Source organism: Cynocephalus volans, chromosome 4, assembly GCF_027409185.1.
Source record: "Cynocephalus volans isolate mCynVol1 chromosome 4, mCynVol1.pri, whole genome shotgun sequence".
Classification (NCBI taxonomy): Eukaryota; Metazoa; Chordata; class Mammalia; order Dermoptera; family Cynocephalidae; genus Cynocephalus; species Cynocephalus volans.
In genome coordinates, this window is record NC_084463.1 from 116,985,894 (window position 1) to 117,130,072 (window position 144,179).

Consider the following 144,179-nt stretch of genomic DNA (forward strand, 5'->3'; position numbering starts at 1 on the left):
CACTCTCCCGAGTGCGCCACGGGGTCGGCCCGAAAGTGTTTCATTTCTAGGGAGCTGCCCCACAGGGTGTGGGGAGATGCGGGAGGTATCAAATCTAGATTCAAACACAACAGTCCCTGTTTTATCTATTTTATACTATATGCATATATATAGTAGGAATCACAATTCAGATTCTTAGAAGGGTTACTACATTTGAGGAAAACCTCTAACATAAAAGTCAAACAAAAAGGATGGAGAAAACACGATGCAGAGGCAGAAAAAGTTTAAGATTATCATTAACGTATTCAGAGATGAGAAGAAATTACAGTTATGAAACATTTCTTTTCAGCTCAGTCATCGCTATGGAATTTATTTTATTTTTGTATCAAAACATAATTGATTATACATGTTTGTGGAGTAGAGTTGAATATCAATACCTGTGTATAATATTTGATGATCAAATCAGGATAATCATTACAAAATGCAAGCATTCTTTGTGTCCATTAACCAATTTCTTGCCAAGCCCCCCCCCTTCCCACCTCTAGTAACCACAGTTTTGTGAAAAAACAGATTTCTATTAAAAAAAAAAAAAAAAAATTTGGAAATGAAGATGAGCTCTGAGAAGTGGTGTGCTGGAGCTGGCTCATATAGGCTTGAAAGAGCCAACTGTTAAATTTTTAAGAATTCTGCAAGTCAAACAGACATTATTAAAAATTAAATCATTTATACACTCACAGGTAAGTAAAATATATTCAAAACATATGACAAATACTCAACACTTCCTAGTTATTTTACACCATTTTATTATCATCCAGAGTCTCTAAGTCATTTATATTTATTGTATTGAAATACCACATAATGGTCTGCTACTAAGCATTTCTTCCCAACTCCATGTTGTGATGTCCCATTAGTAGCTTGAAATTAGCCATGGTAGTGGTTTTTACAACCCTTGAAATTGGTAAACATTACAACTCAAAACTGATGGGTTTTTTTCCCCTCCCCAGAGAGCCAGTTGTTAAACATTTACCACTGGCTCTGGGAAATTAAAAATATGAAGGTAGAAATAAAAAATGTAGCAAGATTGGAAGTGAAGTTGAAATCTCCCAGAAAGTAGGAAAAGAGATGGATGATTGCTAGTAAAAGATGAGAAAATTAGGAGCTGGCCAGTCAGCTGAGTTGGTTAGAGCATAGTGCTACAACACCAAGGTCAAGGTTCTGATCCCCAAATCAGCCAGCCATCAAAGAAAAAAAAAAAAAAGATCAGAAAACTAGAGGATCAGTCCAGAAAGTCTAATATGCAAATAATGAGTTACAGAAAGAAAACATAAAAAATAATAGGGAAGAAATTATTAAATAACTCAAAAAATTTTCCCAGAATGGCAGACAATTTTGAAACTAAAATAGCTCAGAGTATCTTGCAGAATAAATGAAAGAAGATAAAAGTGAGGTATTATTGCTGTATTGTTGGGTTAAGGGGGCTAGGGCCCACAGACCCTTCCAACCCGTTGTACAGATTAGGTCACAGACCCCTCACATGCCTGGCTGGGTCAGCAGACCCCTCACACATAGGTCCACGCTAGGTAATTGGGAAAGATCCCAGGAGCTTGTTGGCAGATGACACAAGTTCAGTCCTCAGTTTCCTTAGCAGCAGCAGCAGCTTCATTGGCCTCCAGCAGCAGCTTCAGTGGCCTCCCGGAGGGTCCTGGGGGCACTGGCAGCAACAGCCTCCAGCAGTAGTAGCGGCTTTCCTGCTCACCCCCACCCCTCCGCATCCCAGGGGCTAGCAGACACTGTGGATCACAGCTGTTCATCCTTTCCTTTATACTTTAGTCCCATAACCCAGGACACCTGGGTGCAAGGCAGACAACACAGGAACACCTGGTTGCACATGCACAATTACATTAGACAATAACCAAGGAACACCTGGGTGCGTGTGCATATTTACATCAAATGCTAGGCAAGACTCCTAACCTGAGGGACCCTGACCATTTTCCTATATTTTCCCTACAATTGCAAATTTCAGAACATCAAACAATAATGAGATGATCCTGAAAGCCTCAAGTCAGAAAAAGAACAACAACAAAACCAAGTTATAAACAAAGGAGAGGGAATCTCAATGACATCTGACTTCACAACAGCAGCAGTTTTTGTTTGGTTTTAAAGATAGAAACAATAAGCAATGCCAAAAATTTTTAGGGAAAATTATTTCCAACCTAGAATCTATTCCCAGTCAAATTCTCTATCAATCAACAGTGAGAGTTGAAGACATTTTCCAAGATCTCAAAAATTTTTTCATCCCTTATGTTCCTGCATTTAACAAATACTCATTGAGTACCTACCTACTATGTGCCAGACACTATTCTAAGGACTAAGGATGTAGCAATGAATAAACAAGGGCCCTGCTCTAAAGGGTTTACTTATGATATGAAAAGAAGAGGAAGGCAATAAATAATCAAAAATACAACATGTCAGCTGGTAATAAGTACTCAAGAAAAACAGCAGGATTGGGAGAGGCGTGGAGTGCTGGGGGAGAGCGCTTTTTCAGATAGGGTGATTAGAGAGACCCTTTCTGGTGAGGTTACATTTGCACAGAGACCTAACTGAAGGAGCAAGCCATGTGGGTATGTGGGGCAAGAGCCTCCCAGGCAGAGGACTCAACCAAAGCAATGGCTCAGGGAGGAGCATTTGTGTAACGAAGCTAACATGACTGGGAAGAGCGGTAGGAGATGAAGCAGAGGCAGCTGGAGGAGAGGCCAGATCAGAGCATCCCTTTGTACTGGGTACTTCCCATTTGTCCCTCCACTCTCCACTGGGCTCTACTGCCTGGGAAGTTGGTGTTTATGGACCACAACAAGCTTCCTTGACCTCTGGCTTCCTGTGAGAATTAGCCAATGGGAGGCACTGGCAAGAAATAAGAGGGCAAGAGGGTCTGAGGGTCATAGCTTCTGTCAGGTGACCCTCACCAGCTTTGGACCACTCTCCCTCCCCCACCACATTCTTCAGGCCCAGGGGTGGGAACGCCTTATGCCTCCCCCTGGTTGCTACCTCCAGGGAACTATGTGCAGTATGCCTTGCGGTTTCCCTAAACTCTACTCATACCTTTTTGTAAAGAGTCTCATTAATAAATACTCTTCAATTTCCTCAATTTGAGTGTGCCACCCATCTATTTCCTGCCCGGATCCTGACACTCCCTTGAATAGCAAGACAAGGATTTTATTCTGAAAGAGATGGGAAGCTACTAGAGATTTTTTAGCATATGGGACACAATGTGACTTATATTTTTAAAAGATCACTCTGGATGCTGGGTATAGAAATGACCCTGCTGGAGACAGGTGAAAAAGAGAATAGTTAGACTTTTACAGTAGTAAGGATAAGAGAAGGGGACTTGGACTAGAGTGGTTGTAGAAGTGATAGGTAGTGAAAATTTGGGTATATTGTGAAGGTAGAGCCAAGAGGACTTGATGATTAACTGGATGTGCGGTGTAAGAGAAAAAAAAAGGCAAAGAAGACTTTTCAGCCCAAGGATGAATTAAGTTGCCATTCACTGAGATTGAGATGTCTGGAGAAAGAGCAGGTTTGGGCTGCAGAAATCAAGAGCTCAGTTTGGAATACATAAAGTACAGGTGTTTATTAGAGATCCAAGTGGGGATGTCAAATAGGCAGATACACATCTAAGTCTGGAGTTCAGGGAAGGTCGGCACTGAAGGTATGAATTTGAGTAACCTTAAAGATAACATTTAATGCCATAGACTGGATGAAATTACCTACGAAGTGGTATAAACAGAGAAAAAATGAGGTCCAAGGATTGAGCCCTGAGTGAACTACTAGAGGATGTGTTTTACCAAAAGGAAGGAGTAAACCAAGAAAGAGGAAGACATATGATGAGGAAAGAGGGAATATGACACCAAAGGTAGAAAGAATCCTCACATTCATGGTGAACGGAGATCCCAGAACCACAGGCCTCAAGAGTAACCTGTCTAAAATGTAGCTAGAGGTGAAGGGTATTACTAAGAAAAAACAAAAAAAGTAAAATTGAACATACTGAGATTTAAACTATGGCTCAAAGTTTGGAGATAAATTAGAAATACAAACATAACACTAAGCAGATGGAAAAACAAGGTAACTACTAACAGATTTTATGTAAATATATATGTACAGGAATGTAAATATAGAATTACATCAACATATTGTACACAAAAGCCATAGAAATATAAACAGAATACTGATTTAATCATAAACCACTACATAATTCTGAGGATGACAGAGGAGGGGGTATAAGAAAACTAAAAAACAAGAAATCGTAGTATAAGAATATTACACTTCTAGGTATACACCAAAAAGAATTGAAAACAGGTATTCTACAAGTCCATGTATACAAATGTTCATAGCAGCACTATTCAAAATAACCAAAAGGTGGAAACCCAAATATCCTTTAACTAATGAGTGCATAAACAAATTGTGGTATGTACAATGTTCCTTTTTCAACCATAAGAAGGAAAAAATTAACCTCCAAAACATTATGCTAAGTGAAAGAAGCCAGACACAAAAGGTTACATATTGTAGGATTCCATTTATTAGAAATATCCAGAATAGGCAAATCCGTAAAAACAGAAAGCAGATTAGTGTTTGTCAGGGGCTGGGGGAAGGGGATAAAAGGTTTAACTGCTTAATGAGTATGGGATTTCTGTCGGGTGATGAAAATGTTTTGGAACTAGACAATATTATGAATGTACTAAATGCCACTGAACTGTTCATTTTAAGAGAAATTTGTTATGTGAATTTCACCTCAACTAAAAAAAAAATGTTATTTAGAAATAAAAAGGCATATTATACGCCAGAAAAACACCTGAGTTGAAACTTCAGGAAGGTGAGGCTGCAAAAGGGAAGGGACTGTTTTTAGTTATGTCTTATAAAATGATACAAGTTTTAAAACCACACGTAACTGATTAAAAAATAAGACGGACACCTATCACTTGAAGAAAAGATGATTTTTCAAGGAAGAGAACTGTTGCTGAAGGAAACCTACAAATCCAAGGTGTTCGCATATGGTAGATTTGGACAAATAATGTGCACATGCTATTTCCAACTGGTTCAAAATAGATGTTACAAAGAAAAAGCATACGGAAACTTTTTTAAAAGGAAGAATAAATTTATAAGTCTGAAAGATAGATGAAGATCATACTATATTAAACAAAGGAGAAGCAAAAAAACAATGTATAAATTGAACTGCTCTGTTTATTACACAGCAAGGTGACTATAGTTAATAATAATGTATATTTCAAAATTGATAAGAGTTTAAATGTTCTCACTACAAAGAAACGATATGTGAGGTGACAGATATGTTAATTAGCTGGATTTGCTTATTCCACATGTATGCATGTATTGCGGCATCACATTGTACTCCATAAATATAATAAATTGTAAATTTTAAAAAAAAGATCACTAGAGAAAAAAGACCATTAGGGGCAGTATCAATAAAATTCTTAAACTTCTACTATAAAAATACCATAAGAAAGATAGAAAGAGAACAAATTGGGGGAAATATTTGTAACATACAAGAAAGTGTTAAGAATAACATTCCAAAAGAGAAATTGCAATAGGGCACAAATAGGCAACTCAGAAAAAGTAAATGTAAGATATTCAATAGTAATCAAAGAAACGTACATAAAAACAGGGTATCAGTCTCTTCCTAAATTGATTAAACAATTTAAAAGAAAAATTTTGAAAGGATGTGAAAAAATGACATTCTCATGCACTTTATGAGTACTTACCACATTTTTGAAAGGCAGTTTTTGCAAAATATACAGGACATAAAATGAACATGCTCTCTAACCCCAAAGTCCCATTTCTACGAATTTATCTTGAGATAACTCTAAGGCAAATTACAGCATATAACATCTCCAATGGAATATTAAGTATCCACAACCAGGACACAAGTAATTTTTAAAAAGATTATGAAACGATATATGTAATATGATGCCCATGTGCAAAATTGTACACGTCTTCAAGTGTCTCTTAATGGGTAGTTCATGAAACTGGTAAGGTTCTCTTCAAACTACTACTAATAGAGTATCCCTTATCAGAAATGCTTGGGACTAGAAGTGTCTTGGATTTGAATTTTGGAATACTTGCATTATACTCACAGTTGAGCATCCCAAATATGAAAATCCCAAATCTGAAATGCTCCAATGAGCATTTCCACTGTCGTGTTGGCACCCAAAAAGCTATAGATTTTGGAGCTTTTCAGACTTTGGATTTTTGGATTTGGGATGCTCAACCTGTAGCATGTATCTTCATATGTACCTCATGTAACCCTCACAGTAATTTTATAGTAAGATTCTTGAATTTATCCTCCAAACCACACAGCCTCTAAGTGGCATGGCTGTTTCAGAAAGCCAAGTTTGACTCCCATGCCTACACTCAAAAGGATTGCAGGTGGTTTTTACTTTGATTTCTTCCCTATACTTGTATTGAACATCCTTGTATTACTCATTTTCTGAAAAAGGCATTAAAGTACCTCCAATGTGTAGTCTTATTTAAAATGTGCAGTAACTCTGACGGCTTACTGGCAGGAACTGTAACTATGTAAATACTTCTTGTAATTTAAAAACAATTAAAAAAATAGATGCTTTGAGACATCAAGTGTCCCACCTAGCTTTCTGGTCCAGAGACGTAGAACTCAATATCTAACACTTGCCTAGCTATTTATGGTTTGCAAAGGATTGCCTTGTTTCACCTGTTTGTCACTTTTGGAGAAGTTTGCCTTATTACAGTTAACTATTTCTTGGCTTATGATAGTTAATTACTTTTAAAGACATGGACACAAAAACACAGGGATTAAAATTTGTTCTCTAACACTAGTGTGAATTGGGTAATACACTAACATGGACCCTTTCTGTTCCTGTCACCCTTGTGAGCCTATTAGGGAGAATGAATCAGTTTTCATACCCAGCATAGAGCACATAATGCTGGGTAGGTGAATATATGAAGTGCCCTAGAGAACATGGCAAGTGACGGGTACCTACTCCACAACACGGCATTATCTGGGCTGTCAATGCTAGTTATGATGCTGATCTCTTAAAAATAAGGCACTTGCTTGAATGTGATAATTTTGACTATAGGTTAAAGTAAAGATGAACAGTCAGAAAAAACGTGGTACACAGAAATGGCCTGCAACACCAATTCAGGTCCACAAATACCTTGTGCTCTTTCTGAATTCTAAGACAACCCTGAACAATTCACTCCAGTTGTCTAAGACTTGCCTCTTCCAAGCAGAAAGACCCATGTACCCCATTAGGTTGTTTTAAGAATTAAATAAAACTGAGAACATCCAAATGAGTAAATTTTATTTTAACCAGATGAATAAATTTTATTTTAAATATACAAAAATTGCAAGGTTCAGGGACCTAGGCCCATCTCAGTTCTTCCTGAACACTCTGTGCTCCAGATGGAACTGTGCTTGTTTACTGTTCCCTCAATCTCTTCTTTAACCTTTAAGCCCCATCAGCAAGGCCCAAAGTCCCTCCATACCAAGATTCTTTTCCCTCCAGTCACACTTTTCAGAGTATTTCTGATGCTACACTGGTTAGTATCAGTCACACGTATTATCTCATTATTTAAAATCAAATGTACCAAAAATACTTAGAAACATTTCTGCCATAACATCCAACCAAATACAGTCATTACTTCCCAGTCTCTTCCAGTTCTTCCTCCTGCATATATATAACAACCACCAATGAGATTATATGCTGCTCAACTAGTTTAAGGGGTGTCAGTGAAGGGATGTGAGAGATGGACACTATCTTACTACCCTCTATGGAATCCCCCAATTACTCTACCAACACACTTCCCCATTAAAAAAAAAGACAACACATATGAATCACTGATATATATACTAATTTTTTTTAAGGAAAAGAAATACAAAATAATACTTTTAGCTAAACGATTTTATTACTTGAGTACATAAACAAATTTATGCAACCAATGCAGAAGCTGTGGATGACTCACTGAAAAGGAAAAAAAGGGGAGCAGAGAAAATCAGGATTAATACTGGTTTTCCATATCCATTCACATAATCTCTCTGCTAATGTAGCTATTTTCGCCCAGTTAAAATAAACCACAACTACATTAAATGCACCAGACTACTGAGTTCCTGAATCAGCTCACTGTACTCAAGCATAATTAATGAAGATGCTCACTCAGACATCCAAGGAAGAAGTGACCAACATAAAGAAAAACCTTTCTGGTGGAAACTGCGAATGTTTGGAAATCAATCATCATAGTGAGCACTTCATGCAAAAATTAAAACAAGACAACCACCTTGGAGCAGAGGTGTAAAATGAACCTTTACCAATTATCTAAAAGGGAGTCAAAGGGCTAGTTCCTGGTCCAAACTAGAGGTCTGCAAACTACGGCCCTCTGCTTGTCTTTATAAACAAAGTTTCAGTGAAACACATCCACAACCACTTGATTATTGTCTATGGCTGCTTTCCCACTACCATGGCAAAGGTGGAAGAGTAGTTAGCCATATAGCCCACAAGGCTTAAAATATTTACTACCAGACCTTTTACTATAATATTTACCACTGACATTTACTATCTGCTGACTCGTGTTCCTGTTTAAAAAAAAGGTTGATACTTACTATTTCCAATTTGGGGGGAGGACTCGCTTGGTCTTATAATATCTAGCCAATCGGTGAATTCGACTCTCAATTAGAATTAGACGGAATTTAGCATCCTTATCCTAAAAATAAAATTTGATACAATTCAAGAAAACCACCTAAAATAACTAAACATTATTAAACATTAATTTAACAAAAAATGTAGAGCTACCATGCACTTTTTCTAATGAAAAGTTACCCAATACTCTGTAATAGAATCTTAGGCTAGGATTCACATAGCTAGATTATGTCCTTAATAGAACAGGTTTCCAGGATAAGACAACAGGAAGGACTTGCAAAACTCTGCAAATACAAACCAAAAAACACACCAACGTTTTCAAACAACTGGATATTCTGTATTTAGGGGAGTCAAAGAAAATCTCTTCTGGTAGAATTTTTGTTTCAAAGCAACTGTAGTGCTGACTAGTTTGTGCCCTAAGCCACCTGAGATAATTCAAATCAGATGTGTTATATTATATTGAAATAAGTTAGTACAAATGGTTCTACTTAACACCAGGTCTTTATTTATTCTTACCTTTCTGTTCCTCTCAAGATGCTTTCGAACAGCAACTGCTTTTTTAATTAAGTGGTAGAGATCCTCAGGAAGATCAGGAGCAAGTCCTTTGGACTTAAGGATTCTCAAGATTTTATTCCCTGTCACAAAGCGTACTTGTGCAACACCATGTGAGTCCCTCAGGATCACACCTGAAAAAGGAATCATAGACTGCAACTTCCCAACCCCAAACACAAACTGGAGGAAGTGATGCCATGGCTCAGATATCAGGTCCCTTTCCCACCTGTAAGATGGAGTCAACTTTTATACATCACAGAAACCAACACGAGAACACATGCAAAGTTCAATCAGACATCCAAGGAAGGTTTATCCAACACTAAAGAAAACCATTCTGGTGGAAACTGTGAATGCTGGACAACCATCGTCACAGTGAACGTGAAATACAGCTCACCGCAGGAATCAATAAGACTCCTGTACGTCTATCTGCTTTATAATTAAAACCAGATAACATTTTTTGAGAAGTTTTATCAGACATTCTTCTGTGTAGCCAATTTCAAAATTCCAACTCCTCTCCACTTAAAGCTGTGTGGTTTGGGCTTAGTTAATTTATCTGCACTATGCCTCGACTGTAAAATGAGAACTGGGGGGAGAAAACTACTAATATTTATTTCAAAATATTGCTGTCAGAATTAAACGAGATCGTTACATGTAAAATACTTAGAATCACATATCTAAGAAAGTGCCTGACGAGAATTTTAATAATTTCACCGTCTGCTAAACAAGAACTTGAAAGTTCAACACAGAATGGTTAGGCTTCGGTCCTCAACAATAAAACCAGAAAGAAGAGCAAAAGATTTTCAAAGCACGCAAAAGGCACGTTTACCCCCAGAGCAGTCACTCGATGGCCGGCGGAAGGGGCTGCGTTAGGCACACTCACCGATTTGTGAGGGAGTCAGGCCCTTTTTGGCCAGTTTATAAATTTGCTCCTTTACGTCGTCAGACGTCAACTTCAGCCACTGTTTATGGAATAAGAAGCCGCTTTAGATGAGAAACCAAGGATGGCGGCCAAGTACGGCGGACCTTTCCACCCTCAAAGCCGCGCTCCTCCCGCATGCAAGCCCCCACCCCGGCGCCGCTTCCCCCGAACGACGAAAGCCACCGCCTCCCAGGCTTCTCCCGCGCGCTACTTACGGTGGGGACGCTGCGGCGATAGGGCAGAGCCGACTGGGACAGGCCCTTCCTGGGAAGAGAAGCAGTCTCGCGGTGAGATGGCGGCCCGTGCCACAGCAGCCCGGAACGTCATCCCCTCCACTCGCTGCCCACCTCCCACCTTCCCCCCACCCCCGCGGCCCAGCCCCGCAACCAGGCTCGGCGCCCAGCTCTCACCCTGGAGCATGCATGCGACCCATGATGGCGGCAGTCAGGAAGCAAAAAGAGAGCGAGGATGAAAACGCCGCAGGAAGCTACCCACCACGCAGGAAGTGACCTCACACGTCTAGGCGCGTGCAGGAGGCGGGGCTACGCTGCGCAGCCGCCGGCGCCGGCGACTACCTATCCCGAAATGCAGTTCAGCGTGCGTAAGACTCCGCAATGGGCGCGACACACGTCGCCGCACTCTTCCCTCTTATTCTAGCTCGTGGTCCGGAGCAAGGGGGAAACTGATTCTGACGGCAGCTTGCAGTCAAAGTTCCCTACCTGCAGGCACGTTTTGAAAGAGGTGCTGCCAGCAGTGAGATCGTACAGGTTCAAATCCTGGGCCAGGAGTGGGCGCGCAGCAGGTAGAGCTTCAGGGATCAGTCATGGAGTTGTTCATTCAACACCGCCAGGCCTCGCCTTGGCACTGGATCTCGCAGAGTCTGCCCTGCCCCTAGTAAATTCACAGGTACAATACCATGCGATAAATGCTACACTAGAAGTAATGGTAGTGGCTGCCGTCCAGCCAGCGCCTCCATTTCTTACCTCTAAATCCTAATCTAATCTCTCGGGGGAGAGAGCACTGACAGTAAAGAACCGGCCTAAGGATTTGAACCAGACCCTGGCGGACCCCGCCGCCGGCAGCGCTCTTTGCCTTACGCAGGGCTCGCCTGGGAGGAATGCCGGGCCAAGCCTCATGGAGCCCCATATCTAAGTGACTGAGAGTTGGCGGGCAGGTTAGAGCTTTAGGAATAACGTTGCAAAAGCCAGGAGGATGAGGGAGAAAAAGAGGCGTTTGAAAATCCTAGGAAAAAGGAACCACCAATGAGGAAGGTCTTATAAAATTGACCCAGTACTGGTACAGAACATAGCCTTGAAAAAAATGAACGAATGCAGCAGCTTGTTAAAAAAACAAAAAACATGGCCTTGGAAGGAGTGAGATCAGTGAAATCAACAAACTCCTGTCGACTAGTGTAAAGTACTTGGTGAGAAGTTGAAAGAAACTCTAGGTACTAAAACGTCTACTCCACTTTCAGCCTATCACTATGATGAATAACTTCCCAAAGCATTAGAGAATTTCAGTAAGATTGGGTAGTCTGTTTTTCCTAGCAAAGATGCATTCTTATCATTAGCCAACTTTACATTTTTCAGCCAGATATGGAACCCAGCCTGATGGAGTTTGGATGTGTTGTCCCCTCCAAAACTCATGTGGAAATCTGATCCCCAATGTGGCAGTGTTGTAAACTGATTGAGTCACGGGGGCGGATCCCTCATGAATGGATTAATGCTCTCCCTGGGGGAGGAGGGAGTAATGAGTGAGTTTTTGCTCTATTAGTTCCCGCAAGAGCTTGTTTATAGGACCTGGCACCTCCTCTCTCTCTTGCTTCCTCTCGCCATGTGATCTGCTTGCACCCGCCGGCTGCTGCCGCTTTTCCACCATGAGTAGAAGCAGCCTGAGGCCCGTGCCAGATGCAGCTGTCCCAGAATTGTAAGCCAAATAAACCTCTTTCCTTTATAAATTACCCAGTCTCAGGTATTTCTGTTATAGCAACACAAGACGGACTAAAACACAGCCCCTATATTTTTTTATTGAGGTAAATTCAGACCATGAAATTCACTATTTTAACCATTTTAAAGTGTACAATTCAGTAGCTTTTATGACACTCACAAAAGATATTCAGAACTAAAGAAAGTTACTGATCCACAGATTTAAGAATCTTAAATAGAATAAATAAGAAGACATCTACACTTCAGCACATCTTAGTTAATACAGATCAAAGTTAGCCCTAAGCTAATAATTGTTGAAGCTGTGTGATGGATTCGTTCATGAAGTTCATTATACTGTTGTCTACTTTTGTATATGTTTAAAATTTTCAAACTAAAGATTTTCAAAAGAGTAAGGGGGAAACAAAGACCTTTTTTTCCTGACAGAAACTGTTTGTCACCCCCAAAACTGACTCTAATTGTTTAAGTTATTGCTCTTTCATGGTCTCTATGTCCTTTTACATATCCTAGAATCAAAGAACCACAGCCTCATGTCAGTTCATTCCAGGATGAAGAGATGATATTAGAAGTATCGACATTTCTCATTTCTGTAGATATGTCTATGATGTGGCTATTGCTGCACTACTTACTATTTAAGTAAACTGTCAAAGGCCAGGCACCATACTCACAGAAGCATTTCACTTCTAAGAAATGCTGATGGGGCTGTGTAGCAAAGTGGTAGCAATCTAGACCTTCAAAGAACCACACTGAGAAGTCAGACTCTATTTTGGACATTTTTAGGAGCAACTGACAGGCCGGTTCTGAAATTTTGAGATTACTGAACCTAATAAACTCCTGGGTGAGATGCAAAGAACAGCAACAGTGAGTTCATAGCAAAGTTTGGAACCAAAGATGTGAGTATGCCAATAAGGAAAGAGATGATAGCAGATTTCTTTTATTCCAGAAATATTTTAATACAATCATAGTACAGTTATGAAGTCACATTCAATTCACTGAATATATTCAAGGTATTAATAAAAATATTATACATCTTTATTCACTATCTTCATATAATTAAAGTATTTGGTTCTTACAGATAATAAAGACTAATTACCATATTCATACATATTTGCACTACTAGTCAAACAGCATGTAGGTAAATCTATGGATTATGATAGTGGGGCTTCAGTCCTTTTTGATCTGTATCAAAAGTGAATGTTTTCTTTTTTAAATGCCACAATACTTGAATCCTAAAAAGAACAGTTAACCAATTTAAGGCAAAATATTGAAACTTTTATACAATTTTAATTTGAAAAAAGGAAGAATACTTTATCAAAGATCACACATGCCTTAACATTTAGATACCTATAGATTCATATAAAGTCAGTAATAAAAATATCAGTGCAAGTTCTACATTGGGTTCCTCAGTAGAGAAAATAATGGGTTCTTAGAGTAAACCATTATCTTCATTCCCAAAACACTGGCAAGAGGAAAGAATTCTGGTGCAAGACTTACATATAGCATAGTTATTTTTAGTCAGTAAAGATAGGTATAAAATATTGTGACTATACATAAAAATTCGTGTCTTAACCAGTTTGTTTAAACTTGTTTTTCAGTTTTACTTTAATGTAAGCTTTTAAAAAATGTTTAAAAATACAACTGATTTAACATTAATAGTAGTACTAATCCAAAGAGGGTCCCCTCCTTTTTAAAAAGATTTTTTTTGGTATGGGCTGAAGATTAGCATTTCGCAAAGAAATAACCTATATTAAACTATGTGTAAAATATATGTGTGTGTTTTAATGACCAAAGGCACAAAATGAGTTAAATAGAAAACATTACCACTTGCTTTGAACTCTTGGTAACTGTACAGTATGAATCATAATGTGTACTTTTAGATGTGAATCCAGATTTCTTATAATTGAAAAGTGACACCACATTTTCTAGCTCTATTATTTGTGCTAAAAGACAATGCTATACAGACTGCAAAAAGGCAGTACGTGTTGAGTCCAAGTAACAATGACCTTTTACCAAGACAGTACTTTTTTTTCCTTAACAGTGGCTAAGTGACAACTTATGGAATGGAATTAGGTCTCAAAAGCATAAGTGACAATTTCTAGTACTTTACATTTGCAAAGCTACTTACACAGTTTAAGGAAATGTTAACTGTATATGGAAAAAGCAAATGGTGGTACATTGATCTGCATTTTAATTAACTTATTAAATAGACAACACATTTTAACATAAAAAAAGACATTCATATATCATACTCATGGGTTTAACTACAAATGGACCACTAGTGTTAGGCACCAAAAATTTCAAGTTTTTTTTTTTTTTCCCCCAACCTGTTCCACTGCCATATCCTCAACTCTTTTATTTCTGTTTTGTAGGTATCACAATGGTTACATTAAACATTTGCACAGTTCATAAAAATTCTGTTCTGGGCAACTGAATTGGAGATTGTCCTTTCTCTCTTGCTACTCTTCATTGCATATTTTGTCAGTTTCCTCACAGTAACCAGATTGCTACAATCTCTATTACCATTTAAAAAGTATCTGAGGGCTGGCTGGTCAGCTTACTTGGTTAGAGCATGGTGTTGGTAACACCAAGGTCAAGGGTTCGGATCCCCATGCAGGCCAGTCACCAAAATAAAAAGTATCTGAACTTCTATTCTAATCATGAGAGTTATTATATATACATATTTATTAAAAGTAAAACTTATGTCTAAAAATGGATCTTATTCTTAATGGTTACTGTATAATAATTTCAATCCTGTCCCTTACGATTCTGAATCCCATTGAGGAAAATAATTCTTTTGTGTAAATGTACAATGTTTACCTATGTAAGACAGTTTATAAGGTTTTTTTCCCATAAAGGTATATAAATTCAGTCAGGACCCTAGAATTCTTGTTCTGGGCCTCTTGTGAAGAGTATGCCCTACTCAGGAATGGGCACATGGATAAACAATTTTCACCTGTTTAATGAGGGAGTAGAGTATAGATATATAGAGGTGAAATTACCAAACTTCAATTCACACCCCTGGGAATAAATGTAGGATTATAATGGAATGATGGAATCTACTGTACAACTATATGATGAATCTCATTCAGTTACTGGGAAACAAAAACTAAATCAAATGGCTTGACTGTTTAAATAAGTCACACATCAGAAATAAATGATTTATTTGTAGGAAAAACATTAATACTTGTACATTATTTCTTGTCTTTAGTAAGTTGAAAGTGAGTAAAAACTACTTACTAATTATTTATGAAATCAGAAGAAAAAATCAGAAATGAAGTGCCAGGGAAGCATATAAAGTTAAGGCACCATTATTTACAACTTCAGTGATTGGCACTTACTCTGAAAAAGGCTTTAAAGACATGAATAAAAAGCAATATTATATTTTCCCCACTTCTACAAACTACTTAGTAGTTTTAACATAGCTATCTATTTGTGCTTTGCTTTTCAGCCCTGTGAATAGCAGCTGTATTTTATGGTAATATCCTGCATCTTTCCTTTACTTTGGTGTTTGTGAACATACACAGTGGTAAAGGCTGTAAAAGGTGCATAATAGGAAAACAAATATTCTGTGTCTATATAGGAAACAATGCAAAATAGTGGCTGAAATGACATAGTATTATCTCAAAGTCTTTTTCAGAACATATTATTATATATTAAGTTTAGGGTTTGTAGTATTCTACGTAATGACTTTAAAACAGCAATGGCTTCCAAAAATTCATAAAGGTCAGTTATGTGACTGTTGGTCCAAAAGATGTGTTGAAACGCAGCAAGTACATTTAACTTTATAATTTCTGTTCAAGTATAAAAACACTATACAATGTTCTCAAGTGTGTGTGCACACACATGCTTTTGACTGTTCTTGCTTCCAAAGCTCAGAAATTCACAAGTAAGTTGCTGCAGTCAGCTGATACCACTTAACTGTCTCTTTGCTCAAGTTGAAATCTTTCAAAGGCAGGGTTATTCCACCCAAGAAAAAATTCTCCCGCAGAGATTCTGCGCTAAGTACACTTAGTTGAAGTTCTCTCTGTCTTAGGGTTTCTTTGCTATATCCACTGTACACAAGCTACAGCAAAAGAAACAAGAAACAGTAAATTACAAATTGAAGTTTGTTTGGTTTCCTGGGAATATTTTAAATGAAAATGTAAGTAAGAATATTAGCCAATCAATGACTCTAATGAATGACACTGATTATGACATAAGTGGTGAAATTTGTCTCAATACTTTAGAAGCAAATTTTGTATTTCAGGAGTCTTGGATTATATTATCATTCCTGTGAATGTCTGACATAGAGATATACAAAGCAGGACCATTCATTGGCTAAAAAATAAAAACTTGAAACATGGTTTTTCTGAGACGAAGGTGATGGGGAAGGAAAAAGAAAATGACATGGCAGTATACCTCAAGACAATCTAATAGCTGGGAAAACACAAAATGGGAAGAAGCAAGTTGGGATAGCATAATTATAATTATTTTACAAAAAAAGGAGGAATTAAAATTTCCTTTTGTTGTCTTTTTTCTGTTGGATTTTATATACCATGAAGTGATAATTTCTGTTTATATGTTAACTCAATAGAAACTCGCCAACTAAAAATGCAGTTTGCAGCAAATTTGGAGTGCTACAAAGCTATTCTGTTTCAAACTCTCATCACATTCAACACTTAAAACTTTTATTTTTCCAGAAAGCCTCACCAAAGTTCTGAGAAACATCAGCTTAATCTAGTCCTTCTCACTGTTTGACTAAAACAATGAAAAAAAAAAAAAAAAAAACCAACCAAACAAACAAAAACAACTAACTACATTTCATTTTCTTGACAGCACAACACTAAGTAATAAAAAAAGACAATACTACTGTTTGAGAATACCAATCAGTCTTTATCAACCACTGAATTATTTTAATGAGATGAAAGGATCTTCTATAAGTTTTAGCAAATTTATAACCCAGATGAAAATTCAGAATTATTTGCTTCCAATTTCTAACCAGACATTTTTTTGTGGATATAATGTTAATGTACACAAATAATATGTTTATCTTAAAGAAGTAGTTTAAAAGGAGGAGAGGAGGACCTAGCAGGTTTAAATACGTCAGTAAGTGTACATGCTGACCGTGAGTACCTCAGCAAAGTCACAGTTATGCTCCACACTGTTCAACTGATGCTTTGCTTATTGCTTTCAATTTTGAGCACTGAATTTTAAGCGGGTTCCTGAGAGAGTAAAACATTTGAAGGAGAATGATTTTGAAACTATGTCCTACCAAAAGACAGAGCTGCTACAGATGTTCTGGAAGAATAAACAAGGAAAGGCATCTGAACTACAAGTATCTGAAGGCTGGCCTTGTAGAGAGTGGTTTTGTGTGGCTCCAAGAGGTAGAACTGAGACTGCACAGGTGACTACTGACAGTCAAGATTTCAGCTCATGATAAAAAATAATCTAAGGGCTGGAGCTACCCAAGACAAAGTGGATGGTCTGGAAGTATTTAAGCACAGATTAGACAGCCACTTTGACAATATTGTAGACAGGGTTCATGCACTGGAAAAGTAGCTAAATCATGGCTCCTAAGATCTTTTTAAAACCTATGAATCTATAATAGAGGGTTCTATTCTATATCTTTTTGTTAAATACCACTGGACTGTTATTGATTTACTTTGTACAATAAATAGCTCAGCAACTGATACCTAAAAACTTTCAATTTACAATGTTTTAACATTTAAAATCTCAAAACAAAAAATCTAGGAAATTTTCAGAAATGATTTTAACTTACCATTTCATTGAATGTCGGATTCCTAGTTTTTCGTGAAATTTTGGTTTTACGTTTGGATGTTTTGTGGGTATCTGGAAGTAGGTAAGTTTTGACATATGGATTTGGGTCAGACCCATCTTCAGTAACCTATAAAAAGACAAGCAGTCCTTTAACAGTAATGCTTCCTACCAAGGTATAGGTTTCCTCTACAATCATTATTTGTAATCACTCACAAGATCTTTGATGTGCATCACCATGATGAAAAGAGTACCATTTCGGTAAGAGACTGATAATTTCACTGCTCCTCCTATTTGGCCTGGAGTAGGACTGAAGGGAACTGCATCTGAAAATGCAAACATTTTCATTTTTGTTTTATTCTACACTTGCAGTGGTTCAAACTGCAACAAAAGAATTTTGCTTTACTTCCAGGACCATTTCATATGGCAAGGGGAGTGGGGAAAGAATAAAGTTATGGTTATCCAGAAATAGACTGGTTTAGAAGGAATACCCTCCTCCCATTCCTACTGACTACAGCCAAGCCCACTGTCATTCTACATTCATTGAGAAGTTACATACTTGTAGGTCAGGAGTTACTAACAACAGAAAAAAATAATCTCACCTGTGGACCTAGCTATTCCTTCAGCTTTTTCATCACGAAGTAAAGGGTGGAAAAAGGTATAAACAAGATCACACTAAGATTGAAGACAAAAAAGATTCATTAGTTAAAAATTATGTAGCACCAAAGATACAGTATGCTATTCTCATTTAGTTAGGAAGGTCACCTCTGCTACATCCGTTGAAGCACTCATCAAACTCTGTAAATAACTGTTCAACTCAATTTTCCTTTTGGCTGCTACATCTTTTATGTGTGTTCTTCCTAGAACCATCCTATTAGGAAAACTACAAAAGAAAAAGAAAAACAAGTGGGATTTAAATTATTTCCTCTGGAAGTATTTATAAATCAAGTACAATATTTACTTAGACATACACTTTTTTATGCACTTACAAAGTAAACTCTTAATCCACTATAAAGTAATTTTTTGTGATTTCTCTTCCAAGTACTGGAGATGAAATAGTTCAATTAGCTATTATCTTTTTGTGAGCCATGGTACAAAAGATGCATATCTTGCTAATTTTGTATATTTATTACTTATTTTCTACTATTTCTTCTCAAATTTAATCATTAACAAATATTTTATCTAGATCTGATCTCTAAAAGAACCATTATTCAATCAGCCACAGCTACTGTAGACACCAGTAAAATATTCAAATAATAACATGGAACCTAAGTCAGGAGCTGAAAGGATAATCTCAACTTCACTTATTTTGGTGGTGGTGGAGAGAAGAGATTGCATATGGAAACAAACTCTTAATACCCACTTTGCCTCCTTCTTACTTTTAAAATCTAGTCTAAAGAGAATATGAATTCTTGACACAGGAAATCTACTGGTCATTAAGGTGCTAAAGTCATTAAAACTGAGGGTAGTCTACGGCCATATCACCCTGAACCCGCCTGGGCTCATCTGATCTTAAAACTGAGGGTTTCCAAACGATATCCGATAAAAAACTAAGCACTGAGATTTTGATTAACAGTCTCAATGTTTGCTTCAGTTTATTATTTATCAGAGGAGCTCAGTATGGCCCATATAGACGATTTCTGCAGTGCTTTAGCATCTTTTTTTTTTTGACTGGTAAGGGGATTGCAACCCTTGGCTCGGTGTCATCTGCACCACGCTCAGCCAGTGAGCGCACCGGCCATCCCTATATAGGAACCAAACCCAAGGCCTCAGCTCTGGTAGCGCCGCACTCTCCCAAATGAGCCACGGGGCCGGCCTGGCATCTGATTTTTTTAAAAACAAGGTTCCAAATTATTATCTTGAGTTGCTTACTATGGTAGAAACAACAAAGTCAAAGCTTCAACTAAAATTAGAAGTCTAGAAAATCCCATATTTTAAATTTAAGATCTTGATCATTTATTCATTGTTCATTCAAAGAAAACTTACAGCTCTTTGTCTATGTCTAGGTTGTATTAGGCCCTTGTGATACAAAGGAAAATAAGCCAGACATGGCCCATAGTATCCTACTAAATGTTAACACAAAGCCTTTCACCTACATTTAATAACAAATTGTTTCTTACAAAAAAGGATTAATGTACAAGAATGGGAACATACCCTGGTAACTTCCAAAGTGGAAATATAATACTGAGCTTATTGTGAAGTTCCTGAAACTCGTCAAATGTCCGGAAGACAAATGATGGCTCAAGCTGTCCTTCCCTCAAAATTCGGACTACATAAATCTGAAAAGAAAATGTACCCCCAAACATTAAATTTTTAATGAAAACCTCCTTTCTTGACTTGATCATTATATGTAGTCTAAGTGTTTTTAACTTGGTAATATATATGTCACCAATAGGGAATAGCAAATATAAAAGTCACTGTATTTATAGCAAATCTCACTACATTCTAAGAGTGATCATAACCATTTTAAGATATATAAACAAGAATTTAAAAGTGAAAGGTATTTTATTTCAAGGGTTAAATATAATAAACTTCCCAAATCTATATATTTAATGCATTTCCAATGAAAATTTTAATAAGTAAGTTCATTTAAGGAAGTAAATAAGGTATGCACCAGCCAGCAAAAAAAAAAAGTAAACAGGGAAAAAGGCAAAAAAAAATATGGTGAATAGTGAAAAAAACTTGTTATACTGGATATTTAAACTACCATAAAGTTACACTACTTTAGAGTATAATACAAAGAGTCAGATATATAAATAAATTCAGGGATACTTATAAACTTAGTATATTTAAAGGTAGATTATAAATCATCAGGGAAAAGAATGGACTCAATACAACAATGTGAGGAAAAAATACTCAATAAAAATACAAAAAGACTAAAATTTCTTAATAAAATACGTGAAAATTAAAAGTGAAATTGTTTTCTAAAATCCATCAATTTGTCATAAATTTAAAAACTGCTGGAAAGTATTATCCAACAAAAATATTATCACAAGGGTACAAAATAACAGCAAAAAAGATGACATTATACTCTCAAGGGGGAGAAAGCACACTAAAGATCCTGTTTTTGTTCAAAAACAAACTTTACATGCATTTGTTGTATTAAAGAGTAGAATGGGAATTTAGACTTTTTACTTTATAAACTTCCATATTGGTTGAATTTGTTACAATGAGCAAGCTTTATCTTTGAAATTAAGAAAAACTCAAAGATAAGGAATGAGGTAAGCAGAATTGCCCCACTCTTTTAGCCTTGGCTCCGAAAGGAAGAATGTCATGTGGCCCTCACTTTTGAAGCAAATTTAGCAAGAAATAAACACCAAAAAGAAAAAAATAAGGGATGCTTCAAGTACATTTACTTCTTTATGGACCATCCACGGAAGAAACAAGCATGAACAGAATAACTGTTGAACCTTTAGCACAGTCAGCAAAGGAAGTAGGTAGGACAACAATAATGTGTGCATAACTGTCTACGTATATATTGAAACCAAACTTACATAATGTTTATCTGGGTTGTATTTCTTATGATATGTGAAAACAGAGACTTCTTTGATTCGACCATCTTGTCTAAAGGAGTATGTTTTGGGTGAAAATGAAAGGATGGGCTCATCATTAGAAGGAAGACCAGAAAAACGCAGCTGAGCAAGGTTGTGAATGAAGAAGTTAAACTTTGTGGCAATGCTTCCCAGACTTGACTCAATCAGCCTACAAAAAGAATCAGAAAATTTGTTAACAGTAAATGTTCATGAGAACACATGCTAAATTTTTCAACATAATAAAAGATGAAAAACACTTTCTTTCCTTTTAAAATATTAAGCAGATTCTCAAGGATCTTTGCCAAGGATTCCTTTTGTTCTATATGCCAAAGACCTGTTAAAATACATCTCACCCCAACATAAAAATTTAGCTCAAGAAAGAAATGATGCCTCATTTTCTTGAGCCCTGTGGGATCCAAGACTAATTTAAGAGCTATTAAGATAAAAGATGATTGGTATAATGCTAAAAATAATAAATAATGACTTCATATTTTATTCCATTGTAATAAAGGGAGAAAGTGACAACTAAACATGTATGAAAGGAAATATCCAAAGTAATCCAAATTTTTAAAATTCTCTTCTAGCAAACAGTAGAATAGTAGAATTTGGTGTCAGACTCCTTCAGATAATCATAATTTCACTCACTGGGGAAAAGAAGTTTTGACAGGATGGGGAGGAGTTCGGTGGAAACAAATTTGAAAGGTAGGCCTGGATACAACATTTTAGGCAAGCAAAGGAAACAAGAATCTCAGAAACAGGGTTAAGGAAGCCAGAAAGAAGAAGGAGATTCAAAAAGAGAGTGAGAGGACCTCAAACACAGGGTTTTGCCTTACTGTGACTGAATGTTTGCATTCCCTTAAATTCATGTATTAAAGCCTGAACCCCCAAGGTTACTGTATTTGGAGATAGGACCATTATGGAGATAATTAAAGCTAATTGAGGCCATAAGGGTGGAGTCCTGATCCAATAAAAGTGTCCTTATAAGAAGAGACAAGAGAGAGTGGGACACGGTGAGAAAGCAACCACCTGCGATCTAAGAAAGGAGCCCTCACCAGGAAGTTAATTGCCTGGTACCTTGATCTTGGACTTCCTAGCCTCCAGAACTGTGAGAAATAAATTTTCTGTTGTTTTAAGTCACCTAGTATATGGTATTTTGTTTTGGAAATCCAAGCAGTCAAATACATGCCTGCTTTGTAGTTTTGCCCAGGGGAGCCAATGAATCTCTTTTAAAAAAAGCAAAACAAAACTCATCAATACCTAAATTGTCAGGATAGTTTGGAAGGCTATACAAAGGTCAGCTTCCTTCAATTCACTTCATCCCAGACTCTTGAGACTAGGGAAGTCCAGTGCAGTGTTTTACACTTCTTCTCCACCAAGAGGAAGATGGCAAGAGAAAAAGGAGAGAAAAGAACATGAGCTCATGTGCTCCTCCCTGCTGTGGTGTTATGATGATGTGGCAGCAGAAATCAGTGACCAGCCTGGTCACCAGGCCTTTAGAACGTATTTTCCAGGAAGATCTGCTTTGAAAGCAATAATGACAAATTCAAATGTCAGCCACCAGTATGTGTTTCAAGTACTACATCAAATAAAAATAGTTTACTATAGTAGTGTCCCAGAGTTTGCTGTTTTAAGCACATAAGGTATCCATGAAAATTGTTACAGCAGAATTCTGAGATTAGTACAAAAAACATTTTAGAAAGAAACCTTAAAGAGGTATAAGGCGCTATAGAAAACACGTTTCTAAGAAACAATTCATAAATAGAATTTTTATCATTGAATTCATTAATTAAATAAACCTTGAGATCACACTGTGAGAAATAAATGTCTTTTTTAAAGTGCTATTGCAAATCCTTTACATTTATTCAGTAAATAAACTTTTAAAAACTACCATTTGCTAATACTGTGAATCAAAATTTTTTCCTGTATATCATAATTTTGCAATACATCATTCGTTTAGACTAAGGTAAAACAAATCACAGCTAAATTTTATGTGCCATATCCAATATACATAACTATGCCTTACCTAGTAAAGAAAATTGTAGCTTCTGCATCTGTAGTTTGGGGCTGAAGTGCATCTCTAACATATTTCAAATCTTGAATATTTCTAAGTTCTGGTAACCCTGAAGGAATCATCTATAGAAGAAATAAAAGGTTCTGATTAGCTCAGTTGGTTAGAGCTCAATTTTATAACAATAAGGTTAAGGTTCAGATTCCCATACCAGCCAGCCGCCAAAAAAAAACTTATGTGAGTTAAATACGTTCTCCACCCCTTCCTGCAAGCTGATCAAGTAATTAGAACTAAAGCAAATAAACATGATCAGTTTTGAAGAGTTTGTCAGTGTTTTGGGGACCTAAGTGATTCTTTTACAAATGACAAAATCAAGGCCAAAGAAAGCCAAGTGACTTGTTGGAAGTAATAAAGCCAGTTTATGGAATAAAAACTGAAATCCAGACCTCCTTTTGTCTAAGCCTCTGTTTTTATTATCATGTCAATTTCAGTCACAATGATTATAGAGGGTCTTGTTGCTTTTGTTTGTTTTTACTTTTTTCTTGAGTATAATACACTTCCAGAAAAGTAGAAAAATCTTAAGTGTACATCTAAATGAATATTCACAATCTGAACACACCCAACATCCTACATGCTCTTCTTGAGCTTCAGTTACAACTACCTTCCAACTCCAGGGGAACCACTCTAGTGACTTATTTTTTGTATTTTACATAAACAGTGTCAGACAGTATGTTGTGTTGTGTTTGGCCTATTTCTCATATCAGTAATTTTAAAATATTTCAGTAATAATATACCTGACATTTATGACTACAGTAAATTTCATTCTAAAATCACAAAATACCCTTTTTTAGGCACTGAAACACAGATGCATTAATATAAAATTAATTAAATACTTGTAAAGAACAGTTACCAGTGAAAGGAGGTTAAGAAAGAGGTTTGCTTGCTTTCTTATCAAGTTGTAGGCCTGACAGCAGAGGTCCACAAACAACTGGAAACGAATGGTGGGCTTTTCACCCCCATTAATGACATATGCCATATCAGAGGTCAGCACAAAAGGAGCCCGATCCCTATTTAAAATGAAAGTACACAAAAAGTGTTATTCACAGAAGATATTCAAATAGTGCTACTGCTATTACATGGTTATTAAACTAAGCTAACTGAGTTATAGCAACTTCCAACTAGGAAACAATATCAGGCAGTTTTTAATTTCCATAATTCTTAAAAATTCACATTTTCAAGAAAAGCCATCACATAACAATCTCATTATTTACATAGAACTTATATGAGAAATTTTCTCAAGGGGGATATTTATAAATCCACAGACCCAAAGACAAATCAAACAGTAGTTAAAAACATACAGAGAGAAAAATTTTGTAGTCATTACCATTATACAAATGGAACTGGGTTTTTTTGTTGTTTTTGTTTTGTTTTGTTTTGTGGCTGGCCAGTACGAGGATCTGACCTTGGTGTTATCAGTACCGTGCTCCAACCAACAGAGCTAACCAGCCAGCTTCACAAATGGAACCATTTCTAATAGGTATTGATAACCAGATAAAATAAAATATACCTTGATTAATTTCATCAAAGTTTGCACGCACACACTCCTTCTTGTCTACTATGTGGTAAAGTCATCTCTTAGGGCTGTTTTCATCCCCAATTATGCTCAAAGTGAGCAATAAGGCAAAACAGCAAGAAAAAAAGCAAGGTTTGGGACATTAATTTGTGAAACAAGAAGTACCTCTTTTTTTAGCAATATCAATAATAAAATTAGTACCTTTTGAAGCTACCAAACATCTGTGCATGGCCCAAAAACTTTCCAAAGTCAATGTGAAACATGTGTCCTGTGCTTCGAAGCATTATATTGTCATTATGTCGATCACAGATGCCTAAAACATAGGTGGCTACACAGCATCCAGCACAAGAATAGATAAAATTCTCAGAAGCCTATAATAAAGATATAAAATCATTTTAGGAAAGAAGTTATTTTTAAAGGAAGTAGGGTTTACAAATATTAAAATAATTCATCACTCTTTAAAAACATTATTTGGCTAGCCGCCAGAAAAAAATAAAACAAAAACACTATTATAATCTACTCTCTCATACAAACTGGGTTATAGTAATAAAAGCCAGTCTATTTCATATTTCAAAAACAAAAATGCCCTTCTAAAGGTGGTTATTGTTATTGCCCCTTCTCTCTAGCGTTTGTCTTTTAATAGGCTGGGATCCTATAAGTCTCTTCATAGGGTACATGCTGCCTTTGAACAGCTTTTAAGCATCATGTTTGTGGAACCCTGCTCCTCTCAGACTCTGCTGCTTACCACAAGTGGTATCACTGGGATAAAAATTAATTTGGATAGAATAATATTTTTTTTCTGCTTGTAGGGAGGAAATGTGTAAAATATGCCAGCTTATATCTTAAAACATCCAATAATACAATTAGTATACTTTGTTTCCCATTTGCTGACTCCCTATGTGTCAAAGCAAGAGACCTTCTTTGACTTTAGTCCTGCCCATCCCGGAGACTGCTAAAATTACTAGTATGATATCGTACAGAAGGATACAGCAAGATGTATACAATAAGTATTTTTATCTAAAGCACGTGCACTTATTCTCAAAATATTGTATTTCTGAGTGGTGTAGTCATACAGTTCTACTTGTCCACCTAGTTAATTTTATTAAATAATCCCTCAGAAATCATTACTGATAATGGTAACAGTAAATGTCTACACAGCACTTATCACAAATCAGGCACTTCTCTCTATGTACACACATACTCACATATACATATGTATGTATACACACATAATGTGTGTACATGTATGTATATACATTAACTCATTTAAAATCTCACAGCAAATCAATGAGTTAGGTACTTATTATCACCATTTTATAGATGAGAGAAACTGAGACAGAGAGAAGTTACCTGCCCATGATCACATAATTGTTAAGTTGCAGGGGCAGGATTCAAACCCACGCAATGCGACTCCATTATGTTACATTCCCTCTTACTTATTAACTCACATAAAAAAGCCAAATGCATAAAAGGTGCTTAATGTATACCTCTTTACCCTTATTTTGTATCAGACAACTTACCAAGAATCACAAAAGGGACAACATTACTAAAACAAGTGTTTGCTTCTGCTGCATTGCTTTCTCCAGACCACAAAGAAGTAAGAAAAGGGAGTGATCTTACAGTTTAAAATACCCTCAAAGGACAAAATTCCTCTACTTTACCTTCATAGGTCAACAGATGGCACTTCTGAGTCTATGAAGGTGATATATTAATGATACATAATTAGGCAGCTAAACGACATTACAACTGGGGTCTTCTTATATTACCACTCAAGACTCAAGATACTTGAATCTTCCTTAGGCCGAGTTAAGATTATTAGAGAACGTATGTTCTAAGAAACTGCCCTTTCCTCATACATAATTAAAAATAATACTAAAACAAAAAATGCTACAATAATAAGAAGAAAAAGAGCTATCAATTTTCTCTGTGAAGTGCTTTATATATATTAACTCACTTAATTCTTGCAATAACCTTATGATACTATTAGTTGTACAGCCATGCTATTACTATAATACCATAATATATACTATAATATTTTACAGCAGAGGTAACTGAGGCACAAAGAAGTTAAATAATTGGCCCAAGGCCCTGTAGCTGGTGAGTGACTTAGGGCCTGAATTCAAGCCCAGTCTTGCTCATAATCTATGCTCTTAACTACCACATGATGTAGCTGCTCTTACTCATTTCCATAACTTCCTCCAAAACCTCTGGGAAATATAACATTCTGGGTTATAAAAATACCTGATTTGCTGGCCTCTAAGTGCATGTTTGGAATATTTTTGGGTAATTCAGCACTGTTTTCACTCAGATTCCTACTACTAAATGCATTCTTTTTTATATCCTTTTCTATATTTAGAGAAAGATGCTGTTTTTCTGCCGTAGACTAAATGGGTATTTAGTCACCAGAGCTGGAAAATGAAAGCACTTAAAATTTTTGTAATATATTTTTTTAAATCAAGTTGCTTAGAATAAGGAGACATGGTAATTACCTTTTCATATTCCTCTTCAGAGGGATTATATTTCCTCAGCCAGTCTGCAAGTGGTTTATCTTTAAAGGATCCTGTCACACCATACTCCACTTGGATTTTTCGGAGGGTATCTGAAGCAGGAACTAGCTCCACCATGCCTTTAACAACAAAATATTAAGCTATGTGAAAATGTCTCCCAAAAGTTAGTCCTTTAAAAATGTATAGCTTTCAATCTCTGATATAAGACACCAGCTAGCAATTATCACTTTCAAAAAATCAATTCTGGCAGGCCATGCTAGAAAATGTGAGCAATCAAAACTATTTTTTGTTTTCAAAAGTACACAACAGGGGCCGGCCCGTGGCTCACTCGGTAGAGTGCGGTGCTGATAACACCAAGGCCACGGGTTCGGATCCTATATAGGGATGGCCGGTTTGCTCACTGGCTGAGTGTGGTGCTGACAACACCAAGCCAAGGGTTGAGATCCCCTTACCGGTCATCTTTTTTAAAAAAAAAAAAAAAAAAAAAAAGTACACAACAGGTAAAGGTTAATTTTGACTCTTTGAGACTCTATAGTCTGTACACACCCATGTGCTAATCACCAAAGGATAACAATTTTAATTACTAACTAAATGACACTGACCTTGCTGGTGAAATTACTTATCAGATACACACTGTCCCATTTGAGATAAAAACTTTCTCTAATCATGCATTTGGGCAAGATAAGAGTGTTTCAGAGCACATGAAGCCCTCTCAAAGGGAAAAACAGGTGAAGTTTGTCCTTGTATTATGCTTAAGTCTCAAGTATGTGTTTTGTATTCCTAAGTGAAATGTAAATGCCTGGCTGGACAAATCCAGAATTTGTATTTTGTCTTCTAACTCCTTTAAAACAAGTATCAAATAAATAAGTTACAAGATATCTACACAATGGAATACAATGTTACTTAAAGACAAAATCCAGATGGAGAACTGTACCTTTTGTGTTTAAAAAGACTGTTGGAATATATACAAAATATTCACAGAAGAATATGTAAGTGGTTATATTTTGAGAGCAGGATGCCTAGGATTGAGGATGAGGGTGTGGGAGAAAACTAAGATTTATTTTTCAAGTTATTCCATTATATGCTATCTGGATATTTTACTATGTGCATATATTACAGGTTGAGTATCCCTTAACTGAAATGCTTGGGACTAGAAGTGTTTTGGATTTCAGATTTTTTTCGATTTTGCAATATTTGCAGAATTCCTACTGGCTAAGTATCCCTAATCAGGAAATCCAAGATCCGAAATGCTCCAATGAACATTTCCTTTGAGCATCATGTTGGCACTCAAAAAGTTTTAGATTTTGGAGCATTTTGGACTTCAGGTTTTTGGATTAGGGATGCTCAATCTGTATTTACATAATTTAAAAATTAGTTTATTCATTTTTTTTTTTTTTTTAAATGAAGGAAACACATTAGTGACAAAATAGAAGATATGGAAACAAAGATCTGCTTCGGACAAAGAACTGGGGAAACCAAGTTGACCAAGGCCTCCAGGGATAGAAAGTATGTAGAGCCAGCTTCTAATTCTAGTGGTCTGGTTACACATAGCAGAGTGAATGCATCTGGTTCTTTTATGTTGTTTTGGTTGCATCATCTAGTTTATAGTTCACAGTGACATCCTTTTTCAATGAGTACCTCCATCTTGGTTCTATAACTATGTCTAATTACTATGTACCAAACTGTGGACCAAAGTTCACGGTATATACAAAGTACTACTATCTATATAAGACATAGTCCCTTGTCCTGAGGGAACCTATAATCAATCCAATGGGCAAGATACAGAACATGCAGAAAGAAAACAAAGTAAGGTAATATAAAACAAATGTCCAGTGAGTATTTAAGACAATTACTAAATTCAGAGATGGGAGAGATTACTATAGGCTGAGGTGCTTGTGAAAAACTTCAAAGAGGATGTGGCTGTGATTTCTTCATGTGAAAAATAGGGATACAGTGAGATTAACACAGTGAAAAGCTTAGCACAGGGCAAGGCACATAGTAAGCACTCAACCATTAGATAGAAGCAAAGTAAAAAACAAAGGGAATTGTATGAGCCTTCAAAGTTGCATGGAATTCCAAAAGGAGAAATGGGAAGTTCAACTACATGAACAAAATGTGGTAACAAGAAAACTAATCTAATTGACATGATAGGCTCCTATTGAGGAGTCTTACTTGATAAAACAACTTCCACCTTACAAGATTTACATGACAAAACAATCAGCAAGAATTCTTAAATTGACCTGATTTCTTTTTTAAGAAGATAAATAAAATCTGCATATCCAAACTTGAGCAAGGAAAGTTATAAGGCTCTCATACTTCCTAATGGATAAAATGGAGAAATGTGGAGTAGTTGATAATACAATGCAGATGAGTAAGTATAATAGTATACTTGATTTAGCAATCACCTAAAGGGAGGTCTCTAGTGGCATGCCAAAGGGTTGGTCCTTGGCCCTTTCTTGATAAACATTTTCCCAATGACTTAACGGAAGCTACAGAATATATGTTCTTCAAATCTGTTCACAACACAAACTAAGTTCAATGACAGAAAACAAACGAATCAGATTTTTAAAAGAACTCAAGAAGCTGAAAAGTAGTGGATCAAATATAACAAAGTTAATGGTTAACGTCCTTCACGTGGGTCTAAGATACAAAAGGTACAAGTACAGGATGGCCAAGACATGTCTTAGCAGGAGCTAGTATGATCAAGATTTACTTATTTGTGAACAGTTTGCCCAACCTTTTGTATTCTACAAAATCCAGGCACCATTCTAAGAGACAGCAGATTACCTGAACCCTTTAAAAGGAGAACAATCAGGTAATAAGGTAATTTAAAGCCACCTATAACAAATGGCTGAAGAATTTAGAACTCAGGATCTAAGGCCACAGTATTGGTCATCTTCAAGAGGAATTTGACTTAATTATATGATAGTCTATGAACAGAATTGGAAACAATGGGTAAAAGACATCAAGAGTCAGTCCCCATTATTCACCTGAATATGAGAAAGAATTCTAGGGCTTGCTGGTTAACTAAGATGGTTAGAGTATGGTATTATAACACCAAGGTCAAGGGTTTGGATCCCCATAACAGCCAGCCGCAAAAAAAAAAAGAAAAGAAAAGAAAAAGAAAGAAAGAATGAACTCTACAGCTGTCAGAGCTATCCAGGATAAGATGGACTATCTTGAAATACAGTGATTTCCCTTCACTATAGGCATTTAAGCGCAAATGGAATGGCAAATATTGAAACGGTTATCAGATAAAATAATCTTTCAGGTGATTTCCTAGTGCCTATGATTGGAATCTGTGAAGCATTTCTGATTTCCATGAACCATCGTGATCTTTTCCTCCTTTAAAACGCTGCAGCAGTGCCTTTGTAATTCTCTTAGAGATTTCAGCTTATTAAAGCATATTCTAATTACTTGTGTATATCTTTGATTGCTCCCTTCTAAAATATAAGCAGTACATATTCTTAGCATTTTACAGATGGTCGATACACAACACTTACTGGATAAGAATAATGATGATGTTTGCTATTTACTGAGCACATAATATGTATCAGATACTGCATTGTTTTACATTCATTATCTCAAAAACTTATTCAATAAATAACATAGAAATCTGCTCTTAGTAAAACAAAACTTTGTAACCATATTTTACTTTGTGGAAATGAAATTGAAGTTGGTTTAACTTAGAAATGGCCATATTTTTAAGTTCAAAAGCTAAAGACCATAAAGTCCTCATTGGGTCAATTAATGGACACCTCTGGGTACTGCAAAGCATTTATTAGGGCTATCCATTGAGTTGTTTTTTTAAAGAGATTGATTAAATCATGAGCAACTGAAGCAATAAAGTAACACTAGATTAAAATAAAAAACTGAGATCACAGTGTACCTGCATCAGGACCCTTAGGGCAAGTACATTCTGAGCTAGCTTCACAGAAAAAAATAAGACATCAAGACACAGCTAACAGACTTACCCCTATCTCTGCCAGTTGACAGACATTTGAAAATAACCATCCTCAGATCTAGTCCTTCTTTAAGCCAGATTTTATCCATAATCTTTATCATCTGTAAAGCTAACATATCTTGACGAAGATCTTCACCAACCTTGAAATCAAGGAAAGAAAGTGAAACTTGTACCTTTCCAAAAGACTTAATAGATTACATACTACAAAAGCTAGGGAGGGGAAAGGGGAAGGAGGGAATGGTAAAATGAGAGAAGAATGAGATGAACAGACGGCCTTTTTATACTTTTACAGCATTCTAGAGAAAGCTACTTAACCTGTTGATGTCTCAGTTTCCTAAACTGTTCACTTTAAAAGAAAAGGACAACATGGAGGATCTTTGAAATAATCAAAATGTTCTATATCTTCACTGTATTGTGATATTGCACTACAGTTTTACAAAATGTTACCATTGGGGGAAACTGAATAAAGGGTACACAGGATCTCTCTGCATAATTTCTTACAATTGCCTATGAATCTACAATTAACTCTAGATTAAAAGTTTACTTAAAAAAGAATTAAACCTCCTTGGACTGGCCACTTAGCTCAGTTGGTTAGAGAGTGGTATTATAACACCAAGGCCCCCAAACCGGATCCCCACACCGGCCAGCTGCAAAAGATAAAAATAAAAAATAACCCTCCAAAAATGAATTAATTCTAACCGGAACCCCAAGAAGTTTTCATTTTCTTTTTTAAACTGGATAAAATAATCTTAAAACACATAACAGTAAATGTTTTTGAGAATAGCCAAAAAAATTATGAAAAAAAATAAGGGAGATCTGCCCTAACGGATATAAAAATTTAAAACATAAAATTTCTGTAATCAAAACAGATGGTACTATTTTAGAAAAAAGGCACATCACACCACATCAGTAAAACAAAACAGAGTCCAAAATCAGATGTATATGGAAACTCACTATATACACCAAAGACAGTTCAGTAGAATCTATCTTTATGAACCTCTACTTATCCAGCTCACCAAATTAACTAAAACTCTCTATTCTTTCTTCAAAATATTCAAATTATGATCACAACACACAGAATTTTGACAGGTAATAGACTACACTGTAGTACTCTAGTCTTGCAGCTCCTCACAGGTAAACTTGTATATTTCCAAAAACCATTGCCACTGCTCATGGTTTTGCAGTTTTGCACTGCACAACTCTAGGGGGTGCCATTCACATCACAGTCTGTGAGAAAGGCACTGCCTGGAGTTATGATGTGCCCAACCAGCATGGCCATATGCAGCAGCTGTAGCTCAGAGTTGCATTTGTTCCCAAACCTGTTTTGGAACAGTTTATGTCAGTGATAATACTGCACATAATTATTTGAGTTCATTAAATATTAAATAAGTAACTTGACCTTTGTAATTTTGGAAAAGGAATTTGATAAAAGAATTTTGCTCACCTTAAACATAACATTAATTTCTTCCCCCATAGGATCAGCATTCACCATTGTGACTTTTAGGGGCACAGCATTAGAACTGAAGAAGGAACATGACTGCAAATACAACATGGTAAGCATTAGAAAGATAACACTGGAATAAAAATGGGTTTAGGATTTTTGTCCTAGGCATTTCCCCTTTCACTTGTTCCTTTGAATTATGGGAAATGAAGTAACACATAAGAACTGCTTTACAGATTATCTAGCAAATAGTAGGTATATAAAAATATTCTTGAAACTTAAATGGAGCACATATGAATAAAATATCATCTCTCTAGTCAAAGAAGCAAAGACTTAAAAACCTAGGACAAAAACTTTTAAAATTTGAGCTTTATAAGTATCTTAATCCCTCAAAAGAATACAAAGTCTTGTGACACTCTTCTTCCTCTAAATAACTGTTATCTGGGATAAGGTCTCCACTTCTCCTATTTATAATTAACTGGCCATGGAATCAAATATTGACAAAAACTTTACCAATTTCATTAGCAAAAATCAAATCTTATTTTAAAATGAAACTGACTAAAAAGCTAATGTAAGATCATGAGATCAACTTGACAGAAACAACAATTAAAACCCAAAGTAGTAAGTAATTTTACAGTTTTTCTTTCAGGAATGGTGATTAGGTAAAAAATATGCTGAGATAAATATGGATCCCAATCACAGACATCCACCCATATACTTTTAACCAACCTATGCAAGTTTTATCTTTATTTGCTTTCACCATACCCGACCATATGCCTTCTTTTTATATATTATTTTGAAATGTAATATGAACTTATAACTATTGAATATATCACCTTAATATTTAATTCTTTTGCCACTAGACTTGGATTGAGAGGAAGACGGCATTTATTTCTCAGAAAAAAGGACTGTACTCGTTCCATACTCTTTTGGAGGACCACCTATGAAGAGAGATTGATAACTGTAAGTACATAATGAAAATGAAGATCTATTTTTAGGAAAACAAATTATACTGTGGACACAATTTGTAAAATGCCCAATTGTTGAATACTCATAAAGAGTTCTTGCTGAAGAGAGTTAATTTTTACTGTAAAAATAAAATTAGAATGGGCAAAGGCTGTTAACATGGGGGGAGAGTACATATGGCTAATCAACATACATGAAAATATTAAAGCCTACCAAGAAGTCAAAGAAATAGAAATTAAACAAAAATGAGATGCAATTTTTCATCTATGAGATGAAAACTTAAGACAACATCTAGTGGTGGAAAACAATTTCATAATCTGTTGGTGGAGACAGAGGTGAATTCAAGCATAGGTTTTTTTTGTAGAGCAGTCTAACAGAAACTATTGTAACTAAAAATGTACATAGCTCTCAACTCAGCTATTTCACCTGTAGAAATATCCTATAAAAAAAATACTAGCAAAAAGGTAAAAACTTTATTAAAGTTCATTGCAGCACTGTTTAGGAAAGGAAACTCATGTAAAAACATCCTGTACAGAGGTGATGGTTCATAATTTATGCTATAAAGCCTTGTAATTTTACATAACATAAAGTATAATTATATGTTCTGACATGAAGTCTCCAAGATGAAGTAAAAAAAAAATCAGTTTGAAAAAAAAGGATAATTGTTGAAAGAAAATAAAGAAGATCTAAACAAACAGAAAGACACATCATGTTCATGAACTGGAAGACAATATTATTAAGATTGAAATATTTCCCAAAATGATCTATAGATTCAACACAATTCCTATCTTATTCCTGATTACAAAACTTACTATAAAACTACAGTAATCAAAACAGTATGGCATAAGGATAGACATATAGATGAATGGAATAGAATGGAGACTCCAGAATTAAACCCATATACATATAGCTGGTCCCTGACTTACAAGTGTTCAACTTAATGATTTTTCAATGATGGGTTTATTGGAACGTAACCCCATTGTAAGTCAAGGAGCATCTGTATAGTCAACTGATTTTCAAAAGGGTGCCAAAACTATTCAGTAGGAAAGAAGAGTCTCTTTAACAAATGGTACTGAGATAACTGGATAATTAGATGCAGAAGAATGAAGATGGACCCATGCCTCTGAAGACCAAAACATAAGAGGTAAAATTGTAAAATTCTTAGAAGAAAACAAGGTGTACGTCTTCATGACATTGAATTTCATGATGGATTCTTAGATATTACACCAAAAGCATGAGCAACAAAAGTAAAAAAATAGGAAAACTGGAATTCATCAAAATAAAAAATTTTTATGCATCAAAGGACCCTATCAAGAAAGTAAAAGGACAACCTGCAGAATGAGAAAAAATATTTGCAAATAGTATATCTAATAAGGTTCTAGTATGCAGAATATATAAAGTCCTCTTACAACAACAAGACAACCCAATTTAAAAACTGGCAAAGGACTTTTAGTAGACATTTCTCCAAACACGATATACAAATAAATGGCCAATAAACACATGAAAATGTGCTCAACAACATTAGTCATTAAGAAAATGCAAATCGAAACTACAATGAGATACCACTTCATACCCACTAGAATGGCTACAATAAACAACAAACAAAACCCCAGAAAATAAAAAATGTTGGTTAGGATGTGGAGAAATTGGAATCCTTATACATTGCTGGTGGGAATGTAAAATGGTATAGGTGCTGCAGACAACAGTTTGATGGTTCCTTAAAAACTAAAGCACAGAATTACCATAATTCCATTTCTAGGTAAAGTGAAAACAGGTATTCAAACAAAAATTTATACACAAATATGTGGAGTATATATAAAGCAAAATATATTGCACTGGGCCTAGTTTCTTGTAATTTCAGGTTTAGCCTAACTTCTTAAAAGTACATATAGAGGGTTCCAGTCAAGATGACAGAATAAACGGTTCCCAGTGTCACTCTCTCCCACAAATCAACCAATTTACAACTATAAAAATGTAACATCAGCCAAGCTGGAGCCACTGGAGCTCAGGGGAAGAGGAGGAGAGACCTATGGAGTTCATGAAGGTGGGAGAAACCAGGATGAGAGAAAGAAAAAGCTGCTCGGAGAGTTTCGGGCCACAGCTGCTTTAAGCCAGGAGCTGATGAGCGCATGGAGCAGGAGCCAGCAGAAGCCCCAGCTGTGCCCTTCGGATGGAGTTACTTGGAGGCAGCAGGAGAGAAGAGGGCCTTGGTGGCCCCGAGGACAGCAAGACCACTAATAGGGTTCCCATGGACCCACGCAGGAGCAAGGAGCCAGAACAAATGAAAAAAGAAAACCATTCAGAGACGGGTGAGTCATTGAAAGGGACCGGCGCAGGCCCCATCCCATGGGAAGTGTTTGGAGCATGGGCAGTGGGCAAGACGGGAACACCAGGAGAACACTGGGACACAGCAAGGACAGATGACCTGCCCCCCAATCAACACAGGACCACTCAGAGGAAAATGGGGTGCAGTTTGATGAAAAAACTCAGGCCCAGATCAGAGATTCTACAGAACACAGACCCACTGGGTCTCTGGAGAGCCGGAAGTACCTATAAGATCAACCATTAAACCCTGAGATGCACAAAAAGCCTTCCCTAGGGAAACAGCAGCAAAGCAGCAATTTAAACAACCACACACTCAAGTACTGGTTCCCACAGGAAGTTTCCCCGTGTTAGAAACAAGCAAAGGACAAAAAATTAGTTCCAGCCCAGGCACAACACCAGCACCTTAGGGCCTGCCTGGGAACTGGAGGCTTGGATCCAGGGACCAGAACCACTCCCACTTCCAGGCAAACTGTGCAAGCGCCTCAGGGCCAGCACGGGGACCCAAGGCACAGAGAAGGGGACTGGACCCCCCTCCCACAACCAGGCACACCATGCCAGCACCTTGGGGCCCACCCAGTGACCCGAGGCACGGAGAAGGGGACCAGACCTCTCTCCCACAACCAGGCACACCTAGCCAGTGCCTCGAGGCCCACCTGGGGACCCGAGCCATGGAGAAGGGGACCAGACCTCTCTCCCACAACCAGGCACACCAAGCCAGCGCCTTGAGGCCCACCCAGTGACCCAGGGAATGGAGAAGGGAACTGGACCTCTCTCCCACAACCAGGCACACCGTGCCAGTGCCTTGGGGCCCACCCAGGGACCTGAGACATGGAGAAGGGGACCGGACCTCTCTCCTACAACCAGGCACACCACGCCAGTGCCTCACGGCCCACCCAGTGATCTGAGCCATGGAGAAGGGGACCGGACCTCTCTCCCACAACCAGGCACAGTGCGCCAGTACCTTGGGGCCTGCCCAGGGACCAGAGGCATGGAGAAGGGAACCAGACACACCCCACAACCAGGCATACTGCCAGTGCCAAGGAGCATACCAAAAACAGCACCTCCGTGTGGGTGGCCCACCACAGCCTCCACAGTAACCATGGCTACTACGAAAGCGACTAGACACCACAACCACCATGCAAATGGTCTGCCAACCACTGGAGTGCATTCACACAAGGAGAGTCACCAGCAGAGACAAAGAAAAGAAGAGGATGTCTCTTCCACAAAGCCCGTTTCAGAGTGACAGAACCAGCATCTGCTCTATGATAATATTGGGGGACCCAATCACATCTCTCAGCATTGGACAGATCATCTAGGCAACAAATTAACAGAGTAACCATTATCCTTCAGAAGGAGAGAAGAAATCTAGGGTAATTAGAGGGGGGAGGGGGAGAGATTGGACAAGGGGCATGAAGAATAATCAAAACTTGTAACTATATATATGCTAGTAATATTGATTTGATCAACATATCTCAGTGTTCAACCCCCAAAATATGTATAATTGATTTTGACTCAATAAATAAAATAAATTAAGAAAAAAAAAGTACATATAAAATGTTGACCTTGCAAAAGACAGGAAATTTTCCCCAGGCTAGTCTCTATTGTAAGATAAAGAATTGTAGCACAGCAAGGTTGCTGGTTCAAAGACAGACAGGTTACTGATTGATATGTAAAGATATTGGGAAATTGCTGTAAGGAGAGAGAATGTTTGCTAAAATCAAGCTTTTGTTGGTGGATCACTTAACTTCTTGCAAATTGCATTATGAAATGTCACCAGCTTCTATTATTAAACTTATTAAACTATACTTAGCAAAAACCCCACCTATGTTCTCTTCCTGTAACTTCCTGGTCTGGAGAATAAACACGGGAAGAGGACCCCAATTTGGGGTTAATTTCCCAAATGGAAGGAATGCCTCTCTCTTGAGGGTTCTGGGAGATTAACCCCTTTGGGGCTTCTCACTGCTTAGAAGAGATGGGCTTTGAGTAATCCTTGGTGGCTCCGTCACCCAGGGAAAAGGGGTGACAAATCCGTGTGAGGCAAAGCAACACGAATATTCATAGCAGCATTACTAATAATAGCCAAAAAGGAGAAACAACCCAAATGTCCATCAACTAATGAATGGATAAACAAATGTGATATAGTCATACAATGGAATGCTATTCAGCCATAAAAAGGGATGAATACTTAAACATGCTAGTTCATGGATGAACTCTGAAAACATTATGTTAAGTGAAAGAAACTAGACAGAAAAGGCCATATATCATATGACTCCATTTACAAAAATCGTTCAGAATAGGCAAATTTATATAAACAGAAAGCAGAGTAGTGACTACCATGAACTGGAAAGAGGGGGAAATGGGGAGTTAGTAGTTAATGAGTACATGCTTTCTTTGTGGTCTGATGAAAATATCCTGGAATTAGATAGTGGTGGTGTACAACATTGTACAACATTGTAAATGTACTAAAAGCCACTGAACTATACACTTGAAAATGGTTAAAATGATGAATTTTATGTTATGTAAATTTTATCTCAACAAGAACAATAAACGTGTGTATGATGCAATTGTTTCTGAAAAATTAAAAAAAAAAAAAAAAACTCCCAAAATTTGTGTATACACTTAAGTGTTTATATCATATAAACACTTTATTCAAGTGTAAAGTCATATAAAATGGTCAGGAAGAACATACAGCAAACTATCAGACAGCAAACTATGAGTGACAGATATCTACAGTGAGAAACTGGAAAAGTGAATTGGAAACAGTAGAGTCTTCATTTTTTATTCTATAAACTTCTTCATTACCTGAATTTTTTAAAAAATTAGCCTCGACTCATACTTCCATTACTTTTACAATTGCAAAAAAAACCGTAAAACAAAATAGTGAACAATTTTGATCAGAAAGTCATTAATAAGCATGGGAGTTAAAAAGCATTGATCTTCTGAGTTAGGTTGTAAAATCTTTTCCTATACATTTTAAACAACCTTTGAATTTATCTGCCCAAAATAGCATAGGTATAGTTAGAGTTCGATTAGGAGTCTACTGATAAAGAGTAACAATTTGTCAACACCATAAAGAGCCTTTAACATCAAAATATTTATGTTTCCTTTTATGGGTACATACCTGTCTGGCTGATCCACTAGCCTGCCTTACTTTTTCTGCTACTCCTCCTAAAAGCTGTACGAGTTTTGCCTGCTTTAAAAGTTCTTCTCTGAGTCCTTTTCCTCCTACTGAAAGGAGAGCACCCAAAACATGTTCATATCGTGTACCAAACTGTGCATCATGTAGGGCGTCCTTGAGGAGCCTAATACAGCAAAATATTTATGTCAGCCACTCCTGAGAACTGGATGAACTTCCCCCCAAAATAAATTTAACAAGTTCAATTTATGGTATCTAAGAACTTATTTTAAGCTATATAAGCAAGTAAAAACTCATTCATTATAGAGCTATAATATGTCAAATATGCAATAGAGGGCTTCGTTATTTCTAAAGACATAAAAATTTAGCTTCTTTAAAATAATGCTTTCAATTAAACATCTGGTATCAACAGTAAGTAGTCTGGGCATAGCATTTCGACATATATGATTAGACTTATGTCATCTCTATAAAATACTAGAAATAAAAAATCAGGTTCTTTATAAAATTTAAATCTTACCAATATAAATTGTGTGCTATCCGGATATTTCCCAATGCTCTGGACAGAAGGAAGCACACTAATGAACTATTCAAGTAAATTTCATATTTCAAAGCCTACATGTAAAAGAAAATAAGCATTACTAGAGGTTAAACCCATACTAAATTGTTTGGATAAAATTATCAAAAAAAGAAACTACATAAAGCAAGTAGTACCCTTATTCATGAAAGATGATACTCATAAAAATGAAACTGATGAATTAACTTAGACCAAATTACTGAAATCAGGTACAAAAGTACAGACTCAGGAATAACATTCATGAGCTACGTTTAGCTGACCAGTAAAGAAAAATCAAGGAAAAGCTCAAGTGTGGTTTATTCTGAGACTCTAACAAGTCTGACAATTAAAAATCAAGGTAAATACATACAATATTCAAGTGGGGCAGATGGCAATAGTGGAGAAAAAAAAATCACACTGAATCCATAGGATATGTTCCTTAACACTCCTATGCTACAAAACTACTTTTCTTTTCTTTTTTTTAAACTCAGAAGTCTTTTATTGGATTACTTTATAAAATTTCTTTCACAAAGTAATGCTTAACTTTCTGGTCTCTTGTGGTCTTGGATCTCACACAAAGGAAGATTAAGGGCTAACAGTAACTTTATAAGAAGGAATATAAGGGGAGGAGATAGTGAGAGAATCTGAATTTATGTCTCCATTTGGGATACAAAGAGAAAATATAGGCCTAAAAGATCCTTGGAAGGTGAGATAAGAGAAATTATAAATGAGGGATCTCTCTGGCACATTGTAGAATGATATCTGCCCACACTCATAATCTAGGAAATCTCCAACTTTGTGCATTTGTTCTCTCAGGGAGACCCTTTTTAAAGGTGGAAAGATCCACAAGGTGCAGTCAGTTCCCATCATGAATCCCATGAGAAAGATTTTGTCTCCAGAAGCGTTGAGCATGTTGCCTTTTCTATTTGCAGAGTCTTGGTATATGCCCACTTGCCATTTTCTTGCCTTTTCCACATCCACCTCCCAATAGTGCCTTCCTCAGGTGAAGCTTTCCACACCCAACACAGTGGCACTGCAGTCAAATCTGCCTGGGTGGCCAGGCACATCCTGATGGATATTTCCAAATCTCGTACTTCTCAGGTCCTCAGATAAGACCAGGCAGGGATGAGCCATTTCAGGATCCAAATTTATATTTCTTTGGAATACTCCTAGCATTTTGCTCATTCCTCTTATTTGGCATAAACTCAGGTCTGTGATACGAGCTGTCTTTAGACACCAAAGGAGTAGTGACTCACTCCTTTTGAAAGAATGTCTTGCATTCTGGAGCAGTGCTAAGGCACATTCCCCACACTTCTTCTCAAGCTCTGTGGTGAACCTTTGGAGGCTGCCAATCCGTTCAGAAACCCTGACTTCACTCTCCTTCGGTTTCTTCATGTTCTCTCTCTCCATATCATTCAGTCTCTGTAGGATTTCCTGGGACTTCTCCTCACTTCAGCTCTGTGGCAAACCTGACCAGTTGATTCAGACTGGTTTCTCTCAAGTTCAAGTCAAATAGGCAACCTTCCAGTCTCTGGATGTTCAGCTCATTCTCTTCATTCACCAACCAGAATCTTATCCTATATTCAGACTCAATCAGCTCTTTAAAATTCTGCTCTTCCTCCTGGATCATGATCATTCTTTCTTGCTCATCAGGCAATATGCTTTTAGCTACTTCAAGTTTTTCCTCAATATGCTCAATATTTTCTGGAATAACTTTCTGTAATTCTCAGTAGCCTCTTGTATCCCATACACCATGTGATGCTTGTGCTTGTGGGACTGGAAGCATTTGCTGCAAAGTGTGATTTGCTCCTCATCACAGAACAGCTGTGCTGGTTCCAAGTATATATCACAATAGGTATCTTTGGTGATGTCGTGCTGGAACCAGGGGCTGAGTCTTTTGGACATCATGGTTGGTGTTCCTTGTTAAAGACTGGACTGTTTGTTTCTGATTTGAAATACTTACCTGCACTCTGAATGGGAAAAGACTGGCAGGCTTCTTCCATGTTCTGGAGCAGGCACACTTGGCAACTTCAGGGTCCACAGTCAAGCATCAAATACCAAACGAAAATAGTCCATGCACACACAGCAGGTCAGCATATCCTGGACTACTCAAATCCAACAAATGTTTGGCAGCCAGCCACATGCTATACTTTCTTTGTAGTCCTGGGTATTTCCTTTAAGGAAAACAGCTGGAACAGTGGAGACTGAGGAGATTTTATCTGTTCAGTTCTTGCCTTGGCCCCTCCCATGCCCATCAGATAGGCATCTATGAAGTTTCAAATCCTACACATATAATTAATTTAGGTCAGTGGTTAACAAACTTCCCACAAAACTACTCAATCAAAATAGAAAGAAGATCCCTTAGCAAGTTCCCTACTTATAAAAACTGGGGGGGGGGGGGGGGGGAGGTGTGAGGAGGGAGGTAACCTAGTAAAAAACTCACTTGCACAAACTGTGGAAGAAGATCTGTAAGCTCATCATCACTAATGGCCTCGATCCAGGTCACAGCCAGGGATCTCACTTCCTGATCAGCAAATCTAGAAGAATCCCACAAAATCAAGATTTGACAACAATTTCTTTCTAGCAAAGCTGTACTTTCTGAAAATGCAATCTCAATCTGTTCCTGACAAAGAATACTCAAATAGCTCTTTATTCAAAAGCAATGTATTACGTCTTTTTTTTAGGAAAATAATTTTACTGAGCTACACAGATTCAATTTAGGGATTATTTAGAAATCTTAAATTTATAAAAATTAATTTTGGCCCACATCATAAGATATATATTATTCCAAATTTACAACGTAACCCTTTGGAGATTAGGTTTAAATGACATGAAGTGCTTTTTTGATATTCTCAATGCAAAAGATTGTTTGTATAAAAAGCATACACACGTTTATATTATACTGAATTGCTGTCATGTTAAAAAAAAAGGGGGATGGCCAATTAGCTCAGTTGGTTAGAGTGTGATACTGCTAATATCAAGATCCACAGTTCAATCCCTGTCTGGCCAGCAGCAAAAAAAAGTGGGGGGTGGGGGGAGTGCTCCTATGTATAGTCTTTTCAGATAGTAAAAACTGTAGTGCACAACTCCTACAACAAGATACATTGCTGGAAAAATTGACAATAATAAAATAGAACAAGTAAATATATTTGACTTACTTTGAATCGAGAAGCTCCAATGCAGTCAGAGGGTACAGTGGAGGCCACTGGTGAAGCAATGAGTAAGTTTTAGCAAGATTAACCCATTTCCAACTTGGGGCACTTGCTAGTATTTTAGGAAGACAATTCGGATGTTTCAGGCAATAATAGCGTTTATCCCACAAAAAGGCTTTATCTTCTTTAGAAAGTCTGCATACATAATAGAATTGAATTACTTCTCAGTGATACATAATGGCATAGTTATAATCTCAATGATTAAAATACAGAAAAGAAATTTATTCATTTGGGACAGTCGCTTCATGGTAGAATCATTAATACTAATTTAAAATAGAAAACTGCAAGGTATAGCAAACCTAACTTGGGGATGAAAAGAAATCATTCTGTCTGGGTAAAAGAACTTTAGTTATGAAAATAAAGGATAATTCAGTATAATAAAAATTTATTAAGCTCTAACCAGATGCCAGGCACCAGAAATCAAAGTCGAAAAAGCATTATCCTACCCTAAGAGATAGCAAGGATTTCATCCATTTCATACAAGTAAAATCGAATGCCATGTGAAAAACAAACGGTTCTATAAAATTTTAGAAGATGATTATACAGTTCAATTGAGGAATATTCAAAATGAAAAGGTTCTATTCAGATGTTTAAAAGCCATCATATTTCTATTCCAAAGAATTGCCTGTTCATACTGTCTCCTTTATTACTGAGCTGGTCTTTATCTTAATCATGTGAAAAGGTTCTTTATAGATTAAGGAAATCAATCTATTAATATTTATTGTAAATATAGCTCCCAGTCTGTTGTTTGCTTTTTGCTAAAGTAAAAAGTTTGACTTGTGCAAATTTCTAAACTTTCATGCAGTCATACAGTCTTTTCATATAATAAAAAAAATGTTAAATAGAAAACTTTCTATACCAAGAGAGCTGCTAAATCATGAACTAAATCAGGGCATTTAATATAAGCCTTTAACTTGAGCTTTACATTGTAGGAGATAACCAGGCAAAACAGAATAAATGGAACTTACCCAAGTGATGAGTCTCTGTGAAGAATATCAAGAAGTTTCCCTTTTATATCATTCTCCAGTGTTTCTAAGTTGTGTTGCTGTATAATACTTCTGTCAACTTGAGGAGTTGTATAAATAATATCAAATGTAGGAGAAGGAAAATCAACCTTAAAAATTTAACAGAAGATGATCAAATTATAGTTCACATATCTGCAACATTAACTTCTTTGTCTTTAAGAAAACTGATTTTTCTTAGCAATCAGGATAGATTTAGATTGAATATTAAATTAGTCCTTTCGTTGAAAGTGATTACCATTGTTAGTAATTCTGAATAGCAAATATATCTGGGATATTTCCTTGGGATGGGTACAGTACATGTTTACTATTACTTCTCAGAAACAGGAAATGACTGCCCAGAAGCAGGCAAGCAACAGAGCATGCCTAAGGTCCTCGGTGGAACCAACGGCAGCCCCTTCCACCCAGAAGTAGGCAGGAAGCAGAGTATACCCAGGGTCCTAGGCAGAAGCTGAGGGGAGTCCCCTCCACCCAGAAGCAGACAAGCAGCAGAGCACCAACGTGGGAGCCAAGGGCAGCCCCCTCTGCCTGGAAGCAGGCAAGCAGCACAGCATGCGTACGGTCCTAAGCAGGAGCTAAGGGCAGCATCCCCTGCCTGGAAGCAGGCAAGGAGCACACCCAAAACATCACTGCCATGTGGGTGGCCCACCACAGCCACTGCCACAACCACGCCTGCTGCAAAAGCAGCTCAATGCCACAGCAATACCCACAGCTACTGTGCAGGAAGCCAGTTGGACACTTGACCGCACTGACTCAAGGAGAATCATCAGCAGATAATGGAAAAAGAAGAGGACGTTCTCATTCCTCACAGCCCACTCCAGAGTAACAGAAGCAACTGCTCTACCAGATGACCAGACATGAACATAGAAATACTAGAAATACAAAAACACCAGAAAATAAGACACTACCACAAGGATATAGTAATTCTCAAATACCAGACACTACAGAGCAGGAAACCCTTGAAATGACTGAAAAGAAATTCCAAGCAACAATCTTAAAGAAACTTGTTGAGATATGAGAAGACTCAGCTAGACAATATAATGAAACAAGAAAAAAAAAAAAAAAATCCAGGATATGAAGGAGGAAATTTACAAAGAGTTTAACACCTTAAAAAAGAATGTAGCAGAACTCATAGAACTGAAAGATTCACTCAATGAAGTAAAAAACACAACCAAGAGCTTAAACAGCAGGCTAGAACAAGCAGAAGAGAGAATTTCTGATCCTGAAGACTGCCTTTTCGAAACAACCCAGGTGGACAAAAAAAAGGAAAAAAGAATTTTAAAAAATGAAGAAAATCTAAGAGAGCTGGTAGACAACCTTAAGTGCGCAAACATTCAAGTCATGGGTGTTCCAGAAGGGGAGGAAAAAGGAAAAGGCATTGAAAACCTATTCAATGAAATAATAACAGAAAACTTCCCAGGTTTAGGGAGAGACACGGACCTTCAGATTCAGAAGGCTCAAAGATCCCCAGACAGATTCGACCTAAAAAGATCTTCTGCAAGACACATTATGGTCAAACTAGCAAAGCTCAAAGACAAAGAGAGAAATCTTAAAAGCAGCAAGAGAAAAGTGTCAAGTCACCTATAAGGGAGTGCCTACCATATTAACAGCAGACTTCTCAAAAGAAATTCTACAAGCCAGAAGAAAATGGGATGATATACTTAAAATACTAAAAGAAAACAACTGCCCGCCAAGAATACTATACCCAGCAGGGCTACACTTCAGAAATGAGGGAGAAATAGTGTATTTTCCAGACAGACAAAAACTGCGGGAGTTCGCCACCACATGATCAGCCCTTCAAGAATTCCTCAAGGAAGTCCTGCATCAAGAATCTGAAAGATGATAATCACTCATCTTACTAGCTATAATTCTGTTCAAACTTTGTTTTTCATAATTCCGTCTTGGTAGGTGACGTGTTTCTAGGAATTTATTCATTTATATGATCTAATTTATTGATCAAAAATTATTCATAGTACTCTTATAACCCTTTTGATTTCTGTAAATTTGGTTGTAATGACCACTTTCATTTTTGATTTTAGCTATTTGAGTCTTCTCTCTTTTTTCTTAGTCCATCTAGGTAAAGGTTTGTCAATTTTGTGGATCTCGTCAAAGTACCAACTTTTGGTTCCATTGATTTTCTCTATTTTTTTTCTATTTTCTTTCTATTTCTTTTATCTGTGCCCTAATTTTATTATTTCCTTCCTTTGCTAGGTCTGAGCTTAGTTTGCTCTTCATTTTCTAGTTTCTTAAGGTGCAAAAGTGATTGTTGATTTGAGATTTTTTTCATTAGTGTAAGTATCTACATTAAATAAATTTCCCTTTAAGCAAAAAAGAAAAGAAATCAGAAATGGCTTATTGACTTTTAAATTGAAGAGAGATCCTGAGAGTGAAACAAGATCAATTAGGCATCCTTAGTAACATCCAAATCATGGTGCATACACATATTTTTTATTAAGAAACTTAAACATCTCCATATGTCAAGAAGTACCATTACCTGTAGCACTATTCTTTCCATGACATATCCTTTTGTGGGGACTGTTCCAGGAATAGAATTTGTATGTGATGAAGTCCAAAGATAGAGAAGTTTAGTTCCACATGTTAAAAACCTTCATGAACGTAAAAAGAATACTGTAATTTTCATTTTAAAAATTAATTCAAAACTCACAACGCATGTAATGAATCTGAAATGTTAATATTTCATCCACTAAATAAAAAGAATATCATCATCTTTAAGAACATATCAGAAGGAGTCACTCTCCATATTGGGCTGAGACTTTAGGTAAATGTACTGAAGTGTGGGGTGGGATCAAAGAGAGGAAGACTGGAAGAATGTATCTTGGGAAGAATGGTGATGAGGACAGAACTCAAGAAGGATAACACTGAGAGTCACCCATCCTACAATAACTTCTATAAATAGGAAGGTGAAGGACAGTCTTTGAAGATTTTCTACAAAGGAATACATCTCAAGGTGGTGGTTTGGATTACAAAACCAATTCCTGACTTTTATCATCTGAACAAAAACATGTGGCCAAAAAAACTACTTTGCATTAAAGCACCAATCATTTGAGATGAGAAATTATATCTGTGCCCTGGACCAGGGGTCAGGAAATCTTTTCTGTAAAGGGCCAGACAGTAAATATTTTGAGCTTTGTGGGCCATACAGTCTCTGTTGCAAAGACTCAACTCTGCTACTGTAGAGCCAAGTAGCATGAACAATACATAAATGAATGTGCATGCTATATTCTAACAAATTATATTTACAGAAACAGGCAATGGGTTCAAGTATGCTGACCCCTACCAATTTATGGCCTACTTCAATTAAAACATTTATTCAAAGATATATCAATATCTTTACACAGAAGAAATTTCTGAAGAATAATACAGGATATATAAAAGCAGAAAACCATAAACTTTGTCAAATCTTTCTCCATTTTATTTAAACAGCAAATACCCTTTCCAAAACTAGGCTCTAGTCTTAATAACGGCCTTTGAATCTTTGATATGTTATAATCTATCATTTCTTCATCCCCAACTAGATTGTTTTAAGGCAAATCCCAGTCATATTATTTTACCTATAAATACTGTTATATATCTCTAAGCAATAAACACTTTTTCCTTTTAAAATAAGGATAACACCATCATCCCTCCTAAAATAATTAACAATAATAACTTAAGATTTTAAAATAGTCAGTATTCAAATTTCCCTGATTGTCTAATAAATTATTTTTCATAGTTTTGTTCAAAACAGGATCCAAATAAGGTCAAGCACTTGAATTTGGTTGATAGGTCTTTCCAAGCATTTTTTAACTCAGGTTCAGCAAACTCCAGCCTGCCACCTGGTTTTCTAAGTAAATTTTTATTAGACACAGCCATGCTCATTCATTTACGTATTATCTATGATTGCTTTTGAATTTGCTTTATCATTTGCGACAGTCTAAATGGCCTATAAAAACCTAAACGATGGGACCTTAGTGTTACCAACTCCATACTCTAACCACCTGAGCCAACCAGCCAGCGCAAGATTCATCAATTTATTCAGGTACTATTCAGTTTGAACTGATATAAAGTTCCAGAAAAGCTAATCACTTAGGGGTTTTAACAAGGCATGGATGATCACTGCTTAGATCCATGGTTCTCAATCAAAAGTAATTTTGCTCTCTGTAGACATTTCACATGTATGGAGACATTTTTGGTTGTCAACTGAGGGATACTACTGGCATCTAGTGGGTAGAAGTGAGGGATGCCGCTAAACATCCTACAATGCACAGAACAGCCTCCCGCAACAAAGAATCACCTAGCCCCAAATGCCAATAGTACTGATGTGATGAAACCCTCTCATAAATCTATTATTTCAGTAGGGGTTGCAAAACTGTGATATTCTTTTTTTTTTTTTTTTGCTATTGATTAGAATTTTATTTTTTTTTTTATTTTTTTATTTTTTAACTTTTATTTTGTCGATATACATTGTGGTTGATTATTGTTGCCCCTTACCAAAACCTCCCTCCCTCCTCCCTCTCCTCCCTCCCACCCAACAATGTCCTTTCTGTTTGCTTGTCGTATCAACTTCAAGTAATTGTGGTTGTTATATCTTGCGTGTGTGTGTGTGTGTGTGTGTGTGTGTGTGTGTGTGTGTGAATTTATATATTAATTTTTAGCTCCCACCAATAAGTGAGAACATGTGGTAGTTCTCTTTCTGTGCCTGACTCGTTTCATTAAACAGAAATTTTTTAAAGAATTTCAAGACCAGGATTACTGATCACTGTACCACAGTATGTTAAAACTGAACTAGATCATTAACACTTTGTTTTTCTATCTGTAATAATGGAAACTCATCACCCCTCCTAATTTCTGAGTATTTCTTGAATATGAAGTCCTAATATTACCTAAGTCAACTGCACTACTTGGCAAAGTATCAAGCTTAATACCATCTATTCACTATTTTAACAGCAGAGTGTTGTATGCAAATTATTTAAATATCTAACAGAACTCAACTGTTCTTCAACTTATAGATTCCTGAATTATAAAACAATGTTATGTCATTCATCTAAAAAAACCATTTATTACTAGACAACAAGAGTGACAAAAAGTGATGGTTCTCTACTTAAGCAAAGACCCTTGGTGTTTTCAAGAGTGGGAAGGTTAGGGGCCAGCCTGTGGCTCACCTGGGAGAGTGTGGTGCTGATAACACCAAGGCCACGGGTTCAGATCCCTATATAAAGATGGCTGGTTAGCTCACCTGGGAGAGCGTGGTGCTGACAACACAAAGTCAAGGGTTAAGATCCCCTTACCGGTCATCTTTTTTAAAAAAAAAAAAGAGCAAGAAGGTTTTCAGAAGTGACTTATTTATAAAAAACTAATGATAATGATGAGATTAGATTTCATTTTCTCATTTCTGTCAAAGACAGTTGAGAACACACTTATTCTCTTTCATCGGGCCAATGATATCAGTATATTCTATTTTAGAGTAAGTATGGATTATATTTACCAAAAGGTTCTAAATGCACCCCATTAAAAGTAATTCCTTCAACTGCTTTTCTCTAGCCCGTGATGGTCCAGAATTATGTCAGGTGACAAATAAAATTTGAACCCACAAAAAGGCAGAGAATTAAAAAATCTTATACTACTTCCTCAAATATGGGAAAGTGATTAAAAGAAAGAAAAATATTAAAAACATATAAATAAATGCTATATTTAAGTACATGTGAGAAGAGTATTTCAAGAACAAAATCTGTAAAGTCAATGTTTTGAACATCATGATTTCAAAAAACGATTACTAAATGGCTTGTATGCCATTTAGGAAGAAAAAGGAAGTAGAACTAGATTAGCACAATTTTAAAAATTCTTAATATTTAATTGTTTTATCTTAGGTTAAATAGATCTATTATTGAGTTCTCAAACTGTCCCAGGGAACACGTTTTCAAAGATATATTCTAGAAAAGCAAAAAAGTGCCACAGTATCAAATAAGTTTAAAAATGTCAACACAAGATAATAATTAAGTACACTGTTTTTGAACCCAGACTGCCTGGTTTAAATCCCAATTCTACCTCTTATTAGCTAAATGCCCTGGGGCACTTAGCCTCTATACTTTGATTTCTCCCTCTTTAAAAGGGGATAATAACAATACATATTTCACAGAGCTGTTATGAAGAATATAAGGATATGTATACAGCACTCAGACAGATACATAGCACATAGTAAGTGCTATGTGTTTGTTATTACAGTAAATGTATTGTTCTAAAATATAGTTAAATAGGCTTCTTGATTACAGAAATTTATAGTTGCTTTAATATGCTAATGTGCATTATCAATTTCCAGAATGTTCCCATGTACTGTACGTCACATATCCTGAACTTATTCAATTGTGTTTTTTCTCCCTTAGGAAGGCCCTTGATCATCTCATAGAATAGATTATTATCTAGAACATAATTAAAATGTTTAGCTAAAAGGCTAGATGGATTACACTATCCCAATAGCTATTAATAGACACAAAGCTCAAAAGGAATTCCTTTATCCCTAAGGATAAGAGAAAGAATCCCTCAACAGGTTTTTTTGCACACATGTGGGGCCTTTGCAGATTAAACACCAGGGACCTGTAGCAGTAAGGGATAGTCAGGTAAAAAGTCAGATAAAAAAGAATTAAGTCAGGTAAAAAGAATTAAGGAAGGAAATTATGTGCAGCTGTAGACTCTGAAACTGGAGGTGGGTAGGAAAGGAATGAGAAGAGAAAAAAATGGAGTTATTTTATTAACATCAAGGGAACTTGTAAGACCATGGTATTATGTCAGTAATAAGGTACTTTACATAAATGACAGTTAAGAGTCATTGGCTGCTGCTTTTCTCCTGTAGCAATGAGTGACAAACAATCCTCTGCCTACCCACACAGATATGTTCAGACTGGCTTCCTCTGATCTGTCTCTAAACCTCCTTTTATCACATTGGAAAAACTGAGGCAGCTCATGAGCTCAAGTATGTCATTGTTCTCCACCCTGTCCTCCAGCCAATTCTGATATGCAGATGTGTCCACAGTAACTCACCATCACATTCAGTAATGCTTACCGTTTAAAGTCAAAAAGAGGTAAAGAAACTTTGCCCAAAGCTTCTGGCCCCTTTCTCTGCTTATTAGAATCAGGGGAACTTCCACTGCTCTGATTTAAAATTCCAAAAAGAGTAAGATGAAGAAGTGATTCTAACGGCAGCTGTGATATCTGGATGGGAAAAATGATTCTATGGGGGGGAAAATGTGTTAATAAAAAGAACAAATTAGATTGATTGTGAAGTTTAACCCTTTAAGACAACTAACAACTTTAGGTATTTTATTTGACTTATCAAATAATCTTTAATCCTGAGTAAACTTTAGCGAAGTAGCATGTTTGACTAACTTGTACTGTTAAAAATCTTAAATAAACAAATTTCATTAATAGCATAAAATTTCAAAATAGAACATTACTTTCTTTAAAAATTTATAAGCACCTTCACTTAAGACTTGCAGTGTCAATCTCCAGGCAAAATAATAGTAATCATTTTTACTTCCTTTAGGAAATGCTAGATGAATGTTTATGAGTATTTCTGTTTTGGGATGTAAGTATGCACATATATGCACAAATAGACATACGCTCGTATATGTTTACCAACAGTGGTCACTCTGAGATACTAAGTTTGAAAACACGGTGATGTTTGTTTACCCTAAATGCATTTTTGTATTATTTGATTGTTTTCACAGACACGTATTATATTTGTAACTTAAAAAATAATAAAAGAAAGGCAGAAAACCATTTAATAAATGTGGAACAAATAGTGAAAAGTTCGGCAACTGCTTACCTGCCTAAATAATGAAAAGTTTCCCTTATTTTAAAAACAATTATTTAAAAAATATTAACAGTACAAAATATCATCTTAAAGAAGGACTTAAGATAACTTTTTTTTATCTGTTAATCAAGAGCCAGAATCCTTGTATAGTGTTACAGAATAAATACTAAAGTAAGCAATGTTATAAAACACCATCTTTCTAGAATTATATGTAAATTTATGTCTTCAACTTAAACTGTAGGAAGAATTAACAGCATGTTTTTGCTTTTTTAATTTATATTTAATTTTTTTAATTTAATAAGATGTACGGTTAAAAAAGACTTCAAATATTTTAACGATAATTTCAGTCTGTTCTATAGAATCATATTTAGATGAGTCCTAAGATACCAGTAAGAACTTAATACATTTCAGTGGAAATGGTAATAAAAATTAAAGCTAGGATGCATACATTTTAAAAAGTAAAGAACAGGGCACACTAAAAGAATAAAAAGCCAGAAATTTCACTTACAGTTCATCCCATTTAATAAGATAGAAGAAATTCTTATAAGTGCCAACCTTCTTTGATTGAATAGGTTTAAAAAGATCCTTTCCATTGTGAGAAAGGGAACATATCAAGTAGTATTTTTCATAACTGAGAAAAGAAAGGGTTTAATTTGATTTATGTCTTGATAATACAAATTAGCTAACTAATACAAATACATCAGCAATTCTTCCCACAAAGTGACTAATATCTGAAATAATTTGGTCACCATTCATTTGAATTTTTAGAAATCCATCTGAAATTTAATCACTGCAAACTACTAAACTAGGGAAGAGGTATATAGCAAAGGGGGTACAGAGGGAAACATATGTCTGGAGGTACCAGACTAAAGGGGCACCATATTAACTGTAGCTGGAAAATTTATTTCAATTTTGTGCTCTGTTAGTTACTAGCTTTAAATTTTAGTTAAATGACACTGAGTAATGTATTTATTCATTTCTAGGTAAATTCTAGGAATAAAAAGTACATAACCTTCCCTAGGTGCCACTTTTCTTTGCTAAGCTATTAAAACAGAGTTTGCTAAGCATATCCATAAGACATGGGCCTGACTTGTGTTGAGTCAATCTTTCTAGTTTATTGGGAGTCTTCCATCCATGGGGACGGATGCTGTTGTATTCTCTCACTAGACAGTAGTGATTTGGCCCCTAATTGCCACAAGTACAGAGCTGGTTAGATACAGTAAGGCAGGAGTCTTGGGTTCAATAAAATTGTATTCTACTCATATTCTAACTTACTGTTAGGCTTACATGTTAACCACTTCATCTATATAGAAAATCTATTTTTCACTCAAAATATATTTCAAATCTAATCTCAGTGGGTCACAAAAATACCACCATTTGATTACTTTTCTCAACTTCATCCCATTTGCCCCTATTTACTTCATCATTTTATTAGATTTCTTTCCATTTTAATTATCACTATTTTCTGTATTGTCTTCTACTGGGTATTTGTTCTCCTCATTAGTGTCCCTAAGTGTGAGAGAGAGAGAGAGAGAGAGAGAGAAAGAGAGAGAGTGTGTGTGTGTGTGTGTGTGTGTGTGAGAGAGAGAGAGAGAGAGAGAGTGTGTGTGTGTGTGAGAGAGAGAGAGTGTGTGTGTGTGTGTGTGTGTGTGTGTGTGTGTGTGTGTACAAACGCATGTGCGTATGTATGTAGAAGATGCAGAGAGTATTATCCCTGTAACTATTTAAAAGAACGTAATACCTTCAAGCACCAGCAGTAGCCACTTAAATGCAAGGTCCAGGAAGACAGAGGTTTTTTGTTGCCTTGTTTATTGCTGAATCCCTAGTACTAAGAACACTGCCCATACATGGTGCTCAGTAAATATTTATTGAATGAATTAAAATACCACTTTTATGTCATTATATTATTACTATTTTTTTTAATCTAAAGCTCAAGTTAAGCAGAATTTATGTTTGGTATCTCTTTGTTAGGCTTTACCTTATTTTATAGCATTAAGCTATTATGAAACTATTTCACTAAAAATATTCATTTCAGGCCTTTTAGTTTATATTAGTCATTTCCAAATAAATTAAAAATGGCAAACATTTACTAAAAGTCTTGTCATCACTGACAAAATAAAAATCAAAAAGGAAAAGCTGATATTAAACATTCAATAAAAGAAATATGCTCTTGTAGCTTCAAAGTTTAGCAATCAGTAAATTGTAAACTACTAAAAAAGAAAAAAAAAAAAAGTCCTGAAATCTAGTCCCATTACACTGTTTCAAATTACCCTGGTTCTAAAGGAAAGGCAGTCTTAAAAAGGGCAGTTTTAAATTGATTAATTTACTAACATTTGCTCTAATAAGTCTCAACATATATTTTCCTGCCCTTTTTGCATGTGGTAGGAGTTATATTTTTCAGTGGAATAGCTTCAAACGTCTCCGCAATTTTTTTGAAAACCACAAAGCTGTCTGGTGATTCTTGTATCATCCATTTAAACACCAAGATGACAGTGGTCATTGACATTTTACAAGATTAGAATAGCTTCTTGGTAAACCTGTGTACATTTTCTTTTAAACAGTGACTTACTTTGATACCCAGTTACTCGAAATTCCATGTGCAGCAAAAATAGTAAACTGGAGCTGTTCTGCTGTAGTCCAGGCTTCCTTGACGTTCCTGCTACTTTGGGCACAGTCTGCAGGACTCCTACCAGAATTTGCATGGAGTCTGAGAAGATCATAAATTGCCACAGTTAATTGGTCCATGCTGACGTGAACAGGATTTTCAGCATTCGGTGAGCCTAGATTTAAAGAAAATGTTAATATAATTCTCTGAAAAAGCAAAGATTATTGCTAAAATTTAAAGAATTTAAAGACATACCCCCAGCTGAATTCTTGCTAGTGTCTCCTCCTCCAGACAGTGAAGTCTCCTGCACATATACACAAATTAGTCTGAAAACTGCCCATGATGTATATAAAATGTTTAACTTTATCTTCAATACCTTTAATTAAAAGCTATATCAAAGAAACCCTTCCCAGGGGGAAATTTCCAAAAGTGTCTTCAGAATTAATAAGACAATAAATAATGAACAAAGAAAGGGAAAATCCCAAACCAACTAAATAGATGATTTTTAGTATCAAGAAAATCAGAATAACTGAACAATACTGCTAAATATAGAAACAAAATCTGCCTTGTTAAACCAATTAAGTAATTAATATTAATTTGAAACCCGGAAGTGATAAGTACACTAATATAGTATTTTATCCTTAAAGACAAGAATCTAATACTCATCTATGACCATTTGGTGGCTCAAAAAAGCTCTTATAATTATTTAAATTAAGCTCCCCTACCACCTACTCTCTGCTCCTTTATCCGGTAAATGAATAAAATGAATAGAAGCCTCAGACAACCTTAGGACCATGGTAGTTAATCACCTCCAAGTAATTTCATATATAATTTTTAATTTCTAAAAAGAAGCACATAATAAGAAAGAAGAAAAAAGAAATCCAAATCTGTGTGCCACATAGATAGGATCTCTGTGAGAATGAATGGACTATCTCCTAGCTATAGGGATACTCCATCGACGTAACTTTTTCTTTTAAATTTACAGTGGCTTATTAAATCTACCTTTTCTTTCGTCCTTCCAATCAAAGATATAAACATCCCTATGAACAGAATTAATTAAATTCCCATGGAAATACTATGAGGAAGAGACTTATTAAAAGCAACTGTATGACATAAAAGAGGGCTCTTAAAATGGCTGCTTCTGAGGCTTTTTGGTCTTTTCAACAGGGAGGGGATATGGTCCAAAGTAGAACTTCCCCCAGTGGCAATCATGAACGTTTCCATCCAGAGGGAGAAGTGACAGCTATTACCCTCCAGATCCTCTAAGCTCAGTATGTATTTTTAAACACCCAACCACCTCATGTATGCCATAGGTCCTCCTCTACACATGGAGGGTTCACAGTTTGGCATCCAACTATTATTCAATGTCAGCTCTCACAAAGCTCTTCCAAGGCAGCCCATCTTTTTACCAAGGAATACCCCCAACCTAATCAATTACTGAACCAAAAGTAAAAGCCAAAGTTAAAATGATAATATTTTGTCCAGCAGAGGGCAAAAATCTCCCAGTTTAAGTGATAGATGCTCACTTAAGTACATATTTGTATGTAATAAAATGCTAGTTACTAAAAATACTCACATCAGCGCTTTTACTCCTTGGAAGATTAACTGCTCTCTTTAGCTTCTTTACTGATTCTGTAATGGCAAGAGTCTCTACACCATCTAAAGCACTACAGATTTTTCTTACAGCTTTAATTACTTGATCTACCGTTCGGTGCTGGTTCTTTAAAAATAAAAAGTAAAATAAACATATGTAAAATATAAAGGTCCAATTTCAAAGATGAAGTCAGAAATTAGATATTTTAGATGTGCCTAAGAACAGATATCCTCTACTGTTTTGCAATGAAAAGAAAAGAAACAAGATAGATTTTCAACGATATAGTTTACTTTGAAGTAGAAAAAAGGTAAACTTGGTTAATTTTCATTTTGTCAGACACAATTATTCATATACAAATACCATTAATTTTACATAATCTTTATTTATATCTCTAATTATACATAATCTTTATACATAATTTTACATAATTTTTATAATCAGAAGCAAAAGCAATAAATTACTAACAAATTACTGAATTATTTCTAAAAACTAGAGTTATCTTTTTTATTCTCATTTGGGAATAATTTCCACATTGAAAATGACTCTTCTCTCCCTCCTGCAGAAATCAAAAAACAAGTTCTTCAGAGGTTGGTCATATAACAACACTGGGCAACAGTTATTAGAAGTGTCAACTTTTAAGCATCATTTATGTCTGTACCACCATCACTTTAAAAGTTTGATAAAAAAAAATACCTCCTCGTGGACAATTCTTCTGTATCATTCCATCAGTTGATTTCACTATGATCCACAAGTATACATGTACAAATACATCGTAAAATTACTTACCTGATGAGAATGATTTAAAAATCCTTCCTTACTCTTAATGAGAAGTACATATCTCATTAAGAAAACACTCTTATATAATGAATTAATTCATAAAACATTTACGCCAAACTTTGATTGCCAAGTACTGTTAGAATGGGCTGAAACTCAATAGTATAGCATCCCTTAAAAATTTAAATTTTTCCACCCTTGAGTGCTAGCTACCATAAACCAAATGTTCCCATTCACCTTCAAGCTTAAATGAAACCATCTCATTTTCTCAAACATCTAATTGCCCTGCAGTGCTAAGGGCCTGAAGGTCTTGTTTTCTAGCTCCCCATTTTTTTTTTACTTGACCTATATTTCTTCCTTTTTCTCTTCCTTCATGCAAAAACCTTTCCAGTTTTGAGGCTCGTGGTATACTCCTATACTACTCTCCATCATTCTTTATGTGCCAGTTGTCTATTTATTGTTTATCAGTTCCAAATCTGCCCTTCTTTTGCTCTACTTTGTGATACTAGAGCTAGACCTTATGAACATTTCTCTCTGCCAGCTGGCACATTAGGTTTTGTTAATAGAGGACACTCCAAGACAACAGCAGCAAGAAGACATTTCCCATGTGGGTTCCAGTCCTCCATTTTTTCGTTTTATACAGTGTGGGAGCCCAGTGGTCCTCAAAGACCAGCTCTAGCTGCACCCTTAGTCCATGATCTACCTATCTAAAAGCTCTGGATAAAGTTCTTTAGCAAGTTTCTTTGCCATAGGCATCCTATGTGTTCCAATTATAGCCATACCCTCTTCAAAGGGGCTCAATTTCAGCCTAGGGTTTGGAAAGAGGCTTTACCATAAGTCCTTTGAGTTCCTCCAATGCCCATTTTTCTTCACCCTAGAGGTGAGAGATGTTTTTTTTTTTTTTTTTTTTTTTTTTTTGCATCTGCTATTTCTGGATCCTTTAGAGCAGGGTTGGCAAACTTTTTCTTTAAAAGGCCTATTAGTAAATATTTTAGGCTTTATGGGTCACAATATCTTTTGCAATTCAACTCTGCCATTAAGGCATAAAAATAGACAAAGATAATACATAAGCAAATGATTATGGTTGTGGTCCAGTAAAATTTTATTTACAAAAACAGCAGCAGGCCAGATTTGATGTGTAAGCCACGGTATGCCAACTGCTGCCTGAGTCCTCTTTACCCCTTTAGGAGTAACCATCTTTTACTAATTAATGATTCTTTAAATTTCCCTACTTAAATAACTAATACAGTTTCTGTCTACTGACTGGCCCACAAATGACATAACTTCCTATAACATGTGGTCATTTCCCCCACTACATACCATATTTTTGCTCTGAATATTTATCTTTCCACCCTACATCCTATAGTAAAAGCCTCCATTACATACATGTCCCTGTGGAAAATTCATAGTATCTTCAACCTCAAAACTGTACCCTATCAGAACCTTAGCTACAATATCATTCTCTCATCATAACCTCCTTTGCTTCCAGCCCTCACACCCTCTTTCTGACCAAACTGTTCTTTGAGCTCAGAGACTTCTCTTCTCTGCTGCTTCTACCAGGAAGCTGAGCACTTCTAAGAAAATCTCAAAACCACACAGATTCAACAATCTTCTATTTCAGCAGGAACCTCTATGCCAGTTAACATTCCTTTTACCTGCCCTTGGTCAGCTCTCTTTCCCATTCCTCCTAGAATATTAAACAAAACCATTATTCCTTGCCTGAAAACTCCTGCTGCCACCCTAACTTGATTTTAGCAAAATGAATTAACATCTTATCTCTAGAACTAAAGGCCTGGAGCAATCAAAACTCCTGCAACTTCTTAACCTATCCCTAAAATCTACCCAAGAGAAATTAAAATACACATCAACCCAAAGTCTTATACATGAATGTTTATAGCAGCATAATTCATGATAACCAAAAACTATAAATTTAAGTCCAAAGTCCATCATTTGGTGAATGAACAAAATGCAGAATAGCCATACGATGGAATAAAAAAGGAACATACTACAACATGGATAAACATCAAAAACAGTATGGTGTGTGAAAGAAACCAGATGTAAAAACGTACATTGTGTATGATTCCATTTACATGAAATGTCCAGAAAAGGTAAATCTATAAGACAGGAACCAGATCAGTAGTTGTTTGGAGCTGGGGCTGGGGGTAGGGATCAACTGCAAATTAGTTCATGGAAACTTTTCAGAGTGATAAAAATGTTCTAAAACTAGATTGTGGTGATAATTGTACAACTCTATGCATTTGCTAAAGATCACTGAATTATATGCATACAATGGGTCAATTTTATGGTATATAAATTATATCTTGATAAAGCTGTAAAAAATAAAGGGTCACGGGTTTGGATCCCCATACTGGCCAGCTGCAAAAAGAACGGGGGAGAGGCTTAGTAAATATGATAGAGAATCACTATTTTAGGTGAGATGGTCAGTGAAGATGGTCCTGATGACATCCAACCACAGCCTTAATGGAGTGAAAGGGTAAGTCATGCATATATCTGGGGGAAGAGCATTAGAGGGAACAACAAGCACAACAGTCCCCAGTGGGGAGAATAATTGGCAGAAAATCAACCAGAAAAATGAAAAAGGAAAGTGTAAGAAGCCAGATCAGAGAGGCAGCATAGGTCAGACTGTGCAGGGCCTTGAAGCCACAATTAGGCCTTTGAAGTTTACTGAGTAAGATAGTAAACAGGATTTTGAGCAAAAGAGTGACATGAAATAAAATTTATAAACTCAAAAAAAAGTTATCTTTCAAAGAATCATCTTTTGCCTTTGATTTTTTATCTTATTTTACATTTGCTTTCTGCTCTTATTTTCACTTTTTAAATAAACTTTCTATTTTGGCATAATTTTAGATTTACAGAAAGTTACAAAAATAGTACAGAGTTCCCATTTAGCACTGAGGGAAACTGAGTTAAGCAACATCTTACATATAACCATGTTACATTTGTCAAAACTAAGTCATTAACACTGGTACATTACGCAGGTAAATAAACTCTAGCCTTTATTAAGATTTCACTGGTTTTTCCACTAACAACCTTTTGATTTTCCAGGATACTATGCTGCATTTAGTGACTTATTTTTAAAAGATAATTTTGGACAAGAGTATAAACTGGGAGACTAGTAAGGAACTACTGCAACTGGCCGGGGCTGCAGCTTTGATTGTGATGAAAAGTGGTTACATTCTGAATGTATTTTCAAGGTAGAGCTGTCAAGGATTGAAGGTGGAATGTGAAAGATCTTTTTCTTGGGAAGTCAAGGAAGACTCCAAGGTTTTAGCCTGAGCAAATGGAAGGACAAAGTTAACATTTATTAAGAAGGGGAAGTAATAAGGGAGGATGTATGGGGTAAGGGGTATATGGGATACCTCTGTACCTTCCTCTCAATTTTGGTCTGAACCCGAAAAGTGCTCTTAAAAAATAAAGCCTTTTTTAAAAGGGGGGGCGGGGAGAAGACTGATAGATGAACAGATATGAAGGGTAATATTTTAAAAAATCAGTTTCAAGCAACAGATATTTGAGTCTGGCGTTGAGGGAAAGGGTGAAGGTTGGAGATACAAATTTCAGAGTCATCAGCCTAGGGGTATAGAAAGATCACCTAGGATGTGAATAGAGAGAGAAGTGGTCCCAGAACTGAGCCCTGAAGGCATTCTAATGTTTAGTGGTCAGGAAGATAAAGAGATCACAAAAGAAGCCACAAGTGAGTGAGCTAGACCAGCCAATGGAAATAGGAGAACCAAGAAGGTGATATCCCAGAGGCCAACTAAGTGTTTCAAGAAGGGAGAAATGATCAACTGTATCAAAAACTATAGAAAGTTGATAAAAATAAAGACTAAGAACTGACTACTGAAGTCAGGATCATGGAAGTCCTTGATGACCTTAATAAGTACAGTTTCAGAGGAGTGCTAAGAATGAAAGCCTATATGGAGTGGGTCCATAAGAGAATCAGGAGAAAGGAAATGGAAGCAGCAAAAACAGATAACTTTCAGGTGTTTTGCTGTAAGGAGAATAGAGAAGTGTGATGGTTGCTGCAAGGGGATGTGGATTTTTTGTTTTATATTCAGACAGGTAACTCTTCTTCTCTACCTGCAATGATTTTCCTTGTGATCTCTTCCAGTCTTGTGGGTGCAAAATACCATTTACATTCTCTAGCCTGGACCTCTCACAGTGAATTCCAGATTCATGTCAACTGCCTACTCAGCATCTCTACTTGAATGAATAACAGTCATCTCAAACAAAATGTCCAAAATTGAGTTCCTGATCTTTCCCCCAAACCTGCTCTTCTCACAGTTTTCCACATTTCATTAAAAGGCAACCCCAAACTTCCAGTTGCTCAGGTAGAAAATCTTGGGAGTTACACTATGCTCCTCTCTCTTCTCAGGCTCCACATCCAATCTATGCATAAATCTACCTAGCATGAACTTCAAAATATTTCACAGAATTCAACCCCTTCTTACCACATTTACTCAACCACCCTGGTCTGAGCCATCATCATATCTCCTGTGGCTAGCAAAGTAAGATCTTCCTAACATTTATTTGTTTCCACTCTTGCCTCCCTCCCTCACTCTTATTACAGCTACAAGGGCCTACCAGACCCTGTCTATACCAGGCACACTCCCTTCTTAGGCCTTTGTACTTACTGTTCTTTCTTCCTGGAACACTCCTCCTCGAGATAACCCAACAGCTTCTCCTCTCCCTCCTCCTCCAGTTTTTTGCTCAAATTCATCTTCTCAGTGAGGCTTTTTATGACTACCTTATTCAAAAATACAATGCTTCTCTCCTCCTATATTTTTCTCTATAACACTTACCACATGATATAGCATTTATTTGCTAGTTTACTTTATTGTCTGTCTTCTCTGATCTAGAAACTCTCTGAGGGCAGGATTACAGTTTCTTTTATTCACTCCCATATCCTCAGTACCTACAACACTGCCTCACAATGAGGAGACACTCAGTAAATATTTATTGAATAAATGAATATGTTTATATGCAGATAAGAATGTACCAGTAGCTACAAATCTGGAAGTCATCCATGATATCATGATATATACGTATATATGTTTCAGTTCATGGTTCCTAGCTCATAAACTCCCAAAACCCTTGTTCTTTTGTTATAATGTTGGGGTTCAGGCCTAAGAATCAAACCTCAGAAAACAGTTTTTCTCTTGACCTTCTCCTACCCTCCTTTTACCTGCTTCCTTTTCTCCCCAAGGCAGGCCACAAAAATTAAAAATAAACTCTAACTTTTCCACTGCCTTTCTGTCTTGGAGCTGGCCATAAAGTAATTCTCTGAACTACCTTGTCTGATTGTAGTCATAAGACCAATATTTCAGAAGGGGTCCTGCCTGATACATGAAGTCTACATAAAAGGCACAAGAAAATAGGATACAGGGAGCTTCCGGACAGCTGAATTTGTGGAGGCTTGTAGAAAGGTGAACAAGAAGTCATCCACGTGCCAGAAGGTTGGTGCACTCCAACTCCACAGAAATGGAACCTCCTTTGCTCAGGACCCTTCCAGACCTCGCCCTATATATCTCTTCATCTGGCTGTTTATTTGTATCCTTTAAAATATCCTTTATAATAAACTGGTAAATGTGTATCCTTGAGTTTTAAATGAGCCTAAAGAAGGGTTGTGCGAACCCCAACTTGAATCCGGTCAGTCAGAAGTTCTGGAGGCCCAGGCTTGCAACTGGTGCCTGAAGTGGGCTGAGTCTTGCGGGACTAAGCCTTCAACCTGTGGGATCTGACACTATCTCCAAGTAGTTGGCATCAGAATTAAACTGGAGGACACCTACCACCTGGTGTCTGCAGCAGAACTAACTGCCTGCTTGGTGTGTGAAGAAAATCCCCCACACATTTGGTAACAGAAGTTTTCTGTATTGATTGTGGCGTCAGAACAGAGAAAAAACAACTTGTGTTTTTTCCCACTCGTTATCTTATACTCTTCTTTCCTCTTCTCTCACATTCCATCACCTACCAAAATCTTATCAATTTTATCTCCAAAATACTTTGTTTCTTTTTGTCTTCACCATTCTCATTATCTTCCACCTGGACTACTATTAAAACCTAAGTAGTCTCCCTAAAACCATTCCTGTCAGCCTTAAATCTAACCTGCACAGTATGGCCAGAGTGATTTGAGAGAACAGGACTAAATAAGTCACCCACTCCACTCTAATCCCCACCCTTGGCTAAAAAACACCCAAAATGGCTACAGCAGGGTTCAGCCAACCTTTTCTGTACAGGGCCAAACATAAATAGTTTAGGCTATTGCAGTACATAGGCTTTGTAGGTCTCTGTTCCAACTACTCAACTCTTGTGTTGGAGTACAAATGCAAATGACAATAAACAATATGTAAACAAATGGGGTATGGTTGTGTTCAAAAAGTTTACTTACAAAAACAAATTGTTCCCCTGACCTAGAGGATAAAGTAAAACTTCTTAACATGGAATATAAGATGGTAACATTATGTTTGGCTATATCCAATGTCAACTCCCAATCTTCATTTCACACTCTCTACTCTATTACAGAACTGTTTATACTGCCACATAAGTATCATACTTGTGTGCTTCTGTTTATACACCCTTCCCAACTTTCTTCCGGCTAACTCATACTGTTTAAGTGTTGGCTCGGGTAATATCCTTTCTAAGAGGACTTCCTTTAACCCTCAAATTGGGTAAGGTACCCTTCCTAGATCTCCCAAAGAACCCCAACGCATACCTCATACTAACTTTATTATACTATATATTTTGTTTAAATTTTGTTTAAATCCCTCACCATTAGTTATTAAGTTCCTGACAGGTGGGGACGAAGTCATTCATTTTCATAACTCCAGTATCTAGCACACAGTAAGTACCCAATAAATGCTTTTTGAATTGAACTGAAGGTTTCTCTTAGCAATAAACCTGATGTGAGAGTAAATCTGTTGACTCAATCATTATTAAGAATTTCTGTCAATAAGTTAGATAAAAAAAAGACATCAAACATTAACGTCAAGAATACAATTTTATTTATTTTTTCCTTAAGAAAAACAGCATTTTATCCAACAGAAGAGAAACACTGAAATGTGCAAAAATTAACCAGATGTGGGTGAGGAGCTGGACAGAAATTCCTACACCATCACAGCCAGCCAGACTTCATCCATTTCCACTTTAGCCTGGATTTTGGCATGGACTGAGTTCAGTTGTTTAGGTCTGATTTATGATGAGGCCACACAGAGAGCAGATCAAATCAAACCAACCATCTGGTCAATCTATCACTTGCAGATCCTAAGGGCAGGGCGTATCTCCTCTCATCTGGAACAAGATTACAACTGGAGATGGAGTTGATGACTTTTTTTTTTTTTTTTTTTTTTTTGGTGTCTTTTTCATGACCGGTACTCAGCCAGTGAGTGCACCGGCCATTCCTATGTAGGATCCGAACCCGCGGCGGGAGCGTTGCTGCGCTCCCAGCGCCGCACTCTCCCGAGTGCGCCACGGGCTCGGCCCCAGAGTTGATGACTCTTAATTTGTGAGATTTAGGCCTGTGCGCAAACTTCCCCCCTCCGCTTCAGAAAAGAATTCCTTCCAGGGTGATTCCCGAAGATGTTTGTCCATAGATACAGTATGTCCCTCTGCTGTAAATATCTGGTTCCAGATTTGTGTACTGGATTCTCCTCATCAAATAGCAGATACAAGTATCTGCAGGTCTCACTGAGAAAGAAGCTCTCCATCTGGTCCTCTGTGGACTTGTCAATGATGTGATGCAGTGTGGCATACTCACATTTGACTTTTGTATATTTCTCCAGACTGCAGAATATCCATTCCTACATGGAGGTAGAAGAGATTTTTGGTTGCCTGGTAGGGAAGATATCTGGATTCCACTAACTCTGGTCTCAGCCAGCAGAAGAGAACATCAGGGGCCTGTAGCTACCAGTTATACCTCTCGTTGAGGGTACCATATCATTTCCATATGGCATAGTAAAAGGCATGGAGGTAGATGGCATCTTCCACATCTCCTATGAGAACCTTCAGTCCAGGGAAGAAGGCCTGCAGAGAGTCAATCCAGGTGTTTATCAGCTGTTCACTGAACATGTTCACATTGATACAGAGTGCGGGGGGGTTTCCTCCTCCTTCATTACAGGCTTCCCGCCCTCTTCTTAAGTAGTTTTGAATACTCGGATATGCAGCATTAAACATTTCTAGGTCTTCTTTTTCTCCAAAGACAATGTAAAATTTCAAGAGATATTCATAGAAAGAGTCCAGCCCAGCACCTGAGCCACTCTGTTTTCCAACCCAATGGCCCACCTGAATGTTTACAACATTGCCTAATAATCCTGTATCATTGCTCTGTAGGTTCCAAAGGGCTTTCACTGCTCATCTAACCACCCTCTCAAATATGGAATCCCTCAGCTCAGAAACCCAAATTCCACCAGGAGGGAATTTGCTGTGCATGTCTCGTTATTGCTGTAAGGTAGAACTCCTGTCTTTATTACTCACCCAAGGATAGGGGATCCCTGTCTTGGTGTTTTCAAAGGCAGGGAGGAGACGCACAGCTAGATCATGAGCCATGTGCAACAATTCATTATCATAATCCTTAATTGTCATGTCACCAAAGGACTGCTTGGAGTCAGTTGTTATTCTGTGGGCAGAAAGGAGGCTTCCCAGGCCCTTATTGTAACCTTAAAGACTTAGATAGTGGACTCTCTGTCAAATGAAACTGTGGTGATCACTAACTGGATTGTTTTCTGGAACTTGGACGAATTTCCCTTTATTGCAAGTGTATCCAACACGTCAATGAGAGTCAACGAATAGTTTCCTAGTACATCACTGATGTTCAGATTTGAAGGGTCCCCACAGTCCGGCCCCTAGCTGCTGCAGTGTATGGGGTTGGGCTTGTCCTGGGGAAAGGCATGCGCCATGTAGTTGTCATAGCCCAAGATGAACATGCCCTGTGCCAGGTCACACTGCTGCGACAAGAAGGCTTTGCTGTAGCACTTCTCCATATTCATCTGGCTGCCGCCCAGCACATAGCCCCAGTAGGTCGGGCCACACATGCCCAGCCCTGTCCAGCAAGGAGTCCTGCTCCTGCCGGCCTTCGGCCCTGAAGGCCCCCATGGCCCTGACAGCCCCAAAGCGGATTAAGTGGAGCTGTAGGGGTCCCTCAGGCACAGAAAGCCAAAGCTGAGCAGAAAGCACTGATAGAAGCCCATGCTGGGCCCCCGCCCAAAGTTGAGCCACAACACTCCACGGAGGCCAAGCCAGAGGAGCGCTAGTCCGAGGACCACTGCATAAGTCCTAAAATATTTAGTCCATTGCCAACACTATTATTTAAGAGAGAACAGAAACAAGAATCTTTAAGTCATTATGCCAAAACATGAATTAAGACTTACTTCAATTTGAAGAGCCAGTTCCACTTGGTTGTGATAAGAATCTAAGAGTTCTCCAACAGGGTGTCTGAAATAAAAAACAGTTATTGTGGCTGAAGGATCTATATACAAAAATGATTGTTTTAATCACCAAAATAAACATAGTTACATCCAAAAGCAAAGTTTGAAAACCTGCAATTAATGTTTTAGATGCTATACCTTGTCGTGATTTCTTTATAAGGTTTTTCTATTTGATACAGGTGTTTGTTCAGATCCACAGGTGTTTCATCATCTTCTGCCTAAGAAACACATATACACAAATGTTTAGCAAAAAAAAATCAAATCCACTCTTTGGTCTATTGTCAAATTAAATATGTTTAAGATTATGATGAAATCTTGAAACTAAAGTGATTTCTCAGAACTGAAGATAAAATATTATCAGAATTAAATATTATTTACTCAAATCCCCATGCCAGCCAGCTGCCAAAATAAAAGGGGGGGTAGAATTAAATATTAGTTATAATTGATTCAGAAAAAAGTAAATCAATATTCTGATAAAACTTTTGTAAATAGAAAACATTCTTAAATTCTTTTAAGTCTAGTTTCTGACATATAAATAGCCCTTAAAGGAAAAACAACTTTTGTATACACACACACACACACACACACACACACACACACACACACACAGAATGGGGGAGGGAGGGAAGGAGGGAGAGAAAGGGGGAGGGAGGAAGGGAGACAGGGAGAGAGGGAAGGAGAGAGAGGGAGAGGGGGAGGAGGAGGGAGAGAAAGAGAGAGAGAGAGAGATTTAAAGACAGTCAAATGAAGGTGAGGTGAGGACCAGATGCGGATGTGATCATATGAATTTCTGCATTATTATTTCTAACGATAATCAAGTTTTCTCCCACTCCTCACCGACCCCTAATAAACAAGATACTGGTCTCTTCTACCATAAATCCACATTATGAAAATATACTCAAGAATATTATTCCTAAAAAACTGAATAAAGAAGTTACCAATGATTTCCAAAATGTATTGAATTTTGTCAAATAGTTTCCACTCTACCTAACACAGGAGCAAAATCCAAGGAAAAAATGTAGAAAGGACTGATATTTTTCTATCCAAAATTCTACCAGATGAAGAATAATTCTCTTTAGAGGTTAAAAATTCACTTATAAATTTATCAAGGGTTTATACAGTAATGCAATGACTAAATGTCCTACCTTCTATTTTTCTTTAACCTAAAAAGAAAGTAATGGACTTTTAAAACAGAAAATTAGTTTTCATTTTTTGAGAAATAATTTATTTTTCTCAGTTTGATACAAAGGTCGATAAAGATCTTTTATTTTTCCCATCCCATAGTTAGCATTCAAATTATTTCCTTCTTCCTCATTTCTCCTTGACTGACCCTGATGTTTTCACTCTTACTTAAAACTATTACAAATCAAACTTTTAATTCCTCCACTTTGATATTCAACTATGCCTCTAGCTCTGAGGCACATGCCTCTCCCCTCATCTACTGAAAAGATTCCTGTTGAGGATAACGAGTTCATCACCCTAGTCCAACTCTGAAATCTTGGGAAATGTACAAACTAAAAATTATCTAGTTAGCAGAATTATTCAGATTCAACCAAATGCAACTGCATTATAAGGTACAAACTTACTGTTCGGGCCAAATTTTGGCACATTGCACTGAGGGTTAAGAGTTGCAGTTTAATCTCTGTGTCCCATTTTCGACAGTTCTGAATATGTTCATGACTTCCAAGGCAATGATTACTGTAAAAATATATTAATTATTCATTATTATTCTACTCAAATTATAAATTACAGAAGTGAGGGTAAAATAGAAATTGCATCTGCATCATAAATTGAAGAGAATGATAAAATACAGAGTTAGTTCTCTAACCAAGTGTAAGCATTTGAACAGAGGAATTCTATATGAGAAGAGTCAAAGTGAAGAAGAAAAAAGATGAAGAAGAAAATAAGAAAAAAATAGGGACAAGGAATTTCCAGTAGCCTAGGAGAATGAAATCTAGACTAAAAGCTAGATATAATAAATGATCTGGGTAAGAAAAAGATTCATATAATGATTACTTCAGGCAACTAAGAGGACATTACAGCTGACTACTGTGCTTAAAATAACAGTGCATACTACAAAAGGAGACTGGAGTCTATAATGATGTAACTATTGACTCTTTACAGAAAGAAAAAAACCATTATATTCACTTATTAACCAATTACCTGCAATTCTTCCCATATAAGACTATTGGTTTCTTAGGGGAATACCATATCTTATCTCTGAAATCCCACCACTGTCTTAGACACGACATCTCAGACATAGCATTGATCTAATGAATCAACTCAATACAACCGAAAGTATTTTGGGATTATATATTTAACTTGAAGATTTTCTAATTTAAGCCATTAAAATGAAATTTCCAAAGATGTTGCTCAGTAGTTAAATGAATAAACTTACTTTTGCAGCACTTCCTCTTGACCACAAACTTTCAGAACATAGCTGCCAACATCTACTTGATTCAAGTCATCATGTACCCAGCAAAGGGCTTGCATTATAATGATTTCAACAGTAGAACTCACTATAAAAGAGTTAGTCATCAAAAAAAAAAAAAAAAAAAAGAGTTAGTCATCATTTTCATTTTGCTCATTTACCTCTAAGTATATGCTTATTTCAAGACTGTGTTACTTATAATCTAAGATAGCACTATACAAGAGAAGTAAAATGTAAGTCACAAATAAATGTAGGCCACATTTACAATACAAAATTTTCTAGTAGCCACGTGGAAAAAAGTAATAGGAAAGAGGTAAAACTAATTTTAATACATTTTAACCTAATATATCCCAAATATCATTTCAATATATAATTGATATTTTTAAATTACTGAGATATTTTACATTCTTTTTTTCAAATGAGGGTTTCAATATCCAGTGTGTATTTTGGATTTATAGCATGACTCAATCCAGATTAGCCAAATTTCAAGTGTTCAATTGCCATACATGGCTAGTGGCTAGTACGTAGGACAGTGCAGGTCTAAGCTTAAAGAAAGCCACATCCCTATTAACGACACCTCCAAACAGGATGACATTTAGCAGGAGCTAGCAAACAATGATTTAAAACAAATTATAAGGAAAAAACCCCACCATTTTAAAGTTTTGACATATGCCTGGTAAATTTTCCAATGAAGAATAAAAATATAGCAGGTAGCCAATATTGTTCAATTATTCTTCTTAGCAAGAGCCAGATCCTAAGATTACATGCATTAAAAACTAAAGCTTTTAAAGTAACCTATTTCTATACTTAAAGCTCCTATGTTCGGTTAACAAAAAACAGTGATTACATTTAAACTTCATGAAAATTAATTGTTTAATAGAAAAGACCTCCATCTAATGTAATAATCTCTAACATAATAGTGACATTTCTGAAGAGGCAAATGTATGGTAACATTTTATAATTTGAACATGCAAACCACTTCTACCATAATATGGTTACATTTCCTAACAGAGACATATATTATAAACATGAACATTTATGAATAATCAAACAATTGATATTTGAAATAGTTCTTTGAGATTAGTCAGATTTTGATGTAGTAAGTTGAAATTTGATATAGTACAAATTAAAGCATTTGCATACTCATGCTTATTTCAATCAAAGTGCCTACTGACCTTTTTATTTTGAATTTGAGTATTAATTCTTATTGCATACTTAGATTTAAATAACTTCCCAAGACAAAATGCAAGGTAAGTTTAAAAAGACTAACTTTTCCTTTAGAAACTAAAAGAATGAATGTTATAATTGGCTAACATTTTCCTGTTTTAGATTTATATTTTTTCAAAGGACCTTCAAAAGTGTAAAGCTAGAAAGAAAGTATCTAAATATAGGATGTATTCCTAGTCAAAACCATTAAAGAAAAAAACGGCATAATTCTTAGGCCAAAGTACTGTAGAAATATAGGATCTTATTCCACTGTTAGAATCCCATTAAGGGCCGAGCCCGTGGCGCACTTGGTAGAGTGCGGCGCTGGGAGCGCTGCAACGCTCCCGCCGCGGGTTCGGATCCTATATAGGACTGGCCGGTGCACTCACTGGCTGAGTGCCGGTCATGAAAAAAAAAAAAAAAAAAAAAAAAAAAAAAAAAAAAAAGAATCCCATTAAAATAATATACATTATAAAATGCAATAAACTCTGAAAGAAAATAAAAGTAGTTTTAGAAACCAAAACAGAAATTTCCTACAGACTTACATCTTTCAAAAGAATACCCACACCAAGTTTGGAAGGGAGAATTAAAATCAAAGGAGGGGCTGGCCAGTTAGTTCAGTTGGTTAGAGCCTAGTGTTGGTAACACTAAAGTCGAGGGTTTAGACCCCCATAACAGCCAGCTGCCAATCGATCAATCAGTCGATCAATAAAACTAAAGGAGAATTATCTTCTCCTTAAAGGAACTCAGCAAAACATCTGGAATTTCAATTCTACTAACAGCTTTTCATAAACAAGCATTCTTCTTGCCACAGAATGAAAATAAAAATAAAGAATTAAACTATAATTAGCATTTCTATCTAATGCTTTTAGGCCTTGGCTAAGAGCCACTGATTAACAAAAGTTATTCAGCATTTTTCAGAGGAATATAAAGGTTAAAAAGTTATAAAGGTAATCTGTTTTCCCATTAGTCCTAATCATAAAATTATCCATATAAATGCCAATTTTTAAAAAAAGGACACATAATGACAACAAAGTTCGTTTCTTAAAAGAATGATAATAGTGATGTTTTAAATATTTCCCCCTAAGAGAGCAAAACAAAATGCTTAGAGAACTACAAACCTACCATCACATGTAAAAGTAACTGGTAGTTGAAATCCTTCAATTTCAATGGAGACCTTCACACTAGCATTTTCTCCACATATGTTTCTTTGCACTGTGACTGGACTTAACAAATAGCCTGGATTTGTGCAGTGACTGGTATATGGAAATTTGGTCTTCAATCTGTTCACAAGAAAAAAGACATCAAATTCTGTTTTAAAAACCTGCATTTGAGAGCCCGGAACAAGGCTTTAAACATGCTTTCAGCCACTCAGTTTTGTGTCTTTGTTCAACTCTAAAGCAGCTCATGAGAACTGCAATGAATGATCCCCTGTCAAACCTCCAAATACCAGCGTTTGCCTTTTAAACAAAAGGAACCCAAGGAAAAGGAAGAGATTAACTACTGCCAGAATATCTTTGGTAACTCTATCAGCATTACCCAAGCACAACACTGGATAAATAGCATTAAATGAGGTCCTCTGCTTCAGATTCTTGTGCCACATAGTACGATTATACAAAATGGTGTATTTTAATGAATTACTGATAATATTGGGAATGTAATACTAAAATTATAATGGACAGAGGAATAAAAAGTTTGCTATCTTTTTAAAATCTTTTTCTCTAAGGACCTTTTTCCTACCTTGTTTTTAGTTGCAAAGCAATAAAAAAACAGACAATGGGTTTTTCTAGTGCTTACAAGCCCTTTATTCCCCCAAAGGGATTTCTAAAATTTAGGGAATTAGAAGAATTGGATGTGAAGGTATTCATGATATTCACAGAAGCAACACAATTTAAATTTAAATACACGAACATGGTGTATAACTCATCTCCAGACAGCAGCTATTATGAGAAGAAAAAGGGGGATGTGATGCCTTCTTTAAACTTCTGGGCTTCCTTTAACTGACTTTTTTTCTGGAGGCTGGAAGACAGGTTCCAGTCCTCCTATCTGTTTTTCACAGGGCTATAAATGGAACGAATGCTGAAAGTATTGTCTCTTTGCTTCTGTAGAGATCAAGATAATCCATTCATAGGAGCAGAATTAAAACAGTTTGAGCTGACAGGAAGAAAGGTCTTGGGGAGGCAGCAAATATAATGGTTAGCGCACAGCCTCTACAGCCAGACTACCTGAGTTTGAATCCCAATTTTACTACTTACTAGCTATGTGACCATAGGCAAGTTATTGAATCTCCTTGGTTCTTCAGTTTCTTCTTCTATAAACTAGGGGTAATACTACCACTTACCTCACTGGGTTGTTGTGAGAATTATGTGAATAAAGATTATAAAGCACTTAGAACAGTACCTAGTACATAGTAAGAACTATAAGCTTCTTGTCAAATAAATGAATTAGTGAATGAATAAATCTGGCTTCTGCACTGTGATCTTAACTGACACAAAGAAAAAAAATAAGAAAAAGAAGAGATGTAACAAAAAAGTAATGTAAGTAATATACTTAAATTGATATTGAAACCATACCTTTTAGATGTGGACACATTATCTTTAGAAATGATTGCTGCCAAACTTACCCTTTTGTAAAATAATAGCAAGATCTTTATCTTAGACCTAGTCTAAGGTTCTTATTATTTCTCACATACCTGGTATTCTCTTGCTTTCTACAGCTTATGAAATAGATGCTCACTCACATCAAATTAAGAAATTAACTGATATATGAAATAGTAGAGAATTCAGTCTACATCTAAGCAAGACTTCAATTTTCAGAAATCCTTAAGGATGACAAAAAGAAAAACAGAAATTCCTGATGATAGCTCAAGAAATAAGAATTTATTAGACAAAAATTCCAGCAATAAAAGTTGTATTCAATTAACTTGGCTTTGTTTGGGAAATAAGATCCTTCACTTCCCTTTCTTAAAATGAGTCCTTTCTTATTTATATGACAATGTGAATGTACTTAATGTCACTGAGCTATACACTTAAAAACAGTCAAAATGACAAATTTTATGTTATGTATATTTTACCACAATTAAAAAAAAAAAAAGTTTTTTAAATGAGTCCTTCCTGTATGTGCTTGACACCATGGAAGGTACCAGGTCCAGAATACAGTAACTTCCTTTGTTTTCCTGTAAAATTGATGATTTCTCCTATTCTCATGGTTTGCTTGCTTTATAAAAATTGCAAAAAATACCTAAAATGTAATAGGTTCCTTAAAATTGGGGGGTTTTGGTTTTGTTTTGTTTGTAACTAAACTTCTAAACATACAAAATCAAATTTAATTAATAATTATTTGACTGAGTAAATTATTCACTTTTAGACCAGATAAGGTATTTTTATAGACACTCTAAGCCCCATACTGTAGCTTGATGTTCTTAAGTAACTACCTTTGGAGAACATTTTTTTTCAAACTCTAATTTTTCTCTAAAATTTCCATTTCCCTATCATCCAAAGAACAGCTTTGTTTGTTTAGTGGGGCTCTACACTTCAGGAAATTTAATATCTGTATACATATACAAAAGTCCCTTACAACTTATTTTCCTACTGTATGTGCAATCAAGCTAAAATTCTGTACAGATAGCCAAATCACGCAAAATCAGAAGGACAGGAAAAGAGATAAAAATGAAGTTTTAAAAGAATTAACACTACTTTATAAGAAAGTACAGTCACCATTGCTTAGAGTAAAATTAACTAAATGCAGAGATGAAGTCCTTGAAAACATAAGAAGCCCTTGGGGTCTAGACACTACTGTAAAATATAAATATTAGATCCAAACTATATATGAAGAAAACAGACTAGAAAGTCACTCGAAAAGACAGACATAGCATGCAGTTTCTCATCTCACCCTAAACGACCACAAATGAAGCAGCAAAATCTTCTACTGGTATTGAACATTCTTATAAGAACTTTCTCTAAGACTATAGCTAGTGGATATAGCAAGCTTTGTTAATAATGATAAGTGTGAAAGGAAAGGAAACAAGAAATTTTAAAAATGCAATAATAATGAAAAGTAGTCCTAAAACAGAGTATTACAGAACCTTAAATTCAAAGAGATACTTGCAATCACTAGTCCAATTTGTTAATTTCACAAATGGAAAACAACAAAAAACAAGGCCTAGAACTGGCATTAAATTCTACATCTGTTATACAGTAATCTTAACTGTAGACAAATATCCTGACAGTCTAACACTAATTTCATAGCTGAGTTAAAATAAGTAAATGAATAATTTTAGGAGATTTCAAAAAGCAAAGAACTGGCTCTCTAATGAACAGCATAAATACTTGTTTTAAAACTCTACTGCAGAAATGAGCATATTGGGAAAAATAGAGCCACTAACTTCTTCAAAGTACATCTCCTGATCCTAATCTCCAGGGTCACGGGGTGGGAACAAGAGAAATTCCCAGAACATGGCTTCAAAAACACCTCTACTTCTTATGACTGACATATATTTCTTTAAATCATACTCTACTAATGGAAATATAATTTTAAAAAACCCATTTTCTCTTTAGTCCCATTTGGAGTTTCATATTACATAAGCCACTCGTGTGTGTGTGTGTGTGTGTGTGTGTGTGTGTGTGTGTGTGTGTGTGTGTGTGTGTGTGTGTGTGTGTGTGTGTGTGTGTGTGTGTGTGTGTGTGTGTGTGTGTGTGTGTGTGTGTGTGTGTGTGTGTGTGTGTGTGTAAACAAAAATAATCATTTAATTTAGTGTCACAGTTTGTGTAAACAGCTCTAAGATTCAAACAGGGAAAAAAAGGCAGATCACAGAGAGCCTAAATTCTCAGCTTGCAAAACTTAAATGCAGTATTCAACACAGTCTGACAAAGTATACAGGGCTTGTTTGGCAAGAAAATTAAAAGAACTAAACAAACACATAACAGATTATTTCCAAACCATTAACGTAAAAGATTATTTCCAAATCATTAACCATATACACATAATGGTATAATGGCATAAAGGCATGCAATTTGCATATCAGGTCACCTAAATGTCCCTTCCATTTTAAATCCCTTCTGAAAAATGAGTTTTAAAATCTATTTAAGAAGTAACCTTTGCCAGAAAAAACAAAAATGTTTCTACTGATATTTTTCTTTTTTTTTTCCCCTAAGGTATTCTGAAGAAAATAAATGTTGGTTAAAAGATAACATAAAGGAAGCTAGAGTTTTAATAAAAAACTATCAGTGGTCCAAAAATTTAGTTAAATATTAGTAACTCCCTTAAAATTAAAATGATGTATATATTCAAAAATGATGTGGGAACCCCAAACCCTGTTGCTTACAGCAGACTACACTGAGGAAAATGCTGGATTCAGAATAAATTCCCCAGTGGTGATCTGCTTTCCCTTCTTTAGCAAACAGATCTTATCCCCTTGGCCACATGTTTTTGTTGTTCCACCCTTTCCTTCTGTGGGATTTTTCTATCTGGCTGGCTGGGAGGACTCCCCTTCCTCTGAACTATCAAGACCATTAAAGTATGAAGTCTAAGCTATCAGTGGCTACATTCCCTGTCTTCAAAGGTCCCACCTGCAGGACAAGAAAATGATGCTAACAAGCATGGAGGAAGGGCAAGGGAAGAAAAGGGAGGAAGGAGGATGAAAGGAAAGGGAATTGGAAAGGAGAGTCTGAAGGGAGGAAAGATGATTTACAGTTTGTGAATTCCTGGCTCTTGCTACTGAACTCTGCTCCATCCTTCCTCTTTCTGCTATATGGGTTTGTGAACCAATACATGACCCCTGCCCCCACCTTTTTTTGTGCATCAATCGTTCTCTCTTTTTTGGTTGTTATTTTTTAATTTTTTGCCACAAAACAAGTCTTAATACATTTAAGAAGACTAAGAAAATATGCCCTCTAACCACAATTGCAGATGGAAATTTAAGAAAATTCACAAATGCATGGAAATTAAACAACACTCTCCTAAATAAATAATGGATAAAAAGAAAAATCAAGGGAAATTAGCAAGTAATTAGAGAGTACTTTGAGATAAAAATCAAAGCGCAACATATCAAAATTTATAGGATGTAGGGCTCACACTTTGCTTAGAGGAAAGTTTATACTCGTAAATACCTATATTAAAAATAAAAAAAATCTTGGGCCGACCCCGTGGCTCACTCAGGAGAGTGCGGCGCGGGGAGCGCTGAGGCCACGGGTTCGGATCCTACATAGGGATGGCCAGTTCGCTCACTGGCTGAGTGCGGTCACACACACACACACACACACACAAAAAGAGAAAATCAAAACCAAAAGCTGATTCCATAAAAAGATCAACATAATTTGCAAACCTTTATCTAGACTGACCAAGAAAAAAAGAGAAAGACTGAATTACTAAAATTAGAAATAAAGCAGGGCATTATTACATTGTCATTATGTTTTTTTTGGTGGTAAGATTTACTTTCTTTCTCTTTCTCGTTTGCATTTTTGTTCTACCAGTGGGTTTTCTTCTTTCTTATGTATTTGTGGTAGTGATTATCATTTTTTGGATTCCAGATGATGCAGAACTTCCTTGAGGATTTCTTGTAGGGCTGATCATGTGCTCGTGAACTCCCACAGTTTTTGCTTGTCTGGAAAATATGCTATTTTCCCATTTCTCAAGCATAGCCCTGCTGGGTATAGTATTCTTGGCTGGCAGTTTTTTTCTTTCAGTATTTTGAATATATCACCCCATTTTCTTCTGGCCTGTAGAGTCTCTGTTGAGAAATCTGCTGTTAGTCTGAAAGGGACTCTCTTATAGGTGACTTGATGCTTTTCTCTTGCTGCTTTTAAGATTCTCTGTCTTTGAGCTTTGCCATTTTGATTATAATGTGTCTTGGAAAGGATCTTTTTGGATTGAATGTGTTTAGGGATCTTCGAGTCTTCTGGATCTGACGGTCCATGTCTCTCCCTAAACTTGGGAAGTTTTCCATTATTATTTCATAGAATAGGTTTTCTGTGCCTTTTCCTTTCTCCTCCCCTTCTGGAACACCCATGATTTGAATGTTTGTGTGCTTAAAGTTGTCTGCTAGCTTTATTAGGTTTTCTTCATTTTTTAAAATTATTTTTTTCCTTTTTCTTGTCCTCCTGGGTTATTTCAAAAAGACTATCTTCAAGATCAGAAATTCGTTCTTATTATTATTCCAGCCTGCTGCTTAAACTATTGGTTGTATTTTTTACTTCACTGAGTGAATCTTTCAGTTCCATGTATTCCGCTACATTCTTTTTTAAGGTATTAATCTCTTTGTAAATTTCCTCCTTCATATCCTGGTTTTTCTCATTTCATTATGTTATCTGAGTCTTCTTGTATGTCAGTGAGTTTCTTGAAGATTGTTGCTCAGAATTCCTTTTCAGTCATTTCAAGAGTTTCCTGCTCTATAGGGTCTGGTATATAAGAATTACTGTTACTGTATTCTTTTGGCAGTATCCTATTTTCTTGGGTTTTCATATTTCTGTATCTCTATGTTGATGTCTGGTCATCTGGAAGAGCAACTGCTTCTTCTATTACTCTGGAGTGGGCTTTGAGGAGAGAGACATCCTTTTCTTTTTCCAGTCTCCACTAGTGACTCTCCTTATGTTGATGAAGTAGAGTGTCTGGCGGGCTGCCTGCACAGTGGCTGTGGCTACTGCCATGGTGTTGAGCTGCCTTTGTGGCAGCTATGGCTGTGGCGGGTCACCCATGTGGAAGTGGTATTTTCAGTGTGCTCTCTTGCCTGCTTCCAGGTTAGGGGGCCTGCCATTTGCTCCTGCCTAGGAGCCTGAGTGTTGCTCCCTTACCTGTTTCCAGTTAACATCCAATGACCCTGGGTGTTCCTCTCTTGCCTGCTTTCAGACTGAGGGGGATGCCCTTGGTTCTGCCTAGGACCCCTGGTTCTGCCTAGGACCCCAGGCATTGCTCTCCTGCCTGCTGTTGGCAATCCTTCTTGCTTTAAGTTCACAATGTGTTTCTAGCACTCGTAACAGAAGTCCTGTCTAATACAGTGATATAATGGAAAGAAAACACACTTAACCAGCAGCAAAGGAGACGTGGCTCTGTTATTGGTCGGTTAAATAAACTTTAGTAGATTATTTCTCTGAGTCTCAGTTTCCTCATCTATAAAGAATATTAGACACATTTAAGATTGAGATAATATTTTAGAAATGCATTTTTCTAATCTTCAGAAAATGTATTTGTTCTTGTAATCTTGCCTGTTATAATATCACCTCTTAAGTAGGACAATATTTTGAATGCTAGAAAGTTTATGGCAAAATTAAGTCTCTAAAACAAAAGTAGGCATTTTCTAAGTGTACCAAAACTTACATATAAGCCATGATTCACTGGTTAACAGAGTATCAGAAGCCTTCTGTTTGACCTCAGTTTTTCTTCTAAATATTCAGAAACCTAACAAGTAAGGATACAGGTTCAACTGTAGTTTGCGATAATGTGCCAGTTAACTGTTTGACCTGAAATTTTAGTCACATAAAGAAAATCTTTAAAATTTCTAAAATTTTAGAATTATTAGCACTAAGCTGGCTTTCAAGTTAAATTTTTTAATCAGCACTTAAAGAACCTAATTTATAAAGTTTCTTACTTTGTAATGGATTGACAAAAAGCTGCCACTTCCTCATTCTGTACTTCAATTTCTTGTAGACGAGAACTTCCAGCTGGCAAACTACTGGTCCCATTTGGGTCTTTCTGCAATTAAAAAAGTGTTGTTATTTTAAAAGTGTAAGATCCCCAAAATGCTATATAGCAACATAGCAGAAATACATTTTTATGAAAATATGTACAAAGCTATGGAGGTAAAATAAATATCAATAGCAAAGTTTTAAATTATGGATTTTTTTACTTTGTAAAAATGATGCCAACTAAGCCTTTTTTCAAGTTTGTTGGTTTTGCTACCTCAAAAGTAGAAACGGGCTGTACTGGTCAGTAACAATGAAATGCCAAAGACCTTTGCATTAAAAATATTCCTGAATTGAACACTTCAGAAAGTTAATAGCTGAATAATTTCATTCAAAGGACTATCATCTATTTTAAGAAAATGAGGAGATCAAGCCCATTTGGACTCCTCTAATAAGCTACAAATTCTATATATTCAACTTATGTCCCACATTCCAAGAAAGCAGCTGGTTCCTTATGTAAGAGAAAGTTATAGGAATGAGTGAGAATTTTATTTTCTATGTTAAACTTATACAAACATCCTATCAGTCCTTCAAAAGTTAAGTTTAGCTCTGGTCAAAACTGATTTGCTACACTTAGGGAAATCAATTCACCGCCCAAGCCTGGCCACAAAAGAGTCCACTTAGAGGTGTTTTGACATACTACATAAAAGTACTTGATTTGGCACAAATTTCAAAGGTAAATTTCCTTTAAAATCAAAACTGGAACATTCTCAATTCAAAACTAAGTGAATAAGAACAGTGTATGAATTCCAAGAGTTGTAACTGATTTCAATGACCATGGCATGAAAGAAGACTTTGTGTCAGAAAATTAAACCGAAATTTCAGGCAACAATTCCTTTATGAGTTTTCCTCTTTTAAAACATGGCAGAGTCCTTTTTGCTAGGATGTTGATATGCATATTTAGGTGAAAAAAATACCTTCAGTTCTACAAAATCACAACTAAAAATAACTGGGCTCTTGGGAAAAAAAGAGTTAAGGCAGACTACTCAAAATCAACAATTCTGTAACCAAAGCACTAGCACAATAACAAGTCCTTATAAGAATACTAGTACAGTTAAATGTCCACTTGTATTTGCACGTAGCATTATGGTCTTCAATCCTTTGAAGTGTAAAACTCTGGGGCTCTTGCTTAGTCATTTGAGATATGAGTTCTTCAGGGCATTTGCTTGTAGTCAAGACTAATTGCAATGAAGTTAAAAGTATAATACAAGATGTAGACTTCTTCACCAAACAAACAAAAAAGTTCTTAATTCAAAGGGAAATGTCTTTGCAGCTTCTTTGTGCTCACTGTTTCAGCAGACAGCTTAACACTGTGGAACATGGAACTATTCTTGAAGCCTCTCAATTTCACTAAAAGAGGACACTTCTGCAGGATTTTCAGTGTTTTTCTTAACATCTTCATATATTGCTAAAGCTTTTTCTTAAATTGTGAGAAAGTTTGTTCTTGATTGTTTCAAAATGTTAATACGCTGGGAAAGACTATGTTTGAACTAATTCTACTTCCACATCATACTGACATCAATTCCATAGTTACCACACATCAATTAATTTATATTACAGAAAAAAGCACTGTAGCAAACAGAGTATACTACTCTACAGAATGGGATGAGATATTTCCTCACAAATCCTTTGGTCTTACACTACAAGTCTGCCACAATGTAATCAAATCTTATTTCCCAGAACTTCCTAAATGATTTCTATGTTCCATTCAGCTTGAATCATATCCTGTCTCTATAAAACACAAATCAAGTATCCTGCTCTGAATCTTTCTCTTTGCCTGAAATGTCTTTCTCTTAAACTACCCTCACAACACTTGTCAAAAATCTATTAATTTTAAATTAATAAAAATCTATTAACAAAAATCTATTAAGGCCCAAATGAATGCCACTTTATCTACAATGCCTTTCAAGATTATTCAGTATGAAGCAATTCTTCCCCCCAGCACTTCCAAGTGCTTAGTCTGAATCAAACATCACGTTATTACATCCTATTTTATATTTGTCCTAATATGAAAGCTCTTTGAGGACAAGAATCATCTTTTGTGAATTCTGTATTTTTGTAGAACTTTGGGTCCAGTTTAAAAGGCACACAAGCATTAATTCAATTTGTTGAATGTTATGATCTTCTAAAAATAAATTAAAATTTACTTACATACAACCAATGAATCTGAAATAGAAATCATAAAACATTTAAAAAATATAAGACACTAAAATCTCCTAAAAAGAGTAGCAGTAATTTTCATTAACATTTGATTCTATAAATAAGATTTTTCTAATTATTAGTATTACTAAAAAAAATCTAGTAGTTACTGAGCATTATTTACTATTTGTCAGCTTCTACTGTAAGAAATTTACAGGTATTCATTCATTCATTTATATGAGTATATTTATCAAAAAGCTCTATTAGGTCTATTATTACCTCCATTTCACAGATTTAAAAAAATGAGGCACAGGGCCGGCCCCGTGGCACACTCGGGCAAGTGCAGCGCTTGGGAGCGCAGTGGCACTCCCGCCGCGGGTTCGGATCCTATATAGGAATGGCAGGTGCGCTCACTGGCTGAGCGCGGTGCGAGCGACACCACGCCAAGGGTTGCGATCCCCTTACCGGTCACAAAAAGACAAAAAAAAAAAAAAAGAGAGACACAGAGAAGTTAATTAACCCCCACAAGGTCATACAGCTAATATAGGCGAAGTTAAGATTTCAATCCAGACAGCCTGGCTCAGGGTCACATACTTAATCACTGTATCATTCTACCTCTCAAAAAAGTCTCCTAAAAAAAACCCCTTAAAAACACAATGAGAAAAACAACATTGTGATCTTTGTGGAAGCAATGCTATGGAAAATCTGAATTTCTACTTGACCCACCAATTATCTTTCCATAAAGAACTCTATTCATGTTTTACTTATTTTAAAAACAGATTCTGAATCTCCTTAGTGGCATTTTTAGATTTTTTTTTTTTAGTCAAAAAGGTTGTATTTTTTGCAGTGACTTTCATGAATTGAGTCCTTTCTTTTAAGCAGGTTATGATTTTCAATTGACAGTGACAGAAACAATTATAATAACTAATTCTCTAATTGTACATCAAGGTAATAATAGAATCTGGAAAGTTAACTCAAAATGTTCTGTCCAGAAAGGGTAAATAAAAGCGGGGCTGCCAGTTATTTCACCTCATCCATTAACATTAACATTCTGGGTCTTAAACTCCATTCTTTCTGAAACAAACAAATTTTATTTTTACGTCTATTCTCTCAACCTATGCCCCCACCCCACCCCCAAACTCCACACAAACAACTTAAGCATCAAATTATCTCATCTCCATTGATGTTGCACAGACTTTTCCTACATGGCACTCAGTTATTTTGTACTGCATTTATACACACTCACATCTTGTCTTCCCTTCTAGCCCAAGTTCTTTAAAGGTGAAGTCTGCAAATGATTAATATTTGCAATTCTCACATTGTATACCCTCAAACACTTTTTAATGAATGAGAAAAAATTACTAATGTCATTAGTCAGTACATGGAACAAAGAAACAAGAATTTTGTACGGGAGTCCTTTAGTATACATGTTGTGTTGGAAATCCATGTAGATGTCTAGGTCATCATTTAGAAATGTTCTATTTTAGAAACATTTTATTCCAGAGCTATAGACGTAGATTTGAGGATCAAATTTCCATAATTCTCTGTCGGGAAATTTTTCTCTGCTAACTGCTGTCAGCATACACCTGCTGGGCATAGCACTGGGACCTCTCTATATATATACATATAAAATAAGGAATTGTCTCACACAATTATGGGGCTGACGAGTCCCAAAATCTGCAGTTGGCAAGCTAGAGAAACTAGAGAGCTGATGGTGTCGTTTCAGACCCAGTCCGGCAGGCTCAAAACCCAGAAAGAGCCAATGTTTCACTTTGAGTCTGAAGGCAAGAAAAACTTGATGTCTCAGCTCAAAGGCAGTCAGGCAGGAGGACCAGTCTTCAGGCCTTCAACTGATTGGATGAGGCCCTCCACATTAGGCAGACTGCTAATCTGCTTTACCCAGTCTACCAATTAAATTGTTAGTATCACCCACAAACACTCTCATAGATGTACCCAAAATAATGTTTGAACAAATGTCAGGGCACCCATGGCCTAGTAAGGCTAACACAAAATTAACTATTATAGCATCTTAACCATGGAGAGCCATGGAGTCATATCACTGTAAGAGTCTAGACCAATAGCTTTGAATCTAACTACCTCAGACTCTTAAGCCCTGACTGAGAGAGAACAAATACGAGTTATTAAAAACAAACAAGGGGCCGAGCCCGTGGCGCACTTGGTAGAGTGCTGCGCTGGGAGCGCGGCAACGCTCCCGCCGCGGGTTCGGATCCTATATAGGACTGACCAGTGCACTCACTGGCTGAGTGCCAGTCACGAAAAAACGACAAAAAAAAAAAAAAAAAAAAAAAACAAGAACAAAAGTTTTTGGGGAATGCCTTTGTTTAAAGGCTAGACAAAGGAAAAGGAATAAAAGTCAAAGGAGGAAAACTAGGAAGTAGATTTACCTAGGGCAACAGAAATTTCAAGAAAAGGATGTAATCAATTTTTGAAAATTAAGCAAAAGGGCTGGACAGTGAATATGGTCACTGTTCTGGCAATTAGTATTAATGTTACCAGAAACAAGTTTCTGCAACATAATGGGAACAAGAGATTAGGATGGCAAGAGACTGGAAAGGAAGTAAGTACAAATTCCTCTTTTAAGAGTAATGATGGCTGGCTGGTTAGCTCAGTTGGTTACAGTACAGTGTTGTAACACCAAGGTCAAGGGTCCGGATTCCTGTACTAGCCAGCTGCCAAAATAAACAAATAAACAAATAAAAATAAAGAGTAATGACTTTGGGGAAGACAGGAACAAACAGGAACAAGAAAAGAGTTTTTTAAGAGTTAAATTTTAGGAAAGGGAAGGAATATCTCTTCCCTCCAAATCAGAAAGAAGAGGGAAATCTGAGGTGGGGAGTTTACACAACAGATGGCCTTGACCTCAGTTTAAAAAGGGGGGGGGCATGGAGGTCATCTGCGAGAGGAGAGGTGGAAGGGGTGGGTTTGGGGCTTTAAGGAAAGTGATAAAGGTTTAAAATAATTCACAAAAATTTATCAGTACATACGCTACAAAGAAGTTACAAGAATATGGGAAAGCTTTATGTCTATACAAGTTCAAGGTTCATGCTAGATTACCCAGAAATTAGATGGAACACAGCACCAAGTTTTGAATAAATGTACTTTAAGCATTAAATATATCAGTTACTATTCAGAACAAAATGATTACATCCTTATTTGAATTTTTTTTTTATTTTACAAAAGGAATTTAAGTGGGCTATTCAAATACACTCAGCTAGACAATGAAAATCATGTTTTGTTTAACTTTCCCTCTTTAAAATTAAGGATAGACATTCTGCCAATGCAGATACAAATGTTTATAATGTCAATACAATTAACTTTTATAAAGAATCAATATCCACAGAACTTTGCAAAACCACTTCTATGAAAATAATTTGATCTATTTCTAAAATCTTTGAAATCTACTCAAAATAGTTAAATTCACAGCTATTAACTAAAAGTCTAATTCAAACTTAAATTGCCAGAAGACACAGTTTTAAGTACTATGCCTTTTCCTGGTTTTGGTCACAACAATTTTGAACTAATTTAGATTATTAACAAAACAATAGACACTAGAAGGAAACAGGAAGTAAGCTTGCTGAGTGAGAAGAAAAATACCCGTCTGAGTTGAGTTTTTACCACAAAGCACAAAATTCTTACAGGAAATGAACACTTTAGTATAAAGTAACTATAAAGAATAGACACTGTAATATTATTTCCCAACAAAAAATAAGATCCTCAGGGAAAAGTTTGTAAATACATAGGGATACATGATGTGTGAAAAATCAAAAGCTCCACGTTAGTGAATTGTGCCACAGACTTCCAAAGTCAGCCTATTACTAGTGTTCTATTTTACCTCCCCCTTTTGGTCTACATCAAACCAAACTTTATCTTCTTGTACACAAACAAAATGATGAAATCTTAGCATTAATAAAAGGGCTTTGAACTTTTCTTTGATTACAAAAATCCTTTCTGCAACATTTGTAACAGGTGCACACCAAACCTCTGATCAAATGCCTCAAGTAATTGTGTTTACTATCTGAGAGCAACCATTATGAAATGGCTGTTTATAAGTTCATAAAACCTGCCTCAAATTTTCTTCCCCATTGGTCTTTGTTCTACTTTTTGGCACACTGGATTTTAAAATTAACTAAGTTGAATTTCCCAGTTCACAGGAAAAAAAAAACAAATAGAATGTGCTTGATTTTAAGCTTTTCTAAAAAATGGATTTAAACTTTCAGCACCTTCTACTACTTATCTCTATTAAAATGTAGCACAAACTGCTACCACATTAGCACAAAGTAATAAACAATATATTGAAAAATTGAGTATATTACCATTTCATCCTGTTGTAAAAGAACACCATGACCTTCAGGTATTCTACTCCCTGAATTAGTTTGAAACTATGTCCCAAATACAAAAACTAAAAAAAAGTCCACTTCCTCTTTTACATGGCAACTTTCCAAATTTTAATTATTCCTGAAAGGGATCTCAGAAAATCTAGTTCAACCTCAGATGAAGTAACTCAGATGCTGAGAGTGACTTATCTCCAATTAATATTCTTCAAGCAAAATATCTTCAATCTCAACATTTCCTTAAATGATACAACTTCTAGATCCTGAACACTGTTGTCAAGCTAGGGCTATTCATAACTAAAGCCAAAATGTTTCATTATTTTAGTTATACTAAGTTTCCATTTGCATCGTCAGGGCTAGGGCTCAGACCCTTCAAACCCATTGTACAGACTGGTTACCAGACCCCTCACACTCAGGTCCGTGTTAGGTAATTCGGAAAGATCCTCGGAGCCATTGGCAGACGACACGAGCTCAGTCCTCAGCAGCAGCAGCTGCAGGTTACAGCAGATCCAGCAGCGGCGGCAGCCTCTCGGAGGGTCCCAGGGACACTGGCAGCAACAGCCTCCAGCAGCAGTAGCAGCCTCCCTGTTGCCCCCTACCCCCAGGGTCATCCCAGGGGAGGGGGGCCCTGTGGATCAGAGCCGCTCATCCTTTATCCTTAAGTCCATAACCCAGGACACCTGGGTGCACATGCACAATTACATTAGACAATAACCAAGGAATACCTGGGCGCACGTGCATATTTACATCAAATGTTCGGCAAGATTCTGAACAGCTGAGGGGCCCTGACCATTTTCCTATATTTTCCCAGCAATTGTAATCTTTTCAAGACACACTCTAGTTTACTGGTGGCCCATCTTAGAATGTGGTGCTCAATTATAACTATTAGATGGGGTTTTAATAGAGCAGAGTATAAATGGAATGATGAACAACTGTGTCTCTTCAACCATGCTGCAGTTAGACTCCCTTAAGACTGGGCAGATAGCCTAAGCCACATCAATTCAGATAGCATGCTATTAGCAAAGCTATTGATGTACTATACTGTGGTAATTTAGCTCCGATCTCTGACTGAACAGCTGACTAAGTCATGCTATTTTTGCTTACCTGGCTCAGACTCATGTCTCTCATAACCCATTTGCTTACTACTTTAATCCTTCCCCCATACTTTAACTAAAATCTAGGAAGTGTTTCTACTAAAACTGACCCTGCCTAGCAGCCTAGTTAATTAATTCCTAGAGTCGGAGCAACTAGCAGTTCTCTGCAAAAACCATGTGACCTGATGTAGGGAAAATATAGGAAAATGGTCAGGGTGCCTCAGAAGTTCAGAATCTTGCCAAGCATTTGACATAAATATGCATGTGTGCCCAGGTGTTCCTTGGTTATTGTCTGATGTAGATGTGCATGAGCCCCCAGGTGTCCTGGGTTATGTACGTAAGTATAAAGGACGAGTGGCTCTGATCCACAGTGACCCCCAGCCCCCAGGATGTCCCCCCCCAGGGAGGCTGCTACTGCTCCTGGAGGCTGTTGCTGCCAGTGCCTCTGGGATGCCCCGAGAGGCCACCGCCACTGCTACTGCTGAGGACTGAGCTCGTGTCATCTGCCAGTGGCTCCCTGGATCTGTCCCAATTTACCTAGCATGGACCTGAGTGTGAGGGGTCTGGTAACCAGTCTGTACAATGGGTTTGAAGGGTCTAAGCCCTAGCCCTGACAATACAAATGGAAACTTAGTATAACTAAAATAATGAAATGTTTTGGCTTTAGTTATGAATAGCCTTAGCAAGACAACTGGCTACGCTGGCAGGAGTCCAACAATAATCCCAACCAGAAAATTAGCATAGGGCCGAGCCCGTGGCGCACTCGGTAGAGTGCTGCGCTGGGAGCGCGGCGACGCTCCCGCCGCGGGTTCGGATCCTATATAGGAATGACCGGTGCACTACACTGGCTGAGTGCCGGTCACGAAAAAACGACAAAAAAAAAAAAAAAAATTGTTCCAAGCTTGGTACTGGTAACACCCTGGTTCGATTGCTGTATCCTCAAGCTGCCAAAAAAAAAAAAAAAAAAAAAATCATTCCAAGGATAGTTGCCTTGTAATCTTGTACCATGGTTTGAATACTTAAAAAAAAAAAAAAAGAAAGAAAATTAGCATAGCTATTGCTGTAGCCCAAGACCTGATTGATTACCTAGATCCTGCTAGGCGAACTTCTATCTTTAGGAAACTACCTATTCTCATTCCTGGAGGACGTTCTCTGAAGGCATCTAAAATAAGGAAAATATCCAGATGGTATTGTGACAAATATTAAAAATGAGCAGGGAAAGATGTATACAGGGAGACTTACTGGGTCTCACACCCCTGCCTCCACCAAAGGAAAGGGTGGAGAACACATGTATTGAACTAGAGAAGTGACCAATCTAAAGCGGGCAGCAGAAGAGGAAGTCAAGTTTTGCAATAAAAGCATTAGCAACATATGCTACGGGGTTTGAGCTGAAAAGAAAAATCCCAGAGTATTCTATTTTTATGTTTTGCAATTTGTCTTGTCACCTTCCCAACTTCATAGGTTCCGGAGGTATGAAGAAAGTTTAAAGTCATCTGCTCAAGAGATCCTAAATGCCAGTCCAAGAAAGCAGCTGATTGGCTGTATGAGAACCACGTAGGGAAGGTTTTGAAAAAACAGATATATTTCCTTTCAAATTCCACAGTCTCCTCCCTCACTTCAAATCAGGTTTGAGTAGGCCTAAACTCTGCAGGACACTAACATACGACTACGTTCAGGAAACTATCTGACCCATGTTTGAATATCTCCTATGACAGGGAATTTATTACTTCCAAAACAGCATGTTCTATCACTAGAGTGTAAAAATGGAGTTTAAAGATGGGTTTGAATACCAGAGCTTTGCTTCTTACAAATAGTTCTATGGTCCTCTCCTTGACTTCTCACTTGTTATTACAGAAATTTTCAAACATACACAAAAGTTGAATAATATAATGAAAATACATGTATCCATAGCCAGATTCAACAATTATCAACATATGGCCAATCTTGTTTTATCTATAAACCCCCTAATCCCCAATACCTCACTTAACTTTACTAAAGCTACAAGAAATTTATTACATTTCATTTGTAAATTCTTCTTAAAAAATAAGAGCTCATTTAACTAATGCAATACCATTATTACACCAAAACATTAACATTAATTCCTCAACTTCTTTACATCTCAGTTTCTGTAGTGGATTATGTCCTCCCCAAAACTCACTGAAGCTTGAATTGTGTCCCCCAAGTTTTATGTATTAGAAATTTAGTCCCCACTGTGACTGTTAAGAGGGTGGGAAATCCTATTATAGTAACTGGAAGGTGGAGCCTTGAAGAGGTGATTGGATTGTAAGACCATGCCATACTGAATGGATTAAAAATCGTGGTCAGGGGCATGTTTCTGAGGTCTTTAAAAGAGGAGAGTCTGTCTTTTTCTCTCTGCTCTCTCTGCTTCCACCATCTTCCAATGTGAGACTCCTGGGTCACTGTCACCACCACCAGTTGAACTTTGGACTTCCCAGCTCCAGAAACTATAAGTAATAAATGTCATTTTTCTTTATAAATCACCCAGTTTCAGGCTTTTTGTTATAAGCAACATAAATGGACTAATACAGTTTCCTCAATTATAAGCAGGTATGGGTAACTCTGGTCTCACAGGATTCTTGTGAACTCTATACTGTCTCAGTGACTGTTAAAAAAAAAAGTTCCGTTTGAACATGTACAACACAAATAAAAAACATGTAAGCTTTTGAGTTCTAAGTCCCAGACTTGGATCTTTGGATAGTAAATAACCTGTCTATCCAGAAACCTCAACTTGTTTAAGATGATAACTGCAGTATACCCAGAAAGGCAGACTAAGCTCACCTGTGATAATGTTTCCCTTGGGGGGTAAACAACTTTTTAACACTGCAAAGGTTAGAATTTAAGATATAGAGATGGTGAAATAAACCAAAGCCATTTATAAATATTTGCATTAACTTCAAGATGATCTATGTATTGTGGCTACAGTGCACACATTGTATGAGAGTTGTGGATGCATACATACAGAGTTGACTTATAAAGAGCAGGACTGTTTGAAAGTGACCTGGATGCTCACTCTGGGTTGGCTGGACAATCAGGTGCTCTGCCTTCTACCAGTGGGAGGGCTGAGCCTAAGCTCAGCTCCCTATAGGACAAGGAGTTTTCTTTTCTTTGGCAGCAAGACTGCAACTTTCCACAGCCCCAGTGTCTCCAGGTTCTAGGCAATTGCCCTTCCCAAACTGTACACAGCTGACATCTCAAATCCAGACTATATGACACCAAACACAGAATTAGTTTCTCGCATGTTTAACCTGTAAAAAGTAGACTCACAATTAGGGAGGGATCTCTCTATTAGAACACTGACTCAGGGCTGGCCAGATAGCTTAGTTGGTTAGAGCTTGGTGTCATAAAACCAAGATCAAGGGTTCAGATCCCCTTACTGGCCAGCCGCCAAAAAAAAAAAAAAAAAAGAATATTGACCCAAATATGAATCCAGCAGTGACCTGGCCTCTGAAGGACAGGAGGATCAGGGGACCAGTGCCTTTTTTTTTTTTTTTAAGGTAAAAGTCACCATTTTAACCATTTGAAAATGTGTGATTCATTGGCTTTCAGTATATTCACAATTTTGTGCAACCATGACCACTAATCTAATTCCAAAAAGCTTTCATCACCCCAAAAAGAAATCCTGTACCCATTAACCAATCATGCCAAACACTAATCTGCTTTGTTGGAACTACTCTGCTTCTTCTGCACATTTCATATAAATGGAATCATACAGCAGGTGGTCTTTTGTCTCTGGTTTCTCTCACTTAGCACAAAATGTTTTCAAGTTTCATCCACGTTGTAGCATGTATCAGGACTTCATTCCTTTTTGTAAGTAGTATTCCATTGTATGGATATACCACTTTTTGTTTATCCATTTATCAGTTGATGGACTTTTCGGTTGTTTCCACTTTTTGGCTATTATAAATAAAGTTGCTATGAGCAACCCAATTTTTAAAATCAGCAAAGAACTTAAATAGACATTTCTTTTTTTTTTTTTGTCTTTTTGTGACCGGCCGCACTGCGCTCAGCCAGTGAGCAGCTCACCGGCCATCCTTATATAGGATCCGAACCCGAGGGCGGGAGCACTGCTGCGCTCCCAGCGCTGCACTCTCCCAAGTGCGCCACAGGGTCGGCCCATTAAATAGACATTTCTCCAAAAAAAGATAAACAATGGCCAATAAACATATGAGAATATACTCAACATCATTAGTTATCAGGGAAATGCAAATCAAAACCACAGGATTCCCCTTCACATACATTAGGATGGTTATAATTATAAAAATGGAAAATAACAAGTGTTGGAGAGGATGTAGAGAAACTGTAACCTTTACACATTGTCGGTGGGAATGTAAAATGGTTTAGCCACTATGGAAAACAGTTTGGAGGCTCCTTAAAAAGCTAAACATAAAGGGCTGGCCTGTCAGCTCAGTTGGTTAGAGCACAGCCTTGTAACACCAAGATCAAGGGTTCCAGCCACCATTAAAAAAAAAAAAGGAAAAAAGCTAAACATAGAATTACCATGTGACTCCCCAATTCCACTCCTAGGTATCTTCCCTTTATTTTTCTTTAATGATTCTTGACTTAAAGTTTCCCCTTCTCCTTTCAAATACTTCAGGAAATGATTATTGTTATTTTGTTGTTTTGTTTTAAACACCATTTAGCATAACAAGACAAGGTACATTGAGAGAAAATTCTCATAGATTATACTTGAGATTCCAATTTAAAAAGGGTAATTAACTTGTGATTTTAAATTGAAAGGTATTAAGAGATTACTAAGTTTGTAAATAGTACTGAAAAGTTTAAGAGAACTTAAAATGTATTTCTTAGTGTGGGTTGTAGTCAAAATACATTTAGAGGGCTAGCTGGTTAGCTCAGTTGGTAAAGCATGGTGTTGTTAACACCAAGGTCAAGGGTTCAGATCCCCATACTGGCCAGCTGCAAAAAAGATTTTCCTGGATTCTGGTCATGTCATCCAAAATATCCTCCATCTTTTTTTCAAAATCTTAACACCTGTTTCTTTCTCCCAAGACATCCAAAATGGCTTTTTAAAGTCAACAATTCAATATAAACCCATCCAAATTAAATAAAATTCACTCCTTCTTCCCTAAATGCTAGTCAACTCCCAATGCCAAAATAGTAGCTAGGTGCTGATCTAATTAGCTGAATGATATAATTTACACTAAGGCAAGAATGAGGCGTAAGCACTCCCAGGATCCACAGATATTATAAGAGCAAAACAAAAATCTGCAATGTAGACTATGTCTGGAAAGGAGAAGCCTGAATACTGCTGCCTCTCTTCTGAGGGAAGACATCCTGCTCTACATACTCTACTCCTTAACTTTAATTAACTCCTTAATTTTTCCACATAGTAAGATTACATGAATTCAGCAACTATACCACACCAGCTATTATTATTCCATTCTTCACCTTAAACAAGATGAGTGTTTAAGGAGAGTCTGTTCTTAAATGGCTTTTATCTCTCTAAGGTTATTTTTTCTTTCATTCATTCACTCATGATTAAAACAACAAAACAAAATGCATGAGAATTTCTATAATGAAGTTAAAAACCAAAATTCTTTGTTTGCCTTGGAAAAAAAAAGAGATAGAAAAGGGAAAGAAGGGATCACATAGAATGAGGAGGCATGGAGAGACGAAAAATATCTTAAATGCCTAGCAGTAATAGCCAGATCCTTGAGTAGAGGTTTTTTATTTGTAATCCTAGAAAAGATAATATTAATAACAGCAATTTTTCAATTGGCCTAATCACATTTAATCCTTTTACCACACAATCTAAGAATCAAAACACACTTGGGAGCAAAGAAAACAAGATTCAAAATGAAAAATACTTCTTTGAAAAAAAAAGAAAAGACTATACCTGAGATATTTGGCCCTGGACTTTTGTAAGCTGAGTTGCTCGCATATTTAAAGACTGGCTTCTTGTTACAGTTGCCCCAGAAAGGCATTTTCCATTCACCTTTCTTTCGAGGTGATAACTTGCTGGTGATCTCTCTTCAAGAAGAACAGCATCCCAAGGATCCTCTGCTAGCAAACTTGGAACATTTTTCTCTTCTTCATGGTCTAATACCTCCACATTGTCCACTTTAGGCTTACTTAGAGGATCCAAGTCTAACCAGTCAAATTTACTGATATCCTCAGCCTTTGGAGATACCTGTAGATTGCTGACTGCAGCTTTTGAATTTGTTATCTCTAAATCAGTCCTTGCTTTCCCATTTTTTAAAAATTCTGATGTACTAGCTATTTTGTCAAATAGTTTTGCCATGTCAGGACTGACTACTGGACTGACTACAGGACGATAGATAGGTAAGCTTCCTTGCGGATGAAAGGGTGTAGCAGGTGCCAAAGGGTATGAAAAATATGAAGACTGTCCCGGGAGACCTAAATATATAGGTTCTGTAGAAGGAAAAGGAGACATTCTTGGATTGAAGCCATTCTGGAATGCAGACTGTTTACTGTAAGTTGAAGGATAAATAGAAGGTAAAGTATAAGTGGAAGGCCCAGATAATCCAGGTGGCCACTGTCCTCTCTGAATAGCAGGTCTAAGATAGAGCTGTGCTGAAAACGAAGGGCTCAGAACAGGCAATACAGGTGTTTTTCTAGTCTCAAAACTGTCATCCAGCAACAGTTTCTCAAGTTCAGCTTGGGTGAGCTTCTCTACATCAATATCTACTGCTCTTTTTTGGGAATCTGATTCAGGAAACACCATGAGATCATAATCCTGTTTGTTATAAACTTGTGCTTTTTGTCTGGTGCTGTTTGACAACTCAAAGCCTCTCTGGTTGTCAGTCACTTGTCTATCCTTTTGCAGTTTTGCTAAAGCCTCTGCTTCCATCTGTAATGCTTCTTCTTTGTCCACATCTTTTGTTCTTGTTGGTTCCAGATGTGAAGATGAACATTGTTTAAATCCATTGTTGCTGGATATCTGAGCCATGTCCACTAAGAAGACTAAACCTTCCCCAATCTATTTTTTCTTGTAGCTTCCAAAATAGCACGACCTATACATAAAAATAAACATAACACTCGATTAGACTTTCTAAACACAAATAAATTTTATTTGCAACCTAACCCATATGGTTTAGGATTTGAAGTCACTCACAAAAATACACTACCAAATAAATAAAATAAAATGAACAGTTGGGTGAAATCTGGGTGAAGGAACACTTAATACCTTACACATAGTTGTGTTAAGGAAGCTGTTTAGACATCATGGCTTGATCCCATTTCCTGACCTAACAGGAAAGCTAGCACAGTAAACGAACTTGAGAAGTTTTCACTTCAGCTATCACAATGGCTGTCATTAACCAGTGGCACTTGTGGCAGAATTCTTAACATGAAATGACTTAAGTGCTAGTCACATATTTTCAAGAGTTCAGATAAGGTTTACTTTTATGCAAATAGCAAAAGATTTCATTTTGACTTGCTATTTGTTAAATTGCTCAAGAGCCAATTAGCAATAAAAATATCCAATATCCAATCAATAAAATAAATATTTATCAAAATATGTAAAATAACTGATTAAGGGTTTATAATATTCTAGAAATACTAAAAATGTATAATGTAACATAGATTAAAATAATAAGACAAAAGTGTTAAGGCTATAAGAAGTTGAATATTCCACTCAAAGGTTAAATTATGGCTGAATTCATCACAGTTTTTATTTTTTTAATTTTTATTTATTTTTTGGCAGCTGACTGGTACTGGGATCTGAATGCTTGATCTTGGTGTTATCAACGCCATGCTCTAACCAAATGAGCTAACTAGCCAGCTCCTGTCACATAGTTTTGATCACACTTCTGTTCTGATTATATGCAGTTAAATCAACAGTTATAATACCAAAATTTTTCCTTTTCAAAAAAATATCCTCAAATATTTTTATTAATGAAAAAACTACACGATAGTTTATTTTTAAACCTTCCCACAGATCAGTTTATAAAAATTTACTGTATACTCCTCTATTTAAGACAAAAACTTAATTCAGACCAAGTTTACCCTATGAAGTAATATGACCAATTAAAAGGTTGGTTATCTACTGTTTAACATAGGGCACATTTCCTGCTTCTAATCAATATGATACCAGGGCTAAACGTGGGTTCTGGACTCACACCACCTTGGTTTAAGAAGCTATAACCTTGGGCAAATGAAAATTTTTTTCCAGGTGTCTTAGTTTCCTAATTTTTTAAATGAAAAAACATCTATCCCCTAAATTATTACATGGATTAAATGAAATTATGCAACTCAAATTGCTTATCATTGGCCTTACATATAAGCATTAAACAAATGGTATCTATTATTAATCTAATCTAGGTATATCATTGATACACCTAGTTTATATACTGCGAAAGCATGATAGGCCTTCTTTACAGCCATGGTCTTTAGTTCTAGTAAATACAGTGCTTGTCTACAGTATATGCTCAATAAGTGCTTGATTAAAGGAGGTAAGGAAAAAACCAAAGCAAATTCATATTAATATAACAAATGAAAATCCTAGGTGTTGAGGTAAAACTACATAAAAAAATTATTAGTGATGAGGACATAAAGAAAGAGGTATTCAAGGAATATCCTTGGACTGTCCTTGGAGTATTACTTGGCAATTCTTTCATACAACTATAGTTTAATTCCTGAGGCATTTCACTGGAAAACTATTCCAAATTTTTCCCTTCTGTGATAAACAGCAAAACATAGGCACAATGCATACTTAATATTTGTACACTTCATTGTATGTAAACTTTATACCAAAAGAAAAAAACTGTAAACAAACATTGAATTCTTGCTAACTAAGCATGAAGTACTTAGTGGAAAGTACTGATGTCTATAATTTTCTTTGAAGTGCATCCAAAAAATAAGATTAATCAATGGATGGATAGAGGGAAGATAGATAGATAAATGTGATATGGCAAGTACAGGAAAATGTTAATAGTAAAATCTGGGTGAACAGTATATGGGTATTAACTCTGAAATTCTTTCAATGCAGCTGCCATGACTGAAAATTTTCACAATAAAATATTGGGTGGGGGAAATGGGCGCAAATTCCTCCCATTCCAATATACACCCCCATTTGCAATGTGATTTTATTGCTCCTCCCATAATGAGGTTGGGTCTACTTCTCTACTCTCTTGATCTGAATGGGCCTTGTGACTGGCTTTGACCAGTAGAATGCAGAAGTGGCACTGTCGAGAGTTCTAAGACTAGGTCATAAGAGGCTTTACTGCTTCAGCTCTTCCTCTCTTGAAATACTGCCATGTGAATGCTCACTAGGGATGAGAAAGAACTAGGAGACAGAAGCCCAGCCAACAGCCAGCACCAGCCACCAGACATGTGAGTGAAGCCACCATCTTAGACTGTCCATCCACACTCCAGATGACCACAGCCACATGACTGACCCAAGGCGAAACCAGCAGAAGAAACCACCCAGCTGAGCTCAAGCCAAATTGCTAACCCACAGAATCATTTTGGAATGGTTTTTTACACAGCAGTAAATAACTCATAAACCTTTTCTTCTTATGTTTAGAAAACAAAACTGAAGCCACTTAACTATGTAACAACAAATTTCTGTTTTAACTTGTACCACCACCACCTTCCTTCACTAAGTCCTCAGAGAATGAACAGTTCCCTTGACCTTTCTAAGGCTAACTCCTCCACTTATATCCTTAACCCCACTGAATTCTCCTCTACTTCCTAATCACTGATTGCCTCCCTTGCATTATTAATTTTTCATTTACTTGCTTCTGCTCCTCTGCCATAAAAATACTTAAGTTTTCTCCATATTAAGGGAAGAAAAATATTAACATTCCTCTTTAGACTCTAGAAGCTTCCATTTTATCACTGCCAAACTTCTCAAATGAGTGACCTAGAAAGTCCTTTCTTTACACATTCTGCACTGGAAAAACTGTACTTGTCTTTCAGGGCCCAATTACCTGAATACTGCCTCCTCTCTTGAAGCTCTTCATAAGCATCTCTTACCAGAATTTATCTTTTTAGTGTAACCAAAAATTTTTTGTCACAGTTTTCTTTTTCACTTTTTGCAGACTTTTTGCTGTTTTTGCCTGCACAGCATCCTTGCTTCTGGTAGTAGAACCTATAGTTTCCTTCCTAGAGACTGCTTATCTCCCTCTTATCCCACATAGTTAAAACAGGACTGGACCATCCCTACCGATCCCCAACCACTCCAGATGATCCAAGTCTGGCCCATCAGGGTTAACCACAGGACTTGTGGCTGAAAGTATCTGGAAGCTTTTCATTGAGATTGCTAAACTGATGAGATGTAAGCCTGGCACTGTTGTGTCCATATTTGTCACCACATGAAGAGATGCTGCCTAAGAATGAATCCGGGCCAGAAGAAAGTAGAGCTAAGATAAAATAGAGTAAGATAGATTCTGGATAATATCACATTAAATATTGGGATCCAGCAATACCCAAGCCCCATCTTTTCATTTTTTTTTTTTTGTCTTTTTCGTGACCAGCACTCAGCCAGTGAGTGCACCAGCCGTCCCTATATAGGATCCGAACCCGAGGCAGGAGCGTCACCGCGCTCCCAGCGCTGCACTCTCCCGAGTGCGCCACGGGCTCAGCCTCCCTCTTTTCATTTTTGTAAGCCAATAACTTCCTCTTTTCACTGACACCAGTTATGAGTTTCTACCATAATAACCAAAAAAAAAAGTCCCGATTAACACAGAATCTGTGAACCTGTGTGTCTACCCAACAGACTAAAAATAAGCTTCTTAAGTGCAAAGGCCCACTTGTTCATTTTTTAAGTTCCCCACAACATTTAAAAGCACCTTGCTTAATAAATATGAAATTTACCGAACATGTGTTTTAACATGAGGGAATAAGGATTGTTGGACAGCCCTGAAGAAGGAATTTCAGATGGCACAAGAGTATGAATATATGGTGGGAGAAACTAGTCAAGTGCAATCATGTGTTACTCAACACCATAATATACCACCTATTTTTCACAAAGTCAGATGGATTAAAACAAAATAGCATTTTACAAAGAGATGAAGATACTTAACTGTAATTCATTTTCCACAAGCATAAGGCAAACTTGTTACTTAAGTATTCTCCTGGTTACCATATTTGGTAATGACCATAATTTTGAAAGGGGGGAATCTTGACTTTTTTAATGAGATACACTGGCGAACACACTTGCTCTAAATATTTCAAATGAATGTTAACTCATTTACTGACAAAGGTATAAAATTAATAGTCTGAAATATATTTTGTCAGTGAATATGGTGTTTTTTTCACATCAATTTATTTGCTTGCTCTGTCTCTAGTATCAACACCCAACATGCTAAAGTAAATTCAACTCTAAATAGTAATAGTGAGCTATCTGTTAGCAGTTACATTATCATATCTTAGTTTTCCAAGAGGTTATCATGCATGTATGCTCAAATGGTAATAAAAAGGCTTATAAGACTGTACGAAAGTAACTGTGTGCTTCAGCTATTTTTCTGGGGCTGCTGCACTGACGTGCTCCACTAATTTTTTAAATAAAACGTCATTTGATGATAAACATTTTGCAGGAAATAATTTCCTACATGCTAATTCAAAATGAAAGCCTCGATGCTAATTCCCCTAATTCAAGCTGGGAAAGACAATATAACTAGTTTTTGAATGAGGATTGTATATCATCTGCCAAAGATCACAAGGCTGTACTACTTTGAGATTCTTCAAAAGAAAGCAATTAAACTATTCAGTTAAACTTTTTGGACATCATTTGCATACCCCAAAACAAGAATTAATTTAAAAGTTCTTGGCTTCTTCTGTGATAGACATTCATTTAAAATTTAAATTTAAATCTCAGAAAAAAATAAAACAAGTCAGTCCTGCTATCCATCTAAATGCCTTCTGATCTTAAAAATTCAAGATACATAAGAAAATGGAGAAACAATTATTTAAGTTCAACAACACAGATATTTCTCCTCTAAAATGAAAATGAAACTCAAAGAAAAATAAATTATGGTATCTCCATGGAACTGAATATTATACCGCCATTAAAAATAAAATTATTAAGGGAGCTGGCCAGTTAGCTTATTTGGGAGAGCGTGGTGCTGATAACACCAAGGTCAAGGGTTCAGTACCAGCCAGTCACCAAAAAAATAAAAATAAAATTATGAAGACTGAAGTAACCATGGAAAACAACAGGGACACACATTGCTGGGATGAATGTAAATTGGTACAACTGTTTCAGAAATCAGAGATTATATAAGAAAGTTGAAGATCCTGATACTCTGGTGATCCAGCAATTACACTCCGGAATATACAAGCGTACTTCAAAAAGTTCATGGAAAAATGGAATTGAAGGATAACGTGAATCTTTCCTTGAACTTTTTGAAGACCTCTCACATACCTTAAAGAAACTCATGCATATGTGCACCAACTATGTGTATAAGAACATTCATAATTGCCTTGCCCATAAATAGCCCAAACAGGAAATAACCCAAATCTCCACTGACCCAAACATGGATAAACTACAATATTTTCATATTCTATTTCCTTTTTTTTTTTTTTCTTTTCTTTTTTTTTGGTGGCTGGCCAGTACAGGGATCAAACCCCAGACGTTGGTGTCATCAGCACCGGACTCTAACCAACTGAGCTAACTGGCCAGCCCCCATGTTCTATTTCTACCCATAACACTTCTAACACGAAATGTGTGGGTTTTTTTTCACGCCAACAAGTTTCTCAATTCTATTTAATTCTGACACTACTACCCACAGTTGGTATCAGACACCACAGTTAAGTGCTCAGTCCCACAAGTCTGCCTGCACTTCAGATGACAGTCGCAAGCATTGGGTTTTCAGATTATCCATACTTGTATCTGCCTTGTCTACAAATCAGAGGTTCCTAAGAACCCCCCTCAATTTGGTAATTTGCTAAAATGGCTCACAGCACTCAGGTAAAGTTTACTTACAATTACTGGTTTATTATAAAGAACACAACTCAGGAAGAGCAAATGGAAGAGATACACAGGGCAAGGTATAGAAGGGTGGGAGTGCATAGAGCTTTCATGCCCTGTCTGGACACTCCACCCTCCCAGAACCTCAATATGTTCACCAACCTAAAAAGCTCTCCAAATCCATCACTTAAGGGTTTTTATGGAGGTTTCATTACACAGGCATGACTGATTAAATCACTGACCACTGGAGATTAACTCAATCTCCCCTCCCCTCCCCAATCCTCTAATCATGCCTTGGTCTTTCTGACAACCAGCCCCTGTCCTGAAGTTATCTAAGGGCCACCAATCATCTTATTAACATACAAAATACACTCATCACTCCAGAGATTCCAAGGGTTTTAAGAGCTGTGTACCAGAAATCAGGAACAAAAACCAAATAGAGTATTTTTTATTATGTCAGTTAACTCAATGGAATTCTATACGGCAATGTGAATGAATGAACTAGAGCTATACAAAAAAAAGGAGGGGGGAAACTTGGAAACATGTTGAGCAAATGAAGAGACAAAAAAATACATAAAATGACTTCATTCATATAAAGTTAAAAAATATGAAAAACTAAACTGTATTGTTTAAGAACGCTTATATAATAGTAAAACTGAAAAAAAAAGGAAAGGATTATTAAAAACCAGGATAGTGGTTACTCAGGGAGGGAGAATTATGGTCAGGAAGAAATACATTGGGGACTTCTGGAACACTAGCAATGTCCTCCTTCCTAACTTAGCAACTGGTTACACAAGTGTTTATAATTCTTTGTTAAATAATCACATACACTTTATGCATTTTTCTATGTGTTATTTCACAGTAAAAAAGAATCCACTCCCTACATATTTCAAATACCACATACTCATATATATATAATACATGGTATGTAGAAAATAACAAAGAACAGCTGCATTGAAAATAGTATGTGGCAGTTTTTTCCCTCACATGTGGCAAATTATGTGAACACAAGAACGTCAATTAGGAAAGTTTACCTTTTTAGTGATGCCATAAAAAATACAAATGAGAGCTATACTGCCCCCTTTTCATTTGCCAGTCTATAGGCTAAATTAAAGACATTTTCCTTCCTCATTAAGGGATCTGGAGAAAGGGTAAGTAGGAGTGCAAAAGAAAATAATAAACTTTATAAAATATGGTTTCTCAAATTTTCACTATCTGTGAATCAAAGGGCATTGTACACAACATGGACAATCAATTTACGTAAAAAATATTCATTGCATTTTAAAATACATGTAAAGCATTAAAAAATGAACAGTAAGATACTCCAATCAGTGATAGAGATGACTGCACACACTCACCATTGTGTGTATAACCACTACATTTATGTCACTTCTTATTTCTGTTAAATTAGAAACTCCTAATTCAATTATAGCTTGTCAGGAAGGTAGTAGTGTTTGGTGGTGGCTCTATCATATAGCTAAAGATATTTACATAAAATATAAGCTGTACCTTCAAAATATTTCCGAATCCAAACATTTTTTCATCATGTTGCCACTACCATCCTAAACCAACCAACCAACAACTCTTCCTCTTGCCTGGATTACTGAAATGGCCTCCCAACCTGTCTCCCTGCTATATTTAACCTCTCCATCCCCCACCTTCAGGCTATCCTCAACACAGTAGCCCGAGTGATCTTGAAAAACCCAGATCTTGGGCTTCTGGTCAAGATGGCAGAATAGACAGTACCCAGCGTCCCTCTCTCCCACATAGCAACCAATTTACAACTCTTAAAAAGCAATGACAGCTAAGCTGGGGCCACTAGAGATCAGCGGAAGAGCAGGAGAGACCTATGGAGTGCATGAAGGCAGGAGAAGTCACAATGAGAGAAAGAAGGAACCGCTCCGGCCATCTCAAGCCCCGGCCGCTTCCAGGCTGGAGCTGGTGACCACACGGAGCAGGAGCTGGCAAAAGCTGCAGCTGTGCCCTTCGGATGAAGTTGCTTGGAGGCAGCAGGCGAGAAGAGGTCCTTGGTGGCCCTCAGGCCAGCAATACCACTAACAGGGTTCCTGTGGACCCACACAGGAGCGAGGAGCCACAACAATTGAATAAAGGAGCCACTCAAAGGCCAGTGAGTCATCACAAGGAACCGGCACACAGTCCCTCTTATGAGAAGTGTTTGGAACATGGGTGGTGGGGGAGATGGGCTCACCAAAAGAACTCTGTGGCACAGCAAGGACAGCTAATCTGTCCCCCAATCAGCATAGGATCACTCAGTGGAGACTGGTCTGGAATACAGAACTGCAGGGGGTGCAGTTTGCTGAAAAGACTCAGGCTTGGATCATAGTTTCTACACAACCCAGGTGCACTGGATCTCACAAGAGCCAAAAGTACATAGAAAGTAAACCATTAAAACCTGAGCTGCACAAAAAGCCTTCCCCAGGAAATCAACAGCAAAGCAACAATTTAGCTCAACCACAGAGCTCAAGTACTGGTCCCCACAGGAAGTTTCCCCATTTTAGAAGTAAGCAAAGGGCAACAAATTAGTTCCAGTGCAGAGTTTAAGTGTTTAAGAAACAGAAATAATCCAACACAGAACTGAAAGAAAAAACAAAATACCCAAAGATCAGAGACAAAGTTTGATATTAACTAGCAAAGGTCTCACATCACTAAAGAACACCTATAAAACCTAGAAGGACCAGAAGTCCTCTAGGCTACTAAGCCAGGGAGTGCTGAAGGCCTCAGCCATGTCCCCCGACACCTGCAAACAGTCCCAAGGGTCGGGGTCTTACAGCCTCAGCCACACACCCCCCAAAACCCACAACCTGCCCAGCAATGACCACCAAGCTATGGCAGGAAGCGCCCCAGGCTCCCAAGCTAGGGTGGTGTGGGGGTGAGGGCTTCAGCCACACCCTTCTGACATCGGCACCCAGCTCAGCAATGACCAGGCCACCCTGGAAGCCCCCTGGTCTCCCATGCAGGAATGAGGGAGGTGCCATAGGCCTCAACTCCACCCCTCCTCCTTCCTTTCCTCCTTCTACCACCCTATTTCCTTCCCCCTTCCCCTTCTCCCCCTCCCCCCAGCTGCTCCACAACATCATCATAGAATGTAAAAAAATATTAATAAATAAACTTTAAAAAAAAAACCTAGATCTTGTCACTCCTCTGCTCAAAATTTTCAGTATCTCCTATCTCACTCAGAGAAAACATAAAACCTTTACAATGGTCCACCAGGCACTTTGATATTTGGTCCCCCTATTAATTCTCTCCTCTAACTCTCCCCTCTGCTCCTGTCACAATGGCCTCCTTGTTGTTCCTCAGATACATTATGCTTCCAACACAGGGCCTTTGCTCTTCTGTTCTCTCTGACTGGACAGCTCTTCCCTGGAAGAGCTGAATGGCTTACTCCCTCGTCTCCTTCAAGTCTCTACTGGAAAGGTAACATCTGAGTAAAACCCTCCCTGATAAACTAGTTAAAACTGCAACTTTCTCCAACTTCACTGCCTATGCACTTTACTTATTTTCTCCTTAGCATTTAGTATCACCCAGTATACTTTTATTTACTGATTTTGTTTATTGTCTGTCTTTCCCCTCTAGACTATAAATTTCAAGAAACTGGGAAGTATGTGTTTGGTTCATTGCTGTATCCCTAGCACCCTGATCCAGCAACAAAAAAGCTTTCATTGCAATATTTGTTAAACAAAGAGGACCTGGCCGGTTAGCTCAGTCGGTTAAAGCATGGTGCTAACACCAAGGTCCAGGGTTCAATCCCTGTATAAATAGACATATATGTCAAATAAATTTAAATCTACTATGGATATTAGTAAGCAATTCTTCACTGTAGGGGTCCTTCAATATTCTGTCGGATACTTAACAGTACACAAAAGTACCACATTCAAAATGAATACTTTAACTTAGGAGACACAGTAAGTAGATTTTTAATCCACTCTTGTTGCATTCATTTTCACATAAAATGTTTGGGAGCCATCTTAAATGTACCAAATAATAAGCCACCAATTTCTTTCTCAGAGGGAAGAAAATAACGTGTATGTATTCTCAGAATTGTTCTCCACAGCCACATGGTCCTTTTTAGTCAGACTAAAACACACTATTTTGTACAGTTGGCCCTCTGTATCTGTGGATTCCACATCTGTGGGTTCAACCAACCCGCAGATTGAAAATATTCAGGAAAAAAATTCCACAAAGTTCCAAAAAGCAAAATTTGAATTTGCCACACACTGGGTACTACATTGAATCCATGTGAATAAAGTGATATATAGGCATTGTATTAGGTATTATAAGTAATCTAGAGATGACAAAGTATATGGAAAGATGTGCATACGTTACATGCCATTTTATATCAGGGACTTGAGCACCAGCAGGGATCCCAGATCCAATCCCCTGAGGATACTGAGGGATGACTGTACTGGTCTTGGGCTCAATAGAGCAATTTCTTAGAGACACATTTTTAGGCATTATCCATGTACAGCTGAAGATCTGAAGTCCTGGAAGTAGCTGAGAGTGCACTGGGAGAATGTGTAGAGCAGAGGGAGAAAAAAGATGCAGAGAAAATCATGATGGCCACTAATACTTAGGCAGGAAACAGAAACTTAGAGGGAAGTAACAGAAAGGTGTAAAGAGAATAGTGTCCTGAGAAGGAAATGGTCAGTACTGTCAGAAACTATAGAGAAGTGACATAGGATGAAGACTGGAAAAAAACACTGTAGATCTGAGAGCTCCTTAATGATTTTGTAAATAGCTTTATTAAGATATAATTCACTTATTGTAAAATTCACCCTTTTTAGTTGTTTTTAGTACAACAATCTCTCCCCATCCATGGTTTTGTTTTCCACTGCTTCAGTTACCCCTGAGTCTGAATTATATCATCTCACATCATCACAAGGGTGAGTACACTACAATAAGACATTTTGAAAGAGAGAGACCATATTCACATAACTTTTATTACAGTATACTGTTATAATTGTTCTATTTTCTTATTATTTTGTTAACCTCTTACTGTGCCTAATTTATAAATTAAACTTAATCACGGGTATATATGCACAGCAAAAAACATAGTATATATAGGATTTGGTACTATCCAATGTTTCAGCCACTGGGGGTCTTGAGATGTATCCCCCACGAATAAGGGGGTCTACTATATATTCACAGAGTTGGCAACCATCATCACTGCCAAATTTCAGAATACCTTCATCACCCCCAAAAGAAACCCTGTACCCATTAGCAGTCACTCCTCATTTTCCATCTCCCTCATTAGTGATTTTTAAAGAGGACAGTTTTAGAGAAGTGTGGAAAACTGAAAAAAAAAAAAAAAAAAGTAAGAAATTACAGGTAACAAGGGCATATTATTCTTTCGATTTTTTCACAATAAAGGGAACTAGGAGAGAGAAGTAAATACGAGGAGGTGGTGTCAGGAATGGCTGTATAAAATGGGAAAGGCCTTCAACATGTGGTAGGCTAAAGGGAAGGATTCAGGAGACAAAGACTGAAAGGCAAAGAGATAGAAGATAAATACTAGCTCAGATACTGGATACAACTGAATCAGAAGCACAGTAGGAATGTCTGATTTGGAAAGGAAGACACGCCTTAGGAGACTGAGGTGATCTAAGTGAGGAACTACTAAGCCAATAACTAAAAATGGGGGACGGGGAGAAGCCAATGGTGGGAAGCAGATTTATTTTTCACTATCTAAACTTTGACAGAGTTTTTAATTTGTTATCATTTGCATGCTTTACTATTTCAAAACAAAGGTGATAAACATGTAATAGATGGATTTTTCGATTAGGATATGAAACATGGCAAGAGACTGTCACTCTCATCCCAAAAAAAAAAAGCAAGCTACATGAGCTGAAAAACAATAGCTTCAAGACATATCATAGTGCAGAGGACACAAAAAAAACCTAATGAATTAAATTTCAAAAACTGGAAAACCCTTCATAGGAGAAAGAGGCCCGCTGTTACTCTCATCCCTGGTGCGGCAGCAGGAAAAAGAAATGCACGGTAGACAGGGATAAGAAAAAACAAGACTTTCAACAAATTTTTAATGACCATGCGTAGGTAAGCATGACAGATTAGAATTGTGAGAATGGTAGAGGTAAGGCTGAGTGATCTAAGTGCTGGATTAAGAATTACAAGGAACCCCAGGCGTGGAACAAGTATGTACCCACCCACCAACTTTCCTACAGCTCTTCATTAAATGCACAGGTAGCCCATCAAAACTGGGGACAAGGCAGAGGAGCTGAAAGAGATCCCCCCTGAAGTATGTAGGCCTCCCCCTAATGTGAGGGAGTCATCCTCCGAAAGAGGGCTAGCAGGTGAGCAGAGAAAAATACATCGGAGGTACTCCAAGCTTTCAGTTATCAAAGGCTGGGGATGAGGCTGGAGAGCTGAGAAAAAGGCCTCCAAGGCATTCTAGGCCTTCATAGAATATAAAATAGCTGCCCTCCAGAGGCCAGGATAAGGGCAGCAAGGCACAGATCTCCTGAGATAAAGAAAGGCAGGAAGCAACAGTAAGGAACAAAGAGAACTTTACAGTGACCCATGGTTCTGCCCCAAAGTATAGGAACCCAGTGGTGAACTGAATTAAACTAAAGCAACAAAGCACAGACCCATCTTATAAATCAGACTTATTCAATTCAGAGGCCTGACAGAATAAAGGGCATTTTGGAGGCAAATATTAAGTATACTTCAGGATCTACCGTTGTTTTATAAGTTGTCTACCATACAATCAAAGATTATGAAACACACAAAGAAGCAAAAAAACGTGATCCATAGTTAAGGCAACAGTCAAAATAAGCAGATCAAGATGGCCCAAATGTTGGAATTATTAAACAGAAACTTTAAAATAATTATGATAAAAATACTAAATTATCTAGTAAGAAAAGTTGGACAACATGTATGAAGAGATGGGGAATTTCAACAGAGTGATACTATATTTTTAGTTTATAGTTTCACTATAGAAAAGAATAAAAAAGTAATACTAGGGCTGGCCAGTTAGCTCAGTTGGTGCTGTTAACACCAAGGTCCTGTATCCCTCTATTGGCCAGCTGCAAAAAATAAATAAACAAACAAACAAACAAATTCGGGGGGGGGGGTTGGTGAATAAAATAACATGTCTGAGTTCTGTGGGACAATTTCAAATGGTCTAACATGACATGTAGTTGGAGTCCAAGAAGAAGAGGAAAGAGAATAGAAGAAATATTTAAGAAAAAATGGTCCAGAACTTTCCACAAGTGAAAAAAGACATTAACCAAACAAATCTAAAAAGTTCAGTGAAATCCAAGCAGAATAAAAATGATACTAGAGAATGAACCTAATGGGGTCATAAAGTAATGCAGATCAAATGACTACTTGAAAGAAACAGCTTCTGTTCTTATTAATATTCATGAAGTAAAGGTCAAATCAATTTATTATTTAGAGTCCATTCCTAAAGAAACCAGGGAGGAAAGTCTTAATTTTAAATCTCGTGTAATAAAGAATTTAGGGGCTGGCCAGTTAGCTTACTTGGTTAGAGTGTGATGCTGACAACATCAAGGTCAAGAATTCTGATCCCTTACCAGCCAGCCACCAAAAAAAAGGCGGGGGGGGCAAGCAACCATATATCATAGGAACTGGCCAGTTAACTCAGTTGGTTAGAGTACAGTACTATAAAACCAAGGTCAAGGGGGTTCGGATCCCCCTACCGGCCAGCTGCTTAAAAAAAAAAAAATTAGCATTGCCCAAAGAAAGGTTTTTGCTTTTTTGCCCTTGGTGTCTGGGAGGTAATCTATGTCATACCTGACAGGAGTGTCTTTGTTTAAGATGGGGCTGGCCAGCCAGAAATACCAACCATGTGATTTAGGATGGAGACTTTGGGTCATGCAGTGTCAGTCTAAATACAACCTGGAGACTGAGTTCAAACACATAGGCAATCCATTAATCAACCAGGCTATGTAATAAAGCCTCAATAAAAAAAATCTGGAAACTGAAGCTCAGGTGTGCTTCCCCAGCTGGCATCACTCCACACATACTGTCACACAATGACACTGGAAAAACAATGCATTCTGACTCCATGGGTCGAGAGCACGAGAAGCTCTATGTTTGGAACCTTCCTGAACTTCGTTCTATGCACTCCTTTCCTTGACTGATTTTAATCTATATCCCTTTCCCTGTAATAAACCATAACCATGAGTATAATAGCTTTTGATGAGTTTTATGTGTCCTTTCAGCAAGTTATCAAACCTAAGGACGGTTTTGGAAATCCTCGCCCAAACTTACAGTTTGTGTCAAAGAAGCAAGTGTGGTTTTATGGAGGACTATGCCTCAAACTTTGCAGTTTGGCTAACTCTGAGCAGATCTCCATAAAAGTTTTAGGTTCAGTTAATGATGAAAGCTAACCAAAAACTCAGGCCTAAAGAAATGTACGAGCTCACCTATTTGTTTAAACATGTGTTTATAGATGACACTCTTGCTCTTCAGGGAACTGCTGATATAGTAAAGTTATACTCTCCTAGGAACCAACCTCGTGAATCAATCTAATCATAGACTTTATTTAACAAGCTGAATAAGCTACATTACAACTAAACTCAACCCCATCTCATATTTCATACAACCCTTTTAACATATGAGAAAATAATTACTTCTCGTCCATCAACTACAAAGAATCCCCACAAAACACTGTTATTGAAAGATGTTTGTTATTTATTAAGCCTCGGCACTAGTCAACCACTTACAACAAATATATTATTTGACTTTAAACATTCAGCCAACTACTGAATAATTGTTTTCACAGTTCTTTCAATAACAACTAACCCTGAAGAGCCCCCCTCCCCACCCCCAGTTAGAAACTGACATTCCCTGAAGATTATTTCCTTAGAAATCAGCTTTGTTATTCAATCAAGTTTTACATTTGAGAGTCATCCTTAAATCCAAAGTTGTTAATAGAAATTCAATTTAAAAATTGCTAAATACAGGCATCATGGACTAACAAATGATAAGGACTCTGAGTTAGAAGAAAAGAACTGAGTTTTCCCCAGCTCTATTGTAACTAGCTATTTCTACTTGGATTAGATACTTCACCTCTCAGGACCCCAATTTTTCAAGGTTAGACACTGAATGATAAGATTAATTCTAACTCCTAAATTCTGTAATATTAAATTTGACTTGGAATATTTAATCCTTTTATCCAAATTTAGATATGTAAATGTGCAGTTGTATTTCTAGGTTGAAGGTATGACACAATGTAACTTCCTCATTTGAACCGTACTTAATTTTATTCTGTTCATTTCTAATGAAACTTTTTTTATAATAATTAAGAATAAGTTTACCAGTCAGCCGCAAGAAAGAAAAAAGAGTAAATTACTAAGCTCAACTATCAAAAATCAAAATCTTCTCCCCCCAATCTTAAAATCTCCATCTACCAATAAGAACTTTTTATAATTAAATTTAATATACCTCCAAGGGAGGAGGAGGGAGACACTGCTATACTTAATTATTAGGGGTAATAGGAAGTCAAAGGTGGATTTCAAGCAGAGATATTTATGTGATCTGATTTACACTGTTCAAAGATCCCTACTGCTCTATGGAAGATAGATAAAGGAAAATAAAAATGGAAACTGGGAGACCAATTAATAGATAACTGAAATATTCTAGAGGAGAATCAATAATGACTTGGACTAGGATGACAGCAGTAGAAATGTTAAGAAGTGGTTTGATTCAATCAAATAAATGAAATAAGTTTAGATAGTAAATGAAATGGAAAAAAAAAACCCCACTAATCTGATAGAGAATGATTTAGTGCAGTTGGGGTAGGGGTGGGATAACATTTTTAATAGTGTAGTTAGGGAAAAGATGAAATTGGAGCCACAAGCTGGGCATAAGAAAGAGTGAGCCACTGGAAAAGCTAATAGAGTTTTCACAATCTTCTTCACAAGTTTAAAGATGGGTGAGTCTAGGCTGGCTCCCACCCCACTCTTTAACTTCCACACCATTCTATTATTATGATTATGTACTGCACAAGTACTACAAGCACATTAATAAAGGCCTTAATTCTCCTACTTTGGCAAAAAGTAATGACTACACTGTAGTCTAATAAGCACTAGCAGTCGTTATTCCACCTTCTGCCCTTAGGAGCAACATTCTACACATGAGGTACTCACAACCAGGGCATCCATCCAGAACAACTTCTATGTCTGCATATGTGTGTCATCACTGTGTTTGGGAGGGGGACAAGGAAGGTGGAATATGTCTGTCACAGCAAGAGGTCACTACTGAATGTCATTCTGCTGACGAAGCAGTTTTCAATCTAATTCAGAATCCCAACAGTACTACTGCTTTGTGGAGATAATTACTGAACTTTGGACTACTTCATGGTTCATTCATTTGACATGAATCATTACATATACTTTGACATTACCCCAATTCCAACATGACAAGTAACAGTAAAGCTTTTGTGCTGAATGTTATGGTATATGCCTGCATTTCCAACATGGTTTAAGATAGGGAAAAAATAAAACGGAGTTGCAACCAAGAAACCCAAAATAGGGAATAATGATAAACAATGAAAAACTGATACAAATATTTCTAGAATTTTCCCCCCAAACTCAATCAATTACTATGGCTAAAAAAATTTTCTTTTCACATGACATCAATAGTCACATGAAATTGACAGTTTTATAGAACAGTGATAACAGAGAGGAGAAAGAACCATGTACCTAAGTAGTAAAACCTGAGCTCAATATCAGATCTTCCTCTTATTAACTGTGTGATTTTAATTAAGCAAGTTACTTAATCTCCCTTTGCCTTTAGTTTTCTCATCTGTAAAATGCAGGTAACATCTCATAGTGTTTTTAGGGTTAAATAAAATTTCATACACACACACACACACACACACACACACGTACTTCAGAAAGTTTGTGGAAAGATAGACTTAAAGGATAATATAAATCTCCATGAATTTATCGAAGTAGCCCCACACACACATAAAATTAAATATATAATAGGCACTAAAAATACATATATTTGCCCAATTATTGAAACAAACATCAGTATGTTTCTGCTACTAAAAAAGGCAGCTTATTGCCAATAAGCACTCGAAAAGATGCTCAACATCATTAGTCATTAGGGAAATGCAAATCAAAACCACAATGAGGGGAACTGGCAGGTTAACTAACTCAGTAGAGTGTGGTGCTGATAACACCAAGGTCAAGGGTTTTGATCCATCAAAAAAAAAAAAAAAAAAAACCACAATGAGATACCACTTCAAACTTACTAATGACTATAACAACAACAACAACAACAACAACAAAAAAACCCAGAAAATAACAAGTGGTGGTAAGAATGTGGAGAAATTGGAACCCTCATACTTTGCTGGTGGGGGAATGTAAAATGGTGCAGCCACTTTGGAAAATACTTTGTTTTCTCAAAAAATTAAACACAGAATTACCATATGATCTAGCAATTTCATTCCCAGACATATATCCAAAAGAACTGAAAACAGGGATTCTGATACTTATACATTAACGCTCATAGCCGCATTATTTATAATAGCCAAAATGTGGAAACAAACCAATATCCAAAACGAATATACAAAACGTGATACACATATATGATGGAACATTAGTCATTAAAAAAATAATGATACATGCTACAACATGGATAAACCTTGAAAACATTATGCTAAGTGAAATAAGCCAGATACAAAAGGACAATTATTTTATCATTACACTTACACGAAATATCCAAAATAGGTAAATTCATAGAGAGAGAAAATAGGTTAATGGTTACCAGGGACAAGTGGTAGTAGGGGATGAATAGTTAATGTTTAATGGGTATGGAACTCCTGTTTGGAGTGATGAAAATTTTCGGAAATAGATAGTGGTGATGGTTGTACAACATTGTGACTATAATTAATGCCACAGAACTGTACACTTAAAAACTGATAAAATGACACATTTTGTTATATATAACTTATCACAATAAAAGTCATTAGAAAGTTATCATCTTGACAGAAACCTTCACAGTTTCCCATCTTCAAAAAACTTAATCGTAGAACCTTGTGGTTTTGACAATTAGCAAAAATTAATAGTGTACATACATAAAAAAGTAATAGGGGAAACCAGATCCAGCATTCACGGGAATTCTCCTTACTATCTTGATAATTTTTCTTTAAGTCTAAAACTTAACAATTTTTCTGTAAATTTTCTAAAAAAGTTTATTAAAAACGTGCCATCTTATTAAATCTCAAAAGCATTATGCTAAATGAAAGAAGCCAGACTCAAAAGGCTACATACCAAAAAAAGAAAAAGAAAAAGACATGGCTATATACTATATCTGCCCGTTTACGTGATACTCTAGGAAAGGCAAAACTATAGTAATAAAAAACAAAGGTGTTGTTGCCAGGGACTGGGGGATGGACAGAAGGTATTAACTAAAAAAGGGTATAAAGAAACTTTTTGCACTGATAGAAATAGTCAACATTTAATTGTGGTGGTGGCAGTTACACAACTATCACTGTTTTTCATAATTCAAAAGAACTATACACCTAAAACAGATAAATTTTACTATATGTAAATTATACCTCAATAAAGATGACTTAAAAAAAGAACCCTAAACAATTGATGTGTCATGTCATACATTTCAATATATGCAGAATTCTAGTCTGATAAATGACATTATGATATCCAGTCAGATGAAAATAAGCTATTCCATATTCCCTAGAGCCAAAGAGCACCTTTTCTCAACTCAACACTGTAGTCTAAAAAAGACTTACACTAAACTGTAAAGAGGTATCAGAAAGGTTATAAACTATATCATGAACATCTATAAAGTGACTTAGTAAATAAATCATTGTAGTTATGGCTTGCTATAGTTTCAATGTCCCCTGCAAACTGATGTTGGAATTAATTGCCACTGTGATGGTATTAAGAGGTGGGACCATTAAAGGGTGACTTTAAAAGGCAAACCATCATGAGTGGATAAATGTCGTTACTGCATTAGAAGGTTATTGGAAGAGTAGGTTGTTATAAAAGTGAGTTTGGCCCTCTCTTACTTGCTTGCTCTTGCCCTCTTGTGCCCTTCTGTTACTTGCTCACTCTTGCCTTCTCGTGCCCTTCTGCCTTCTGCCAAAGGCCTTTAACAGCACAAAGGCCCTAACTAGATGGCGGCACCATGGTCTTGAACTTCCCAGCCTCCAGAACCATAAGCCAAAGAAATTTCTGTTCATTATAAAGTACCCAGTCTGTGGTATTCTGTTATAGTGACACAAAATGGACTAGGACATGGCTACTCACAGCACTATGGTTTTGCTTACAGGAATAGTTAACTCTTCCTCAAAGCTTATCATGGGGGGAAAAAAACATGTTTTACATAATTCCAAAAACTGTAAATAAAACATTTGATAAAATGTGCTTTCGTATTCCCTAATTAGACACTCATTTTCAAAACTAAGTGTGTCTCTCTCTCCCATCAATATCCATGTTTTTTCCCCACCTCAGCAGAAAGTACCTGCATTGATTTCCCTCTATAGTCTCCTCTCATTTATTTCCCATAGCATTTTATCTTGAAAAAAGATTTTATCTTTGCTTTTTCCTCTCATTTCACAGTAGAACTTTACTAATACTTAATTTCTTCCTGCTTCTACTGGTATTTTCTGAAGGTAAACTGCCAATTTCTGTTTTTATAGGAAAGTACTTTTTTTTTTTTAATGAACTGTTTCAATTAGGATTTCCCATACTGCATATTTTAAAATTATGTTCTTAACACTGCCTATTCTTTTCTCTTCTCACAGTCAAATTCTTTATCAAGTCCCTACTCATTTCACAACAGGAAGAGGCATAACACTGCTGCTTATTTATAGTCACCGACCTCTCTTTCAGCCCTCTTAACCTTCCACGTCTGCCACACTACTCGAGCCACAATGAATTCACAGCCTTGAGATAAGATTTCCTGAATCATCCGGATAATATAAAAGTTCTTACAACTGGCCTATAAACTCTTTATTGCAGATGTCTATTTATTCTCATCTCTTACTTCACCTCTATCCTGTTGTCATTGTTTCAAATAAGCCTTGTAAATCCTTCCTGAAACCTATACTCTATATTCTCTTATCTAAGTTTTTCCCTGTACATTGAAATAACACTGTCCTGGAAACCTAATCACCTTCTTCTTTCTATAGTAACAGTTTAAGATCTAAAACCTTTACTCCAAAATAAAAAATCTTGCCTAATTAACTCTTCTATTTTCAACATAACTATACTATTCCTTACATCTTTTCTTTCCCATTAACACATTTTTCAATAACTAAAGTACTTTCTGCTATATGGGTCGTAGCTGGTCCCTCCTTAGTTGAGATATAAACATCCTAAGGCAGGAAGTACCCATTCTTTAACACATACTCCAAAAACCTAGTACATGCTATATATCATCCATATAAAGAGATACAATGAAAAGAACACTGGGCTTAGCATTTAAGACCTGGGTTCAAGCAATTCCTCTAAAGTATTATGCTAAACAAATCACAATGTCTTCGGGCCTCATTTTCCCCTTCAAGAAAATGGGAATATTTACTCTATTTACTTCACAGTACTGTGGATGGGGGGAGCATTAGTCAATCTATAATCATCAATCAATACAAATTTAAGGATGTTATTTACTTTATTGCTAATCATAGTTATCTAAAATAAGCATCTAGTGTTTTTTAACCAAAATCAGTGCACAGCAAATTAAGTTAATCAACACTGTACATTATTCATTCATATCAATAATGTAACTGTACTGTAAGAATAACACAGAACTTTATGTTTAATAGTAAGGATGTTAATTATATAGTATCTTAATGCATTCTCAAGGTTAAAAGATAAATACTTACTGCTAAGCCAACAATAACAGCCTTCCAATCCATTAAAGCAGTGTTTAAAAATCCCACTTGTTTTTGTATCCAAATAGCTAAATTTAAAATTTAAAAAATCCAAAAAGTAGTTTAAAATGGTATAAATCTCCTTTTAACTGCCTAAAATGTCTGTGTGCACTCTCTCTGTATACATCTGTGTTCTGTATACATCAAGTTAGAAAAACACATTGTGTAGAAAAAGGATACAAAGTATATATAAATGCACAAAATAAAGATATCAAAAATGTAACTCCACCACAGAGGCAGGGAAAACAAAGCTTCTTCTAGTCCCAACCACAATCCTGCAAACAACCTGAGAAATACCTACTACAATATTTCCAAGTACAACCATAATTCCCCTCAAAAGACCATCATATATGAATACCATCAAAATGATTAGAAATTATAAATTACCAGTAATATATTTCTCATAGGAGTTGCTTTTCCTTTTCAAGCAGGAACCCAAGACAGAAAAGCAAACTTTTCATAGTCTAGATCTACACTGTCCAATGTGGTAGCTACTAGCCTCATGGAGCTACTGAGTGCTTGAAAGGCAGCTCCTCTGAATTGCGATGGGTTGTAGGTGTATACACACCAGATTTCAAAGACTTAGGGGAAAAAATAATGTAAAATCTCTTACATATGTGACTTGCATTTGTGGTTCACATAATATTTCTATTGGACAGTACTGCTTTAGACGTAGTCAAATCTTGAATAAGAAAAGGGTACCCAAGGTATTAAGCAGCTTGCTCAGTAACTCATTGCTTGGTAGTAGCAGAGCAGCACCTAGAAGCTGATCACATTTATCCATCCTGTCCTCATTAACAGAAGGAATTCATCCTTTAAGACTCAATTTGAGCATCGTCTTCCTCATGAAACCCACTCTCATTCCCTCTCCATTTCCTAGACCTGGTGATCACATCCTTTTTCAGCACTTTAGACTTACCACTGCCCTTATAACCGTACTGTTATAATTTGTACGTCTGTCTTCCCAGATGAACCAGAGAACATACTGAGGGCAAGCACTGTCTCATTCATTTTTCTACCCCTGGAACTCTTGCAGTGCCGTGCACCCTTGCAAGCCCTCTGGAACTCTAAGATTTTTCAGAGGGTTAATTTCTAGCCCTGCTCAGGTACAACTATCAAATCAAATCACCTACTGTGTAAATGCACTGCACTAAAACATTCACCTTCATCATTTACCTGCCTTAAGTTCTTTTTGGAATATGGTAAATTAATAAAATGGATAATTTATGTTATCAAAGCCAGACAAGTTACAAAGCATTTTAAAAAACGGCTTTGTGCTACTGCTGCTCTGAAAGGTTGGTCTGATGCTTTGATAAGAACTCTGAGCTCTTGGAAAATTTAACACTTCCTTTAGGTGTTAAGTTCACTTACTAAATGTGCTTACTTATTAAGTGCACAACACTGTGCTAAAGAAAGATTCCTGGACATGGGAATTGAGCAGCAATCTTCGAACTATTAATGGCAGAAAGGAGAAACAAAGAAAGAATCATACACTTAAAATACACTAATTACAAAGTTATAGTGGATTCTAAAATTCCTAAATGCAAGCATGCCAAGTTTTATATTCTATAAAACAGGAAAAATTGTGAAACCTATTGATAAAAACATTAAAATACATTGTTTGCAAGGAAAACTGCAAGATGCATACAAAACAAATAGCAACAGAGATTTTCATAAGAAAAGAATCTGCTTTAGAATCGATTAATTTAGCAGAAATCTATGGAATTTATGGAAGATGCTCTGTATATACTTTCTACCTATATAAGATCACATTTTAAACTAAGCTTGAATTAACAAATAATAAAATCTCACTATTTTCATTGTTATGTTTTTCAGTACTCAAACACTGTCTTAGTATTAAACCAGAAAATACCTTCAAAAATTTTTATACCTAAACTAAATTACTTCAGTCTAATTTGCTGCTGTTAATAAGAAAGAGCACCAACCACAACTATGGCAGTGCTGCTAAAGAAGTCTCTTATGGAGACTTGAACCACAAGCCAAGGAGGCAGATACAAAGTCTCTCCTGGAATCAGTGTTTCTGGACCTCTGTGCTGTCTTCTCCCTTTATACTATGTTTTCATCACTTTAAGAGTAGTTTCCTTTTTCTTGCATTTTTTCTATTCTGTGAACTTTGATGCTTCGATATATTAAACTATTTATTCAACAGAGCTTTTCTGCCTGACACCCACCTGGAAAAATTTTAGGATACCTCTTTAATAAGTAATCTTGTTCAAAGAGGAAGGCCTACTTCGTTTTTTATGCTATTCAAACACCCACTGTTCAAAATAAAAATATAATTATAACCTCAACTTCTATCAAGCCAACATAGGGAAAGAACTACCACAGGCTCTCTCTTTATCTCCAGACTTTCCTCCTCACTTAGTTTCTCCTTCCTTTTTGCCTTCCAATCCCCGCTCCCCCCGAAAAAAAAAAAAAAAATCCACAGCTGGAGAATCTCGTTTTCAAAGCCAAAAGATTTAGTGAAGAAAATAAGTATTTATCATTCCTCTGTCACTCAGGTCGAGTTAAGCAAATATTTTTAATCTGACCGGCCTCCCAGAAAGATGATACACTAAATACACAGTGAAATAATGCTGTGTTCCCAAAGCAAGTGGATTCGCGGCAAAAAAGCAAAGGCGTGGGGGGCCCAGGGAGAAGAAAAAGTATCATTAGCCCCCAAAGCCGGAGATGGGACAGGAGGTGAAAGAAGGGGCCATAACACACACATTCGCCAGAACTAACAATCTGACAAGAGAAAAAAGGACCGGGAACTGTGGCTCCAGCCCGGTCCGGAGGGACAAGGGGGTGGTGACTTCCCCTCCTCCTTCGGGACAAAACTAACTCCCAGACGCACTCCCGCCTCCAACAGAAGGGGCCTGGTGGGGGCGCGGGCCCCTTGTCCCTCCCGTCGGGGAGGATGGCCACGACCTGGGTGGACGCAAGGCCCGGAGGAAGGTGAGCCGGGCTGGGCAGCGCCAAGAGTACAGGATGGAGGGTCAGAGGCGGGCACCCGGCGGACTGGGGGCCGCGGCAGGGGACCCTCCCATCGGGATCCCCAGGTCTCCTCCTCTCCGCCCTCGCAAAGCCGGGTCCCTGGTACCGGCCGCAACCGCACCAACCGCTCCTCACCTCACGGTGCTTGAGCCTCCGCCTCCACCACAACCCGAGCAGCCGCAGCCACCATGGTCCGAGCCATTTTCCCCTCAGCTGGCTGTCTCCGCGTAGAGCTTCTGCCGACTCCGCGGCCAGCCAAGCACATACGTCACTTCCGGTCTGGGAAGCACCGCCTTCTGCGCCCAGGCTTCTTGCGGATTGGCTGATGCGGGCGGCCTACCTGAGGTGGTGGGCGGGGCTAGGCCGCGTCCCGTGAGGCTTAAGCTAGGGTGGTGGGGGCCGGGGTCCTGCTCCCCGCGGGAATGCCGAGTAGGTCCTGACGCCCCGCGGTGTAGCTGGGGGGAGGGGGCCTTCCGGAAACCCCAGCCGGCCGCCTCTCCAGCCCGGCGTCCGAAGCCGCGCCAACCCGCCTGGGCGCCGAAGTACCCTATTGTTCCCGTTCCCTCTCCAGGGACTCCGCACCCGCCTCCATCCGGGCTGTGGTTCCCAGATTTGTGGTTTTGGCCCCAGGCCGCGCCTAGATTAGTTTGTGAACAGAAGACTGAAAATAACAGGCAAGAAAAAATCGTTCACTCCAACCAGGATTTATAGAGTCCTCACTGTGGATCAGGTGCTGCGGGATGTGTAATTAGTAGCCCGTCACGTGGGCTGTGTAAAGTGCCTGATAGCAGGTAAAGCGCTTTCATGTCAGTGTCTCGTTTAATCCTCACAACAGCAAGACGGCCTGATGATAATAACTCACAACCAGACGGCTCTTTTTATATTACAAAATATCTTCCTCATGGGAATTGAATGAGATTATGCTTGTAAAGCATTTAGTCCTCTACTGTTAAATTTTAAAATTACATAACACTGAAGTATATAGGAAAAGTGTCCACATTTGTAGATGGTGAAGCTGGGACATGATACAAATTCATTTCGGTAGCGTTTTACAACACTGAAAGAAGGAAGTCCCCATATTCTAGAGGTTCACAGTCTAATGTGGTAGACTGATTTAGGCTTCAATTCTCAGTTTTTAAAATGTGTGTATGTGTGTGTGTGCTGTATACATAGTGAAAAGGCTCTAAGAGAAGGTGAAACTTACCTCCAACAAATAACGGAAAAGAAATCCGTCTGATATTTTTTCTTTTTCTTTTTTATTGGGGGGCAAAGGGGAGTGTGGAGGGGTAATCTAATCGCTGTAATAAACATGCCTGCGCCTTTCCGGAGACGGGGAGACTTCATGGGATATCTATTCTATGGGTAAGTCTAGAAGCAACTGTGATTACACCTTGTGGCTGTGGCTACCAGCTCTTGTCCACCACTCAGCCTACTCCTAGCTTTTCATCAACTCCACCCTCCTCCATACACACACATTTCCAGGCAATCTTTACACACCCTAGAAGAATGTCCCTTAGGAATCCACTTACTTCCACAGCATTGTTCTGCTTTATTTTCTGATCAAAGGAGGAATTTCTAGATTGGTAGCTCTTTCATAAGTTAAAAGAGGCGGGGAAACATTTATATCAGGGTGGTTTCCTAGCTTCCGCTCCAGAACTTAGTGTACCTTCAGGTTAGAAGGAAGAGGGCTTGACAGAACACTGAGTCTCCAGAGAAGATTAACTATTTAACTTTTTTGTAGCTTTCTTATTTTTTTTTTTATGAGAAATATTTTTCCAGGGTGATAGCAGCACAGAGCCTTAATTGCAGTTCTGGCTTCATTACTTTATTATGGCCTTTGAATGGCAGATACTTGGTAGGCTCTGATCAACCAGAGGGTCCCAATAAGGTGAAGAGGAAGAAAAGAAATTTGATGATCCTCCAGATTTCAAAAAAGCAACAGGTACAAATTGCTAGGTGTCAAGAATCTGAACAGGTAGCCCTCTCTTCGCATATCTCACCTGTCTCACAATGGCTTGTGAAGACACATGTGTAAACAAAGGAACACAGACTTCTGGGGGAAAGTACAAACTGGTGCTGCTGTCATTTGAAACCAACTAGAACATAGCTGGCAGCCATTTGTCACTTTTCCTTTCTCTCACTGGCTTCAATTTTAAGACTTAAAGTTAGAGGAAAGGATAGAGGAGGAGGCATTACATTTTAAAGTGTTCCAATCCTAACTTCCCATGGAGAATTTCACAGTACCACACATATTCCCAAATTCTTCCAGTACTAAATGAGAAATGGGCAACCTTTTTTTTTTTAAACCACAGATAAAAAATAGTGGCTGACATTTATTGAGTATTTGCTAAGGCCAGACCCTGTTCTTAGTGTTTTATGAATTTTCATCGCTGAGAAATTTGAGGAACAGAGAGGAAAATAACTTGCCCAATGTCACACGGCTACTAAATAGTAGAGCTGGGATCCAAACCTGGGACTGACTGCATAGACCATGCTCTTTTAACCCCACAATTCCCCCAACAGGCTAAGGAGATTTTAACAGCTATGAAAGGCCATTAAAAAGTAGTTCTGTTCCTCTTTCCTTCCCTTCTGCTGGGTATTATACCACACAATTTAAAAGTTGAGGTCTCTACCCCTGCAAGATTACTACCTAAGGCAAATAACACTGTCATAGAGAAATGACACTCAGAACATTAAATGTGTAAATGATGAAAGGATGTGAAGTTTTTTAGAAGGAATAGGAAGTGTTTGCCTTGTAATTGATTCAGGGAAAAAAAATGTAGTGAACCCCTACTTTCTATATGTCAGGCACTGTGCTCTGTGTTGGGATACAGTGGTGAACAAGACAAGGTGTCTCTGCCCTCATACAGTTTAGAGTCCCCACAGGGAGACAAACATTAAACACCTAATTAAACAATCACTTAATCTTAATTGTAAGTAGTATGAAGGAAAAGCACAGTGTTCTTTGATTTAGAATAGAAGGCAGGAAGGCCTTCCCTGAGGAAGTAACATCCAGCTGAGATCTAAAGGAGGAGTAGAAATTGAGTGAGGATGGGGGGAACCATACCAGGCAGAGGCAACAGTGTGTGCAAAGACACCGAGGGAGGAAGGAGCATTGTTCAGCTGAGGAACTGAAAGGCTGGTGGTGGAGTACGGGGAACAAGGGGGAAATGATTTTAGACATCATAGAAGCAGATCATGCCAGTCCTGGGAGGCTGTATTAAGAATATAATATAAAGCTGACTGAGCCAGGATTCCTGTCCTTGGAGACACTCAAGTGGGGGAGAATGACATAGAAGCATGAACAATATACTGTGCTACAAGCATTACTGGAGATATGATAATGAGATATACATCCAAATATCATTGGAAGCTCAGGGGAAAGATAGAGGAAAGACGGGAGGTTTATTTTCTACTGCTACATATCAACATACCCTAAACTTAGCAGCTTAAAGTGATACTACCTCACAATTTCAGTGGGTCAGGAATGCAGGCATGGCTTAGGTGGGTGCTTCTGCCTCAAGGTCTCTCATGAGGCTACAGTCAAGCTGTTAGATGCCAGCTTCATCTAAAGGCTTGAATGAGGGGAGATGTACTTCCATACTCACTCACATGATTGTTAGAAGGCCTTCATCTCTCCCAACGTGGGCCTCGCCATAGGGCTGCCTCACAATATGGCAGCTGGCTTCTCCTGACATGAACAACTAAGAAAGAGAGTAAGAGAACAGAGTGTGTGAGAGAAAGCACCTCTGGACCACAGTCTTTTGTTACCTAATCTCAGAAATAATATCCTATCACTTCTGTCATACTCTATTCATTATAAGTGAGTCAGTAAGTCCAGACCACTTTCAAGGGAAGGGGATGCACCAAGATGTGAATGCCAGGAGGTGAGGATCATTGGGATTCATCCTAGTGGCTGCCTACCATGGAAGTTTTCACAGAGAGACAGCACTTGAAGTAGTTGTTTTGGAGTTTTTCAGGGGCACTTCAGGAGGAGGGACATTCCAGGCAACACAAAGGGCGTGTGCAAAGATACAGAGGCATGAAAGAACTTCATGTATTCAGGGGTCTACTGTTGGCCATTCCATGACTAAGTGAGAGGAGCTTGGGGAATAACATTAATTCAGTTGAGTAAACTTTGAAGAGAAAGTAAAATGTCATTGGTTAAAAGATGATAATTTTACTTCTTTGCACTCTACTTGCATCTTTGTGAAAAAAATATACATACAAGGATATTCATTGAAACATCATTGTATTAGTTTGCTAGGGCTGTCAGAACAAAGCACCACAAAATGGATAGCTTAAACAACAGATTTATTGTCTCATTCTGGAGGCTAGAAGTCTGATACCAAGGTGCCAGCAGGGTTGGTTCCTTCTGAGGAACCAGCTTCTGAGGGCTGTGAGGGAAATATCAGTTCCAGGCCTCTCTGCTTGGCATGTAGATGGCTGTCTTCTTGTGTCTTTAGATCAGCTTCCCTCCTTAAGTGTTTCTGTCTAAACTCCCTCTTTTTATAAGGACATCAGTCATACTGGATTAGGGCCCATGCTAATGATGTCATTTTACCTTGATTACCTCTTTACCTTGACCCCATCTCCAGATAAGGTCACATTCTGAGATATTAAGGATTAGGACTTCATGATATGAATTTGATGGGGGGAGAGGGGTACGATTCAACCTATAGAAAATCATATGGTAGAAAAAGAGCAAAAATAACCTAAATGTCTATCTATAGGAAATGGGTTAAATAGGTTGTAGTATGACATAAAATGGAATACTATACAGCTGTTAAAAAGACGTGCTGATAAGGAAATGTTTCCAATATGGGATAACCTCCAATATATTCTGTTAAAGGGAAAAGCCAATTTGCCAAATAATCTGTGGCATGCTAGAACTTATATTTTAAAAAATGGAGTGTGTTGTAATAGCATAGGATACCTCTGGAAGAATACGCAAGAAACTAGTAATAGTGTCTGTGTCTATAAAGAGGACTTGGGATGCTGCAGGTCAGCAAAAGGAAGGAGCCTTCCTTTTTACTATGCTCCTTTTATACATGTTGACTTTGTTACCATTACTTTCGAATTAAAAAAGAAAGAAGTGTAAGAGAGCTTAGTAATTTTGGCATAAAGTATATTTAGACTATACTGAATGCTAATATGTTTTGATTAGAGGCTGAATAATGAAAAAAAAAGAGAAGAAAATAAAATACAAGATTATTTGGAAGTGATGTAAAACAGCTGAGGAAGTATATGGAATTGTGCAGACTCAGAGGGTCTGATGAAAGATGGGATCCTGATGTGTAGTTCTCATGTTATAAACCTGTTATAAGGTTGTAGTGGAATGTTTAAGTTATCAGTCCTATGGGAGAAAATATTTGCAAACTATACATCTAACAAGGGATTAATATCCAGAACATACAAAGAAGTCAAACAACTATACAGTAAAAAAACCAAATAATCCAATCAAAAATGGGCAAAGGAGATGAATAGACATTTTTCAAAGGAAGACATACAAATGGCCAAAGACACATGAAAAAATGCTCAGCTTCACTAGTCATCAGAGAAATGCAAATCAAAATCACATTGAGATATCATCTCACCCCAGTTAGACTGGCCATTATTAAAAACACCAAGAATAACAAATGCTGGTGAGGATGCAGGGAAAGGGAACTCTTCTACACTGTTGGTGGGACTGTAAATTAGTACAGCCATTATGGAAAACAGTATGGAGGTTTCTCACACAACTACAGATAGAGCTACAATATGATCCAGCAATCCCTCTACTGGGTATATATCCAAAGGAATGGAAATCATCATGTTGAAGGGATACCTGCACTCCCATGTTCATTGCAGCTCTATTTACAAGAGCCAAAATATAGAACCAACATAAGTGTCTATCAACAGATGACTGGATAAAGAAAATGTGGTGTGTATATATATATATATATATATATATATATATATATATATATATATATATATATACACAATGGAATACTACTCACCCATAAAAAAGAATGAAATTCTGCCATTTGCAGCAACATGGATGAGTCTGGACAAAATTATGTTAAGTGAAATAAGCCAGACAAAGAAACAGAAATACCACATGTTCTCATTCATAACTGGCTGCTATGAAAGGAGGAGGGAGGGAAGGAGGGAAGAAGGAAGGAATGAAGGAAAGAAAGGACAGACCACAACAATACATTGAAATTTCAGAAGGAGAGAACAAACCTAAGGATACTAGAGATGTGGGGAGGGAGGGAGGAGGTTTGCAAAGTGATAGGTTGGGCAAAAGGCCTGAAGAAATATCACAATTTGTAAGAATGAATATGCTAATAATAAATAAAAAAATTTACATTAAAAAAGTTATCTGTCCTTCAAGGACTTGTGTCTAGGACTTTCTAGCATAGTTCTAATATTAGATTCAGTTGAGTTCAATATACATTGATTGAGATCAATAAAGAGCTGGGCTGGATGCAAGGGAAACAAAGATGCATACAATCTTGACCCTGCCCTTGTAAAGCTTACAGTCTATGCATCACAAAAACAGATCAGAAAAACACAAAAGGTGCACAAACAAAAAATGTCAATACACTGTGGTAAAAGCTATGGTAAAATTGTGCACCAGATGACAATAGAGGAGGAGCAACCAACCTGACTGTAAGGGAGGGTGGGACAAGGGAGACTTCCCAGAGGAAGTAGCCTGTTAAATGAGTAGGAGTTAGCCAAGTAAAGGTGGAGAATGGTGCTTCAGGCAGAGGGAAGAGCCTGAGCAAGGGTACAGAGAACTTAAAATGGCTCAGAGTATTTGGGGATACATGAAATTTAAATATTTCCAATAAAGGCAATAGTTTAAGTAGATGGTTGTGAGTTATTTAAATCTGTAGAGCTTTGCACATTTTTTCACATGAATATATTAACAGATTTCTCCTGTGATATTAGCCCTTTGTCCTGTGATGGGTCCTAATTTTTTTTTTTTTTTTGTCTTTTTCGTGACCGGCACTCAGCCAGTGAGTGCACTGGCCAGTCCTATATAGGATTCGAACCCGCGGCGGGAGCGACGCCCGATGGGTCCTAATTTTTAACGGAGAACTATGGTCACTGTGTTGACAGTAATCTCTTTATTTTCTGAAATCCTAACATCTAATTACTTACTCAGTTTAATTCTAATTGCCTCCTATCTTAGAGTGTCTTCAAATCATTTTGTAATAATAGCTTCCTTCCACCTATTGAATTCTTACTAAGTGTCCTTTTGCTCAGCATTTCATACACTGTTTTATTTAATCCAAAGCCTAAATTTTTTTACCACTACTATCCTCAATTTCTCCCAGACAAGATCATAACTTCTGTGATGGTGGATACCAAAGTTTATATCTATATTTTCCCTTCTCACAGCTTCCCTACCCAGCTTCTCTCCATTTAACCTCCCTACACACATAACTTCCCACTCTCTCTTGACCTTATACCCTCTCCAGCTTCTGCTTCCTTCTCTGCTTCCTAATATAACAGAAATCAAAGGAACTGCCTATACTTGCTGACTCTACTTTCTCATCCCATTGGGCTTTCATCTCTTCTATATACTTAAATGTCTCTTATCAAGTCGCTAATGACTACATCTTGCCAAAGTCAAGGCAACTCTCTGTCCTCATGTTTCTGGACCACTCAGCAGCTTTTGACTTAAGTGACCACTCCCTGCTGGAAGTGTTTTGATCTCTAGGCTGCCTAGTTCCACCTAGGTCCACCTAGTTTTCCTTCTGCCCCCTGCTTACTTGTTAGTCTCTTGTCACCTCCTTTCCATTTATCAGACCTCAAAAGCTAGGAGAACACCAGGTCTTAGTCTTCAACTTTTTTTTCCCTTTTATACTGTTTAACCAGGAGAGCTCATCAAGTCCCATGGTTTAAGTACCATTTCTAGGTCAATAATTCTCAAATTTATATCTCCAGACCCTGACTTCTCTGAACTCTAGACTTGTCTGCTAGATATCTCTATTTGGATATTTGATAGGCAACTCAAAACTAAGATAAGCACAAATTGAGAATTCTCAATTTATCACCTCACATCTGTTCTTCACTTCCCCATCCTTATCCTCCAAGATTTATCCATCTCAATAATTGGCACCATCAGGCCAGTTAGGCCAGAAAGTAAAGAAGTCATTTGCATTAGCTTTTGCCTCTGGGAATGCTGTTCCCATGAGTTTTCCCAGCTCCTTTTTGTCCTTCAGATGTCTGCTTCAATGTCATCTCCTGAAAACTTCCGTGACCACCCAATCTAAAATAACCACGTGGTTCCTATGTATATAACATCACTTTAATGCCCTGTAAAATACTGACCACCTCCTGATACTTTTCTTGTTTATTTTCATTGTTTAACTTCCCACACTAGAATGTAAGCTCAGTGACAGCAGGGACTTTGTCTTGTTCATCACTAATTTCTCTGCATTTAGAGCAGTGCCTGTTGCACAGCAGGAACTTAATAATTGTTGAGTGAATAAATGAAATTACTTCCATTATATTTAATACCTTCTCTCCCTCAGTTAAAATGACATAGGCAAGACTCACCTCTTGAGGAGTTTAGAAATGAGCATGAATTATGAAAGACTAATATTATTTCAGTGGAAGCCCTGCTTCATAAACCAGCAGTGAGGTGCATTTGTATTGCCACTGAAGTATTAAAAAAAAAATTCAATTGAGAGTTACTATTTAAAACAAAATTAAGTTGGAAAAATTTCAAGAAAGAACTATCAACTGTTTCTTTTCTTTTCTTTTCTTTTTTGGTGGCTGGCTGGTATGGGGATCCAAACCAACTCTTCCTTTCATATGCCTTTAAAAAGGATATCTATTTTGTGCATCATAAAAGTATTATGTAGGGCTGGCTGGTTAGCTCACATGATTAGAGCAGTGGTGCTGATAACATCAAAGTCAAGGGTTCAGATCCCCATATCAGCCAGCAGCCAAAATTAAAAAAAAAAAAAAAAGTAATATGTGTAGGCTGTGACTCAAAAGAGGAACAGGCAACCTACTCCCTTCTCTCCTCCTCTCCCCTCCCCAGAAATATCATAAAGAAACAGCTGTGACAGGTAAATGGAAGAACAGCTAACATTTGTTGAGAACTTACTATGTGCCAGACACTAAAAGGTTTCATGGATTTACTCATTTAATCTTTATGCCAACCTTATGAGGAACAATTATAATTCCCATTTTACAGATATGAGGTACAGAGAGGTTAAGTAACTTGCCTGGGTCACACAGTTAATAACTGGTAGAGGAGGGCAAGCTGACTCCAGTACCTAAGCTCTTAATCATCTTATTGTGCTCTCCTAGGGAATGGCATTTTAATGAGTCTTAATGTTTGTCACCACTTTAGGCCTTTAGGTCTACAGAGGAGGGTAAATAAGAAAAAATACATGGGGGTGTGGAGGCACGTGTCAAATCCAATAACCCAGAGCTTCTTCTTTTATTGCACCATGGACCCTTTTGGTAGTACATACAAAGCTAAAATACAGTTGGAAACCAATTATATTGAAATATAGTTCTCAAAATATTGAATCAGCATGTGGTATGTAATATACATGCTTCTTTATTAATATATTAAAAATAAAAGATCTAATGGCTAACATAATATCATAGAAGTATGAGCATAAATGACATTTCAAGATATTTTTAACTACTATAACATAACAGAAATGTCTGGGATATCTATCAGTGACAAAGTCACAAATACTGCTAATACTACTAGGACTTGTTGCCTACATTTGTAATGGAAGGAATTGCTAAATTTCTGTTAGAGGTCAGTAAAAGTAAAGATGTGATTTTTTTATTCCTATGCAAATTAATAGGCCTCCTAAATTCCATCCATGGATTTCTTTGGAGGAGAAGGGCTGGGAAAAGAGAATTCTGCCAGCCAAACCTGAAAAGCAGTTTCTGGATGTACTGTAGTAATCCGGTGTATGGACAAGAAATAGGTAAAGAAGAGACCCAGACAACTGACCAGAAATTCCTGGGAAGAGGGATTCAGTGAGGTGGACTGATCACCTCTTCTCATAAGCCTGATGGGACAAAGAACAATAGAAAAAGAAATGAACTAAAATTTGTTTCTGTGATATTTGAGAATAATTCTTTAAATGTGTTTATAACATTTCCCCAAATGCAGTGAATTATTACACAAATTTTTAAAGTTCAAGCAAATTTGGAAAAACCTGGATACAAGTGGATTGGAATCTATTTTGGCATCTTGGGCGTCTGTAGCTTTGGCACAAATGAGATGCAGGATCTCTGGGCAGGATCAGTACACTCATGGTGGCAAACCCTCCTCTTTCTACCACCTCCCACTCTCCAGCAGCTTCCAAAATGGTTGGCAGACAACTATATGGAGTCAGAGAAGAACAATTTCAGAGCATGTGTGAGAAAACCCAAGGTGCCCAAAAATGTACTGAAGCCCTACAGTGATAGAGGCATGGATCAGCACAGTGCATTTAGTAACATAAGTGTGACGTCATTTGTAACTAGAGCCTGACTAGTCAAAAAAATTTTGGTTATATTTATATAGAACCCACATTTCAATACTACGAGGAAGGCTTGTAATAAGAACAATGATAGGTTTGACGAGTTAGCTTAGTTGGTTGGAGCATGGTGTTGATAATACCAAGGTCCATGGTTTGATCCCTATTACTGGCCAGCTGCCAAAAAATAATAATAATAACAATAATAGCTGTAATGGATTGAATTATGTCCCCCCAAAACTCATTGAAGCTTGAATTGTGTCTCCCAAGTTTTATGCATTAGAAATTTAGCCCCCACTGTGACTGTTAAGAGGGTGGGAATCCTATTATGGTAATTGAAAGGTGGAGACTTGAAGAGGTGATTGGATTGAAGGACCCTGCAGTAGTGAATGGATTAAAAATGGTGATCAGGGGTGTGGTTCTGAGGGCTTTAAAAGAAGAGGAGAGTCTTCCTTTCTCTCTTGTTCTCTTTGCTCTCTCTGCTTCCACCATCTTGCAATGTGTGACCCCTGGGTCACTGTTGCCACCACCACATGGACTTTGGACTTCCCAGCCTCAGAAACTGTAAGCAATAATTTCTTTATAAATTACCTGGTTCCAGGTATTTTGTTATAAGCAACAAGAACAGACTAATATGGTAGCTAACATGAATTGAATATTTACTATGTGCCAGGCACTTTTTGAAGCACTTTATATGCATTAATATGGTTAATTCTTAGTGCAAACTTTATGAAGTAGGTGCTAATAAAATCTTCATTTTACAAGCAAGGAAATAAGTACAGAGAGATACATACATACATACATACATACATATGTATATATATATATATTTGTGTGTGTGTGTGTGTGTGTGTGTGTGTGTGTGTGGCTGGCCAGTACAGGGATCCAAATCTTTGACCTTGGTGTTATAATGTATATTTTTGACTGTATTAGATAAGTGCCATATTGACTGTATGCTAGCTACTGTAACAATAAACTTTGAAATCTCAGTGGTTCGATACAATAGAAGTTTCTCTCACCTAAGCCCAATAAGAGGTTGGGTGTTGAGAGACCCAAGCTGGTGAAAAGGTCTGCTGTCTTCAGTACATCCAGGCTCACTCTGTGCCAGGCCTGAAGGTGAAATACATCCAATTCCACTAGCCAGAACTCATTTGACCACACCTGACTACAAGGTAGGCTAGGAAAAATATACTTGAACTGTGGGCTAACAGGAAAAGAAAAATGGTTTGGGTAACCAGGAGCCAGTCTCTGTCATGCCAACAGATCAGATAACTCTGTCGGTTCAAGCAGAAAGCTTCTCTTTTAAAACGTGCTCTTTAATGAACTGAAACCACTTTTAGATGAGCTTAGTTCATGGTCTTTTGTTGAAAAGGGAAAGATAATTATTTGTCTTTTCATTGTGGATATGATGTTATAACCACTCAGCAGGCACTGAGTCCTACTATTTAATTATTGTCAGAAAACATGGCTTGAAATAGACTCTTCTTATAGTCAAATATTGTTTTTGATGACTGTCCTCCAACATTTAATTGATTTATTTCCAAAATATTTATACAGCACATAAACTATGCAGTTATCTGGAAAGTAAATTTCTTAACTAATTTATTAATTAAAAGGTATTCTGCTAACTACTGGGGGCTGGAATGATCTGATCTTGACTACACATGTGTGGAAGAACTTTGGGGGCTGTGTCATCATCTCTCCAGGTGTTTACTGGAGAGATGATGACACAGGCCACATTTTTTTTTTTCTGAGAAAAGTCTTGTCTCTGCACATATAAACTTTTTTTTTTTTTTTTTTTTTTTTGCAGCTGGCTAGTACAGGGATTAAACTCTAGACCTTGGTGTTATCAGCAACACACTCTAATAGCCAATTGAGCTAACCAGCCAGCCCTGTACATACAAACTTTTTAGGCCCATTTCCAGATGGTTATAGGATGGCCTTCTTTTCATGCTATCACCCTGACTCTTTACTGCTCTGAAAAGATGTCAGTCCTGCCTTCAGGTCCATTGGTTATCAAAACAGCTATTATCTCAGCAAAGATCATTTCCATTCTAGTTTCCTGCCAAAGAAATACTGTAACTTCTGCTACAATATTCTTTCTACTAGACTTTTTTCTTCAAAATTTCAGGTGAAAGAAATATTATTCATTGAGGATAAGTAATCCATCTATTTCTCTAGACATTCTAAATGTTATCCCTGACTTATAGCTGCTAGAATAAGCTGAATTGCGTCTGGTGCCTTGTAGAATTGATGTTACTGAGCTGCATTTTGGCATTATGCACTGAAGTTAGTTATAAGAGATGGCCATAGGAATCTTGCTGTTGTATTGATTGTAAGGCTATGAGGACTTTAACCACTATGTCACAGAGTGACTCATAATTGGGGAAAATTTCTCTTGCATCTTATTACTGGGAAGTCATATTTCTCTTAAGAACTACTTTATTTTTATCATAGGAACACTTAATATTATCGTTGATTTCCGTATTGCTTTCTCCCTGGAAGCTCAGAATCATACATAAAGCCCAAATGTAGTTATTGTTTAGGATTGTATAATACGCACTTTTGTATGCCATTATAACAATTAGCTTTAGCTTATTTTCCTTCTCCTCTTTGCCTCTACTTCTCACCTCCACCCCAATTACTCAATCCATTAATTTATTTCATGTTATATTTCTATAGATTGCTTTGAATCACTTAGAAATATATAAACTATATATTTGTGCATGTATTTGCCTGTCTATGTTTATATATGAAGTAATGCTCAAGTATTTGGAATAACAAGAAAAAAAAAAAAAGATGTTGAGCCACATGTTTCCTTAAATACTATTATGGAATTTTTTTTTATGACAACAAGTTTTGCATTGGGATTCATGTTTGTTCCTTTCCTTATACTATACTGCTTCTAACATTTGTCCTCCAACCCATGCTGCAAACCCCTCCCCACCCTTGCTTTTTCTTAAGCTGTTCCCCATTCCTTCTGCTTCTCATTGCCAAATCTTCCTCTAAGGGCCTCAGAACTCACTGTTCTCTCAGACTGGACGTTCTTCCCTGACAGGCTCCTTCTCATCAGCTCCTTTTTGACGGCTCCTCAGAGAGGCTTCCTAACCCCTGTTCTCTCTAAAGCTGACACTGGTCTCCTGCCCACCCCACCTCATTATCCTCTCTCACAGCACCCTGTTTATTTTCTTCATAGCACCACATTCTGTCATTATTTCATTAATTCTCTTGCTAGTCATCTGTCTCCCCTACTCAGTGGTGAACTCCATGAGGGCAAGTACCAAGTTGTTTGCTTCATCCAGGTCTTAGGATGCACAAATAAATGGTCCAGCCAAAGAACTGCAGAAAATCTCTTCTGACTCTTCTACACCCTAAGGAAAGTTCCCTTTTCTGGAGCTCCTGAATTTACTCCAGTCTGACCACAATTACTCAGCACATTCAAAGCCTTTGATTCCTCTTTGTTTCATGTTTCAAGATGGATTTCCTCAATTACACTTGTAAATTTTTAATTATTTGGATAATGGGTTAGAGGAATACTGAAGGTACAGGCAGTAGAATCTGGATTTCAGCAAGGGATTAAAATGGTCTCTTGATATTCATGATATTTGAAATCCCAGAGTTAGTATAGATCTTTTAAGCAGAAGACATTTGAAATTCAACAGATACTGAAAGAAGCCTTCTCAGAACTTCCTTTATCTGACTAAAAGCAGCAACTTCCGGAAAATGAGGCTACCATGAGTCTTCTTCCCAGAGGAGATTTATGGCTCTGAAGAAGATGGAAAGATCACTTATACCTATACGTACAAACATTATCACACACTTTCCTATCTCCCATTTGTTCTCCTAAAAACTCACGTGTCTTCCCTAAAAAACCTACTTTTCCTTCCCATAGGGGTCTTTTCTTCCCCCTCCCTTTCCCCTGCTAAATTAGGTATGTAAGCCCCAAATTCTAATCCCCCCTTTGAGTTACTCATTGCTGAGCATTCCCGCATGTATGCACATTGCATGCATAAATAAACTCTTTCTTCCTCTCTTGTTAATTTGTCTTCTGTCAATTTAATTTGCAGACCTCCAGTAACTGAACAGAAAAGAATAGAAGAAAAGTTTTTCTTCCCCTAGAAGGGCAATGATGACAGAGGGCAAGAAGGGGAGGCAGAAAGGGAGCTTACATTTATTGAGAACCTGATAGATTAGGCAAAACAAAAACCAGTGAACATAAGTCAGGAGGAGGTGTATTTCGGCTCACTTTTTTAACAACGAGAGAGCCAAGAGTAGAATGAGCTTTCTTGAGAGGATCATTCACTCAACAAAAATGTACTGAGCATGTTTCACGTGCCAGGTATTATCCTAAGAAGTAGGGATGGAGAGTGAATAAGACCTGGTCCCTGTTCTCATGTTATTGACAATCTAGTGGAGGCTAAGAGGAATCCATCTCAAAAAACATTCTTTCAGGCCTAGAATCAGAAATTCTAGTCCCAGACAGAAGCCAGACTTAGCGGTGGGAAAAGGAAGTGAGTGAACATTTGTCGAGGGCTTACTATACGTCAGACACCATGCTAAGCACTGTGCACAGCCTCCACATTCCCTTAAGACCTTCAGAGCCTTGAAGAGAGGAACACTGTAGTACTCTTTGGTTCCCCAGGGCCCTGAATACTGCTGTACACATAGATATATTCAGTACTCAATTACTGATATAATTCACGTGATTCAATGGTAATGAGAAGCTAGTAGCATTCTTAAGCCCATAACACAGACAGGAAAATAAAAATTAATAAAACAAACAGAAAGCTAAATTATTTGCCAAAGGCCACTTTTCGCAGTTGTCGTCAGAACTAGATTTATACTCAGGATTTCCTGGCCTGTAGTCATGGACTTAGATTTTAAAGCCTCACCTCTCCCTCCATGTGGTAATACATGTGGTAACTGTAATTGTTATGTAGTCAGTCATTACAGGAATGCTGGAATGGCATAGCTTCAACCACGCTGTCTGTAATAAGAATCTGGATGAAAGCTCTAGATACTATTTTAAATATGCCACAAGTTTTGTTACCCTGCCATTATATTAATGAATTGATTTAAAAACTTTTAAAATATTTTTTCTTTTTTTTCATTGTACATGTTTATGGGGTACAGTTTATTGTTTCAATACATGCATATATTATATAATAATCCAATCAGAACAGTTAGCATATCTATCACCTAAACATCTATCATTTCATTGTGGTTATAACATTTAAGATCCTCTTTTCTGGCTATCTTGAAATTTTCAATACAATATTATTAGTTACTGTTACTCTAGAGCACCAGAACTGATTCTTCCTATCTAACTGTTACTTTGTAACTCTGTACTGATCTACCAACCTTTCCCTATTCCCTCCACCCCCACTCCTTTTCCCTGCCCCTGGTAACCACTATAATGGTTGTAAAGCAGCATTTTACTGTAGATCCAGCAGGGGGAGCCAGGTCCATGTTGATTAAAGGCAAAACAAAAACCCCGAAAACACTAAGGAAAAAAAAAAAAAAAAAAAAAGCGGAGGGAGGGGAGGAGGAGGCATTACTTTTTTTTTTTTCTAAGAAAATGTCTTCTAAATTCCAAAGTATTGTGTTTTCACTTTCCTTTAGTGTCCTTGAACAGCATTTTCCTCTCTCAGTTTTTAGGGCATAAATATGAAGTTGAAACAAGTTGTAACAGAAAACTTTCACTTTTTTGAGTCCCTTTGAAGGCAAAAAATGTCAGTATTATATTTACCCATTTATCCATTCGACAAGCATTTGTTCTTACCTACCCTGCCTATTGGGTGGGATGGGAGGGGAGACAGCCAGAGCAGGAAAGGGCCAGACTAGAGATGGGAGATGGGTCGGCTAAGAGAAGCCAACTTCAGGGAAGAAGAGACCTTTGAATTGGATCTTGAAGGACAGCCAGCATTCCTCAGTCAATGATGGTTGAAACTGGCATTCCAGACTGTGAGAATAATACAAACAAATTACAGGTACAGTGTATTCGTACAATTACAGATAGTATAGGAACATGGTTGAAAGTACGTAAGATAATTCTGAAAAGATAACCTGATGAAGTGGGGTTTATTTCAAGAACACTGATGTTATAACAGTATTAACTAATATTTGTATTAAACAAATAACTAGTATTTAACAAACTTACTATGTCCTACGTGTTGTTATAAGCACGTTACAAGTATTAACTAATTTAATCCTCACACAATCTGATTATTACCCCCATTTTCCAAATGAGGAAACTGAGGAAAATGAGGTTGGATAACCTACCCAAGATCACACAACTTGAGAGGGGTGGGGCCAGGATTTGAGTCCTGACAGTCTGGCTGCAGAGTCTCTGCTACTGAGCAAAATACTTGACCGGCATTAGCTCCTTTAATTCTCACAATAACTCTCTGAAGTTGATAGTATCATTATACCCATTGTGTAGAAGAGGAAAGACACAAGGTTAAGTGAGGTCACACAACTAGCAAGTGATGGATAAAGGTTTAAACCCAAGCAGTCTGACACCAGAGCCCATGGTTTTGTTATTGGTTTGTTTGCTTGTTTTTTTTTTGATAATCCATTCAAAATAATTCAAAATTCAAAAGGTCTAAGAGTGTATAGTGAATAGCCTTTTCCCGTTTCTGTTGCTAGACAACTATTTCTTTCCAAGAAAACCAACATTATTGGTTTCTTAGGTATTCTTCTATACCAATGAAAACATATATTATCTTCTCCTACTATCACACAAACTGTTTTATACTATACACGCTGGTCTTCATATGCTTTTAAATCTAGTGATATATCTTCTCAATGGCTGCATAGTATTTCTGTGTATGTACCATATTTTGCTAACCAGTCCCTTACTGTTATGTTGGTTTCCAATCTTTTTCTTTTTCTTCTTAATTGAATCATAATTGATTATACATATTTTTGGGATTCAATGCTGACATATGTTGATCAAATCAATATTACTAGTATATATATTGTTACAAATTATACTTATTCTTTATGCCCCTTGTCCTATCTCTCCCTGTCCCCTTTCCCTCCCCCCTCCCACCACTGATAACTTTAGATTTCTTCTCTCCCTCTGAAAGAGTATTGATTACTCTGTTGATTTGTTGCCTAGATGATCTGTCCAATGCTGAGAGGTGTATTCAGGTCCCCTAATATTATCATAGAGCAGATGCTTCTTCTGTCACTCTGGAATGGGCTTTTTGGAGAGAGACATCCTCTTCTTTTCTTTGGTCTCTGCTGGAGACTCTCCTTGTGTCAATGCACTGCAGTGGCTGGTGGACCATCTGCATGGTGGTTGTGACATGTAGCCACTTTCACGGCAGCTGTGGTTACTGTGGTAGCTGTGGTGGGCCACCCACATGGAGGTGATGTTTTTGGCATGCTCCTTGGCGCTGGTGGTGTGCCTGGTTGTGGGGGTGGTCCATACCCCAGGACCCCTGGGGGGGGCCCTGAGGTGTTGGTGTTGCGCCTGGTTGTAGATGGGGGGGATCCAGTCCCTGACTCTATGCCCTGAGCCCCGGGTGTGGCCCCAAGGCACTGGTGTTGTGCCTGGGCCAGAACTAATTTGTGTCCTTTGCTTACTTCTAAAACAGGGGAACTTCCTGTGGGAACAAGTACTTGAGTGTGTGGTTGAGGTAAATTCCTGCTTTGCTGCTGTTTCCCTAAGGAAGGCTTTTTGTGCAGCTCAAGGGTTTAATGGTTGACCCTGTAGGTACTGCCAGCTTTCCAGAGACCCGGTTCATGTGGGTTGTGTAAAACTCTGATCCAGGCCTTAGTTTTTTCATCAAACTGCACCCCATGCAATTCTGCATTCCCGACCAGTCTCCTCTCAGTGGCCCTGTGCTGATTGGGGGCAGATCAGCTGTCCTTGCTGTGCCCCCATGTTCTCTACGTGGGCTCATCTCCCCCACTGCCCGTGCTCCAAACACTTCCCATGGGACTGGCCATGCACCAGTCCCTGGTGATGACTCACCAGTCTCTAAATGGCTCCCCTTTTCAGCTGTTCTGGCTCCTCTCTCCTGCATGGGTCCATGGGAATCCTATTAGGGGTCTTGCTGTCCTGGGGGCCACCAAGGCCCTCTTCTCCCCGGCCACCTCCAGGTAACTCCATCCAAAAGGCACAGCTGCGGCTCCTGCTGGCTCCTGCTGGCTCCTGCTGGCTCCTGCTGCATGTGCTCAGCAGCTTCAGCAATAAAGCGGCTGCAGCCTGAAATGCTCAGAGCAGTTTTTTCTTTCTCTCTTCGTGGCTTCTCCCACCTTCATGAACTCCGTAGGTCTCTCCTCCTCTTCCCCTGAGCTCCAGTGGCTCTAGCTTGGTTGTTGTTACATTTTTATAGTTGTAAATTGGTTGATTTGTGGGAGAGAGTGATGCTGGGGACTGTCTATTCCGCCATCTTGACCAGAACTCCTCCCAGTCTTTTTCTGTTATAAGCAATGAACGGCAATGAATAAAGACCCTAGTGTATATGTTATTTCCCACATGTGTGAGCCTATCTCTAGGATAAATTTCTAGAATGTATTTGCTGGTCAGAAATATCTGAGTCTGTGAAAAATGCAAATTCTCGTTTCAAGATGGCGGCGGCTGCGGCGGCTGGTGCGGAGTAGCTGAGGTGGAAAAGGTGGCCACTGGGCCTCAGGCAGCCGGGAAACTTGTGGACCTTCCTCTGGCCATCTCTTAAGGGAGGACTGCTGCTGCTGGCCGGTCGTGGGGGCTCAACGCCACTTTGCCCCCGGCAGGAGAGGCTGCCTCATTTACAGGCAACAGCTTTGAAGTGTGGAGCAGGAAAAGAACTGATTCTTAGCTGCAAAAGCGAGTCTTGAAACAGGGAACATGGCGCCAGGGCTGCTGTGGATGCAGCCAGGATCCCGGAGGCTGGGGCCGCACTGAAGGCGGCCAGCTGCCCTATTCAGGATTCGAGGTTTCAGGCCGGCATTAAAGAAGATTCCTGGGAGCGCCCGAGCCGCGTCGCGACTGAACAGCCCGAGGCGGCAGCGCCGAGAACACGGAAGGCAACAAACCAGAGACAGAGCGAGCGCCCGACCTGGCACAGCACTGTGAGTGATCCCTGGCACAGCTCTGTTCGGGGGGTGGATGCCCACGCGGCTCCCGCCTGCACCACCAGGCCACTCACTGCCCCGGAGCTGCCTCCATTTTCCCAGGTGCGGGCAGCTCCGCCCTGCTCGGCCATCACTGAGCCCATTTGCTTGGCCTGGCGCGGGGCTTTCCGGACCCTGCGGGCCGGCCTCCTCTCCCACTCCCTCCGCGGTTCTCTGGCGGGGCTGGGGGTGTGGGGCGTCCCCGACCAGTGTTGGGAGGGCTAGGAAGTACGGGCGGGCCGACTGTCACTCCACCACACCTTGGACTCCGGCCCCGATAAACTTCCTGTTACTGGGAGGCAGATACCATCTCTGCGACCACCAGTTTGGAAAAAAGCCTAACGAATTTCTGGTTGGGAATAGTGTGGTAGGAGAGTTCCCAGGTCCGCTTGAACCTGCCGGAGAGCAGGCTGCAGGCGGGCACTAGACTCGGTTTATACCGGGGGGATACAAAGGTGAACAAGACCCGAGAAAGATCTACACAGTGCTACAAAGGCACCCAGAGAGACCGGTCGTCTGTGCCTAGCAGAAACCTGGTAGACTTCCTGGGCGAGGCGGTGCTGAGCAGGGTCTTGAAGGCCCAGCTGATAGACGAGGGGTGCAGAAGACACTCCCCAGCCCAGCACAGTGTGCACAGAGGGGGGAGACGTGCGGCCAGGGAGGCGGAGACTCGACAGAAACCACACACCCGGTGGGGTCGCCACTGCACGATCTAACAGCCTGGGCCAGAGCACACGGAACGGGGAGAAGTCCTGTACAGGAAGTGAAAGCTCAACAGAGATCACACACCCTGTGGTACGTGATCCACCAGCCCAGCAGAGTCCAAGCTGACCAGAAAGGTGGATCCCCGGAGAAGCCCAAGACCCGAGGCAACCACACACACAAGACACTAGAGGCCAACTGAGCAGTCACGGTGGGAGCCATACCAAATTGGCAACCACAGCAACATCCTAGTTAGTCATTAGTCTCAAACCGGTGGACTGTGAAACCCCCTGCCACAATGAATAAACACCAAAAAAAAAGACACCAGAAATACAAAAAATCAAGAAAGTACACCACCAAAAGTTAATAAATCTCATACTCTAGATCCTATAGAACAAGAAGCCCTTGAAATAACTGACAAGGAATTTCGAGTGATAATTCTAAGGAAACTGAATGAGATACAAGAAAACTCAGCTAGACATCATGATGAAATGAGGAAAAGTATACAGGATCTGAAAGAGGAAATATACAAGGAAATCAATGTCCTGAAAAAAAATGTAGCAGAACTTGCTGAACTGAAGAAGTTATTCAGTGAAATAAAAAACACAATGGAGAGTTTAACCAGCAGGCTTGTCGAAGTTGAAGAGAGAACCTCTGAACTTGAAGATGGGCTGTTTGAAATAACACAAGCAGACAAAAAGAAAGAAAAAAGAATCAAGGACATGGAAGAAAATCTGAGAGAGCTATCAGACAACCTCAAGCGCTCAAATATCCGAGTCATGGGTATTCCAGAAGGGGAGGAAAATGGAGATTCCATTGAAAACATATTCAACAAAATAGTGGCAGAAAACTTCCCAGGTATAGGAAAAATCACAGATCTTCAGATCCAGGAAGCTCAACGATCTCCAAACGTATTCAACCCAAAAAGGCCTTCTCCAAGACATGTCATAGTCAAATTGGCAAAACTCAGAGACAAAGAGAGAATCTTAAAAGCTGCAAGAGAGAAGCGTCAAATCACCTATAAGGGAGCCCCAATCAGGTTAACATCAGACTTTTCATCACAAACCCTAAAAGCTAGAAAGGAATGGGATGATATTTTCAAAATACTAAAAGACAAAGATTGCCAGCCAAGAATACTCTACCCTGCAAGGCTATCCTTCTGAAATGAGGGGCAAATAGTATATTTCTCAGACAAACAAAAACTGCGGGAGTTCACTACCACACGACCACCCTTACAAGAAATCCTCAAGGGAGTATTGGGTTTGGTTCCTGAAAAATAACTACCACTGCCATAAAAACCTAAGAAAAATCTAAACCCGCTAGTACAATAAAAATGGCATTCATGAAGAGAAAACAAGCTAACAAAAACACTATCTACAACCTAAGGAACCAACAAACAAAGAAACCAAACAGTAAATCAGAAAGCAAGGAACAAAAGACACCTAAGACAACCAAACAACCAATAAAATGCTAGGAATAAATCAACACCTTTCAATAACAACTCTTAATGTTAAAGGCTTAAATTCCCCAATTAAAAGACACAGACTGGCTGACTGGATCAAAAAGCAGGACCCAACTATATGCTGCCTACAAGAGACCCACCTCACCCATAAAGATTCACACAGACTAAGAGTGAAAGGATGGAAAAAGATTTACCATGCAAACAGAAAAGAAAAACGAGCTGGAGTGGCTATTCTTATATCTGACAAAATAGACTTTAAACTAAAAACCATAAAAAGAGACAATGAGGGACACTACTTAATGATAAAAGGACTGATCCATCAAGAAGACATAACAATCATAAATATGTACGCACCCAATGTTGGAGCAGCCAGATTTATAAAACAAACTCTATTAGACCTAAAGAAGGAAATAGACACTAATACCATAATAGCAGGGGACCTGAACACTCCACTGTCAATATTAGACAGATCATCTAGGCAAAGAATCAGTAGAGAAACACAAGATCTAAACAAGACTCTAGACCAATTGGAATTGGCAGATATCTACAGAACATTCCACCCAACAACCTCAGAATATTCATTCTTCTCATCAGCACATGGATCATTCTCCAGGATAGATCACATATTAGGTCACAAATCAAGTCTCAATAAATTCAAAAAAATTGGAATTATCCCATGTATCTTCTCAGACCACAATGGATTAAAACTAGAAATTAATAACAAACAAAACTCTGGAAACTATACAAACACATGGAAATTAAACAGCATTCTACTTAATGACATATGGGTCCAAGAAGAAATCAAGCAGGAAATCAAAAAGTTTATTGAAACTAATGAAAACAATGATACATCATACCAAAACCTGTGGGATACTGCAAAAGCAGTATTGAGGGGAAAATTTATTGCATTAAATGCTCACTTCAGAAGAATGGAAAGATGGCAAGTGAACAACCTAACACTTCACCTTAAAGAACTAGAAAAACAAGAACAATCCAATCCTAAAGTTAGCAGACGGAAAGAAATCATTAAGATCAGAGCAGAACTGAATGAAATTGAAAACCAAAAAACAATTCAAAAGATCAACGAATCAAAAAGTTGGTTTTTTGAAAAGATAAATAAAATTGACAAACCATTAGCATGGCTAACAAAAAAAAGAAGAGAGAAGACTCAAATAACAAAAATTAGAAATGAAAAAGGCGATATTACAACTGATTCATCTGAAATACAAGGAATCATTCGAGACTACTATAAACAACTATACGCCAACAAATTTGAAAATCTGGAGGAAATGGATAAATTTCTGGACACACACAAGCTCCCAAAACTGAACCGTGAAGACGTAGAAAATTTGAACAGACCAATAACAATAAAGGAGATTGAAGCTGTTATCAGAAGACTCCCAACAAAGAAAAGCCCAGGACCAGATGGATTCACAGCAGAATTTTACCAAACATTCAAAGAGGAATTGACACCGATTCTTTACAAACTATTCCAAAAGATTGAAACGGACGCAAATCTCCCAAACTCATTCTATGAAGCAAACATCATCCTGATACCAAAACCAGGTAAAGATATAACCAAAAAAGAAAACTACAGGCCGATATCCTTGATGAATATAGATGCAAAAATCCTCACTAAAATACTAGCAAACAGAATACAGCAACACATACGAAAAATTATTCATCACGATCAAGTGGGATTCATCCCAGGGATGCAAGGTTGGTTCAACATACGCAAATCAATAAATGTGATACACCATATTAATAAACTCAAACACAAGGACCATATGATCATCTCTATAGATGCTGAAAAAGCATTTGATAAAGTTCAGCACTCATTCATGACAAAGACCCTCTATAAGTTAGGTATAGAGGGAAAGTATCTCAACATAATTAAAGCCATATATGACAAACCCACTGCCAATATCATCCTGAATGGGGAAAAGCTGAAAGCTTTTCCTTTAAGAACAGGCACTAGACAAGGATGCCCACTCTCACCACTCCTATTCAACATAGTGTTGGAAGTACTAGCCAGAGCAATCAGAGAAGAGAAGGAAATAAAGGGCATCCAGATTGGAAAAGATGAAGTCAAACTGTCCCTGTTTGCAGATGACATGATCCTATATATCGAACAGCCTAAAACCTCTACAAAAAAACTCTTGGAATTGATAAATGATTTCAGCACAGTAGCAGGATACAAAATCAACACACAAAAATCAGTAGCATTTCTTTTCTCCAATAGTGAACATGCAGAAGGAGAAATCAAGAAAGCCTGCCCATTTACTATAGCCACCAAAAAAATAAAATACTTAGGAATTGAGTTAACCAAGGAGGTGAAAAATCTCTATAATGAGAACTACAAACCACTGCTGAGAGAAATTAGAGAGGATACAAGAAGATGGAAAGATATTCCATGCTCTTGGATTGGAAGAATCAACATAGTGAAAATGTCCATACTACCCAAAGTGATATACAAATTCAATGCAATCCCCATCAAAATTCCAGACATTTTTCTCAGAAATGGAAAAAACTATTCAGACATTTATATGGAACAATAAAAGACCACGAATAGCCAAAGCAATGCTCAGCAAAAAAAATAAAGCTGGAGGCATAACACTACCTGACTTTAAGCTATACTACAAAGCTATAATAACCAAAACAGTATGGTACTGGCATAAAAACAGACACACTGACCAATGGAATAGAATAGAGAATCCAGAAATCAACCCACACACTTACTGCCATCTGATCTTTGGCAAAGGCACCAATCCTATTCACTGGGGAAGGGACTGCCTCTTCAGCAAGTGGTGCTGGGATAACTGGATATCGATATGCAGGAGAATGAAACTAGATCCATACCTCTCACCATATACTAAAATCAACTCAAAATGGATTAAGGATTTAAATATACACCCTGAGACAATAAAACTTCTTAAAGAAAACATAGGAGAAACACTTCAGGAAATAGGACTGGGCACAGACTTCATGAATACGACCCCAAAAGCACGGGCAACCAAAGGAAAAATAAACAAATGGGATTATATCAAACTAAAAAGCTTCTGCACAGCAAAAGAAACAATTAACAGAGTTAAAAGACAACCAACAGAGTGGGAGAAAATATTTGCAAAATATACATCTGACAAAGGATTAATATCCAGAATATATAAGGAACTCAAACAACTTTACAAGAAGAAAACAAGCAACCCAATTAAAAAATGGGCAAAAGAGCTAAGTAGGCATTTCTCTAAGGAAGATATACAAATGGCCAACAGACATATGAAAAAATGCTCAACATCACTCAGCATCCGGGAAATGCAAATCAAAACCACATTGAGATACCATCTAACCCCAGTTAGGATGGCTAAAATCCAAAAGACTATGAACGATAAATGCTGGCGAGGCTGCGGAGAAAAAGGAACTCTCATACATTGTTGGTGGGACTGCAAAATGGTGCAGCCTCTATGGAAAATGGTATGGAGGTTCCTTAAACAATTGCAAATAGATCTACCATACGACCCAGCCATCCCACTGTTGGGAATATACCCAGAGGAATGGAAATCATCAAGTCGAAGGTATACCTGTTCCCCAATGTTCATCGCAGCACTCTTTACAATAGCCAAGAGTTGGAACCAGCCCAAATGCCCATCATCAGATGAGTGGATACGGAAAATGTGGTACATCTACACAATGGAATACTACTCAGCTATAAAAACGAATGAAATACTGCCATTTGCAACAACATGGATGGACCTTGAGAGAATTATATTAAGTGAAACAAGTCAGGCACAGAAAGAGAAATACCACATGTTCTCACTTATTGGAGGGAGCTAAAAATTAATATGTAAATTCACACACACACATACACACACACACACACAAACCGGGGGGGGGGGGGAGAAGATATAACAACCACAATTATTTGAAGTTGATACAACAAGCAAACAGAAAGGACATTGTTGGGGGGGAGGGGGGAGGGAGAAGGGAGGGAGGTTTTGGTGATGGGGAGCAATAATCAGCTACAATGTATATCGACAAAATAAAATTAAAAAAAAAAATAAAAAAAATAAAAATAAAAATAAAAAAAAGAAATATCTGAGTCTGTGGTTTTAATAGAAGTTGTCAAATTGTTCTCTGTAGAGGCAATATATACATGTATGTATATATATAGAGAGGGTATATATTTGGAGGTAGTGTGTATGTGTGTGTGTGTACATATATATACCCTCCTATAATATGAGTATCTATTTTCCAATGTCTTCTCCATCACATAGTGTTAAATGAAAAATTAATATCCCAGTGCACGTTTAACGTGCATTTCTCTTATTCTAAGTAAGATTGAACATCATTCCATGTGTTTAAGAATCATTTACATTTCTTCTTCTATGGACCATGTGATTGTAACCTTTGACCATTTTCCTACTGGATTATTCATATATATATATATGCATACACACACACACACACACACACACACACACACACACACATTCATGTATACATATGAATAAGGAGTCCAGCTCCTGGCCAAAACCTGTGCGTGATTTCCTGGCCTGACCATAGGCAATGACAAAGGCTTTACCTGGCAGGCCATGGTCTTAAGCTTATCTGCATTCCTAGACCAGGAACCTTCACTCAGAGGTGTCTTTATCCAGCGCTTTCTTCAGGGGTCTTTGTGGAGGCCTCCTTATTGGCAGGGATGTGGGAAGGGGAGAACTTGAAGACATTTTTCTCCACTCTGACTTGGTACTGAGTACTTCACCACTCTGACTCAGTACTTAGTACTTTTTCACTCCTAGCCCTCCCTTCTGGGGTCCATAAAACTGCAGGAACCTTTTGTTTAGGGATCCCTTGGCAGTGATACAACCAGACCCCCACAACTTCCATGTCTGTGATGATCCTCTGACCCCCATATTCCGGGAGGAATGGAACAGGAGGAAGTCAGCGTTTTATCTGATTTTAGCCTCTTGCTTATACTATCACAGTAAGTGATTAAAGGCTTGACTGGTATTTTCTTTCTTTCTTTCTTTTTTTTTTTCGTTACTTTCATTTTTGGCTTGTTACATTAATTGGCTACTCTGACACCTGGCAGCTCAGTGCTCTCCAGCTCAGCTGAGCCCTTGTGTGTGCGTGCATAAGCACATGGAAACCAGGTTTGCCGAGGACTTTCTCAGTTTTAAAACTGAACATTTCATGTCCTGAGAACCCCCTCAGTCCTGGGGCAAACTGAGACAGTTAATTACCCTACCTGAGATTATACACCTGGAGTGAGCACATCAACCCCTGACCTCTGCATTCAGGTGGGAATATGGAAAAGGAGACTCAGAAAACCATAAAGCAGAAAAGTGTGATGAAAATGCATAAACAAAGGGCTATGGGAATTCAAGAGGAACAAGGGGTGGGAACAACAAGGAAAA

At 37.5% G+C, this 144,179-nt stretch overlaps 3 protein-coding genes and 1 non-coding gene across 6 annotated transcripts; all 4 read right to left on the reverse strand.

Moving 5' to 3' along the window:
- Positions 1-7,907: 7,907 nt before the first annotated feature.
- On the reverse strand, positions 7,908-10,626 carry RPS13 (ribosomal protein S13). The gene is made up of 6 exons (XM_063093662.1): positions 10,539-10,626; positions 10,344-10,392; positions 10,090-10,168; positions 9,174-9,343; positions 8,621-8,721; positions 7,908-7,985 (listed from the first exon to the last, which is right to left on the reverse strand). Exons 1-6 carry the CDS (start codon positions 10,559-10,561, stop codon positions 7,952-7,954), a joined length of 456 nt encoding a protein of 151 aa, XP_062949732.1. The 5' UTR covers positions 10,562-10,626; the 3' UTR covers positions 7,908-7,951.
- LOC134377396 (small nucleolar RNA SNORD14) lies at positions 8,174-8,264 on the reverse strand. Its single transcript, XR_010023445.1, has one exon. It is a non-coding gene; the product is annotated as a small nucleolar RNA SNORD14 (small nucleolar RNA).
- A 319-nt stretch (positions 10,627-10,945) lies between the features above and the next one.
- Positions 10,946-117,206, reverse strand: PIK3C2A (phosphatidylinositol-4-phosphate 3-kinase catalytic subunit type 2 alpha). 3 transcript variants are annotated; one of them, XM_063092715.1, is made up of 33 exons: positions 117,133-117,206; positions 92,055-93,192; positions 78,501-78,604; positions 71,045-71,202; positions 68,681-68,801; positions 67,869-67,980; positions 66,421-66,500; positions 66,226-66,289; positions 56,054-56,197; positions 54,733-54,781; positions 54,442-54,652; positions 52,381-52,503; positions 51,123-51,290; positions 46,560-46,671; positions 44,012-44,157; positions 42,990-43,178; positions 42,275-42,368; positions 39,796-39,890; positions 39,264-39,444; positions 33,688-33,792; positions 32,855-32,947; positions 31,421-31,550; positions 27,429-27,565; positions 25,141-25,310; positions 24,277-24,433; positions 23,382-23,491; positions 21,320-21,527; positions 19,980-20,104; positions 18,591-18,708; positions 18,428-18,500; positions 18,042-18,151; positions 17,830-17,955; positions 10,946-11,019 (listed from the first exon to the last, which is right to left on the reverse strand). In XM_063092715.1, exons 2-33 carry the CDS (start codon positions 93,126-93,128, stop codon positions 10,966-10,968), a joined length of 4,941 nt encoding a protein of 1,646 aa, XP_062948785.1. In that variant the 5' UTR covers positions 93,129-93,192; positions 117,133-117,206; the 3' UTR covers positions 10,946-10,965. The 3 variants fall into 3 exon arrangements, with proteins under 3 accessions (XP_062948785.1, XP_062948784.1, XP_062948783.1); XM_063092714.1 differs by lacking the exon at positions 10,946-11,019 and adding an exon at positions 15,355-16,134 and having other exon boundaries at positions 92,154-93,192; XM_063092713.1 differs by lacking the exon at positions 10,946-11,019 and adding an exon at positions 15,355-16,134.
- On the reverse strand, positions 40,417-41,736 carry LOC134375024 (probable E3 ubiquitin-protein ligase TRIML2). The gene is given in 3 exon segments (XM_063093153.1): positions 40,417-41,280; positions 41,282-41,520; positions 41,523-41,736. Coding segments are annotated over 3 exon segments (1,317 nt in total).
- Positions 117,207-144,179: the final 26,973 nt, after the last annotated feature.

Excerpts from the sequence above, each read along its gene's own strand:
- PIK3C2A (XM_063092713.1), bottom strand. The coding sequence starts at position 93,128 with ATGGCTCAGATATCCAGCAACAATGGATTTAAACAATGTTCATCTTCA. Across the intron at positions 54,782-56,053 it reads CAAGGAGTAAAAGCGCTGAT|GAGACTTCACTGTCTGGAGG; the intron begins GTGAGTATTTTT and ends GTATATGTGCAG. Across the intron at positions 32,948-33,687 it reads CAAAAGAATTAAATATTAAG|TCATGTTCCTTCTTCAGTTC; the intron begins GTGATATATTCA and ends TTGTATTTGCAG.
- RPS13 (XM_063093662.1), bottom strand. The coding sequence starts at position 10,561 with ATGGGTCGCATGCATGCTCCAGG. Across the intron at positions 10,169-10,343 it reads ATCGCCGCAGCGTCCCCACC|TGGCTGAAGTTGACGTCTGA; the intron begins GTAAGTAGCGCG and ends TTCCATAAACAG. Across the intron at positions 9,344-10,089 it reads CCTGACTCCCTCACAAATCG|GTGTGATCCTGAGGGACTCA; the intron begins GTGAGTGTGCCT and ends TTCCTTTTTCAG.